The sequence below is a fragment of the Melospiza georgiana genome, chromosome 13, assembly GCF_028018845.1.
Source record: "Melospiza georgiana isolate bMelGeo1 chromosome 13, bMelGeo1.pri, whole genome shotgun sequence".
Classification (NCBI taxonomy): Eukaryota; Metazoa; Chordata; class Aves; order Passeriformes; family Passerellidae; genus Melospiza; species Melospiza georgiana.
In genome coordinates this window covers 19,217,177-19,359,627 of record NC_080442.1, presented here as the reverse complement: position 1 = coordinate 19,359,627, position 142,451 = coordinate 19,217,177, and the positions used below count along the sequence as shown (strand labels likewise).

General features: G+C 48.0%; 3 protein-coding genes across 4 annotated transcripts in view; 1 reads left to right on the top strand and 2 right to left on the bottom strand.

Moving 5' to 3' along the window:
• The window catches only part of IQCH (IQ motif containing H), a 50,907-nt gene extending 47,461 nt beyond the window's left edge, over positions 1-3,446 (bottom strand). Inside the window, exons 1-4 of the mRNA XM_058033408.1 lie at positions 3,389-3,446; positions 2,952-3,096; positions 2,647-2,763; positions 347-469 (exon numbers count right to left, since the gene is read on the bottom strand). Of these exons, the coding sequence (XP_057889391.1) occupies positions 347-469; positions 2,647-2,736 (213 nt within the window). The 5' untranslated portion in view covers positions 2,737-2,763; positions 2,952-3,096; positions 3,389-3,446. The remainder of the gene's footprint in view (positions 1-346; positions 470-2,646; positions 2,764-2,951; positions 3,097-3,388) is intronic.
• Positions 3,447-3,594: 148 nt separating this feature from the next.
• AAGAB (alpha and gamma adaptin binding protein) lies at positions 3,595-20,652 on the top strand. Its single transcript, XM_058033848.1, has 10 exons — positions 3,595-3,680; positions 7,594-7,784; positions 8,270-8,366; positions 9,029-9,118; positions 11,503-11,586; positions 16,249-16,331; positions 16,733-16,820; positions 17,436-17,540; positions 17,947-17,996; positions 18,579-20,652. Exons 1-10 carry the CDS (start codon positions 3,605-3,607, stop codon positions 18,654-18,656), a joined length of 942 nt encoding a protein of 313 aa, XP_057889831.1. The 5' UTR covers positions 3,595-3,604; the 3' UTR covers positions 18,657-20,652.
• Positions 20,653-25,671: 5,019 nt separating this feature from the next.
• SMAD3 (SMAD family member 3) lies at positions 25,672-91,116 on the bottom strand. 2 transcript variants are annotated; one of them, XM_058033846.1, is made up of 9 exons: positions 90,864-91,116; positions 40,884-41,077; positions 39,762-39,896; positions 39,040-39,114; positions 38,229-38,279; positions 32,841-33,053; positions 30,387-30,524; positions 28,037-28,181; positions 25,672-26,311 (listed from the first exon to the last, which is right to left on the bottom strand). In XM_058033846.1, the coding sequence occupies exons 1-9, from the start codon at positions 91,067-91,069 to the stop codon at positions 26,188-26,190; spliced, it is 1,281 nt and encodes a 426-aa protein (XP_057889829.1). In that variant the 5' UTR covers positions 91,070-91,116; the 3' UTR covers positions 25,672-26,187. The 2 variants fall into 2 exon arrangements, with proteins under 2 accessions (XP_057889829.1, XP_057889830.1); XM_058033847.1 differs by having other exon boundaries at positions 26,180-26,311; positions 39,792-39,896.
• Between the last annotated feature and the right edge of the window lie 51,335 nt (positions 91,117-142,451).

Here is a 142,451-nt window from a genome sequence, read left to right as displayed (position 1 = left end):
AGGGAGAGGAATGGGCTTTTAGTTCTTGCTGCACTTTTGGGTCACATGCAGAAGTCCCCAAGCTCCAGCTGATCTCCTCTGCCTGATTTTCCTGACATTCCTGACCATGCACATCCCTATTTTTGCTGGATTGGGATCTTGGGACATAAACCTGTTACATTTCAGATTTGTTTTTCCCAGTATCACCACTCAAAATGTTCTGATCTTTAAATACCCATGTCAAAAAGCAGGAAATTATGAGGAAATAACTTTAATGTGAATATTTTATTTAGGACTAGTAAATATTAACTGTAACAGTGTAAAGCAACGCATACAACAAACCCATAAAATAATAAAAGTTACTTACAGGAGCAGATTTTTTCTTAGCTATAAGTGGCAGCCTGGTCTCATCATTGAGAAGTTTTAAACCAGCTTTATTCTCCATGTTCTCTGGGTCAAGCATGATTTTAAAATCCATTTCCACCTGCTGCTGAAATAGAGAATAGGGATAATCCTGAAATAACTACACTGGAGCTGAAGTGTGTAGAAGTAGAAACTGGCTAACAAGTTGTAAATTTGCAAAATAATTATAAAAATTGCTATTTTTTGACTCCACACAGAACTGGGCAAACAGCAAAGTGCCTTTGCTTAGATGGAAAACTTTGTAAGGAGTGGAACTTTTATCCAAATGGACACATCAATGCAGGCACAGAACCTGACCATTAGTAAATGAGGAATTAAAAACCCCTGACAGTAATCAGAATTAAAATATAGTTCTTAATGCACTCTGTGATCTGCATGGAATGAGCTCAACTATTCTGCTAATAAAAATAATGATGATTTAAATCCCAATGGGCAGAAAAAGACTTTAAAAGTTTCTTCTTGTTATAAGAAACACCTAAAGCATACCTATAAACCCCAGAGGGATGCCCTATGTTTTTATTACAGTAGAAGTTTCTTAAGTTAAAAATATTTTGGTGCATATTCTTTTGTATAAATGTAAAAATAAATCCAGAAAAATTCCAATTTTTAGAAATAAAATATCCCATAAAAAGTTCAAGAATCATTAGATGTGTACTTGAAGTGTTGAAGAACTGTGTTACTTTGTGAAAGCAGTAAAAATGCTTTCATTTATTTATCTGCACTATATATTCTCTCTTCTTTTGATGGTAATTACAAGCAGATGTATCAATGAGATGCTCATTTAGATTTGGGGTTGTAAGAACACAAGTTATTATCCAAGCCAATTACTCTTTTAGCCACATGGCTGCACAGAGACAGAAAGTTCAATTTTCACCTCATCAGTGCTTTTGTGGTATTTATTTTATTACTATAACACACCGTTATGCAGGGAGGAAAGTGCTGGTGCTATTAAAACCAGAATTGGGGGAATTGAGCACCTTTCAATTAAAGCAGGAGATGGTTCCCAGTGCAAACTCCTCACTCAGCTGACAGGGAAATGATCAATGGAGAGGGGAAGGTGCCACACAGGATAACAAGAACTGGAATTATTAATAAAAAAACACTTGATAAAGTGGCTTTGTCAGCTTGGGTGGGTGGGAAGGGCCAATTCCACCCTGCATGGATGGCACTGGGATCTTTCCCAGCCCAAATGTTACCCTGGGCTGGGAGAGGGCTCCTGTCTCAGCTGCTCCTTCTGCTGAGGAGTTTTAGCACTTTCATCATGGGGTGCCCTCAAACCCTGATACCAAACCCTGATATCAAAGCCTGACTCTGGGCAGCCAGAGCATTATGGGATGCACAGGACACCCAGCAGCCATGGATGTGCAGCAGGATCAGGCTGTGGTTCCACACCCGTGGGGCTGCTCTGCTGCTCCTCTGCACAGCCAGGGGCGGCACCCGGGGCAGGACCAGCTGCTGCTCACAGGCTCCAAATTCAGGATTCCTGATGGGGACAGAAACAGGCACTGAGCTTCCTAAAAACTGCTTGGATTTCACCTGCTAAACCCACCCTGCTTTCACCCACTTCTATCCAAATGACTGTATTTTTATTTAAACTTGCATTTTGCAGAAGTAAAATCACGCAAGTTAGCAGAGCACTGCTGAAGCCACTTAGAATTGCATTTACACTTGCATATTTTTTTAACTTAAAATCAAAATAGGAAATGACTAAACTAACTTTTTCTAGGTCAATATTCCCACTTGCTTTACATGATTATGTCACCTCAGTTTTTGTGTTTTGCTGCAATAAAACATCTGTTTCACTTACCACTTAGGGGGCTCTTTGGAATTTACTTCTTTATTACCAGCTGAAGAAAGAGTTAACTCTTGGCTATCTATAACACTGGAATAATTTTCAGCTTGTTTCTGTTAGAGGGAAAAAATATGTTTAGCCTACTACAAGGATATAAAGGAAATTAATTTTATTTAACTTGGTTCATTAGGCAACCAGGTCTTTGCCTGACTGAAAAGTTGATAAACTTTGTGTCTCTGTCAGACTAAAAATCTGATTTTGGCTGATCAAGATCGGTTAATTCTGATGACCCACAAAAGGGAGGCATCATTCTGAATTGTAATGTCTGAATAATCTCATCAGCTGCTGATTGGAAAGGGATCTTGTAACACAACAAATAAGTGGCCCAAGTGAATTATTAACACAGACTTTAAAAACAGAATAATTGTCTGGATCTGGTCTATTTTACTTACTCTCAGCCCAAGTTCAGGCCTGTCAGTTGCTTTTCTGAGGTCACAAATATCCACAGCTTCTGCATTTCCTTTCAAGTTGTTTTGTTCCATTTTAAGATTCTGAATGTCTTCTTGAATCTAAAAAGCAAGTTAGGACAAAAATCGACCAAACCCTATGAGGTTAATTCAAATGAAATTATTCCTAAATACAGGAAAAAGGATCCATGTGACTCCCCATACTTCTGTACTATTATAAACCAAGAATACAAACCCAAGTACTTAAACTGATTGTAGAAAGGCTGGAAAAACTCCATTTTAAAACAAACCTCACAAAGCAGTGACAATAAACTTCAGGACTGAGATTCTCCGCTTAAGGAAGGATGTTTCCTCACACATCTCACACACGGCACAGGTGCTTTCAGTGGGCAGGGATCTCAAAATCCTTAAGGAGGGACACAAACTGCAGGCAGCCTGTGAGGAGAGCCCAGCCCATGTCAAACCCGAGTATTCACGTTAACCAAACAGCTCCGGGCTCCCCAGCCCCGCAGCACCCACAGCGCGATCCCCGCTCACTCCCGCTGCCCCTCAGGCAGGGCCGAGCCCCGCGCGTCCCCCGGCCCCTCACGGCACCGGCCGCGCCGCGCTCAGCCCAGGGATGACCCGGGGTGCTGAGGGGTAACCCGGGGTGTCCCGGCTGCTCTGCCGGGCCAAGAGAGGCCGGTCGGGGCAGGGAGGAGCCGCTCCCGGCGCTGTCCGAACCCACCGGGCAGCGTCAGCCCCGCTCCGGCCGCGGCCACGGCGGCACCGCCGCTCCCGGCAACGGGACGCGCCGGCCGGGCCGCACCATCCGCCCCGCCGCCGGGGGGGGGGACAGCGCATCCAGCGAAGGCCGAGCCCGCGCTCCGCCCGGTCCCTCCCCCGGCCGCGCCCCCCGCGGGCGGTGGTAGCGGCGCGGCGGAAGGGGCGCGGCGCGGGCGCCATGGCGGCGGCAGCGCGGCCGCTGGCGCTGCTCACCAGCTGTGCCGCGGGCTTCGCGCCCGAGGAGCTCGTCAAACGTGAGTCGGGGCCGCCGCGGCGCCGCAGCGGGCGGAACCAGGGGTCGCGGTTTGCCCGCACCCGCGCGAACCGGGCTGGCAGCGGCTCCCTTCAGCCCCGGCCTTCAGGGGGGCTGTTTTCCCCTCAGGATCACAGTTCTCCCCTCAGGGTCGCTGCCATCCCCTCACAGATCCAAATTTCCCCTCAGGGTCACCGCCATCCCCTCACGGACCCAGTTTTCCCCTCAGGGTCACCGCCATCCCCTCACGGACCCAGTTTTCCCCTCAGGGTCACCGCCATCCCCTCACAGATCCAAATTTCCCCTCAGGGTCACCGCCATCCCCTCACGGACCCAGTTTTCCCCTCAGGGTCACCGCCATCCCCTCACGGACCCAGTTTTCCCCTCAGGTTCTCATTTTTCCCGTCAAGGTCGCAGTTCTGCTCTCAGGGTCCCAGTCCTCCCCTCAGGACAGGGGGATCGCAGCCCCCGAGCCCTTGCAGAGGGTATCGGGAGCCTCCTCAGTGCTTTAAGGAAATAATTCACCGCTTTCTCAGTGCGGAAGGACTGAAAGGGAAAGCTAAAAATTCTGTCCTGCAGCTGGTAGAATTGCAGATTACACTCGGTGCCGAGTACATAGAACTCATTCAGTAGGAAGTGGTTTTTCCTGGAAACCAGTTGCTGTTTTTCTGGCTCAAAAAGGGAACACAAGATCTGGTAGTAGAGAAAGCCATGGTGGAATTTCTGGTATTTAAAAAATATTTTTAAAATCGGGAGATTTCCAGGAAGAAGCTGTTCATGATCTTGGTGGGTTGCCTGTGTTAGGACAGCCCTGTTTTTTAGGGAGTTCATGAACAGTTTGCTGTGCACACTGAGATGTAGAATTTAACTCCCTCAAATCTTCTCTGGATTTGTTTTTCTCTCTTTCTGAACAGTTCTTAGAACCTCACCAAGCACAGGGCTGCCCCCAGGAACTGGCTCCCTCCACCTCATTAAAGCACATTCTGGAAGAAAAATAACAGTACAAGATATGCAGTCAAAGGCTTCTCTGTCAGAGCAGCTGCAAGACACTGAATTATTTAAAGATTCCACACCTAAAATATTATTATTACCTTGTTTTTGAGGAAGGTATAAGCAAATTGGAAGGAATTACTCAAGGTTCCTCTAGGTTTCCCCTTTGATTACTTTGCATAGTAAAATGAAACAGGTAGAAAAGGTAGGTGAGCAAAAAGCTACTTAATCTGAGAAAATCTTAAAATACAAGCTCATATATTTTTAAGACTAGTACTCACTTTGGAATATCTCAGCTCCCACTGCTCCCAGTACCAAATCTGGAGTCTTGTCTGTGTGTCCTCTGACTGGGTTACATTAAAACCCTCCTGAAAGAAATAAAATCATTGGATAAAATAAATACCATCAGCATCTTAAGTCCCAAGTGACATTAAATCAGAGGCAGCAGACTGTAAAACATTCAAGGACACCCAGGCAGGGACGGGGCAGCAGTGGGGAGGGTTTGGGGGTGTGAAAGAACCTGCCAGAACTTTCCAGGCCAATTCCAAGACTTTTTCCAGGGTTTTCCTTCTGTTCAGTGGAAAAGGGCTGGAGGATGAGAAGCAGCTGATGATACATTTGCTAGATATATTTTTATTTGTTCAGCTTTTTCTGAATGCTTTAATTCATGGGACACTGTGGCAAAACAAATCTTTTTAAAGTGCTCAACATAGATCTGCCTGTTATTATTGTGATGTATTACAAAACTGCAAATAAGATTGGTTCAGTTTTCATTCTGTCTGATTGTTCTTCCTTTTCTTTTTGAATTTTTACCACTCCCCTCCTCCCCAGCATATTTGGGCTCTCTTTCCTCCTTGGTGTAATTTTAGGAGTATTTTTTATGGTTCATTCCACCAGGTGGCTCTCAAGGCCCAGAATGTGGGAACTGCTCCATATACCTGATAGCTCTGAGGATTTGGGAGCATTTAGGGCATTATGTTCTTAAAACATTTATTCAACCTGAAAAACACTACAGAAAGTGGTAAATATCTTAATCTCTTTGGGGAAAAAACTGCAAAAAGAAGTTGTAATCATTAAAAAATTATTATTACGCACACAATGTGCTAAAAGTGCTGAAATACTACTTGGGTATTAGGGAACAGGGCAATTACTGGGAGAGAAATTCCACAGGGAACTGGCAGAATCTCAGCATGAAGGATGGGAAATCAGCAGCACAATGGGATGAAAGAAAACCCCTTAAAACACAGGAACAAGCAGCAGGTAATAGGAAATGGGACATGGCCTCATTCTAGCAGTGCTTTCAGACCTAAATTTGTCCATGAACTCTTCTAAAAAATGTCCCTTACAAAGCAGATGTGAAATTCATATCAGCTTCTGAAAACCTTTTCTGAGGGTTCTTCCCCTTTGTATCCTTGTTAGGGTGACTGACCCAATGACTTCAGAGCTGATTTTGTTCCTCACCCCATTTCCCTCCCCAGGTCTTACTGCTCATTTTCTGGGTTTCTGTAATTTCTGTGGACCTTTTTATTCTCAGCCTCTTGTGGCATTGACTTGTAATTCTGTTAGCTCAGACTGATTTTAATTTACTTACTTATTTTTAACTGTCAAAACACTAGTAAAGGGAAATTAATATCATATTCCAAACAAACCTCTGAGAATACAAAGCTCAGAACCCAGGTTTGTTTGGTGGTGACTCAGGATCTTTGTCCCCCAGCTCCAAAGTGAGGTGGGTAATCTTAGCATGGAATATCATCTGATTAAAGATGATCACCTGAAATAATCTGAAAAATAATTGCCATCCAAAATAAATCAAACTTGAGCCTGGAAAAATCATTTAGATGTGGCACTTCTTATTTTAAGCAACCCTGAGAGGAGACTCCTGTTTCACTCTCTTAAGGAGGAAATGGCTACAGGTTTCTGTTTCCAAGGTCACATTTCTCCCTCAGATTCCACCTCCTCCCCAGGGCTGCAGATAATCCTGGTTTGCAGCTCTCCCTGCCTTGTGCCCCGTGCTCAGGCACCAGATCCATTTCTCAGCTTTGCAGTTTAGTTGTAAAAATCACTGCAGCCTTGGCAAGGAGGTTTTCCTGTCTCTTTACTAACAAGATACAGATAAATTCAAATTCATCTCCAGACTATTTGGGGAACAGCCTGTTCCAGCAGCTCCAGGAACTCTCAGTACCTTCAAATACAAATCCTTGAAAAGCCATGTGCTTTATTCTTTAACTCTTCTCCTGCCCCAGGCAATTCTGGATGACTCAGTCCATTTTAGAAATCACTGACCTGTGTTCCAAAGTGTCCATGAGTTCATCCAGCCTGAACAAGGTTTCCTGGCCTTTCCCTCAAGGAATATTGGGGTGCTGTGCTTCCAGCTCTGCTCCAGCTCCAGGAGTGTTCTGGGAAGGCTCCTGCCTTGGAGGGCAGAGCCTGGCAGCACCTGAGCAAAGCACTGGATTTTAATGGTTGAGCTCCCACAAGGAATTTAATGGGAATTGCAGATGAATTGTAGCAACTGGGTTTATTTTCTCATTAGTTACCCTCAGCTTTTGGTCACAGTTAAACAGATCTTTACATCTCAGAGAGCATGCAAGGGTTGTAATAAAGTTTAGGTTTTCTCTCCATACATCCTGTTTACAGCCACTGAGTGTGAGGTTAACACTTGAAAAGGCATTTCCAGGAAAACAAAAGGCTTTCTGCAGCTTCTGGGTCATACTTTAGACTGAAAACTAGAAAATAAACTCTTTTGAAAGCTAAGCAATAAAATCTGGGACAGAGTAACAAATTGAGTTGAATTTTTAAAGATCTTGATTATGTACTGGTTTATTGTAGTAAAGATGGATCTGCATTGGCACTGTGCTTTTCTAGACAAATTATTTTCTTGCTGCTGCTTTTACCCTGCTCCTCACCCTTTTTCTCTCTTGCAGGTATCACAGGAGAAGATGACCTGACTGTGGGTGCAATAACAAGTGGAAGAGTGAATTTCTACCCCTGGACGATAGATAACAAATACTATTGTGCAGATATCCACCTCTGCGTGGTCCCAAACACGTTCCACGTGACCGCAGAGATCGCCGAGGCTGTGCAGGCATTTGTGGTGTACTTTGACAGCACAACAGTAAGGGCTCTCCTGCTTCATTCTCCTGCCTTCCCACAGTGAGACCATCAACCAGAACCCCACCCATCCCCTTTAGGTGTTCTATTCACTGGCAGAAGGTCAATATTCAATACTAACTATTCCATTTCCCTGCTAACAATAGCAGCAGTTTCCTTCTCCCTTACTCCTCTCCTCCAGCTGGAAGAGGGGTTTTCAGGAGCCATTATGCCACCATGGCAAATCCATCTGCCAGCTTTATTCCTAGCTGGTGCTGCTTCTTAAAGGCTCCTTTAGGACAGACAGGATTTTGGGAGCTAAACATAAAATTCAGGGCATTTCACCCAAAATTGTTTCTACTAAACCAGCAGCAGTGAAAACTGGTTTAGCAGAAACCAGAAAGGTTGAGACAAAAAAAGCCCATTTCTTTATATAATTCAATTCTTATTCTATTAAAAACTAAAGTATTGCAGAATGCACTCTGAAGAACACTTTTCTTTTCCCTGCAGAAAACTGGACTGGAGGGTGTCTCTGAGTGGCTGCCCCTGACAGAAGAGTGGCTGCCAGAAGTGATGATCCTGGTTTGTGACAGAGTGTCTGAGAACGGTAGGAGACCCAGAGAACTCCCATCCTCACTCAGAGCCATTAGTCTGCATAATAATTGACTTTGTAATTACATCAACAATTACCTCTCAGAGTCTGGGTGAGAGTGGCCTGGAGAGCTCAGGGGAGCAGGAGCTGAAACCTTCAGTGGGATGTGTTAGAACTCAACCAGAATTTTACCAGATTGCTCAGTCAGCTCTGTCCTGCCACTGCACGGGGAGTAAAAGGCATTCCTGCTGCTGGATGTGCATGACCCTGCTGAAAAAGGGGGAGAACTTGGTTGCTAATGCCATTTTTTTGACATTTGGACATTGAGCACACACATTTGCTGTGGTTCTAGGCCACAGCAAGCTGGGAGGTGCTGATGTGTCCCTGCTGCTCAATTCAGTGTCAAAGCCAGAGTCAGCAGAAGTCTTCATTCACACCTGCATTGTACCCTCTGCAAAACCATTTGATTCTGTTCCTCAGTTCCAAGGAGGAGTTTAACTCTATTTTTGGAAGCCACAGTGAATGGGAGGATCCATGCCAGCTGCTCTACATTTCCCATACACTCCAGAGCAAGCAAACAACTTTGAGGGAATAAAACACAGCTAAATATTCTGATAAATGTGCTGGTACTGGTCTCAGATCTCTCCTTTAATACCCATTTTTGTCTCCCAATTTAGGTGTGAACAGACAGAAAGCTCAAGAATGGTGCATCAAGCATGGCTTTGAGCTGGTAGAGCTCAGCCCTGAGGAGCTGCCTGATGAAGATGGTAGGTCTGCTGCTTCTCTTGCCATTTTGAGACTGAAAAGTGCCCAGAAATACCTTCTAAGTAAAGTTGTGCCCCTTGCAGTTGTTGATATGGCACATGATTACAGCATGGAATGCTCTGGGTTGGTGGGGCTGTCTCAGCTGTAAAAGGTCAGCAGGGGGAGGAGGTTATTTCCTCTGAGAAATTCCATTTGTCCCCTCCCAAATCCAGCTGCTGTTTGTGCAGCACCTACGTCAAAATATCTGCTCCTTTTTCTGGCACTGCCCTAGGACTGTATTGATACATCAGAAGTTTTTATATTCCACTTGGAAAATCAATCTAAAGCAACATTTTTCTGCATGAGGGCAGAAAAATTCTGGTTTTAAAAAGACTTGAAAACTATTTTATGCTATCTTGGTACAAACAGTGACATGATAGGCTGAAAATGGCAAGTTGTTAAAAACATTTCAGAGCAACAGGAGCTGTTACACAGGAAATAAACCAGTTTCAGAATCACTGGCTGCCCAACATTTATAACTTGAAAAAAAAACAGCAAGAAGAGTCAAATGTGGTGTTCCACTCTTGAAAAGTGACTGTGCATTTCCTGACAGCCTTATCAGCATCAGCCTTATCTCCTCACTTCAGTGACACAAAAAAGCATTTACACCTTACCTCCCTGGAGTAAAATGAGATAACTGCGGGCTGGAGAGGAATTAGTCACTAACATTTGCTCTATTTCAGGTTCTCCAAGCACACTGCAGCCACCAAAAATAATTCACTATAAAATCCCCACTGCTACACATCCCACCCCTTTCCCCCCTTTAAGGGCCTGCTAAAATTGGATCTTGAGGAGCTGGGAAGTTTCCCTCTCTCCCCAGCATGCCTTTAAAAGTGTTTCCCTTTTTTTAGTCAAGGAGGGAGATTTACAGATTTGATTCACAGAAACTGGGAAAATCGGAAGTGAGGACTCCTTAGACTAAACAAATACTAATTGCTTTAAAAATAGTAACCTTTAATCAAGTTATTTTCCTATTGAATAATTCTCGTAAAGAACAAGCTCTTTGCCATTTATGGGAACAAGCTCTTTACCATTTCTTTAATGGGAATAATAACAACTCAGGATGTTAATTTGTGGGATATTGGGATACATGTTCTTTCCTAGCTGTTTAATCTGGTGGTTGATTCACTGTGACTCATGCAGAGGAGGAACTGTTCCTGTGAGTAACTTATTTACCCCCCAAACATTCTGGGTGAGTTACAAAGGCACAACAGATGCTGTAAACACACTGGGCCAATCTCTGCTCCAAATTCTGACATTTCAGGCAGCTCATCTCAAATAAACTGGAACTTTGGTTTTGACTCATTGTCGGTTGTTTGCACAGCCAGGACAAGAGCTCTAAACTGGGACTCTTGATAAGGACTCTGATATCAAACCAAACAGCAGCATCACAGAGGGCAAAACATCTGATTTCACCCTTAAATGCATTTCTAAAGGCATTTTCAATTACTGCACCTGATCCCTGAGTCACTTGAGTTTGATTTCTAAACAAAAACAGTTTTGTATCCAAAGGATTGTTTGGGTGGGTTTTTTTTTTTTCCCTTTGTCAACCTGCACAAACATGGGAAGCTGACTAAACTGAGGAAATGGGAAAACTGACTTGATCCAAAGTGGTGTCAAATCTATTCAGTAAATAAATTAAAATCTGAATAATGCTTTCCCTGGGCTTTCAAGTTCCTGTAGTTCCCAGGATTACTGGAACTTTTGGAGTAAGTTATTGTGGGGACAGCTTTACAATATTCCTTTCCATTTTTACAGGCATCACGCCCTTTTTAAATGGTTGTCTCAAGTTCTTTACTTTCTAAAAGAAAGAAAAATAATTCTGGTATCTATTTTCTAATATATTTCTATGCTATACAGCATTGTAAAAGATCTTGGAGTGAAAGATGGAAGTTTCTTGTCTGTTGCTATTAAATTTATATATATATAATATAAAGTATAATATACTGTCATATTATTTATTATAATTTACTGTTTCATTATTATTAATTTATTAATATTTATAATTATAATATATTAAAGTATATTTTACTTTTATAATATGCTATAAAGATGTTACTTAATATAGGCCTCCTGCTAAATATTTAACAAAAAGGATTTAGATACCTGCAAAATGCTGAGCTCACAGTTCATTATCTCTGGAAGCTCAGCCCAAGAAGTGAGGCATTAATTTACATTTACTTGGCCTCTCATCAATCAAAGGTGCAAAATCTGCATTTTGTACTAGGAGCAGAATTGGCAATGATTTTGAGAAGCCAGGAGAGGCCTTCAGCCCCAGCTCTGGAGGCGTGGGGTGGTGTTTGGAGCTGTTCTCAGGAGTTTCAGAGCCCCTCTCTGTTCTGTGCAGATGATTTCCCCGAGTCCACGGGAGTGAAGCGCATCGTGCAGGCCCTCAACGCCAACGTCTGGTCCAACGTGGTGATGAAGGGGGGTAGGTGGTGCCCCTGGGCCTGGCCCTGCAGCCTGGGGGAGCTCACGTGGGGCAGCTGGGCCAGCACAGGCACAGCTGCAGCACAGTGGGACCTTCCCCAGGGAACAGCAGGGCCCAGGCATTGCTTTCACCCCCACAGGCAGTGGGTGAGATTTATCACAGAATTTATGGCTTGGGTGGGGAGGGACCTCAAAGCTCAGCTTGTCCTCTGTGCCAGGCTGCTCCAAGCTCACCCAGCCTGGCCTTGGACACTTCCACCCACAGCTGCTCTGTGCCAGGGCCTCACCACCCTCACAGGAAGGGATTTCTGTGTAAAACTGCTCCTGTTCCAGCACCTGCTCCTGATCCCTCTCTGCTTTAACTTGCACTCTGCCAATAATTTCAGTTAAATATTCCATTAATCCTGCAGGTTGCAATGAAAACTCAAAGTTGATTCCACCAAACTCTACTAAGAAATAGGTTGTAATTATCAGCTTTACCAGACTGATACATGCTTCAGTGTAGAAGTAAAGGTTAAATTCCACATTTGTTGTAGGGGATTTTTGGTTGGTTTTTTAAATTTTTGTAGTAGGGATGAGAATAGCAAGTGCAGAGATGAGATTTGGCAAAGGAGCTGTGTCAAACATTTAAGGGCTGTTTTTGCTACAGAAAACCCCACTTGAGTACATGGAAACCACAGATTTTATTTACAACAGTGCAAAAAATGGGCAACCCCAGATAATTTCCTGAGGAAGCTGGATATCAGGTAGAGTTAGAATTTGGAAAAATCACTTTAGCCTTAGAGTCATCAGAAAAGGAAATGCTGTGGTTACAAGGATAGATCCTTCCATTTACTTGAAATCCTTTAATTACCTTTCTAATCACACAAACTGCTACAGAAAATGTAGGAAGATCAAACTCTTCAGGAGTGCTTGGCCTGGAATTTCTTATTCACAAAGCCTCATCCCACCACCAACCTTCCAACACCTCTCTGCTCCCTGATGTCCCATTTCCCTCTGCTGTGGCTTCTCCCTTCCTACAGCCATTAACTGTGGAATGATTGAAAGCCCTGAGAGGCTGCTGTTAATCTCTGCATCTGCAAGGGGCTTGCTGGGACTCAGTGAAACCAGGATGAGCATTATTAACCTCCATTTTTTAATGCAGCTTTTTGAGGATTTCTCATTGCCCATAGGGTGTGACTCAGTGTAACCATTGCAGAGAACCAGGTAACCTGGGCAGATGGTGTCAGGTTATTTATCTCACTTGTGCTAAAAACGGTTTTTTAACAACACATTTCCTGTATCTGGCAGATACCACCTTACAGAACAGCAGAATTTAGTCACATGCTCAGTTCCTCACAGGGGGAAATTCCTGCACATCACTGCTGTGTTCTGTAAAGGTCAGGCTCCTTGACAAATCCTGATTTTCTCTGCACAGCACCAGCCCCACACAGCACTGCTGCACCACCACAAACCCCTCAGGAAGTCAGCTATACTTAGAAGGTGTTGCAGCCTGACTGTGCCTTCAAAGGGAAATTGTTGAGCTCATTTTGCTTAAAATAAAACTTTTTACAACCTGTAACATATCTTTTGTTTTCAGCTTCCTCCAGATCCTCGAAACTGGCTGCCATGTAAATCCAACTTTAACTTTTCCACTGAAAATGACCTGCAACTCCTGGCTGGTTAAAAACCATGCAGGGAGGAGTTATCAGAGACCCTAAGAGAGTTCCAGTAGTAAATGCCTACTAGCAAATACTTACAGCACTGTTAGGTGCAGCCTTTATTCAACAGCATTGCCTTAATTCAAAACCTGTTTCCTTGAGAATTTAAATTTACAGACAGAGCAGGAATAGCCTTTTTCAAGCACAAACACCAAACTCATTATTTTATTGCATTAATCCCCAACACAATTCTTGTCAAGCTGCAGGTTTTTTTCACACACCTATTCATTAAAATTTTAAACTTCAGATTTTTTCTCTCACCATTAAATGCATCATTCTCACACAATCCATAAAAAGAATTATTAAATGTAACACAGTTGAATTAGAAACAAGTTTACACCAAGTGACCAATCCCACGTGCTTTGTGAGTAAATGGAGCAGCATTATCTCTACTCCAAGCCAAAGGAGCAGCCTTACCTGGGACTCTGCCAGGCAGATCCTCCCTGGAGCTGCTGTCAGGTTGGTTCTCCAGGCCTTGGAGCTCCCTTCAGTCTCTGGAAGTTTTCTTGAGCAGGAGAACGTGAGGGATTCTCCAGGTGACACAGTTCCCTCCCCACAGAGGCATTAAACTGCTGTTAACCTTCCCTGTCCCTGCAAGAGCCTCTGTGGCAAGAAGAGAAACCATTTCCAGTCCTCTAGAAGAGGCTGCTTGCCTTCTTTCCTGCTTAAATCCCAGCCTGAGTGATCCCAGGTGAAGCTGCTTACCTCAGGTGGGGCCAGGAATGAGCCTGGCTCTAATCAGAGCCAATTAACCTCATTTAGGGGGGCCATTCAAACAAATTGTGAATTTTGATGTGTTAATTCCAGTTTTATGTGTAAGGATCACCTTGTGTCAGCTGGAGACAGGAGGAATAATAATAGGTAAAGGCAGTGGAAAACACTTGGCCATGAAACAGGAGTCTGGGAATGCTGAATCCATGTTCAGAGCATCATGAGTGGTTCCTGTGCAGCTACAGAGAGCATGGAATCAGGAGTGGTTTGGGTGGGAAGGGACCCTAAATCCCATCCCATTCCTGCCCTGCAGGGGCAGCCACAGCTGCTCTGGGCTCCAGCATAGCCACTGACTCCTCCATAAGTGGGATGAGCTAATTTTTGGCTTTCCTGCCTCAAGAACACTGTGTAAGGCATCACCCACTTCCTGAATTGCACCCAGAAGTTGAAATAACTTTTACATCCAATAAATGGAGTTTATAGGAAGGGCTTTCCAAGGGTGTGCCTGCAACCAAGTGTTGTGTCTGCCTCCTCCCTAAACATGGATCCAGGGACAAACAGCTGCTGTTCAGAGATCCCTGCTGCACACTCCAGGTTTTTCAGAAGGGATGACATTTGTAATAACTCTGGCTGAGGTTCTGCAGTGTTGGAGGAGGGAATGTGGAGCCACTGCCATTTTTCTGTGCAGGACAGACTCTAATCCCAGCCATGAACGAGGGCCATGATTAGATCACTGCATCCACCTCTCTGCCAGTGTGGGAATGTTCTCTCTCCAGGACATTCTGCACTGCAGTGTCCAGCCTTGCCTGAGGTGACTCAGAGATTGGCTCCATGTCCACCTTCACAGCTTCCCCAAAGCCAGCTCTCTGCTCAGCCCATGAAACTGGGCAAGCTGCTTTGCTTTGGGATGCAAATCCCAAACTTTATCCTGCAATGCCTGTTCACTGACCTGCTGGACTTCACAGGCAGCTGAAGGTTTTCCAGGGAATTCATTCAGCTCCACTGCTTCACTTCTTCCCACCCCTTTGGCCAGGGATCTGCTAAAGCTGCAAAAGGGATAAAGCAGAGCCAGGGGCCCCAAATACCTGCCAGGGATGGGGCAGAACAGATCAGCTGCAGGAGCAGGGAATGGGGACTGGGGCTCAGGGATTCTCCCATGGAGATGTGTTTGTGTGAGTGCTGGATGGGCCCAGTTACACATCCAACCCCTCAGAAGGAGAGGCTGGAGAAATGGCAAGGAAATTTGGGCAGAGCATCCAAATGACATCACCTCAACAGTTGAGTCTAGAGCTTAGTCATGAGTGTAATAATTTAGAACATACTTCTTTTAAAAAGTAACATTAAATCTTGCTTCTGGCAGAAGTCATTGTTTCCTGGCTATTTCTAGTACAATAACTTCACATTTTTTCACTTTTAGTTGACTAAAATACAAAGGTTTGCAGAAAAATCTCCTGAGTGCCTTGTGTAACTGCAAATATTTACTACTCAGTGCAAGGCCAGTTTGTATTGAGTAGTAAACTGACTTAGAAAAACCTGACTTAGTAAAAAACACCTCATCATATCACCCATTATGCACATATTTTTATATAAAACAGGTTTAAAAATACAGCCAGTTCAAATTAAAAATACTGCAGCACATTTATTATCTTAGATGACTGTTCAGGTTTGAAATCACTTTTTAGGTTGGGTTTTAAAACGGCATTGAAATACACCCTAGGCCAGCAGTGGGGAGAGCCCAGAGCACCTTGTAGTGAGAAGAAACCCTGGATTTGATGGATGAATCCACCCAGGAATTCTGAATTAGATATTTAACAATTTTCTTTGCCATGATTGTCGTGCTCAGCCTGTTCAGTGTGAGCAAAGGCTCTCCTTGCCTTTCCTGAATCCACCCTCAGACTCGGGGCTGCTTCCCATGGAGTTAAACCTGGGCACCAGGAACAGAAAATTCTGCTTCTGGATTTTCCAGCTGCCCATTTGGGATTTACCAGCTCAGATCCCAACGCAGCAGAGGCTTCCAACAAGCTCTGAAAAGACCCCACATCTCCTGTGGCTCACATTCCCTTCCCTGGGGGGAATATTTAGCAGCAAACAGTGCAGACACAGTTTAAAGCTTAGAATTGATGTGAAATTTCTGCTTAAAATCTGTTTGCAAGTGCACTGGCACAGTTTTCCCCGGTGCTGTGAAATTCTCCCTCTCCCACCTGGCCAGCCCCAGTATTTGCAGTAATTTTGGAATTTGTGCTTTGTTGCAGACAGGACCCAGGGCTTTGGTCTCCTCAGCACCTTGGCAGGAGCAAACAGGAGCCGTGGCTGTGAAGAGACCCCGGAGACAGAAGTAAACAGTGATTCCAGTAATTCCTGCTTGCTGCTCTGCTCAGGCCCTGCCTGCATCCACTGCGGGTGGCTGGGACCTCCCCTTGTGCCACAGAGCCAAAGGAAAGAGCACTAAAAGCTCCACTCAAGATGGGTTTGATTATATCCAAATTATCCCCTTTGGGCACAACAAAACCTGTCATTCTATGGTGTTATTGGAAAAACCCCAGCAAATCCATCCTGAAATCCTTTCATGCAGCCCCAGTTCCCAGTGCTGCAGGAGGGACCTCTCATGGCACAGGTTGTGCAGTAACACTTTGAGATAACGTGCAAGGGTTTGAAGGAAAAGCTGGGAGCACCTGATTTGCTGCTGATGTTTCTTCATGCATTACTGGATACTGAAATATCTTTGTGTCCTGACAGTCCAACCCAGGAGAGAGGGAGGAATCCCAGTCAGATGGTGGGGAGGATGGAGCTGGCACACACAGCCTGGAGCCTCACAGTGCTGCAGGTGAGCTCAGCACACCTGGCAGGGACACGGGGCAGCGTGGGGCACACGGGCACTGCCAGAAATCCCTGCAGCATTCCAGGAGAGGGGACTGCCTTACCAGCTCTGTGTGACATCTGCATCTTTGATGTGCCCTCATCAGTCTTTGATGCACTCTGTGGCTGTGAATCCAGATCATTCTGGAATCAGCAAGAAATCTTAAATACTGGATGAGCTCACATGTAATGTATCACAGAATCATGGAATCTGGAATATTTTGGGTTAGAAAGGACCTTAAAGCTCATCCCATTCCACCCCTGCCATGGCAGGGACACCTTCCACTGTCCCAGGGTGCTCCAAGCCCTGTCCAGCCTGGCCTTGGGCACTGTCAGGGATCCAGGGGCAGCCACAGCTGCTCTGGGCTCCTCTGCCAGGGCTGCCCATGCTGACAGGGAAGGATTTCTGCCATAAAATTAATCACCACTGTAACAATGCCATGATTTGTCTTTATGAGCAATCAGTAAATTAAGTGTTTCTTTCTCTCTTATGACATTGGAATTTGCAAATGGGATTTGCAGCTGTTAAAATCCTGGTTTTCTGTTGAGAAACCAGAATCATTTCAACCAAGCTGTATTTCAGATCCCATGCTGGATATGGACATCCAGGAGCTGGCCAGCCTGACCACGAGGGATGGGGACCTGGAGAACTTCGAAAGGCTCTTCTCAAAGCTGAAAGAAATGAAAGGTAACGCACCTGGAGAGATGGACCCGAGCTCTGGCACCTCCTGCAGTGGCTCAGATAGAGCCAGGAGTGAGCTGGGAAGCTGTGAAATTCCTGTTCTCCTGCCTCAGGTCCTTGAGAGGTAGCTGCTGTTTCCATTCATTTGTCCTTTATCTTGATAATGCTCTTGGAAGCAGCAGATGTTGCACTGGAGTTCCCAAATGCAGGGCAGGAGGTGCTCTGCAGTTCCCAAATCCAGGACAGGAGGTTTTCTCTGCAGTTCCCAACTCCAGGGCAGGAGGTTTTCTCTGCAGTTCCCAGCTCCAGGGCAGGAGGTTTTCTCTGCAGTTCCCAGACCCAGGGCAGGAGGTGCTCTCTGTTCTCTGCTCCCTCCTGAGCTTCACAGCCCCTCTCCTCTCCTTCCCCACAGACAAAGCAGCCACGCTGCCCCACGAGCAGAGGAAGCTGCACGCAGAGAAGGTGAGCCTTGGGAACTGGGGTGGGGTCAGTAAAATGGGTGATTTCTTTCCAAGCACAGTTCCTGCTCCTGCAGAGTTCCTGGATTAAGAGCTGTGAGAACAAACCACACAGTCCTATGAGAGTTGTCAGGTATCTCCCAAAAACTGAATAACCTGGAAGCTTGAAATACCAGAAAAGCATAAAGTCCTGGAATGGTTTGGGTTGGAAGGGACCCTAAAGATCATCTCATTCCACCCCAGTGCCATAAAAAAAGACTTTCCTCTTTCTGAATTCTGAGCTGAAAGCCCTGCAGTCACTGGGGGTGCTGGCCAGCTTCCACAAGTCAATGGAAAAGTCTGGATCTCCTGGAGAATTTAATGATGCCTTAAATAGCACAGGTTTTGTAGCACAGGTGCCTCCCGTGACCTGAACCATTGCACCTGTGTAGCTAAAATTCCTTCACCTCAGAGAGGATGTGTTGCACTCACAGAACTGGTTGCCAGATTCAGCTGCTGCTCAGTTCCTGCTCTTTGGATGGGAAATTCAAAATCTTCAGTCATGTGATGGGAATGTTCTCCCTTTCCCATCTCTTTCCCATTGTAGGTGGCCAAAGCCTTCTGGATGGCAATTGGAGGAGACAGGGATGAGATTGAAGGTCTCTCCTCGGATGAAGAAAACTGAATTCCTCTGTAGCTGGAAGTGCCAGAGCAATCCTGAGGGAACACTCCTTCCCTGAATTAGTGTTCATTGCCAAAAACCCCATTTAGCTGCAGCTGCTGCCCTTGGTGACAGCATTCCCCATGTTCCACATTCCACAGCATCTCCAGCTGCAGAGGCTTTGTCTGACTGTCCTGTCTCCTCTCCCAGAGGACTTTGGGAGGTGACACGAGTGTGGTTCAAGGAAACAGTGATGAGTTTACATTTTACAAATGAACATTTTTATGATTTCCTCTCTGGGGTTTAAATAAACAAATGTGCTCCCAGTTATCTCTGCACACAGGGCTGGGGCTTGGGAAGTCACTCCTGAATTCCAAACTGCATTTTTCAGCTGTAGGGCTCTTGGATGGTTTTATGGAGCTTTTCCCAGTTGAGACTGGCCAGATTTGGATGAGCCATGAGGAGGAGGTTGCTGAGCCCCATCCTGCCAAGTGCCAAAGCCATTACATGTGGCCCCAGGCTTGGGTTCTGTTTGGATTTTGCCTGTGTAAGGACAGGGGCTTCCCTGCAGTGCCAGGTGTTGTGCACACTCCCTGGATTCCCATTGGAATGCCAGATGGCTGCTGCTGCTCCTGGGGTGGAGTTCCCTGCCCAAACCTTGTGCAAGGCCTGGCAGAGTGCACAGAGCTGCTCTGGGAGCTCTGTCCACAGTTCCCAAAGCCCTCGGTGCCCCTGGGTGGGCTCAGTGCCCACTCCCTGTGTGTCCATCAGGGCTCAGAGGGAATTCCCTTTCCTGGAGGGAGCCCCCATCACTTCCACAGCAGCACAGGGCACAGAGCCTCTGGAGTGACAGACATGGAAGGAACGTGGAGCCTGGTGAGGAGCCAGAGGAGGAAGGGGAGATGCCACCCTGGCTCCTCTGTGCAGGCACAGGCTGTGGATCCACAGGAAGAGTCTGGCCCCAAGAACTTTTCCTTATCCATCTGAAAGTCTACCCTGTTAAGCACCCTCAGTTAGGAATTCCAAAATTACCTTTTCCAATGTCCCCTAAATTGCTGAGTCCCAGGACGTGGGTTTGCCATCGATTCTTGGATGGCTTTATGTCCTGCAGCACTTTCAGAGTGCTCCTTGAATTCCCTTTTTAATGCTGAAGCAAAGGTGAATGTAAATCATCATTCTTGGAATGCTGGGAATCATTTCCTGCATGGAAACTGCAGCGTTCAAGGACAAGAACTGCAGCCTCACTGGCAGTTTGGGAAGCGTTTCTCAGCTGAAGCCTGAGCAGGAGCTCCCCGTGGTGAAACACCTGGTTTGGGAAGAATTCTGGAACATGAGACAGCCAAGGAAACACCTGCCAGGGACACCTTCCCAGGCAGCTGCAGGGCCTTGCTGTGACTGCACCTTCTCCTGCTCCCCATCTCTGTCCCAGCACAGAGGATGAGGCACAGAGCTGCAGGTGGCTCATTCCAGGCAGGGAATGAATGGTTTCCCCATTGGCTTCTCGGTAGCTGAGATTGTTTCTGCCCTTTCTAAATCTTTGTTGTGCAATGCTGATAAATGGCCAAAGTGCCAAGGGAATGGAGTGGAGGCAGCGAAGAAAAAATGGACTTGGACACTTTATAAACCCATTCTTTAGACATGTGATAGAGATGTGACTTTTTAAATTTAATGAGATCATATCAGTTAAAACCCAGTGCTTTGCTGCCTTTTTATGAGGTAGCAGCAGCTCATTCCCACACTCAAAACTCTTTTAAACATGATTTATTGTAAATGTGGGTCTTCTCTGTAGGGGCACAAATCATGGAGGCAGGAAGTGTGGCTGAAGACACTGGGAAATAATTTAATGATCCTTTGAGGTTGTTGTGTTGTGGTTTAAAATCAAGGTTTACTTTGCTGGTGCTTATTTTTTTTGTGGGTTGTTTGGGGTTTTTCTGAAGAGACCCTTTGGTTTTGGCTACAGAATTTCTTTACAAAAGAAGTTGTTACAGAAATGAATAAAAGGGGCATTAGCAGAAAGGCAGATTTGTGCCTCTCAGTTTCTCTTTGTGTAGAAGAATTCCCAGTTGGTTCCACAGAATCCCAGAGTGGTTTGGGTTGGAGGTGCCCTTAAAGGCCCCCAGTCCCACCCTGCCACGGGCAGGGACAGCCCCAGGTTTGGTGTCCTTGTGCCAGTTCAGAGCTGTTGCTGCTGCAGCATTCCCAGCTCAGACATTCCCAGTGTTCCTGGGCAGGCCGGGCTGCAGCTGAAGCTCTGGGCTGGCAGAGACTTCCCTGCCACCGACCCAGCCCTGGCACCCAGCTCTGGCCTGAAGCACCCGCTCAGGCCCTGGCAGTTCACTCTTTATTTTGGCCGAGGATTTGAATTCCTCCCGCTGCCCGTGTCCAGCAGGGATGGGGACACCGGGACCCAGCAGAGCCCCCGGCTCCGCACGGACTCGCTGCCGCCTGCCCGAGCTCTGGCGAGCCCAGCACAGAGCCTGCACCAGACCCTTCATTACCACATGGCTGGAAACCCGAGTGGAAAAAGTGTCCTCGTAAATCCTGTCAGGAAAAACAGCCCCAAAGCAGAGAATTCCAGTGAAACCCTCGGGGGCCGTGAGGAGTTCACAGCAGGATCGGATCACGGTGTGCCCGGAGCCTCCCCGGGGCTCTTCGGAGTGCCTGCCCCAAGGCCACGGAGTGCCGGGGATCTGTCCCTGTCCCCGGGATGGCATCGCAGCCTGGGGTTAATGAGGAAAACCTTCCCACCAGGAGCACAGGGCAGCCATGGACGGCTCACCAGGGTGCAATCTCTGCTCCTCAGGGCTTTCTCCAGGATTTACTGGCTGGACTCGTGTCTGCAGCTCCAGCACAGAGACACGGCAGGAACTCGGGCTCTGCTCCTGACAGGGCACTGCAGGAGAGCAGTGACGGCTCCTCTGCAGCTCCTGCTCTCCTCAGCTGGTAACAGCTCCCCAGTTCCCTACATGGAATTCCAGTGGCACTTTGAACCCGTGAATACTCAACTGTGCCTGACTTCTCCAGCAACTGGAGAACAATAAATCCTTGGAGCACAGAACTCCACTTATACTCACCCCTGAGTCCCATTAGTTAAAAGAACTAAATGCAATTTTAAATTTTTTTTTATATATTTGACTTTAAATTCTTGAACAAAACTGTCCCAGCTGTAAAAAGAAGGAGGGTCTTACCTGTCACTGAGCTCTTGTGTGCTTTACTGGGATTGCACCAACCTAAGGATGCTGCTGTGTCCCAATCACTGCCATGGCAACACCCCAAACTGTCAATTTGTGTCCTTAAATACATTCCTCCGACAGCCTGATGTGCTCACGAGCCTCAGTTTTCAAATCAAAGTTTATTAAAATGTCAAAAACAGACCTTACAGTTCCACATGGAAAGGGAGGGCGTACATGGGACAGGCCTGGCGTAACAAAGGCAGTAATGCTGCAGGGCAGGGCAGGATGGACAGACAGCCAGGGAGGACTCACAGCTCCCGTGGATCCATCAGGGGCAGGGCTGGGTGTCCCAGCACAGCCAGCACGGGGAGCCCAGCTGGGCTGGGGAGCACAGGAGGGACTGCCAGGTGTGGAGGGGCAGAGGATGACCCAGGCAGGTGTGGAGGGGCAGAGGATGACCCAGGCAGCTCTGGAGGAACAGGTTTGGTTTTTAAAGCCCCATCAAGCCCCAAGAGCCCTTCTGAGACCCCGACTTGGTGCAGCAGCAGCACCGTGGCTACCGAGGGCTCGGGGAGTTTGTGCTCAGCTCTGGTCTCACATCACAAACTCCTCATTTCCAGCAATCATCAGCAAAGAGCAGATGGAAGATTTAATACTCTGAGTCCTTAATTGCCCCTTCTGCTAAAAATTAAATACTGGATTCATCTGAATATTCGAGACAGACACATAAATACAAAAGCAGGTACATAGTAAAAAACATTTAATTTCTCAAGCACACCTCTCAGGCCACCAGCAGGTTCTCATCCCAGCTTAGCACAGCCATGGAACTCCATCCTCCTGCCCCTCAGAGACCAGCAGAGCTCTGGGTGCTGTGCCTGTGGCTGCAGCCCTTCCCTGGGCTGGGCTTTCCTGCTTTTCCAGTCGGGAAGCGGCTCAAGGCACAGGAGCCACCACTGGCTGCTTGGGGTGAGTCCTGAACATCCCTCACCTACAGAGGATCCTGCAGGCTTCAACCACGCTGATGCAAGGGGGAGGAAACTGTGAGTAACTCAGGGGCTCCCTCAGCCTTCTCCTGACACCCAGGGGCAGCCAGAGCTCCAGGGAAATGCCTTACCATGGGATTTCTCCTTCTTTGTGCATCTGCGCACTGATTGCTGGAGATTAAGTCAAATGGACAGCACTGGATTACTCCTAAGACAAGCTTAACACAAAATACAACCTGCATTCAATACATTAACAATAAACAGATCACCAGAGCCTGGGAAAGCACAGGGTGTCCTGTGCTGTGCAGCCACACCAAGGGAGGAGTCAAAGGTCCTGCTGCTGACTCTGGAGGAACAAACCCGGGTGAAATCCTGGAGAAACGAGCCCAGCCTGCCATGAAATGAGAGGATGTTCCAGCCTGGAGCTGCAAGCTGAGCCAGGGCAGGCTGCTCCCATCCCTTTGAGCTCCACACCAAAGCTGCTTTAATCAAGTTCTAGGAGAAATCAAACAAAGCCTCGGGTGCCCTCAGGGCCCGGCTGCCCCCAGCAGTCCCAGCCCAATCCCTGCTCCCCGGCCACAGGAACAGGAATTCACCTCACCTGCAGCCCCTGTGAGCATCCAGGGCAGTGAGGGCAGCCCTGGCTCAGCCCCAGCCCTGCCCAGGGCCCTGCTGGGCTCCCCAAGGTGACTCCAGAACCCACAGAGCTCTCATGAATCAGGGAGCAGCAAACAAAGGGGAGAGAGGAAATTAATGCTGGAGTGGAGATAATCTCCCCTTTATCTCACTGCACTGCTGGGCCAGCTCACATTTTCCACTGGAAGTCATTTCACTTAAGAGATGATGAGGGGAGATTAAGCAAAGTTTTTATGCATCATCTGAATCCTGGGTTTCAAAAGGCCTCAATTAATATTGGTCAGCAATTAATTATCCTTTAGCAAGGGGCTGTAGCTCCGGTTCCCAGCGGAAATGCAGGGTGGCTGAGGAGGTGACTCCGTGTGCAGATTTCATATTAAATTGGGATTTATTCCCACTTGTGCCATCAGGATCAGGCTGGGCTCCTGCTCACACCATCACCTGTAATCCCTCTGGGATTTCTGAGGGCATTTTGTGGTTAATGCAGGAGGCAGCCGAGTCCAATTTCCTCTGTGATTATGAGGAAAACAACAACAACATTTGTCACCAAAATAAGCAAATCAGACACTCATGGAGGAAACCCAGAGCCATTTTACAGAGCACATTTTTCCCCTCTCATTTAAACAGCCAAAAGTCAAATATTTCTACAAAATTTAGGATAAACTTTTCTTCACAGCTATGTTAGAAACCTGTATCTGAACCAACCCATGGTGACAAGAGACCTGCTTTGTAAAAGGCCCAAATATCTCCTGTTTTATACAGATCTCTTCTTGTCCCAGTCTGTGCAGGCAGACCTGCAACTCAGATCAGGCACACTGTAAAATTTAACAAACATCCAAAAGCCCCCAGTGCTGCTTGTGCTGTGCTGCACAGAACAGCTGCAGTCCAGACTCAGGCAGGATATCCAGAGTCCTGTGTGACCAGGAGCACATCCACCATCAGAGTCCTCCCTGCATTTCAGATGTGTAACAAGGCAGGTCCTTGTCTCTGGAAGGGAACTCCCCAAACCATCCCTTCATCTGCGTTCAGCAGCAGCAGCAGCAGCAGCCTCTGGGATCTGTTCTGGTGGCACTGGGTGCCCTCAGCTCCAGCAGTGTCACAGGCTGTGCCAAAGCAGGAGAGGCTGGCAGAGGTCTCTGAGGAAGGAGCCTTGGCAAGGGAGGAGCACGGAAATTCCTGGTGGTGTTTGATCCACTCAGTTCCCCCCGTGGATCAGGGCACTCCCACAGAAGTTTGCAGGACTAAAGCTTTATCAAAACCATCCTCAAGTCCATCCCAGTCAGTCCTTCCCACATCCAGCTTGTTTGTCTTTCATAGATAAAAAAACAAGAAAAAAAAAGATTTCCATAGGAAACTGATTATCACTTTCTCCCGTCCCCCTCTAATATTTTGGCACAAATGCATAAGATATTCACTGCAGATATAAAGAAACAGATAATTGGACAGCACTGACAAAGTTATGAGACTTATTTGGCAAATGTGAACCATAAAAACAAGTGCTAAGGGTTTTTTCCAGTTGTGGAAATTGTTTGCCACGACAGTTGCTGCAGGGATAAAAAATATTAAACAGTCTGGAGCATGTATGTTTAAAATGAACATTTTATAATACAAGTAAATACACACTCTCCCAATTTCTCCAGGCAAAAACACATCTTAGAGCATTTTCATCAGCTGGAACAGTTTCCCACAGCACAGAGGGCTGGTTGTGTCTGAGGTGTCCTGGCTGCTGCACGTGACAGCACGGGCTCCCCCTCCAGGGCTGCTCCAGAGCCAGGCCTGGACATTCCAGCCCTGCTCCACCTGCACAGGAGCCCCTGGGGCTCTGGAGAGGCAGAGACTGGGAAAGCACAGCCCAGAGCTGCTGGCTGAATGCAGACAGACTGCAGAGAATGAGCCTGATGCTCCAGGCAGGGCTCCCCAGGGACAATTCTCCCTCCGGGAGCAGCTCCAGTCAAACATTGCTGCAGCAACACCACAAAGAGGCCTCAGGTGGGCTTTGGCTCCACGTGAATCCAGGCTGATCCTTGAGGGCATCATCCCTGGGCACCAGGCAAGGCTCTGCCTCCTTGCTGCAGGTCCAGGGTGGGAAATTCCTTCCTTTTCGGAACATTCCTGGGGAATTCCTTCTTCTGGGTGTTTGAAATGCCTCCTTCCCCCTGCTGCTGCAGTACCGGTGTGCATCAGGTGGGTGGGGAAGGGATGCATGAGCAGGAGCCATCCTGGAGCCCTCAGGCTCTGGTGTTCCCATCCCAGGGTTCCTCAGGCTCTGGTGTTCCCATCCTGGAGCCCTCAGGCTCTGGTGTTCCCATCCTGGAGCCCTCAGGCTCTGGTGTTCCCATTCCAGAGTCCCACAGGCTCTGGTGTTCCCATCCTGGAGCCCTCAGGCTCTGGGGTTCCTGGGATGCTGCAGAGCCTGGAGCTGTGTGAGGGAAGGGGAAGTTTCCTGGCAGCTGGGATGGCTCCTGTGCCACACACAGCCTGGAGGCAGGTGAGCAGTGCCTGCTCTCCACTGAAACAACATCCAGCTCTTCATCCTCACCAACTCCAGCTCCAAATTCCAACTGCAGTCCGACCAAAGTGCCGACAGTTTCAGTGGAAGTGGCTTAAATGGGTATTTAAAAACAACAACAAAACAAAGAAAACCCACTTCTTTCTGTTTTTGAAGCAGATTTTTTTCTCATTGCTTGAGTAACTGGGGAGTTGTTTACTAAGCCTTTGCTAAGGGCGTTGCAGTCCTCGTTGCCCAGGGCCCCAGGGGGTTCCTTAGGAGACGCTGGAGCAGCGGATGCTGGGGGAGCCCATCTGTGTCAGGACCTTGTCCAGCCACTGCAGGGGCCCGTTGAGGTGCAGCTCGATCCAGCAGGGAGTGCTGGTCACCGTCTGCCTCCTGCCAGGGGAGAGCACACAACACCACCGTGACCCACAGACCTCAGCACACAGAGCAGGCTGCCAGCTCCTCCACAGCCACCCGGCCAAAGCAGTGGCTCTGCTCTGCCACGGCCTCTGCCCTGCGCCGCTGATTTCTTTTAAAAACCCACCCTGTCCCTCCATATTTGTTATGATCCCACAGGAGCAGCTTGCTATTTACTGCTCAGATTCCTGGGAACAGGCAGCTGATTCCCTGAAGGGAAACAAGGTGTCAATCTAAGCAAAACCCATTTTTCCTTTGCAGACCTTTCCTAGTTAGACATCAAGGTCTGTGTTCACCAAATATGTTCAGTTTTCCTATGCACAAGACAAGGATATTCACTTTTTACTGCACCCTTGAGTTTTAGTAAAATGTGGAAGTGCTGGGAGGAGCTCACCCCAAGCCCTGCAGACCCTTCCTGCATCCATGGCCCTGCTGGGCCAGAGCTCAGCTGCTCTGACCTTCCCCTGCACAAATCCCTGTTCCCCTCCTGTCACTGTCCCTGAGCCCAGACCCCACAGGTATCTCCAGAAGGCAAAGCACAGAGACGGGGAGGAAAAGAAGGAAAGGGAGACCAAGACATGGAGCCAGGGGCTCTCCCTCCCTTGCTGAGGCATGGCCGAGGTCTTGTTCCAGGCAGGGACAGCTGCTGTGGAGGAGGGAGATTACAAAGCAGGAGAAACAGCCTTGCCTTACACCCCCACTTCCCACAGAAGCTGCCCTTGGAATCTGGTGATGGGAGGGAGAACCTGAAATCTGTGGGACCAGGGACAACCAGAGGTGAAAAGGGGACTGACCCTGTGCTTGGGGGGCTGCCCTGAGCTCCCACCACCATCCCTGTCCATCACAGGGTGCTCATGGAATTGGCTTCTCCCCCTTCCCTGCACCAGATCCCTGGCACAGAGGAGCACTAAACATCCCCATCACTGCTCAAAGGTGAACCAGGGACCAGGGAATGGCCCTCTGGATGCTCCACAGGAACATCTCCATCTCTGCATCACATGGAGAACTCTGTGGCAGGGAGAGCAGGATGGGCAGAGCAGCCCTGCCCTGCAGGGATCCCTGGCTTTCCGTAAGTCACGCTCCTCTGCAGCTCATTAGGGCCTGGCTGGGAGCCAGCCCTGCGCTGCTCTGGCCCCAGCTCAGGACGATTTCAAAACAAAATGGACTCCAAACATCTGGAGAAATGAAGAAAGTGGCAGAGCAACGTGCAGGGCCTGGGCCCCAGCTGCTCCTGAGGCCTCTCCCCCTCCTGCAGCAGAGCAGCCCCAGAATGGCAGCGACCCCACGGAGCTCTGAGTGAGGCCACAGCTTTAAAGCGTGCAGAGTCCAGTGTTTCCACATCACTCTGGGCTTAAACCCTCACCAGCTTGCCCTCTCAGAAAACTACACCCATTTTCCACTGAATTGCATCTCCCCTGCTTGTACTATCCAGCCCTGCTCTCCCCTGGATGTTTGCTCACCAGTGGGGTGACAGAGCAATTTTCCCTATTTTCAAACAGCAGTGACAGCTCTGCAGGGCTCTCTCTCCCAGCCAGGAGCTGAGGAGGAGCACAGCCTGGGGCGATCCCTGATCCTATCCCAACAGGCACAGCCCATCCCTGTTCCTGAGCAGGCTGTCCCCCCTTGCAGGCAGCACTGGCAGCTCTGCAGGGCTCTCTGTGCCAGGCAGGAGCAGAGCAGGAGCAGCCCAGGAGGCCCCACCTGTACTCGGCGCCCCAGCCCTTGACGAAGCTCATGCGGATGGTGCACATGCGCGTCAGCTGGTACACGGCCTCGAAGCCCTGGTTCACCGACTGCGCCAGCAGCGCCGCGAACTCCTGGTTGTTAAAGATCTTCAGGTTACAGCCTGGGGGAAAGGACACAGCAGGGACACACCGTTGGCTCGGTGGCATTGGGAGTTCTGGCTTTTCAGAGAACTCCAGGCTGCCTTCCCATGTCCCCAGAGCCCAGGGACAGGAATGGACGCTGCCACATTTGCACAGGGAGAATTCTGAATGCTGGAGCCCCCCAGCAGACTGTGACTGGAGAGACCAGGCTTGGGATCCTCCCCTGGAACCTCCTTCTCTCTCCTGGACACCATTTCCTTCCTATTGTAATTTAAAGGCTGCCTGTGACTGAGCACTGGCCAGCAGAGATCCCTGCAGGCCTGGAGGGGAGGAACGCACAGGGTGAAGACAGGAGCTCCCTGTGCTGGATTGACACGAGTCTGTCACAGAACGGGGGAGCTCTGCAGTGAAACCACTCTGACACTCCAGGAAGCAGCTCTGAGGGTTAAAGAGGTGCCAGGGCTGGTGCCAGGGCTGCTCCTGCTCAAATCCTCTCTCCACTTTCACTGCCATGTGCCAAACACGTTCCTTTCAAAACACAAGTTTTTCCCCTGATGTTTAGCCCCAGCTAAACAACTGAGAACAACTTATCCAACTGTTCTTAGGGGAAAAAGGTGAAATATAATAACATCCTTCAGAGTTTAGATAAATAAATAAATGCCCCACTCTTTAAAAAGTGTTTCTACGTTTGCTTTCTCCCAGATAACCATAAACAAGTTAAAACTCTGAAACCAGGCACTCAGCTAAGGCTCATTTGGGATTACACATGCGCCAAGGCTGAAAAACAACATTTGGAGTGGGATGAATTGTGTTTTGCTAAAAATCACTTTGTGAGCCTCCTCTCCTGGGCTGGACTCCTCTGGTGTGGAGCAAAGGGTGACCACAGCAGCTGCAGGAAGCACTGCCCACTTCTGGAACCAGGCAGGAGCCCAGGGCTGCAGCCCCAGGGAGCCTGAAGGGAAGGTTGGAGGGTGCAAGTGCCAGGGCCAGGCTGAGCTCAGGGAAGGAGGAATTAACTCCAGGAGGACCCCAGTGCTGGATCCCAGCCCCTGGGAGCACTTGGGATCAGGTCTCTCCATGGGGGAGGGAGGCAATGACTCGATGCTGTCAATGAGGCAATGAAGAAACTGCTCCAAACCCAGCAAAGATTTGAAGAGCAGGCGGCCAAAGACTGTGGCAAAAGTGGGGAGAGCTGGATCCAAAAACTGAGCCTGAGCTGGGTCTGAGCGGAAATGTGGGCTTTTCATGTCTGCAGATGTTGACTCCAGCCAGGGTGGACTCCTGTGATGTGGTGGGGAATTAAGTCATAATTTGCAGCACTGGCAGCTGCATCTGAGAAAGGAAACCCATTAGGATGGGCCAGAGCTTGGAGTGTATGGATCTCCTCTCAAAAGAAAAGAATTCAAATATTTCTAAACAAAGAAGTTCAGTTTTTAAATATATACAGGCTTTTAACTGTAAAAAAATCAGCTTGTGTAAGCTTAGCTAAATAACAAAATTCCATTTCAAACAGCATCTCCTCTCTTACCAGCTTTTTTGCATTTATCTAACAAAAAAGCCTTTTCTTCCCAAGTAGATGAAATAAATTATCTTGTAATGTTTCAGCAAAAACTTCAGACTGTAACCAGAACAACAAGGTGTCTGCAAATGTGATTTCTTTAGAACAAACCAATTCACACAGAGGAAGGGATTTTACAAGAGACCAGAAAAAAAGGAGTGATTTAAATCTATTATGGGTGAATCTAAATCAAGAGAAATTTCTTACCATTACTTAGAGGCACAAACAAAATTATCAACGTGTCTGTGAGATAATTACAATACAACAACAGACTGATAAAACACTGAAGGAACAAGGGGCAGATTCAGCTCTAAGTTGTGCTAAGATTCTGTTCTGTTAGATGAACGCAGTGCAACTACTGGAGGCTCCACAGCAGCTTCCTTCAGCAGTACCTCCGTCCCTTAAGCTATAAAAATGCCCTGCTGGAATTGTCGAGTGGCTTCTAAAAGAGTAAAACAGATTTTCCAGAGAATTTGTGGGCTCCCCTTCCCTGGAAGTGCCTCAGGCCAGGCTGGACGGGGCTTGGAGCAGCATGGGGGAGTGCCAGGTGTGGAAGGGGACGTTCCAACCCAATGTAACCCAACCCATCCCACCGCAGCCCGGTATGATTTCAGAGCTGCCCGGAGTGCCCGGAGCAGGGCAGTGCCGGGGCTGTGTGTGCCCTTACCTGGCGGGATCTTGCACACCGTGGCCGGGTGCCAGCCGTAGCGCTGGTTGCAGTTGGGCGACTGCACGAAGATGGCGCTGTCGCTGAGGCACTCGGCGAACACCTCCCCGCCGATGTAGTACAGCCTCACGCCGCGGCCTGCCACACAGCGAGGGTCAGCGGGAAACACCGGGGAAAACACCGGGAAAAACTGAGCCCGGGGATGGGATAGCTCCCTCAGGGGGAAAACACCGGGAAAAACTGACCCCCGAGATGGGTTAGCTCCCTCAGAGGGGAAAACTGACCCCGGGGTTGGGATGGCTCCCTCAGGGGAGATGAACTGCCCCAGGGCCTGGGACGATTCCGTCAGGGGGAAAACCACCGAGAAAAACTGACCCAGAAGTTGGGACTGCTCCCTCAGGGCGGGAAAAACTGACCCTGGGGTTGGGACGGCTCCCTGAGGGCAGAAAAATGTGCCAGGGGTGGATGGCTCCCTCGGCGGGGAAGCACCGAGGAAAACTGACCCGGGACCGGGATGGCTCCCTCAGGGGGGAAAACACCGGGAAAAACTCACCCCGGGGATGGGATGGCTCCCTCAGGAGGGAAAACTGACCCCAGGGCTGGGACGGCTCCCCGAGCCAGCTCTAAACCAGCAGCTCAGCCACCACTGATGGAAACTCTGTCCCACTGGACATTCCAATAAACTGCTCCATGGGCAGGCGAGCTGAGGGAGGCAGGAGCAGCAGCTCCAGTTGGAATTGTACCTCCAGCCCCAGCCAGGTCCCTCCAACTCATGCACACTGATAGTTTCCATATGAATGTTCTATCAGTTAACACATGAAAGTCATCATTTCTATCAGTTAACACATGAAAATCATAATTTCTTCTGAAAGTCATCCCAGCTGGACACAACTGTTTGGAGATTTACTCAATGATTCAGAATGGAATTCCACAGCACTTCCAAATCCTGGCCTTTTGCTGAAGATGACTTTGTGTACCAGGACACATACATTGCCCATAGGTGTTTACACAAATCATTAAAATCTCAGTTAATAAAGGAACAAAGTTGAAGAATACATTTTGTTGCTCAAATAAACATTTGATGTGGTCTCACATTCCTGTCTGAATGTGCTGCTTTCATCCTTCCACCGAGCAGAAGGACTCTGCTGCATTTAAAATCTGATTTCTGAATCTTGGTGGGTTCTGGGGATTGGAATATAATAATCTTCAAAACAAGTGAGAAAAGATCCTCCTGTGCAAAAGGGAGGATTCTCCAATTGCTCGGGAAAGGGGAGCAAAATTAGGACAAAAATTGGGTTCATTTTTGATAGGAGTCATCAGAAAACAGTAAAGAACAAGCAATTGACTTTTAGCAAAATTGCAGGAATTTGGGATGTTCCACTTAGAACAAGTTTCACTGAGAACAAATTGGCTGGGACCTTGGAGGAAAAGTGGAAATTGAGATGACAATCAAGGAGCTCAGTTTCCATTTATAAAAGGTCACTCAGAAAATAAAACCGTGCAGGAGGGGAAAAGAACACAGAAAATTATCCCTGACATCCCTCCAGATACACAGTGTGTGAAATGGTTTAAATTCTATGACATGCAGCAATTTTAGCGTTCCTTGGTGCATTTTTATATTACAATTATGTGAAAAATCACAATTAGTGTTGTTGTATGGAGGATCAGCCTGATATTCCCACCCTAAACCGGGCTCTAAACCGGCTAACAGAGGGTTTTGTAGAGGGGTTTTTGAGGAGGGGTTTTTGAGGAAGGGTTTCTATGGAGGAGTATTTGAGGAGGGGTTTCTGTGGAGGGGTTTCTATGGACGGGTTTTTGAGGAGGGGTTTCTATGGAGGAGTTTCTACGGAGGGGTTTTTGAGGAGGAGTTTTTGTGGAGGGGTTTTTGAGGAGGGGATTCTGTGGAGTTTTTGAGGAGGAGTTTTTGAGGAGGGGTTTCTATGGAGGGGTTTCTGTGGAGGGGTTTCTGTGGAGGGGTTTCTGTGGAGGGGATTCTGTGGAGGGGTTTTGAGGAGGGGTTTTTGAGGAGCGGATTCTGTGGAGGGGTTTTGAGGAGGGCTATTTGAGGAGGGGTTTCTATGGAGGGGTTTTTGAGGAGGGGATTCTGTGGAGGGGTTTTTGAGGAGGGGATTCTGTGGAGGGGTTTTGAGGAGGGGTTTCTATGGAGGGGATTCTGTGGAGGAGTTTTTGAGGAGAGGATTCAGTGGAGGGGTTTTTGAGGAGGGGATTCTGAGGAGGGGTTTTTGAGGAGGGGTATTTGAGGAGGGGTTTTTGAGGAGGGGATTCTCTGGAGGGGTTTTGAGGAGGGGTTTCTATGGAGGGGTTTTTGAGGAGGAGATTCTGTGGAGGGGTTTTTGTGGAGGGGTATTTGAGGAGGGGTTTTTGAGGAGGAGATTCTGTGGAGGGGTTTTAAGAAGGGCTATTTGAGGAGGGGTTTCTGGGGCAGCGCGTTACCGATGTGGCGCCGGGTGAGCTCCACGGCCGCGTTGCGGTTGACGTTGGACAGCAGCCCCAGGCAGAAGCGCTCCGAGTTGGAGGGGTCGGTGAAGCCGTCCACGGTCATGGAGGGCTGCGAGGCGTGGAAGGTCTCCCCCACCCTCTGGTTGAGCTCGTAGTAGGAGATGGAGCACCAGAAGGCCGGCTCGCAGTAGGTCACGGGCTGCAGGTCTGCACCAAACAAAAGCCACATCAGCCACAGCAAGGGAAAGGGGGATGGAAAAAATACAACCCAGCTGGTTTGGAATATTGTTCTGCTTCATTCCTCAGGCTCACTTCAACCAAGGTTTCTTTTTAATGGACCACAGCAAGGAGGTGACATCAGCCCTGGAGCTTCTGGCACGTGGAGCAATCACAGATAGTCAAAGGCATTACTCACTTAGCAAGTGGGGTGTCACTGAGCAGCCTCACACTTGGGGGAAATTAAATAAATAAACTCAGCTTTACTATGAAATGTGGGATCCCTTTTAGGCAGACAGTTCCTTAAGGAGACAAAGAAAAGGAAGGAGCAGAAAACCTTGGCAAGCATAAAGCACAGACCTGCTGTCCATAGCACAGGTGTGCTGCACCCTAAATCTGTGCACTTGCAACCAGTAAATCCAACTTTCCTTCTCACTGACCCTGCTGTGACCTCTGTGGCACTGGTGAAACCAGAAGAGTCTGAAATATGCCCCAAACTGCCTTTAACAGTGGCATCAAAGTGATTTAAAAACCTTCCCAGTGCACTGGATCTCCAAGCACCACAGGAAAATCCATTTTCTCAGCAGGTGGAGGCTCAGCTCTTCCCCCAGGGTCCTGGTTTGCCTCATGGACCGAAGCCAAGGGGCTGAAGCTGAGGAGCAGAGGGAGCTGAGGCAGCCTCAGGAAGGCAGGTGGGCACTCAGACAGCACTGAGAGATTTCACTGCTCTGCTGAAGCCCAGGAGACTCCAGCAGAGCAAGGCTCAAGGAGAATTTCCTGGAAATGCAGCCCAGGGAGGTGCCAGCCCTGCTGAGAGCCAAGCTGAGCAGGGACTGCAAAGCAGACCCGGCCAATTCCTGAGTGCTGCTCCCCACATCCAGGGCAGGAGAATTCCCTCCAGCCCTCCCCCAATTCATCACTTCACCCCCATTCAAATGGTGCTTAAAGAGAGAACAGAAGAGCTCCCATCTGGCCAAGGAGTTAACATCAAGCAGCAAAACCCAGGTTCTTCCCATCTGCTGCTCCTGCAGGGCTTAGGAGAATGTGGGGCTTAAGAGATCAACTCCAAAAAAATCCAAGACAGGTTTTCACCACCCCAGCCTCCTCTCACACTGACCAGGGTCTCTGCAGAGGTCTGGGAGCCTTTTCTCACCTGTACCTGTTACTCCATAACCTTCAGGCACAGGCTGGAGCAGCCAAAAGGCACCTTGGCTTCCTCTCCACTGCTGCAAGAGTTCCCATTAATCAGGAAAATCACTTTGCTTTCTGCTTTGTTACACGCTTTGCTGACAGCAAATAAGGAATTGAATAGAAGTACATCTGGGGAACTCTGTAATCCTTAGCAGGCTTCACAATCCATGAAATCTGGAGCTTGTACTCATCCCCAGCTTCTTTTACCTGCCACTTCCTCACATTTGAATTTTACAGCTCAAAGCAAGCCCCTCTTTGATAGAAACAGATTATTTCACACATCCAGGAGTGCCACAAGTCTACTGTCCCTGCCTTTTTCTCCTGCACGTCCCATGTGGTGTTCCCACTGGAAACTGCCACAGCAGGCAAGTTTTCCCAGCAGCAGCTGTGGCCACCTCAGGACTGCTGTGGGCTCTGAGGCCCCAGCAGAGTTTGGAGAGAGGCCCAGCAAACACCAGCTCTGCCCAGAGCCTCCCAAGGTGAGAGCACCCACCAAAGAAAACACATCAGTTCCACATGACTGGGCTCTTACTCCACAGCAAGTGCTTTTCTAATCAAAACGCTGCTCAGCTCCAGAAAAATCAACTTGTGTTGATCCTTAAGTAATACCCTCAGGTTGGTGCTATTCAAGTTAGAAAAACACTGAAACCTCTCCATGGTTTTGTGGTCCTTTCCTTCAGAAACCACCTCCACCTCGCTGGGGCCCAAGGGAACTGTGGATTCCTCACTGAAGGATGTACAGAAATTTTATTTCTAGCTTATCTGCACCCTGAGGAAAGACATAAACCAACAAATCCTGTTTGAGGAAAAGCTTGTCTCTAAAAACTGCAACCAAGTTTTTTATGATGCTGCTTTCTCCTACAATTTGTAGTTTTAAACCTCAGCTTAAGCTGCTGTAGGATGGGCATGTTCTCTCTTGTGTTAGAGCTGTCCTAAATATTCATTTTCAATTTATGGCTTCAGTGTTTGGGGAAAAGGAAGAGAATGCAGCTCTGCTAAAGCCAAAGAGCCCTGTGGGGGTACACAATCAATAAAACAGGATACATGAAACCCGGGCAATTCCTGCCTGAATCGTCTCTGCACAATTTCAGCCTTGACTCAGAAACAGCTTTGCTGTCAGAAGTGTCCTCTGGGCCCTGGGATGGTCCCAGCCCTGCATCCTCCCTGCCAGATCAAAGTCCTGGGGAGAATGTGCTGTGTGCTCTGCTCCCCTGTGACACAGGGAGGGAGGTTGTTACCCTGGTTCAGGGAGTGTGCTGATCACAGTGTGGCCCACAGCTCACTCAGATGTTCCCCGTGCCAATCCCAGCCCTCTCCTTGGGAACAAGGAGATGCTCCCTTCCCCTGCAGCAGGGAGGGCTGGCTGTGCCCTGGGACAGGGACACAGGGACAGGGATGTGACAAGGGCCGTGTGCTCCCTGCTCTGGCAGCTCCTGCGTCAGGCCCTTCATGGGGCAATCCCTGACAATGGATTTCCTGTGCTGCAGGGATGGCCCCCTCGGAACAACAATGGCTGTGTGACCACAGGGCTGCTCCTCAGCCAGCCCCAATCCCTGACTTCATTCCCAGTGCCCACAGAATGCTGGCAACTCTCCTTTCATTTTGTTTGTAGTATTTCCCTCAGTCCTGTTTCAGCAATAGGGAAGAGATCCTCGCATCTTGTGACTTCCACTTAAAGCTTTTGTTTGACAACTGAAAACTTGACAAGTGTAATTTGGAACCAAAACTCCAACACTTCCAACTCCAACACAAACTGAAGGGAGAATTTTTTTAAAAATCCCAATATGTTACCTTGCAACACTTTTGTGCCTGGAATGGAAAGATGAAATTCCCTGAGCTCCCTCCATCCCAGTTTCAGCCTGCCATGGAAAACCTGCCCTGCCCTCGAGGTAACCCTGCCCCTGGTGTCACACTTGGTTTGCCTTGTGCTGCTTTACTGCCTCTGGAATATGGCCATGGGATTTGGGTCCAAAGTCCAGTTTACACAAAGTGAACTGTCCTAAAAGCTTCAGGTAGCTCTGCTCAAACAAACAAAGCAATCCTGGGACATTGTTTTCTTCATGGCAAAGCCCACCCTCTGCTCCAGAGCTGAGAAACCTCCTCCTTGCACACACTGCTGGGGTTTGGATTTCTGTTCCATTTCCTCCACAGACACACAGAAAGCCTCTTTGGACTCCTGCAGAGCAAAGTCCAGCCCTAGACAGTGGAGTTTGCTTCTCCAGGAATGACAGGAGTGCTGCAGCAGCTCACCAGCAGCTCCTTCCTGGGCTGTGCCCAGCAGGCTGAAGGTCTGACTTCCCTGAGAGCAGCTCCTTGCTGCTGATAAACCATTTACAACACTCATGTGATGGCAATTTTGCCCTTGGACACTTTTAAGTGTGGATCAGCTGCTCTTTCATTTCTTATTTCGTAGCTTCCTCAAAGGCAAAAATTTACAATAAAATTAAAAGCAACAAGAAGTTCTTCATTTGTGGAAGCTCCTGCCTGAGAGCAATAAATATGGTTTGCAAGAATTCAAAGGCATTTTTTAATGCTGGTAAATTAAACTGCTTCTCTGCTGTCTGCTCCTCAGACTACAAAGAGACTCCTCATGCTTTACCAGCTTCACCTGCTCCTTTTTTTGTCCCCAGACAGCACCTGAGACATCTGATGTGTTACCAACCAGTGTCCCTGTCAGGAAGGATATGAGGGCTCTCTTTCCTAGGAACTCCTCTCTGCCTTATGGAAGGCAGACACCACTTGCCAGCTTGAGTTTGTTACATGGAATTGGCTTTTTAAGTTGAAAAAAAAAAAAAAAAAAAAGAAGGAAGAATTGCAGGAAAAATTGCAAGAACATCTCCTCAGTTCTCACTGAGAAAAATGAAATAAAAATGTCTCAGTCATGCATTTTCTTCTTGGGCTGTAGCAGTTAAAGAAATAAAAGTTTTGTGTCACCATGGCAATATTAAAAAAGGAGGTGGGGGAAGAAATCCTCTGTTCAACAGCCCCAAGATATCCAAAAGTCAGCCAATGACTGACAAATTTTGGAGCAGTGTCAAAGTCCTGCGTGCCAGGATTAAAAGCATATGTAAACTTTATGGCCATGGTTATTCCAGAGGAGTCTCCAGTGGGCTCTGTCTGCTGCCTTAATGAACAGTTGGGGAGCTGATCCTGCAGCCAGGCAGAGCTGGGAGGGATTTTTATGGCACAGCAATTCCAAACAGGCCAGGAGCTCGGAGTGATGGAGATCAGAATGAAAAGACGGGGTGGAACTTTTGAGATAACAGAGGTGCAGAGAGAGCCACAAAAGCTCTCCCTTCTCCTCAGGGTTGCCCTGTTCTGCCCCAGGTGTGGGATGAGACAGTGCCAGCCATGGCCTGACAGAGCCCTTGGGGCTGGAATGTGCTCCCTGTGCCCAGGATGGAGCTGGGGGGGGAAACAACTCCAGACTGCAGAGTGATTTGGGTTTGGGTGAGGAAAAGCAGCTGCTGTGAGCCACATCAGTCCTCCCCTGATCTCCCCCACCAGCACCACCCCTGGAATGCTGACCATGACCTCTCCATTCCCCGGCATTCCTGCACATTCCCTGCTCATTTGGGCTCTGCAGCCCCACACCAACCAACCTCCTCCACTCCTCTGTGCTCAGACCATGCTCAGTCTCACAGAATCACACAATTCCAGGATAGGTTGGGTTGGAAGGGACCTTAAATCCCATCCAGTCCCACCCCTGCCATGGCAGGGACACCTTGCCCTGTCCCAGGGTGCTCCAGCCTGGCCCTGGGCACTGCCAGGGATCCAGGGGCAGCCCCAGCTCCTCTGGGAATTCCAGCCCAGCCCCTCCCCACCCTCCCAGGGAACAATTCCCTGCTCACATCCAAAGCTGCCCTATGGGAGATTCAAACCATTGGAATACTGCAAGAAGTGCACAACTTCCACAGCATCATCCAAATGTCACCCTCTTGGCTGTAATTACAGCTGCCAGGATCATGTGCTTACCCAGGTTGTTGTGTGCTGGAGACATGGGGTTTGGTGATAGGTTTGGAGAACCTGAAAATCAAGAAGGGGTAATTATTGCTATGGAATCTGCACCAGGAAAAACATTCACAGGATCTGCAGGGCTGCCCAGGCTTGTTGGAGGGACAGCCCAGTGCTCACTGCAGCCTCATTTCTGACACTGCAGCTTCTCTCGTGTTCACTGCTCCTTAAATATCAGCTTGCTGCCCCTTCACAGGGAATTCACTGGAGTTTAACCCATTAATTTCCCACACTGAGCAGCACTTGGCTGTTTTGCTTTCAGGTACCATCCTGACAAACCCAGTTAGCTGGGCATTAAAGAGCTTGGGTGCACATTGCCAGACAAAATAAAATTAAAACCATAACATTTATATCCCAAATCCTGCTAGGTTTGGGATAATGGAGTGTTGGATCAGGTTACACAGATCTGACCAAAAAGCTGTCAGAGTTTTATCCTCCATCATGTAAATTTGCCACCAATTCTGGGCCTATAATTTCAGTATCTGCACTTGGATGTCCCATGGATGCAGACAGATGGTGCAGCCCATTTTTACATTTCCTTTCACATTGTTCTGAGATGGTTTCTTTATATTTTTTTTCTATAAAGAGGGAAGTCCATGACATGTGAACATTAATATGGGCTATTTGAACATAATATATGGATTATCTGAACATTAATTAGGTACCCTCATTCCAAACCTGGCTACTTCTTTTTGTGGCAATGAGAGAAAACCTGGACATTGAACCTCCTTTGGGACACAGCCACTAAATTAAAACCCCAAAGGTGACTCACCTGCATCCATGCTGGGGTTCATCTGGTGGTCACTGGTTTCTCCATCCTCACTCAGGTAGCCTGGAGGAGGGGTCTCTGGAGGCACAAAACCATCACACTGTCAGTGCAACTGAAAACTCGGGATTTTAGGCACCAAAAACATTCACTTTGTCATTCACAAGGAGCTCAAATTCTTTTTTATTACTTTTCTTTCTCAAGCTGCTGGAAGGAGGAGCCAGCACAGCCAGGGTGATATCCATATTTGTGAATAACAGAGGAGGGGGAAAACAAAAAAATCCGGATTTTCAGTCCCATGAAACTTTAAGCCATGGAGGCAGTTTTCTGTCCACATATTTCTCCTCTCCTGGAGTGCAGCTGCATAACTTGTCCATGCAAATAAGGTGTAAATTGCTTGTAAAATAGATACATAAATAGAAGAGCTCAATTCCATCAGAAATTTGGAGAGTTTTACTCAAAATGGCTGAATTTCATGCAAATCTCAAGCCAGTAAGGAAACATCCAGTTTAGATTTCACAATAAACTGAAGTTGCACCACTGAATGCAGAGGTGAGTTTAAACCCAACAAAACCAAGCCATGAACATGCTGAGTGCCCCATTTACAATTCCCAGCTACTCCTGCACTCCGTAGCTCCAGAGCAACGCTGGAAAGGAAGATTGCCAGGTTGGGACTGCCTGTGCTCTCTGCCCCTTCCCTCTGCTCCCCTATGGAAGACACAAGGTACCTGGAATGTAGTTGCTCTGGGGCTCGATACCTGCAGGGAAGTTAGTGTTCTCTGGGATGGAGTGGCTGTAGTCATCCAGGGGCGGGAACTCGGCCGGGATCTCCGTGTGCCGCGGCACCAGCACCGGGGGCAGCACTGCCAGAGAACAGCAGTGAGGGCAGGGAAACAGCAGAACAGGAGAACCAGGCTGAGTGACAGCTTCAAACACAGGGCAGCACTGCCAGAGAACAGCAGTGAGGGCAGGGAAACAGCAGAACAGGAGAACCAGGCTGAGTGACAGCTTCAAACACAGGGCAGCACTGCCAGAGAACAGCAGTGAGGGCAGGGAAACAGCAGAACAGGAGAACCAGGCTGCAGTGACAGCTTCAAACACAGGGCAGCACTGCCAGAGAACAGCAGTGAGGGCAGGGAAACAGCAGAACAGGAGAACCAGGCTGCAGTGACAGCTTCAAACACAGGGCTCGTTAAGGGACAGGATTTGATGTTTGCCCCTGGAATAACAGCAGCAGGTGAGGATGCTGTTTATTCCCAGCTGGGAATGGGACAGAGCTTATCTGAGCACATCTGCTCTCTGTGCCCCCTTGCAGCTCTGCTGGAAACACCATTTAGGAGATGGTGCACCCCATGATTCCCAAGGAATGAGTTTCCCATAGGATGGAGCAGACAGGTGGGATTAACATAAACATCCTGCCTGGCTCTGCAGATCTGTGCTGACATGCAGCAGAAGCTCCTGCAGCTCCAGATCAAAGTCTCTTCCAGAGGCAGGAGGAGACTCCAGAACAGGAAGCTTGGAGCTGTTCTTAGACCCAGCTCAACAGTTTATCCTGAATTTAACCCCAGCAGTGAGGGATGCACAGAACACTGCCATGCTTCCTGCTGTGAGTTATGTGCACACTGGGAACCTGCTCACTGGGATTTCATCATTTCCCAACGATATTTTCCCTGAGTGAAGGTTCATAAATTATGCTACTGCAGAGAGGAAGGGATTATCACCAATAATAGACAATGCCCTCAGAGATGTCCCCTGCTGCAGGAGAGGCTGGGAATGGCAGGGATCCCCTGGGAATGCCCCTGGAGATGCCCCCAGCTGCAGGAGAGGCAGGGGGCAGGGCTGTGCTGTACCTGGGGTCTCCACTCTCTGGTAGTGGTAGGGGTTGACGCAGACCTCGTCCTTCTTCATGTTGAAGGCGAACTCGCACATCTCCATGGCGCGCAGCTCGTGGTGGCTGTGCAGGTCGGGCCAGCGCCACAGGCGGCAGTAGATGACGTGGGGGAGCCCCTTCCTGTGGGACACCTGCAGCCTTCCATCCAGGGACCTGCACAGGGGACACAGGGCTGTGAGCCTGCAGTGGGACAGGGACACAGGCCTGCTTCTGGCCTGGCACGGTCACCAACAAACTCCTGGCACGGTCACCAATACCCAGAGCTGCCAGGCCGCCGCTGGTGCCCATCCTCAGGGCAAGGATTTCCCTCCAAAAGCAGTAAAATCATGGAATCCCAGCCTGGTCTGGGTTGGAAGGGATCTTAAAGCCCAACCAGTGCCATCCCTGCCATGGCAGGGACACCTCTCACTGTCCCAGCTGCTCCAAGCCCCAGTGTCCAGCCTGGCCTGGGACATTCCATGGATCCAGGGGCAGCCCCAGCTGCTCTGGGAATTCCAGCCCAGCCACTCCTCACTCTCACAGGGGACAATTCCTTCCCAAATCTCATCTAACCCCACCCTCTTTTATCTGAGACCATTCCCTGTGTCCTGTCCCTCCATCCCTTGTCCCAAGTCCCTCTCCAGCTCTCCTGGAGCCCCTTCAGGCCCTGGATGAAGCATCCTCAACAAATAATATTTGTTTTATGCAACAGCTCTGCTCTGGATTTCCTTTTGGAGATCTGGATTTTTAACTTGTTTCTTTACTATTTTGTGGTTGATTAGGAGGCAGAGACAGAAGCTACAGCCAGCAAGAACAGGACAATTCAGTGGCACTCAAAACACTGACATTTCCTAAACAAGCAGGGTTTGCACAGCTCTCAGCCAAATCTGCTGTGCTTGGAAAGGTGTTACACCTTAAAATGTGTGTTAATAAACCTGGACTCTTAAGACACAGATAGATGAATTTTCATTGTGACCAAATCAATATAGATACCATTTTGTAAACTTATCAACTATGTCTATATAAAGTTCAGGAACCCTTACAAACAACCCAGACTTCCACTTTCGTTTCCAAGATGCAGCATGAAAGCAAGTGTAGAGTTTTTACAGCATTGCTTATTTTTATTTTTACATCTACCCTGTGTCTCCTGCAGCTCATTTTTTCACCTAATCACATCCTCACCCCAGAACAGCCTTTTCCTAGCAAAGCTTCCCAGGAAGCAGGACAAGAGTTTTCAGCTCCTCTCAGCAGAGGAAAAGGCTGGAGCAGGGTCTCCTCCACCCTGGATGAATGGGAGCTGCCCCCAGGCACTTCCTTTGAAGTCTAACCCTTCATTTCCCTTGCTTTTCCTAATGACCCGAATGAAACACTTCAGGGCTTTGGTGAAATGAAGTATTTCTCTTTTTTAATTTGTCAAGGAGAGAGAAAAATAAAGAAAATTGAAATTTTACTCAGAATTATTTCCCCTGGTTCTTTGTGTTGGCAGCAGAGTTAGAAAAACAAAGCGAACCCAAAGCAAAGCACACAAACAATTATCCCAAAGAGGCTGGGCTCATCTTGGCTGCCCTAGCAGAGTTTTCCCAAAAGCTGCTCTGGCAGAGCTTGGTACCACACACACCTCTGCAAACACTGCTACAACAACAGGCAAGGCAAAACACAACTGATTCCAGCCAAAACTGGGGAGTATTCCCAAGGAGAGTGGCTACACCTGAGCAGCTGGGAAAGCTGGGAATTCTGGTGTTGATTTCACTGGAGCCAAGACTGCAGTGATGTGACTTCCAAACTAACCAGGTTTAAAAAAATACCTATGAAAATATTCACTGAATTTAGCAAAAGGAGATGAGACAAGGAATAAACCAGGAGTGCTTCTCCATCCCCCTCACTTTTGCCTGCCTGGCAGCATTTCTGGCATCCAAGTGAGGAAAAAAGAGAAAAAAGAAGGTTCAGAGAGAATATTCCAAGCATCCCAGCAGTGGGAAGGGTTACTCCTGCCCCCAGTCTCCAGCAGCACGAGGGCACTGTGGATTTGGGCAGAGCAGCTGAGCCGGGGCATTCACACAAAATGTGTTTGACTTTGGGGTGATTTCCAAGGATGGGGCTCTCCCTGCATTCCCCAACAACAACCTCCCCAATCAGCTGGGGTGGGAAAGGCTCTTCCTGCCCCCACACAGGCTCTGCCCACAGCACACAGATGGAATTCCCTGCACTTTTATCTGGAGAGACTTTTTACAATGACACAGCCATCTGGTTTATTTTCCAGTCCAGCAACCTCCCCTCTCCCCTCCATAAGAGATATGGTAAAAGGAATGATATTCCCCCAAAGCCCTGGGGGTTCCTTGGGTTTTTCTGGTTGGGAAATGTCTCCTCAGGCTCCCCATGAGGGATTTGGGACAAACCAGCATCACCTGCACGTCCCTGAGAGCGTGGCTGGGAGCTGGGCAGCTCCACTTGCTGCTGCTGTTCTGCCCCAACCCTCCAGGAGCATTTTCCTCAGCCCTCAAGGGGCTTTTTGTCCCAAGGAACAGCTCCTGGTGTGGCTGAGATGGGGCAGGAGATGAGAGGAGCCAACACTGCTCTGCCCCAGGGGTGACCCAGCACAGGTGCCATGAGCCATCCCATCATGATCTCCAGGGCACACACAACTTCTTCCTTCTCCTGCTCCTGTTCTGAAGCACGGGCTGACCCCAAAGGCTGATCCCAAAGGCTGACCCCAAAGCATCCCAGAGCTCAGCACAGCCAGACTTCATTACAATCAGCAGAATTTAACCCCAGATTTCCTGGGGACGCTGAACTGTTCCTCCCTTTTACCTTTCCTCAAACCAGCCTGGGCTGAGCAGTTCTCCCTGTACAACTGCCTTGATATATTTATTATTCCATACTATTTAACAGGACTGCTTTTGAAACTACCAAAAATTTTTGGGCAAAATTTAGTATTGGGTTTTTCTCTAAAAAACCAGCATGTTGCAATGTACTTGCAAGGGTGAGGCCACAGTGGGCACCAGCCAACCTGTGCTAAGTTTGTTATCAAAACCTCAGCAATTTGTCAAAGCTATTAGAACAACAATTGTGCTAAATTAAGAAAGAAGAGGCTGAGAAACCGAATACCAAGACCACACAAACTAGATAACAGAAGGCTGAAACACCTAGACCAGAACCAATCATCTACTCCAAGAAATACAAACAGCAAACGAGTGAACAAGACAAAGACACCAATCAACAAGTGTGTGCTTAGTCATTTGTACAATCTATAAATATATGGGTAATGTAAACAATAAACAACTTCTACTTAATCATATTAATCAGTTATACAAGAGTGCCACATTTCCACAAAACCAGCACAGTTTGTGCTCTGTCATCCCAGTATTCCAAGGAGTCCTTGAGAGCCAAAACCCCTCAGGCTGAGCACCTTCAGCAGGGATCCATCCTTAAAGCCATTTCCGAGGGAAATGTACCACACCAAGCTGCCTCTCCAAGGCCAAAAGCTGCTCAAAGAGCAAAGGGCATCAGTGAGGCTTTAATGGCAAAACCAGCGAGGGGAGGGAAAAAAATGACAGCAACATCGAAGCTTTATTTTTAAACAATCTGTCTGAACTAAACAGGAGAACATTGCACAACCTGAATTTGATTTCCAGGCCTGACTGGGGTTTTTTTCTGCTTGTTTGGGGTTTGTTGTTGTTGGGGTTTTTCTGTTGGGGTTTGTTTTGTGGTTGCTTTTTTTAACTGTATTTAATTTGAAAGATCCTGGATTGCGAAAGACAAAAAACCCACCCCACGTTCTGAAAGATTTTGGTCAATTTATTTGTTCCTCTTTGAGCATTTAGCAGCTATCTTTAGATGGATGCTGAAAACTCTGCCTTGCACCCATCCTCCTGCTGTAAAAGCAAAGCTGAAATCAGGGGTGCAAAACCCAGGAGTGCAAATTAAGGAGAGTGATCTAAGCAATCAAAGAGTTTTGCCCAGGTTGGAAAAATTCAGACTTACTCCATCAGAAATCCAATCCCTTCCCCTCCCCATCAGTTTTATATCCCTGTCATTAATCTTGCAAGAGAGCAAAATGCCTGGAAAACTCAAGTATCCAGCAACATCACTGTGTGCAAAAAATGAAAGAAAGAAAAACCATCAGGAGAAAAAGTGAAATTATTCACTTTAAAAACCACGAGCAGGAGCTGGTTTTTAAACCCATGACTAATAAGTTGCCAGTTGCTCCAAAATGCACCAAGAACTGTGGCCACAGGCTGTGATTTTCTCCTGAACACAGAACATGGTGAGCAGTTCCTTACTGGCCCTGCAGTAGGGAAATTGCATTTATTCCTGCAGCAGAATCTGGTGTTGTGTGCAGAGCTCTGCAATATCCACAGGGCTTCACTGAGCACTTGGAGAAAATCTCAACTTTCCCTCAACAGCGGCCAAACCAACAAGAGGGAATAAAAAAATGACCCACACAGCACATTTGTAACTCCAGAGCTGATCCTCTGCCATCTCTTTCCCCTCATTTTGCTCAGCATCGCTGAATTTTCCAATTTCTGGGGCGCTTCTAACAGTGCTGTCATTCAAAGTCTGGAAAAAGAAGTTCCCTGTGTCAAGCTGAGGTTTGCAATGTGCTACCAGAGAGGAAACTAATAATTAACACTCCTGTTGAAAATTTATAGAAGATTAAAATAATTAATAAATGTAATTTTCAACACATGCCTATGGAGAGGGAAAGTTTTTATAACCTCCAAATGAATGGAGTTAAAGGATTTTCCCAAAGCAAAAGAAAAGTTTTGACGCAGAGCCAAGACCAGGAGAGAAGAGTGAATCTCTCCCTCAGTACTCTCAGTGATCACCCCTATTCTGTGCTGGTAAATCTCTCATCTGGTTCTTTCTTCCCACTGAAATCCTCTTTTGGATTTGGAAGGAAACCACACATCCCTTACAAAACAACTCACAGCACCAGGTAAAGAGAAATTCATCTTTTCTGCTGGTGCTGCACAATTCCTCTGCCCGAGTCTCGTTTGTTCTGGGTCTGCAAAGGAGCTGATAATGGCAAAAATTACCAATACCTCCTGTGGAAATGGTTTTTACCTGCCCATTTCCACCCCAGTCCTTGCAGCCTCCCTTCCCCCTGCAGGGCTGAAGAACTCCAGCCCTGGGAGTTGATGTCAGGATCAGATTATGACAGCATGAGTCATTTATTAAGATTCCAGTAAGCTCTTTAGCAGGTGCCTTGAGACCGTATTTTTCAGAGTCTAATTTCACATTCAGACATAAGTACATTTTATTGGTTTACCATAAACTCTCTGCCCATTGTTGCTGCTCCACAGAGCCTTGTCCCCCTTCCAATCTCAGTTGAATTCAGATTTCTTTGAAGCTATGGAGAGATCTCATTTTCTCCTATATCACCAACTATTTTTTCTCCTGTATTTTTCACTAATCTCTGTTATTTACACCCCTTCTGTTTCTGCCCCAGCTACAGGATATTGGTTGGTGGCTACCAAACCCAGCTCCCTCTCCTCTATTTTTAGCCATTTTGTAATTTTATGCCCCTCTATTTCTTTCAGCTCCTCCTTTTCCTGATAGCCAGGAGCACAGCAAACAAATCAGATACCCCAGAGACCCAAGCACACCCCCTCCTACCCCAGAAAGGACAGAATATACCCTAATGCTTAATTAAGGCTTAATAACAAACCCACTTCCAAACTTCCTAATATACATTCCAATATTTCTGCCTTTTCTCCACTGAAAATATAAGCAGGATTTGAGGTTGTGTTTCTGAAAGTATTGCATCCCTGGTACCTCTAAATGTGAAACCCAGTTTTTCTAAGCAGTCCTGGTCCCTTTATTTATTTCAGCAAAGTTTATTGGCCCAAATCTGTGTCAGGCTGACTGAAATTTATTTGTGCTTGAGCCTTAAGGGTGCAGGGAGGGGACCCAGGAGAGGTTTCTGAACGTGCCTTTTTGAAAAGTCATTTATCAGAGCCCGTCACTCCTTCCCAGAATCCTGTATTTAACTCCAGAGCTGAAATCCAAAACCCAGCACTCTTTCATCCAAGCAAAGCAGCAACTTCCCCTCTCCCAGGAGACTCCAGGCATCCTGAAGGGGCCGTGGCCTTGCATGGGCAGGGCACTTTCAGGAGGAGAAAAGGGATGGATGGAAATGCCAAGGAAATTCAGATCATCTTCCACAACCCAGAGTGCATCCACAACAAAAGCACTTCAAGGGAGACTGAATTACTGGAGCACATGGCAATCAGAAAGGAGAAAAAGGCAAAAAAAGCTGCTGTAAAGCTCAGTTATTCTGTCTGCCTCCATGGTACTTACACTGATTTACATTAATTATCCAGTTTCTATGTGCATCTTCTTGATACTGTAGGGAAAAAACACTCCTATTTTCACTGAAATCAACAGAGTTCTGCAAATCAGCATCAGCTGTTGATATAACCCAGATAAACCAGAGCTAGAGAACCCAGGAAAGAAAGGAAAAAGAAACTTGTGCTGCACAGTGTTTGGACAGACGCCTCACACCAAGAACTGCTGCCCCAAATATGTGTGTGCTAACAAAAGCAAAGGGGATTATCTGAGGGAGGGTGGAAAATGACAGTTTTAAGACCTTGGCCTCCCCTCCACAATATATACAATTCCCAGTGCCTTCAACAGAACCTTCATATAAATACCAGAGTCAGAACTGGCTCCTCAGACAAATGTTTGTGCATTCTATCAAGTTGGGCCAAAGCCAACATTTCTTATGGAAACATTTCTGGTGGTCCTGGACAAAGAACATGTTTACTTTATAGCAGATATAGCTAAAAATACATTGTGCTCCAGCCTCCAATTATCTTGTTTGGAATAGTTTGAGGCTACTCGAGGCTCGTTGCTGTTATTTTCTTTATTATACAGTGAAAATGCTGCTGCTTTTCCTGTAATTTGAAAAGCAGCTATTTGCAGGTCTGCCCATCTGCGTTTGGACCTCCCCCGCACGGATAATGAGATCCAGGGTGAAATTTTCCAGAGTGCCCATCTCCCATTTCCAAAAGCAACTCAAGGCAGAGATCAATGCTCTGCTGGAATTACAGAGGCCTTTCAAGCCTTCCCTTAATCCCACTGCCTCTGTGCTCTATTGCTTTCCAAGCTGGTTTAGCAGCCACTCACATATGTAATTATTTGCACAACCAGTAGCAATTAACAGCACAAACAGGGGGACCTGCTCCCACAGACTTCCTCCAGCTCCTCCCCAGGGATGTCCTTTGGGATCCATCCCCACGTGAGGGGTCTGGTCTCCTTTCAATAAAACCCAGCTTGCTCACGAAAATCTTTCTGGGCTCCTTACAGGCTCTCCCCTCTTCCCAAGGAATTATTTCCCCAGCTCTGTATTCCAGAGGAGCTTTCCCAGCTCCAGTGAATCAGTTGTGGGTGAATCACTTCCCATGTGCTTCATCCCAGAGCAATTCCCACAGGCTTCCCCCTAATCCCGATGACACAGAGCGACCCAAACAAACCCTGGAGTTTCCACCAGGAGTTTCCACCAGGAGTTAACCAAGGTGTGTGCTGAGGTGAAAAGGGTACTGGAAGCAGGCTCTGTTCATTTTACAGCTCTGAGTTGCTCCGTTGTGAGTCACCAGCCATGCAGGAGCACTCCAGCCCCAAAAGCAGCCCCAAAGAATGGGATGTCTTTGGGGAGTGCTGCAGATTTCAGATGGAGCTGCTCATGAAAAGCTCACACGAGTTAATATTGAACAGTCCCTTCTGTTGGTAATTGCCAGTGAAATCAGTGTTGGCTGTGTTTGCAGGAAGCATTTTGGAACCTCCTCTGTCTCATAATCAGCTTTTTCAGCACCTCAGAGGAGGCTGAGGGCAGGCAGGAGGTGCTGCTGCTTTTGGGGTTATTACTCTGATCTATCCTTACAGTAAGAAAAATGGGTTCTTTGGACCAGAGAGGTGGAAGCAGCTTCAGCTGAAATATATATTTTTCCCACACCTCAGACTCTCAGCAGCAAAAAGGAAGCTGTGTATGGGGCCTACCTGAAAGGTTCATTTCTTCCTGTGACTCTCCAGAGCAGGGGCAAGGGTTGTTTTCACTCACAGGAGTCACTCCCTCAGCCAAGATAATTATCTCATTCATGGAAGCCAAATTCTGCCTCCATAAATTACAGATTATGTTATAAAAACCTGAAAAACTTTGAGAAAAGGAGGGGGAAGAGTATCTTATCTTCCCCATGCTGCGAGACACAAGGGATTCTCTGGTTGCCAAAAATGTATTTTTTCCACGGTGCTGCTGTCTGGATGCAGCATTTCCCTCTGTCCTTCCCTCTTCCCTGGTGCTCCTGGAGCAGTGATGTGTAACTCCAAAGCTGAGCTCTGACTAATGCAGGATGTGTGGGAGAGCAGCTCAGTGAATAAGAGCTCTCCACAGCACCAGGATCACGCTAAGTCAGTCGCTCTTATCACCCAAACAGGATCTCCAGTGTGTGTGCACAGGGCCCTTCCTGCTCCTGGAAATCCAGCTGGGGTGACACCAAATGCAGCAGGAAGAAGCAAGTGGCTAAAATCAACATAAACAAATACCTTATTTTCATGTAAATGTCAGCAGTAATAAAAGCTTGAGGCAAGAAGTGATTAAAGAACAGTCCAGAAAAAAACCCCAGCATGAAAACAGGTCACCTCTCAACCACCACAGGACGCAGCACTGTTCCCAAATGAGATGTTTTTCAAAAGTTTTCCATGAGGTGTCCACTACGAACAGCTGAAAATATCAAACTCACATTTAAGGAACAGAGAGCCATTTCAGGCACCTTTCCTGCAGTCAGCTCCCCCTTCCCCCCTCCAAACCCCAAAGAATATTTGATATTCATGGCCTGGGAACCTCACTGGATAAATGCTTAAACACTGAGCTTAAAGCAGGTCTGGAGCTTGCCAAGGAGAGGCAATGAGGAGAGAAGCAGACTCACAGGTAAATATTAGTTTGTACTTGAAAAAGCCAGAGCGCATTTTAAAGCTGCTTTTGATTTTCACGCCAAGCTCTGCCAACCACTGGAAGGCCAAGGTGATAAGGGGGGACAAGCACCTGGCAGCTGCTCTGGGGGCACAGTGACACAGGCAGGCAGATGATGGAAAACAGCCAGCAGAATTCCAGAAGGAAGGGATGTTTTTTTCCTCATTTCCTTTCTGGCCCCTCTTGGCAGGTGCCAGGCACACAGAGGTGGGCAGGGCTGGGCTGTGCAGGGGCTCCTGGCACTCCCCAGAGGGGCAGGGAATGATGTTTGGGAATGCCCAGCACAGCCCTCACACCCTCCTGGGCAATAATGCTGCATAAAGCCTGGAAGTTCTTTGGAGAGACCCCTCCTGTCCTACAGCAGCCCAACACCCTCTGCTGTGCCCTGAATGGGAATCCAGAGAAGACAAAACAATTCCCAGCTCCTTCAAACCCTTCATTGTTTTCAGCATTCCAAAAGTGCACAGATAGATGTGTCCATGTGTGTGGGGCAGCCAGGATGAGAGGGACAGCAGAGCCCTGTGTGGCAGCCAACACCAACATCCCAGATGGCACCGTGAGACCACCGTGAGGCCTCCAAAGCAAAGCTCTGGGAACTTCTGAGCAAGCCACAATCACTGTGCAGATGAAATGCAGACAGGGGGCCCAGGAACACCACCCAGCTCCTCCAAACCAACACGATGAGGCACAGAGGGGTAAGGCTCAATTATGGCATTTTCTGTCTCCTCTGGAGCAGCAAAATGCACTTGCTGGGTGCCTGGGGCAGCAGTGACTCAGAGGGCAGAGGGCTTTCCATTGAATCACCCAGAGGGTTTGAAGCACCCTCCAGGTTCTGTTGGTGGGAGATGTCTCACTCCCTGCACCTTCCCCAAACACTGCCCGGGCTGTCCAGGGCAGGAGAGGGAGGACACAGCACAGACCAAGGGTGCAAAAGAGCACGAAAGCTCTGGGAATTCCTGGATGCTGCAAAGAGGAATAATGGCAAACACAGATGGAGCAGCACTGCTCACTCCCACAGCATGTGAGCACGGACAGAAACTACACAAAGATAGGGAAACAATGGGATAAGCACAAATATTTGACTTCACAAGTCAAGACAGTTTTCTTTCCCCTCCCCTCGTGACTAAGCCTTTGGTCCGCACACCCACTCCATCCTCAAAAAAACAAATGTGATTGCTCTAAAATACACAGAGGCAGTGACCAACCAGCCTCCCCCTCAGCACTCAGCCTATTTACTAAGAGTCTGCTCTGTTTGTGACAGGATCCAACTCCCCCTCTCAATGAGACATGAAACACCAGCAAGTCCAACTCTTATCCCATTCCCAAACCTCCACCTCTGCAGACATCCCTCTCCCAGATGAACTCACTGCAGTCACTCCTAGCTGCTGCCAGGGGAAGGACACTGCAGTGCCCAGCGTGCCAGCTGATCCCAAACCACCCTCAATCCATGCCAAGGGCTGTGCCAGGGGCTGTCCCCCAGAGGAGAGCACTGGCAGCTCCCTGCTCTGCATTCCAACACCCCTGAGCACCTGAGCTCAAGCTCTGTGCTGTGCCTTAATGGGTTGAACTGGCACAGGGGAGATCTGGATTCAACACAAGGAAGGAATTCCTGCCTGTGAGGGTGGGCAGGCCCTGGCACGGGTGCCCAGAGCAGCTGGGGCTGCCCCTGGGTCCCTGGCACTGCCCCAGGCCAGGCTGGACGGGGTTGGAGCAGCCTGGGACAGGGGAAGGTGTCCCTGCCATGGCAGGGGTGGGATGGGGTGGGATTTAAGGTCCCTTCCCACCCAAACCTTTCTGTTATTCTCTGATTCTGCACCTCACCTGTGCTGTGTCTCTCTGAGCTGCCCCAGGCAAGGCCACTGCCTGCACCTGCAGCCAGAGCCCCCAGGTTCAGCCCCATCCTGGCACCAAACCTTACCCTAGAGACTACTCACCATCCACACCCACTGCTCCAGAGCACCCCTAGCAGCCTTCCCAGCCACTTTCTGTTTGGTACATTTCGTTATACAAAAGTTAAAGAAAAAAAAAATCCAAACCTCTGAAGCAAGTGAAGACCTACCCCATATTTTTCCTTTCAGCGATCAAAACAACTTGCCTGTCCTTATGTCATCCCAACTAACCTCTTCCTCCTCTCTGGCACATCAGATAAATATCTTGTTCCTCCAACCCATCAGAAAACACAGCTGCTAAAATTATCACTGTGACCCATCAATCACCCTCCTCTCTCACATTGTCCCATATCTTCTCAGAGGTATTAAGTTCAAACCCTTGTCCTCAAGGCACTCCAGCCCTCTTTTATAACACACTTGAGAGCTCATCCCACCAGCAGCTTGTCCCAAACTCCATGTCCAGACTGGACATCCCCCACATGCTTCCCTCTGGCTTCTCCTCCCCTCCCACCTGGGCCCCTCTCCCTGCTTTTGGCAGCTCTCAGCACTACAGTGTGCAGAAATTCCTTCCAGCCCTGAGGAGATGGAAGGATGATCCTTCACATTCTCGTTTCCTTGGGAAGGCTGATTAAACTGAGAGCACCAACCAGGATCAACACCGTGCAAGCAGACAAAAAGGTTTGCAGGGAGCAGAAAGTGCAAAATTACTGCAGTAATTAATACAGCCCGTGGTTACAGTTTTCGCTGGATATTCCCAGGAGTGCTGCCTCTGAGCCTGCCAGCTCCTCAGTACAGGGACAGTCTGTATTTTTCCCCCTCTTCTAAAGCAATAAGCACGTTCTTGGCAGCTAAATTATTAATAAGGAACAAATGGTAATTGATTTATAGATGAGCCTGAAAAAAAGGATTTGTCTTCTTCAGTCTTTTAAGTCACCATGCCCACACAGCTTCATGCTGGTTCTATCCCCTCCAAAATGTCCCACCCAGACCTGTGATGCAACACATCCAGCTCCAAATGATCTGTGGTTATGTGATCCCTTCACCTCTGTTGTATCTGACCACTGACCAGATATTGCAAAACAGAAACAAAGTGCTCATTGTTCCTCCTGTCTCCCTCTCTTCTCAGCCGGCAAGAAAAAGCTTAACTGGATTAGTTCTTAAGATTTTATTTTTATCCATTGTGAGCTTGTGAGAAAAAAAAAAAATACTCATGGAAAAGATGAGTTTTGAATTCAGGCTTTGAATATGCTGAGCTTGGGGAATTAGCTCTCAGTGCTGGTGGAAAGTTCCACAGCTCCGGCCCAGGACTTCACAGCAGAAGTCTCCATCCTGCCCTCAGAGCACGACTTTCTCACATTTCAGCTCCTGCACTTGCACCATCACTGTGCACTCTCCGGGATCTCCGGGAAGGTCTTTCCCCGGTAGGGAGCGGGGTGAGGCAGGAGGGAGGAGAGCAGCTCCTCCTCGGGCTGCTCTGTTTGCTGCAATTACACACACCCTCCCCTGCTTTCACAGCACTCCCCACAACTCGTTTGGCACCCGGGACTGAGCAGCAGCCAGCCTGCCACAAACTCAACCTTTCTGAGGCACAGCCGCGGCTTTACTGAAAGCAACGCAAAGTTTGTTTCTAGAAACATTATGGAGATGACATGCAAAACACACAGCACGGCTGCTGAAAGGCTGGCTGAGTCCCAAACAATGGCAGCTCTTCCACGAGGCAAAACCAGCCCTTCAAAGGCTTGTGGGCAAATATACTGTCACTGAATATTTTGTCATGGAAGCAAGAGCCTAAAAATACACCAGGAGCAGATAATGCAGTGAGACAGCGCGGCGCACATCCTGCCTGAGCTCTGCAAACAGCCCCGTGTGAACCGGCACCGCTGGGCACAGCAGGGCACCCACGGCAAACCGGGACAGGGTTTGTGAGTCACTGCAGCCTCCAGCAGAGCCCCGATCCTGCAGCCTCCATCCTAGAGACCTGTGCTGATCCTGCAGCCTCCATCAGAGCCCCTGCTCCTGCAGCCTCCATCAGAGCCCCCTGCTCCTCCTGCAGCCTCCAGCAGAGCCCCCTGCTCCTGCAGCCTCCATCCTAGAGACCTGTGCTGCTCCTGCAGCCTCCATCCCACAGCCCCTGATCTTGCAGCCTCCAGCAGAGCCCCTGATCCTGCAGCCTCCATCCTAGAGACCTGTGCTGATCCTGCAGCCTCCACCAGAGCCCCCTGCTCCTCCTGCAGCCTCCATCCCACAGCCCCTGATCCTGCAGCCTCCATCCCACAGTCCCATGCTCCTGACCCCATAAATCCCTCTCTGTTTGGGAACAGTGGTGGGAAGCTCTCCTGGGAGTGTGGCTGGGCTGTCTCAGCAATTGGTGAGGTGAGGAAGTGGCACTTTGGGGTCCCATCTCTGCACCACGTCCTGCCCACAGCAGGAAGCCCAGCCTAGGGATATGCTGTTTCACCACGGGGTTGTAATGCTGAAAATACTTCTCCTCCTCCTCCTCCTCCCTGCCAGGGAAGAGCTGTTGGTATCTCTTTTCTCTCAGCACAATCAAAGATAAAACATGAGAGCCTCGGGTAACTGGAATACATCACATTCTGCATTCCTTGCTCCCAATTTGCAATATTTGGGCTTGAAGGGGAAAATATTTTGTTTAGCATAAATGAGAGAATGGTAAAAGCCACACCAGATAGAAAAAAGTGAGGCTCTGGGGACACAGTTCTCCAACAGAGCAAAGTGAGATGAATTTCTTGTTCTAGCACATAAAGCTTAGCTGGATTTGGTAATTAAACCAAAGTTCTCAAAATCTTCAGGTGCTTTTTAAGTGTTTTATCCTTATCAAAATTGTCCCCATTGCTCTCAATGCTTTTCTGTAAATACAAGTAGCAGCTCCTTGCTGTGCAAATGTGCAAGGACTCTGGAAACACTCCAGGAGCTCCAACACCACAAAAACAGATGTCAAAACTCCAAATCATCAATGCAGTTATGCATAACAGTTCCCAAACCTAAAGGAGCCTCGGGTAGGAGCCAGGAGCACTGAGACACTTTAATCTGAGCTCAGGAGCTCCCTGTGCCCAGAGCTATGGAAAGCTCTCAGGTGGAAGGGGGTGTCCAGCCAGGCACACCAAACCTGCCAGGTTTGTTTCCCTGCAGGAGAGCTCTCAGCTGAACCTGGCTGTGCTCCTCTGCACACGCAATGGATTCAGCAGATTCCATCCCACCCTTCACACCCGGCTCTGGAGGATGCCCATTGTTTTATGGCAGCACCCAGTAATCCCCTAAACCCCAAGCAAACATCGGGGCCAATACACAGGCAGCAGAGAAGAGAAAGTCCCTGACCCAGGATTTGCATTTCCAGCAGGATGAGCAGGTAAATGAGAGGACAGACAGGAAGGAGCAGTTATCCTGCTAGGGCTGTGAAAGGCTTCTGGGGAACAGAAAGCAGAAACATCCCCATCCCATTCTTCCTGCAGCAATTCATCCCATTTCACTTCCAAAACATGGCTGCTCAAGTCCAGGTGAGCAAACCCTGGGAAATACACGGTTTCTTCTACAGGCAGAGAGAGGAAAGAGGGGAAAAAACATGCTAGGAACTAAAAATACAATGTTTTTTCCCTGAAAATCAGAGTGGCATGAGGAAGGGAAGGCTGTGGAGAAATGTGTATATGAGTAAAGCAAAGAGCATCAATCCTTTCTGCTTTCCTCTGCTGATCGCCCTTGATAAATTATTATGACTCTTTAGGGATTCTTTTAAAATCTGCTTTAAATTATTTACTCGTATTTTTTAGGAAGATAAGATTGTCTCTGCCTTTGAAACTTCCACAAGGGCCACACCCTCCCACACAGAACGATTTCACTGCTATAAAAGCTCTGTCTGCTCAGCCAGCTACTACTTAGTAATAAAAAAAGCAACATGGATGGCTACAAGAGGCACAGATATGGAAACCATGCAAAAAGCTGGCACTGGGGTTTTTTGGAGCATTTGATATTAACAATAAAATAAAAAGAAATTAAATAAAAATGAAATGAAAAATTAAATTAATAAAAGAAAATGAAAAAATAAAGTAAAATAAAGAGAAAAATAAAATAAAGAGAAAAATAAAATAAAGAGAAATAAAATAAAGAGAAATAAAATAAAATAAAATAAAATAAAATAAAATAAAATAAAATAAAATAAAATAAAATAAAATAATAAAAGCTGGAGCAGGGCCAGAGTGCCCATTGGGGGAATGCTCCCCTGACCAAGGCAGCTGCATTTCAGACTCACAAGTAAAGGTGCATCCAATGGCTGTGTCAGGTGCTGGCTTGGCAAAAGCATTTCCTGCTAATGGCCTCTTAATTGTTTTCTGAGAGCCGTGAGACATTCCCCAGAGGGCTGTGGAGGCAGGAGCTGGGAGTGCTCGGTGCCATTGGTGACAGGGGTGTGGAGCAGCAGCACCTGCTGCCAGCCCCAGCTGCTGATGGGCCCGGAGAGCTCCGAGTGAGGAACGAGCCCTCCCTACCCACCCTGGCATCCCAGTGATGCCTCAGGTTTGGATTTTATATTTTTCAGGTTCTGTGCTGCTTTAGTGGGTGAGTTTGCATTCACACGAGGGGATGGTGAGCTCTGTGCACAGAGCAGGGACACAAAACAATTCCTGCTCCAGCTGGGCACCAAGCACAAATGCCCCAAATCTCAGCCCAGGAGCACAAACCCCGTGGGCTGGAGAGAGAAAAACAAGCAGGGTGGGACTGCCTGGGCTCAAGCTGGAATGGGACAATGAACTGCAAGGTGCAAATGGAGCAGAGCTGATCCCAGGGACAGAGCCCGTGCCCGGCCGTGCATTTTGGGGCCATTTTGGTTGATCTTGGGTGCAGCCCTGGCTGGGCTCTGGTGCTGCCCAAGGTGGATCCATGGAGGAGATGCTGTCAATAAATCCCTGCTTTGTTCTGGAACTCTGCCCAGCCTTGCCAAGGCATCAGCAGAAGCCTTGGAATGTGTGGGCATTTGCTCACAGCTCCATTAATTTAACTCTTCAGTCCAAGCCTGGCCTCAGAGGCCCTGCAGAGGTCCTGGATGGAGGCAGAGCTTTGCTGTGCTCAGTTAGGATGAAAGAGACTTTGAAATCTTAAAACACCGCTGTTCCCTTAGATAATGAAGTGTTTCAACAAATAAAAATAACATTTTATTTCAGCCCCAGCAGGCAGTGCTGTCTGAGGTACCTCAAGGCAACAGCTAGGAATTCTGATTTAAAGGGAACACTCACCCCACTCTGCTCTAGCTGAATAAAAGCCAACTCATTTAGCATTTTGCTTCCTGCTGCAAAGATTCCAGTGTAGTAGGGCTGGCCTGTGAGATGAGGAAAACAAGATGGAATATCATGTGTCACTTCCTTCTCATCCCATGCAAACCTGGGCTCGGCTCAGGGTGGGGACAGGCACCCTCCCTTCACCTCAGCTTTCAGGCACAATAAATTAACAAGGGTGGGCCTCCACTCAAAGCAACTTTTCTTTAAAGTTCTGTATTCATCAAATCCCTTCAGAACAAGTTCATTTGAATGTATTTAATTTTACTTGGAGACTGATAATAGCTCCAGTGGATTGCATCATCTTCACTAGAACAGTAATGTCTTTTAAGTTTCTTTTTAGTAGCTGCCTCAGACATGCCTTAGATAATTTTGTTGGCCAACTGAGGACTAATGCAAGACATATTCTATGAATAAATGCATTTCCAGAGCCTCAGTCTCAGAAGGTGATTTTGCAAATGGCCAAGGAGAAGTGCCTGCTTTGAAGTGTTCCTGGAACTTAAACCACTGATCAAATTCTACCAAAAAAGGCTCAGAGAAATGTTACTTCAGACTGGGTTTATCTTTCCTATAAATGCAAACTACTGCATTAAAACCAGAACTTTCCTCTATTAAATGTGCACTTTCACAGCTTGGGAGTATTTAACTGAGGTGCTTAAAGTCAACATTTCATCTTCTTTCTTGGAACAGTTGAAAAAACTCAAAGCCCAAGTTTTCACTGGATGGAAAAGGTAACTGCAAATGTCTTTTCCCTAAAAATAAAGGATGAATTTGCACCAGCCTGTGTGAAGGACCCAATTACACAGAGTTAACACCACTCCAGCCTGCTTTGCTCTAGAAAGGATTTCCCAGCCAGCAGCTTCCTGTTTTTCCTTATCCAAAAGGCTCCTGATGTTTCCCCCTTGCCTGAGGATCCAGAGATTTCTGCCCTGCTGGTGGAGATCATTGCACAAGGTCCATGGAAAGGGGAAAAGAGACTTGTTGAGCTCTGTGGGAGCCTCTGGGCACTGCCCAAACCCCAGCAGGGCATTTACTCCCTGTTACAACACATTTAATTTGATTGTGCACCTCCTGAAGCAATCCTGGCCCAACGTGCCCAAGCCCAGCTGGGTTTGTACCTCACCACTGGAATCCCAGAGTGCTCAGCCCAAAATCCAGCACAGCAGAAAAGGCACCAGGTTCATCCTATCACAGCACTCTAAAAACAGCCATGGGGATATTTTGGGGAGGGAACAGAGAGTGGAGCCTGGCACACAGAAGGATTCATTACATTTCTTTTCTAAGATTATTTTGCTCTGCTTTGTCACAACACTAAACCTGTCTGACTTACACTTTACACAGAATGTTTACAACAGTGTGGGCAAATTTAGTGATATATATTTGCCAAACTTGCTTACTTTCACACAGAGATTCCTTTAAGATACTCCTTTTCTAGCAGTAAAAATCCCATGTGCACAAAGCTCCAGAATGGCATTGCTGGCTGGCTTTAGTGCTCACTGAGCCCCTGCACTGCTTCAGGGAGAACCTTAAAAAAACCCACCAAGGGAAGCCACAAAAATACACCAAAGCAGCCCAAAGCTCAGCAGATCACAAGTTTGGATCAGCAGACATTTCAAAGAAAGCACACAATGGTGCTGCCAGCTCGCTCTCTGTGGAACATTTTGTTTTAAGAGGCTGTTTTACAAGCAGGCTGTTTTCTCCTGTCAGGATCACAGGAATCCTCAGGACACCGTGCTGGGAAGTGTCAGCACTGCACAGAGAGGCTTCCAGGAGCACAGGAGGCTTTCAAACACCTCCTCAGGGAAAACCACCTGGGCTCCTTCCAGGCTGCTGCAAGACTCTGTTACTCCACTCTGATGGCATTATTATTCCTTGGGCACACTCTCATTTTGCTGTGGTTTTCCTAACATTAGGCTTTTATAGGAGTTTTGCAGCAAGTTTGTGGGAAATGACATCACCAGCCCTCAGTTCAATCGGTTTAATACAGAAAGCTGCCTTCAAAAGAGCTTTTAAAGTACATTTTTTGATGGTTCTTTAGGATTTGAAAAAATGCTAGAGCATCCAAGGCTGTAAAGTTACATAAAGAACTTCCAATTCAAACATCTGAACACTGATCCACATTCATTCTCTGTGCTGCTAATTAACCACAAGCTGATCACCCTCAGCACTGTGTTTATTTTAGCAGGATGGCTGTCCAGGATCACCTTCCAGAACCCAGCACTAACCAGGCTCCACAAAACAGAACATTCACTGCCACACTGGAAAAAAATCCCATGGAATCACTGCTTTGGCTTCTGCCGACAGCACAAAAGGCAAGGGGCTCTGGAAGCTTCCACTCACAAAGAGTGAAATATTTCTCAAGAAGCTGATAATGGCAATTTTGGGAGAATAATCAGGTTTTTCAGTACAGAGCAGAAGCTGAGGGACTGTGTGGACAACCAAGAGAGGGCCAGGCTGGGAGGGATGATGCCTTGGGCAGGCTGAGCTGGAGCAGAGGCTGGGCAGAGTTCCAGAACAAAGCAGGGATTTATTGACAGCATCTCCTCCATGGATCCACCTTGGGCAGCACCAGAGCCCAGCCAGGGCTGCACCCAAGATGAACCAAAATGGCCCCAAAATGCACGGCCGGGCACGGGCTCTGTCCCTGGGATCAGCTCTGCTCCATTTGCACCTTGCAGTTCATTGTCCCATTCCAGCTTGAGCCCAGGCAGTCCCACCCTGCTTGTTTTTCTCTCTCCAGCCCACGGGGTTTGTGCTCCTGGGCTGAGATTTGGGGCATTTGTGCTTGGTGCCCAGCTGGAGCAAGAATTGTTTTGTGTCCCTGCTCTGTGCACAGAGCTCCCCATCCCCTCATGTGAAGCTCAGACTAAAGCAGCACAGAACCTGAACAACATAAAAGCTCAAACCTGAGGCACCAGGGAGGCTCAGCTTTCCTGTGCCACTTGTCACAATGTGTCCCCAAAAAAGCAACTGAAGCCTGAAGGAGCAGTGAGTTCCAGAGGAGCCCTGTGGTACAACATCTGGAACAGGAAAAAGGCACAAAGAGCTGAGACAGGAAGGCCAGAGAAACAATGGGCTCTTTTTAAAGCAGCACAGAAAGGACAAATCTCACTGCTGGGGCTGCAGCTTCTGGGCAAGGAGTTTTGGAGATGAGAAATCTGAGGTACCTTGAGAGCTCACACTGGGAAGGAGGGCTCAGCTTCCCTGCACTGAGGGAGTGGAAGGATCCCACTCATGGCACTGCCAGTCCACTCCTCCACTGATGGCAAACATTCCTTCACAGGAACAGCCTCCATGCAGGATGCAGAAACAGAGCACACTTCCAAATAACCATTGCTGGGCTTGCTTTGCTTTGTTCACAGCAGGAACTGCTTTTTAAAGGCATTTGGTGATAGATTACAAACAATGAAATCTTGATGACTGTGTATGAAGGGTGATAAATGAAGGTCAGTGTCACCATGAGCTTAACTGGTACTAATGGCTCAGCAGGCAGCAGTTACAGAATATTCCAAACTGGAAGGAACCCACAAGGACCACTGAGTCCAACTCTTAATTAAATGGCCCTTATGGGTGACACAATACCAAGAATATCAAAGTGTATGTTCTCCATTGATGAAAAATGCACATTTCCAGTCACGATGCACAAAGTCACAAATTAAAAGCAACTTGCTTTGCCAAAAAACCAAACCCAAGCCCCCAAAACAACAAATAGAGAACAAACCTTGTGAAAAATTGATGGTTTGACCTTGTCAAAATTGTGGGCTGCATGTACTCACCACCCCTTGTGGGACCACATTCCCAAAGAACAAGCTCTCCTTCATGTGGGGTGTTACTGATTAAAATGATTTAGGAAGGCTTTTTTTCCTCCTTGTTCTTTCTCCCACCAATTGTTCCTTGTGTTTTGGCTCTGTTTATGCAATCAAGGCCTTTCACTCTTAACCACGACCCAACTCCAGCTCCACTGAACATTTGGGCTCTGTGTTATTTGCTGGTGGGCAGGGGAGCACAGGGCTGGGTTTCAAACTGGCAGAGATCCCATGCAGAGCTTTGGGACTCTCCTCTCCCCCCATTAAATTGATTAAAGTGTGTTTCTTGTGATCTTTTTTTTTTTTTTTGCCAGAAGCCCTACTGTTGCTGCAGCAGTATCACTAAGGATGGCTTTTATACCATGATAAATTAATTAACATTTATAACTGATATCAAGTTATACTGGCAGACTGTTTAGTTACCTTGGAGAACATCACTAAGGCACAACACTCCACAGTAAAACTCAGCTTTTTGGGGGACATTTCCAAGCTTGGGTAAATTCTTAAAGCAGGCTGGAGTTGCCCAGAAGCCAGAGCAACCCAGAAGCAGCTTTGCAGGGAACAGCTGGACTGAAGCATCTCCAGAGGTCCCTTCCAGCCCTGTGGGATCCTGGAGTCTCCTTTAGAGCCCCAGAGCAGATCCCCACTGCTCCCTAAGGATCCTTCTCCTCTGAGAGGGGGAAAAGGGCTCTGCTGGATGCTGGAGCTTGGCAAGGAATGCTCACGGTCCCTGGCTTCCCCACCAGCTCAGCACTGAGTGCCCATCACAGGCACTGGCAGCCTGAGGAAGCTCAGGAGGGGCTGCAAAATGCTCACATTCAGCAGAGTTCTCCTTTCCAGCCCTTCCCCTGCCTGCTGCTGCCCCAGCGTGGCCCTGCCCCTCTGTGCAGGACAAAATCCCCTCTCAAGTGCCAGACCTGCACCAGCAGAGGTGCAGCCAAAACAGCACATACCTCTGGGGAACTCCCAGATTCCTCCTGATTCAATGGCAAATCACGACACAGACTGCTAAAAGATCCTCTGTCCTGGGAGGGCACCCTCCCATGAGGCAGAGTTGTATAAAATAATTGACCAAAATTATCTGAGTGAACTCACTGAGAGACCAAACACTTCACCAATAAAATTAAAAAAAATACTTGTGACTCCAAAATGTAACTCACCAGCTTTACTTCTTTGCCTTAAAAATCCCTTACCAATGAACATGTTTACTCACTGCTCTTTTCCTCCTCTTCATCATCTGCCCATGACCCTTGGCAAGGCAAGCTTTGATTCCTTTACTACTAAAAATTCGGATTAGTTTCTTTTGAAAAAAAAAATAAAAGTGAAGTTCTAAGTAATGCTGCTTGATCACCCTCAAGCAACCTGCAAGGTACCCAGTGCTTGTCCAAGTGCTAAAACCCCTGCTGGCACATCCTGACCCACCATCAGCAGGGATTTGCCACCAGATCAATCCTTCCTGAGTCACTCCAGGGAGCAGTTTGGGTTTAGGTCAGCTTTCCCTGCAGTTTGGGTTTAGGTCAGCTTTCCCTGCAGTTTGGGTTTGGGTCAGCTTTCCCTGCAGTTTGGGTTTAGGTCAGCTTTCCCTGCAGTTTGGGTTTGGGTCAGCTTTCCCTGCAGTTTGGGTTTGGGTCAGCTTTCCCTGCAGTTTGGGTTTGGGTCAGCTTTCCCTGCAGTTTGGGTTCAGGTCAGCTTTCCCTGCAGTTTGGGTTTAGACCAGCTTTCCCTGCAGTTTGGGTTCAGGTCAGCTTTCCCTGCAGTTTGGGTTTAGACCAGCTTTCCCTGCAGTGTGGGTTTAGGTCAGCTTTCCCTGCAGTGTGGGTTCAGGTCAGCTTTCCCTGCAGTTTGCTCCCTGCCATGCCACAGGGATGCAATGCAGCCTCTGCACCCTGCTCTGTCCCCAAACAGAAACATTGCTCACCACACTGAAATTCTACACAATGCCTTCAGAGCATTAAATTTTCCCTTCTTACACCATTACACAACTTAATGCCCACAATAACCTGAAAATTTTGTCTTAAATGTAATTATGCAATTCTCTGGCTCCCATTTCATCAGACACTTCCATTTGTGATACACTTTCACTCACTTGTCTCAGTGCCCCAAGGAATGGTTTGCTCCATTTCAAAGCAGGGAAACTGAGGCACAGGGACACTCCCAGACCTGGAGGGTGACAACAACAGAGGTGCAGTTCTCCCAGTTCTCTTGTGCCACATGTGCAATGCTGTCCCACTATCACGTGTGTGTGTTCTTTGAGAAACTAACTGCAACAAGAAATAATAATAAACTTTATCTTACATCTTGCAGTGACAAGACAGGAAATTCTTCATCATAGCTTACAGCAGTGAAGATTAACATTTCTTACATATATTCTATTGTAAAACAGACATTCTGATATTTCCTGTGGTGGTTACAGCCCTCCTGCCTAAACCTTGGAGAAGAGTGTGTGCAGATCCCATGTGCAATCCTGACATCCTGCTTCTCACAGCACAGCCAGAGCCCAGGGCAGCCACAATCCCAAAAAACAACTCCCTTGCTCCTCTCTGCAGACTTAGGAGTTGATCCAAAGCTCAGGAGGAGTTTGGGAAATGCACTCAGACTTTGGATCAGGCCAGTCATGTCTGTGTATAGATTTGCTTACTATAACTTCAAAAAAAATCATTAAAATAAAAAAATCTTCCCACAGTCCAGGGCTTCCACGTCATTGCCATGTTGCTCCAGCAGTGAATTCTGTAGATTGCACTTGACCAGTCACCCTCCCTGGGTCTCTCACAGGTCACTGGGAAAATGAACCACTGACTCCTCCCTTGCAAATGCTCATGTCTCTGTCCCATCTATTCTGTGTGGTTTGGCAGAATCAAATACATTCTGAATGAGCACGGAGTGAGTCTTTACAGCAGCAGTCTCTTATTAATTGGCTGCTATTTCAAAAAAAAAATTCTTGTGGAGTGTCTCTTGTGGGAATTCCATGTGCTCAGGCTGTGCAGGAGGCCTGCAGGGTTACTCAGAGGAGAAGAGCTCCACTGGAGCTTCTCCAGGAAAGCAAACACAAAACCAAACTGAAGTGCCCACGTTGCAGCTTCACACTTGAGCAGGAAAACCTTCCCCCTCTGCTGACAAGCAGCACAATCTGCCCTGCAAGGAGTCAGGAAAACACACGTGAAGCTCACCCAGAGTGAAACCACAGGGCCTGCACAACCTCTGAGCGGCACCACTGAAACTGGAGAGTTCATGGAGCTGCAGGGCCAAGGTCAGAGCAGAACGACCAAAGAAAATCCCTCCCCAGCACCCTTCCAACCCAACCTGAGGCCTCCAAAGGCACCTGGCTGGCAGAAGCTGAGGCTGTCCAAGCTCCCTCCACGTGGGGATCCCTCCTCTCTGAGTCAGTGACTCCAAACCCAGGGGGCTGGAGCAGCTTCACCTCTCCCCCCTGTGTTACTCATGTGCAGCCCACAAACACCTCTGCCCCTTCTGGCCTGCCCTGGAGTTTGGGGTTCCTGGTCAGCCAAGCACAGCAGGCTGCAGGTTTCTCTGAGAAGCATCTGCCTGGAAGACTTTTAACAATTTTAAGAGCATTAGGGAGGAACCCCCGATCAATTCAGAGAAAACCAAAGCACCACTGGAAGTGACAGCAGACACCAAAAGCAGAAGGGATCTCATGGCTTAACAAAGCTCTGCAACCTGCAGGAGTGACAGGGAAGGTGAGGTTTTTGCCAGAGCAGAGGAAACAGGGAGGTTCCCAGCATGGAGCTGCAGCCCCAAGGGTGAGCACAACAAAGAACAGAGGGGAAGCTCCTCTGGTGGGTGCAAACAGCCCCAACTCATCAGGGCCAAACTGCAGGGCTGGCATGGAGCTCATCTCCCCTCCACAGCGTGCTGGGCAGCTGGCACACATCTCCCCAGGCTGCCAAGGACCAGCAAACACTCACAGCTCTGATTAAAAACTCCTCTCCAAGCCAAAACTGCACGGAGCTGTAGCACCTGTGAGAAAGGCAGTCCTCATTAACTCAAGAATTTCCCAGCTTGTTAGGGGCCACAATTCTTGACAGTATTTCAAGTGCAGGGCCAAACCACACCAACATCTGTAATGAAACTCCAAACCAGCAAAAAAACCCACTGAAAAACCTCCCCCCTCACATAAATGCACACAAAAACAAAGATGGCACAACAAGAGTAGGAAAAAAACCATCAAACCACCAGCCACAAAGAGCAGAAAGGCTTAAAGGTGATTAATGAGAAACATATATCAAGTGAAGTGATTTACAGCTTGAAAGTCTAAAAGTTTAGAGGAACAAAAGAGTATTAACCTCCAGAGGAAAGATATTTTGCTCATATACCTTCTCTGGGGCAAAAAGCAAACAGAAAACCTGTAAGTTTAAGGATATTTTTACTTTCCTGATAGGCATCATCTAAGTAGGCAATTATATAAAATAATTTCAGGGCTTGGATGCATAAAATGATGATTTTAAAGTCTTTTTTTCCCAGCATTGTACAAACTATACAGGGAACTAACTTCAATTTTAAATAGGGTTCCAGTAACCTTCCTCTTCCTGCCCGGCTAAAGCCTCTCTAAAAATTGGATAATATTACATAGAAACTGTGTTGCAATTCCTAGGCACGTCAGGGTCAGATAAAGTTCACTCTTCCCTTTGAACTTTCCTGCCTCTGTGGGCTATAGTCAAATTCTCCGTGTTATTTTAACATGGTTTTTAAAGTTTAATTTCCTTTTTGTGGCTTTGCATTATTAACATCATTGACGTTAAAAGCGATAGGCAGGCCCCTTTTCATCTCCCAAAAAAACAGGGAAATATTTGAGGATTCCTCCCCCCCACAAAAATTAATTAAAAACTTGCCTCAGCGACCCTCTGGAGCTGCTGCACAGAAGTCAAAGGAGGAATCCTTTCCCCTTCAGTGGAACTGGGATTTCTCTAATCCACCTTTGCCAGGATGCTCAGCAGAGCAAGGAGTCGGTGCTCAGCCTCATCCTGAGTGTCCTGAACGGGTTCCCTTTCTTCAGCCTCATCCTGAGTGTCCTGAACTGGTTCCCTTTGGGTCTGAGGCTCGGTATTTGACACATAATTTAAAATGAGCAAAGCCAAGCTCAGATTTAAACAAGTCTCACTGTTGGGGCAGAGAGGAACCAGCCAGAGCAGCAAAGATTTGCAAGGATCTGTTTCAAATCAAATCATCCCTACCCCCTAAAACTCTTTGTGCCTTTCTGGGAGCTGCTGCACTGATGTAGTTGGGATTTTGTAAATTTTTTTCCCAAAGGCAAAGCCTGCTATTGGATTCTGTGATTGGATTCACCCTGGGATGCTTCTTTTGGGATCTAACACCAAGTTAAGGCAGGTACTGCAGCTGGGAATTCTGGGCACCTGCCTGAGAACAGCAGGAGAGCAAAAATATTGGATCCAGAGGAAGCATCTCAGTGATCCAGGCACTGGGATTAACCTCAGCCAGGCATGGAGCACTGAGCTTTGCTTTTTTAAAATACCAATAACAGCAAATCAATGGTAAAACTTAAAAAAAGGCATTTAAAAACCAAAGTCAGCTGGAAAATAAAATTTCATCCTCAAACAAGTTCTATGCCTAACCTGCTCTTTGTTTTTTCATGTAGAACTCTATCCTCATTCCATATTAATGCACTAAAGTAACCTGAAAAATCAGGTCAGCAGAGTGTGAGTCTGAGAGGAGCTGCTGAGCCCTCAGCACTTGGGGGAAAACATAAATATCAAGGTGTTCTGTCAGAGATACTTTTAATACTCTAGGAATGCAGCTTCAGGCATCTGATTTTGTAGAATCTTTGATTCTAGATTGAAAAAAAACCCAACAAAAGTAAAGCAAACCAAAAATAACCCAGCACATAAATGCAGTCAAGATCCTGAAAGCTTTTCTGTAGCAGCCACTGTGTGCCACAGGAAAGCAGAAATTCATCTGACTCTGAAGCACTGAAAGAAAAGTCACTTAACAGAACCAAGTTAACAAGGACAGTTTGATGACAGCTTTTCCGTGATGACAGGCTTCTAAAAGATATGCCAGCTACAATAAATATTTCCAAATTAGATATCTGGCATTAAGGCGAGAGAGCCAAAGGCTTAGAGATGTCACATAACATAAATGCAGCTCTGTTTAATTTGCAGTTTCTGAAGCACTGAAACCCTGGGCTCGCTCTCTCTCTTCCCTTTCCCCTCTCCCTTTTTTGATATGCCAAAAGCATGACCAACACAAGAAACTTCTTTTGCTCGGCTGTGACTAACATTTATCATTTGTGTATAAAGTAGCCATTATTCACCCAAATGCGAATTCAGCAAGTGCTTTTCAAAATCACCCACCCCCCAGCAAGAACCGCAAAGCAAACAGCCGCCCACAGCCGGCTGGAGCGGGGCTGTGCATTCCTGAGCGCTGAATAACACAGCTCAGAGCCCAGCCTTCCTTGGGCTCCTGGGCCTGGGACAGACCTTCCCCTGCTGCACAGTGCTGCTGTGGGGTCACACCTCAGCCTTCACCCTGACTGCCTGCTAAGTGCACCTTAAAGATGCTCCTGAGGGCTTTCTCCTATTGGAAAAGTAAGTTAAAAGGGAAAAATTACATTTCTGAGTGCTGAATAACAGCAGCTCTGAGCCCAGCCTTCCTCGGGCTCCTGAGCCTGGGACAGACCCTCCCCGGGTGCACAGTGCTGCTGTGGGGTCACACCTCAGCCTTCACCCTGACTGCCTGCTAAGTGCAGCTTAAAGATGCTCCTGAGGGCTTTTTCCTATTGGAAAAGTAAGTTAAAAGGGAAAAATTACATTTCTGAGCGCTGAATAACAGGAGCCTTTTTGAGTTTAGGCTTTTCTTAGTGCTCCTAAGCTTGGGAGAGACCTTCCCTTAGTGCAGAATGGATGCTGTAGGGTCTCACCTCAGCGTTCACCTTAACTGCTCAAAGATGTTCCTCGTGTGTTTTTCTTAATCAAAAAATAAGTAAAAAGGGAAAAAAAAATCAGATTTTTTAAAAAAGTGAATATACATATGTATATATGTATGTATGGTGTCTCTAAGCAAGAAAGCATAAAGTAATGAGATCCTGATCTGCATCCCTGAAAGACTGAAAATAAAAAGAGCTCCCAGCTGCAGCTGCTGGGTGATCCAGCTCCAAACTGATGCCAAAGATGATGGCACCCATGGTCACCCATCCGGGAAGGAGGGCCAGCCCTGCCACAGAAAGGGCCAGACCCACCCAAACTGATGGCAACACTCACAGGCAGCAGGCCTCGGAGGGGTGGGATGGCCAGGGAGGGAATGGGAAGCCCAGAGAAGGAATGGGAAGCCCAGGGAGGGAATGGGAAGCCCAGAGAGGGAATGGGAAGCCCAGAGAGGGAGGTTTGGAGCCAGGATCTGTCCTGGCAGCTCCCATCCTGTTTCTCCCTGCCCTGCCCACCGCCCCCAGCCAGGCCCCCTTGCAGGCAGGACAGAACACGGCTCCAGGGGCAGCACACGCAGCTGCTCAGGGCTAAAATGGGACAGAAATCCTGGAAAAGGAGCAGCAGCTCTGCCTGGGGAGCAGGGAAGGCTCACGGAGCCTCCGGCAGCTGCAGAAGCAATTTGGGGCAGCTCCCCCTCCCAGAACTCCCCTCAGAGTAAAACCACAAATATTTCCAAACAATGAAATCCAGCCACAAATAAATCCTCAGCAACGTGCAGATAAATTGCTCGTGTTTGAAATCACTGCTTTACCTACCATGAAGTTCAGTCAGCTCTCAATTTTCACTTGCTCCAGCCAGGGGTGGGAACCAAAGCCTCACCTCAGAGCCCTGGAAATGCTGATTTTCCACACAACACCTTCCCCCCTCACTTCCAGGGCTGAAAGGAGAACACCTGAGAAGTTCTGCTGCACACAAAAGTCATTTCCAGATTTGTAGCAGCAGCTGGATTTGAAGATTTTTACCAGCAAACCTGATCTCTCCCTTGACTTGAAGTCCTGTATTCTCCTTTTATCCAGTGTTAATGTAACATTTCCATGCTAGGGAGCAATCATGGAGTAAAGCAGCACCATGCAAACACTGCTGTACAACAGTCTGCATATCCATTTAATTATTTATTAGGCTAGGGAAAGCATCAGATGCTTTGGGGTTGCTGCTCTACTCCATTCATGTCATGCCTTGATTGCACTTTCCTAATTCTTTGAGGAGAAAAAAAAGATAAATCCAATACTAAAGATGTTGAAAAATGGGATTGCCATTTTGAGTAATTGACTAAAACTAGGTAAAAATTTGTATTTCTTTTTGCTATATCAAGGCCCAAAGGCTTGATTTTCTTTGCTGTCGCCTTTGCCAAGATCTTTTTGGGAAGGCCTGGAAGCTCCTGTGGTGCCTGACACACCAGCAGGTGCCCCAGGTGCTGAGCCAATATGACAATCCTGTATTGCTAAATCCACCATTTCCCTGAAAAACCTTGAATCACACTCAGGACTCACTTGGCCAAGGACACGGGATGTTACTTCTTGCAAAACCTGTCACCACCACTCCCAAGTCAGCAACAAATTGCTGGAGAGAACCAAATTCCCCCAGGCACTTCCGATGGGAACTGGGCCCTCCCCTCACCTCTGTGTGCCTGAATGGGAACAGCCCAGGAAAGAAGGACAAAATATTCAATAATACAAATTTTGGCTGCTGTAAAGCCTAGGAATTTTTTGTCCATAAACTAGAATCCGGGTCTCACACAACAAGTTATTTTGGTGAATAAAGGAACACCCAGAGAAAGTGTAAATGGACAGAAGAAAGAACTCTTGATGGGTTAACCGAGTGAAAGATTCCAAGAGGTTCTATCCTGTTTTGATGGAGTATCTAGCACTTCACCCCAGAATGGGCCCTGCACCATCAGTGGCTCTCCAGAACTGTCAGCTGCTGCTAATTTACACTTGCACGGCTGCCATCTGCTATTCAGCCCTTTGTGACACAGCCACCAGCCCAGGACCTTTAACCAGCATGGACAAAACACAACTACTCAAAGACACAGATTTTACCCATGTCCCCAACGGTAAAGGAAAACATTTAATCCAATTATGCTCTCCCCACTCCTACTTTGGGTCACACAGCCAGGAAATGGTGCTGCAGTATTTTCAGCCATCAGCCCTGAATTTCTCCCTGATTTCTCAGGGAGAAATCAAAGATATTCAGTGATGTCTCAGGCAAACTAATTAAGACCTGAGAATTCCAAGTAAGAAAAAAAAAGCTAAATGATCCTCAGGTGCATGAGCTCCTGATAGCTTCCTATCATTTTCAAAGTAGATTTGATGTACCCTCATGGAAGAAGGAGATGCTTAGCTGACATTAAAAGCAAGTGCCACCAGGAGGATTTCTTTGTTCTTTTCAGAGTATTCTGAAAATTACTTTTTAAATTCATGCTGTTGGTCTGCCATTAGAATACTTTTTAATCTGCATATTATTTCCCTCTGAAATCCCTGCTGGTCAACACAGCACCATGAAAAGCTGCACCAGAACTGACTGCTCACACCTTACAGTCCCTGCCCCTCGTAGGTGTGCAGCGCTGGGATTTCCTCCTTCAGAACTCCCAACTCCAGCTCAGGGTGCAGATCCCAGATCTGATGAGAAGAGAAGGGCAGAGATCAAAGATTCCACAAACTGGATGACAAATATCCAGCTGCATGAGTCACTCCCAGCAGAATCAGCATGATAATGCTGAGCCCTGTAGCCAGGATTATACCCATGGTGGAAACAATGGGACATATGGGCACAAGGAATATTCCTCTTTCTTTAAAACTGTCTATTGTTTAAGAACAAAGCAAACCACATCCAAATACATCTGGCATCAACATCTAACAGTTCTGCAAGCTGATCCTTCTTTTCAAAACCCAAAAAAAAAACCTGTACATCCCAGTGTCCCATAAATCCTGCTGGAGCCCATGAGGAGCCTGGCGCTTTGTGGAGGAGGAAGGGAACTCCACATTGTCCTGCTCACCCCAGGCTGCTCCCCCAGAGCCAAGGGCCCCGGCCCAGCTCCCTCCTTCCTTTCATGTGGCCTCGGGCACACTTTCCCCAGGCAGGATGGTGGCTGGGAACTGGCTGTTTGTCCCACAGCTCCTCCCGGGTGCATCCCATCCCCTGCTCAGACCTAAGAGTGCCTGGGAAAGAGGCAGCTGGGAGCTGGCTGAGGCTCCCCTGGAATGCCATGGCAGAGCTGAGTTTAAACCACAAGGGCTCATGTGCTGCACAGAGGAGTGACAGCGAGGAAAATGGGAATGTGCTCCCTCAGAAAGCTGGAGACACCACAAACTGCTGCCTGTGAGCACCCAGCAAATCCAGGGGCTCACGAAACGCTGCAGTGTGTCCTTGTCCATGAGGTACACCCTGGATTGATTTCTGACTGAGGAACCCCCAACAGGAACAAGCCAACCCTAGAATTTCCCCGGAGAAATGAAACATCATTAAATGCACATCAGGTCTATGTAGGGACAGGCTGTGACAGTCCCCCCACGCTGAGAGAAAGAACAGGGCTCACTTCAGGTCCAGTCAGGGCAAGTTGGGCACCAATTTCCATTTGTATGAGCTATTTTGAGCAGAAACAAGCCAAAAGGTATGTGAGCAATCTCCTTTCTTCTCAGCCTGCATTTCAATGCTTGGTTCCCAGGGTGCAGCTCTTGTCCAAAGTATTGACTCCAGCTGGAGAAATGAAGTGGAAATTAATCACTTTGCCATTTTAAATAGCTTCCAGGTTTCCCAGATTTATTTTAAAAAGTGTTTGGGCAGAGCTTGAAGGTTTTCTACTTTTCTTTGTGCCTGGTCAAAGCTACAGGTTGTGGTAAGTCCAGAAAGCCCAATTATGTCACTGCACATGGGGACAAGTGTGACCCTGGAGAGGCAGCTCAGCTCCCAGGGTTCTTGTGGAGTCAGTTCCCACTGTGAGCCCATCCAGGCTGCCCCAAAACCTGGGGCTGAGCTTTCCAAACCTGCCAGCTTCCTCTGTGTGTGCCCCACTGCAGCTGCACACAGCCTCTGCCCCAGAAACCCTGCACAGAAACAGGAGTGCCCCAAGCTCTGCTCACAATGAACAATGCAGCTCTCTGTTGGCCACTGTCCACACAACCACAATAAATAAACAGCTTCCAGCATTAATCACCTTTTGACAATTTACACCACAACAGTTTATAATCTTACCTACTTTAATGCCTCCAAAGTGTCAGAGTTCATTCTGCACTAGATTAAATGTGAGATTAAAGTAAATAAAAGATTCCACAGAATGGCAACCACCACAGAACAGGAGCCCTTTTTATCTAACCAAACTCACAACAGTGGAGCTATGAACAGGCACAGGGAGACTCTTTTGGACCTCAGAACCACTCAGGTAAATGCTCAATAACTCCTCCTTCTGCTCACAGACCTTTAAGCTTTCCAAGGGCATCAGTTTATCAATCAGTCACAAGGAATATTTCTGATCATTGCCTGGAACTGCAGCATTCCAGGCACAAGGAGCTCAAGGCACCAATCTCAGTTCAGCAGAATTTGTTCAGCAACTGCCGCTCCAGCTGAGGATCATTCTGCCACCATGGGGTGTATTTAAAGACATCTTCCAGTGCTTCTGCAACACCTCCCAGCCCCTACTGGATGCTAAAGGAGAGGCAGATCTCTTCTGCTGCTCTAAACCACACGGGATGAAGAATTCTTGCATCTCCTCAGAGCGTGTGCTCCTCACTGAGGCTCCAAACTGCTTTGCTTTGCTAAGCACTTGGAAAGCGTATTTCAAATAATTATAATCCTGAGGTCTCCTCTAACATCACCACAATGTATATTTATGAAGTTAAAAGCACGAGCTGCTCCCAAACAGTTATTCAACATTCATTGCAGCTTGTCCAAGCAAGCCCTCGATGCTCTGCAGCCCTGCTCTTCCCCCAGGGCAGAAATGCTAAGTGCAGCCTGAAACACGACACTGTTTTGTCCTGAGTTTACCCATAAAAGAAATATTTGAAAGATTGGTAATATCTGTCTTTCCCACACCACTCCTGAAACTGTAAAGTCCTACCACATCTTAAATAAAAACAAAGATAAATAGGAAAGAAGATAGATGATATTAAATTTCTGTTTTTCCTAAAATTGTGGGAATCACACCGAAATCCCAACTCTGCCTTCCTTTGCTGCTCCTAGTGAAGCTGGGTTCAGGAAAGTTCTTTGAAGGAGCACAAGCCACAAGGGCACACAACCCAAAACATTTTCAAAAACCCATCATGAGACAAAATTTACCATCATCACCTGACTTAACATAATTTGGTGGGCAACTGCTACAGGCAGGCACAGAGTTAATTTTCTCTCCAGTGAAAAAGATTAGACCTCTACAGAATTAAGGTGCAATCTAGCTTCAAATCTTCTCAAATTTTGTTTAATTCCCTTGTTAGAGGAGAAAGTTGGTTGATAAAAGGTAATTTCACAAATATAATGCCTTTAGACTTCAGTAAAGCAATCAGCTTGGTAAAAATAAACCCACAAGAAACAGTTTAGGGCAAAAGAAAACATCTTAAAACAAAAGATATGAGAGTTTCAATCCATTGTTTCTAATAAGACAAAGATGACTGAGGTCTGAATCCCAGCAGGGTATGGAGTATGTTTATTGAAGGGGGAAAAGGGAATATTGCAGGATTTGTCAGTCTGGCCAAGAGAGGTAAAATGAAGCAATGCTGTAAGATGACTCTGGGCCAATTGCAGCTGAAATACAGTAAGTTTTTTTTTTTAATGTGAGGACATTATTAGTTGTTAAAATAAACAAACAAAAATCCAAAACAAAAAACCAACATAGTGGAATGTCTGTCTTGGTATCTTTAAATAAAGACAGGATGCATTTCTGAAAGACACTTGTCCAGGTTTCTGATTTCAACAGAGGTCAAAACTCCACCCAAAGCTCTGATTTAGAAGTGCACCATTTACAAGCTATTAGAGTGAGTGGTCCTGTTGCCATAAAGATAAAAAGAGACTCAGAACTGCAGAAAACTCAGAGACAGCCAGAAATGGGATTATGCCATTCAATGGTGTTCTACCCAAATCAGGGCTGTAACACGAAGCCACATCCTCACTCACCCCCCAATGCCTCCTTCTGTTTTACATTTGCTGGCTACAGAGATGAGATTACTGCACACAAGGAGTTAAACTGATTATCTGCTGTTCCACTTTCTTTAAAACCCGAAGGAAAGTAGTAAATAGGTATTTAATAAGCAGACTGCAGTCACTGCAAGCTGAAAAATCACTTTACTGCAATCCTGCCCAAAATGCTTTTAGAGTCCAAAGCAGCAGCAACCCTGCTGTTAAACAGATCTGCTATGGAGAGTGAAAAATAAAAGTGAAGCAATGTTACTGCAGGGAAAGCGCCTCAGAAACAAACACATGGATGTGACACCAGCTCAGGCAGTGCCACAGGCAGCTGCAGCTCTCAGGAAGGGAATGACAGGGTTAAACCCTGACATGTGACCAGTTCCACGGACTTACAGGGGGCTCAACCTGGCAAAATTCTTCACAACATGCAGGACTTGGAGCACGTGTGAATGTGCTGGGACCATTATTACTCATCCTAAGGCTGCACAGGGCAAAGGAGCTTCCTCCAGCTCTCCATGGACGCAGGGGTGGCCATGGGAAGGTTTGCAGGACTGAGTTTTTGTGGAGATCTTGATTTTAAAAAAGCACTTCTTAAAGTGGGGAAGGTGATTAAAAATTCCGCAAACAACAGAGTGCAAAATCCCCACTGAAATTTCAGTGTTTGTGCTTAGAGATAAATCTTCACCACACACCCCCCTCCCCCACAGAAAAAAGAAAGACAAAAATAAACCACGAAGGGAAGGAAGGAAAAACCTCACGATTTTAAAAGTTTGTTTTAGGCCTGCTGCAGCAACGGCTTCACTTGGCTTTCATGTGCTTTTGTGGTGTCCTCCAGCCCTGGACTGTAAAAGCAAAGTGCTCCACACACAAACAGCAGAGGGTTTTATAGAGCTGGGCCCTTTGTTACTGCTGGAAATGAGAGCCAGGTGTTAATCCCAGAAGGGACAGTAATTGCCATGCACAGGGAACCTGGGAAGCAGAAAGAGCAGAGGCCCTGAGCCTTTATTACCAAGATAGCTGCAAACTCCTGCCCCAGGCACAAACCAGACCAGCCCGTGAGAAACTTGGCTCTGCTGATGACTCTGCTTCACACACAATTGGAATAAACACTTCCAGATTTCATGTCTCCATCACTGTTATTCATTATTTGCTAAGAGATGACAGAAAGCAAAGTCTCATCCACAAAAGAACAGAAAACCCCACAGCTCCCCCCAGAATCCTGAGCCTGGCTTCGCACAGCTCCCTCCAGGGTGCAAGTCCAGGCTGTTTTTCCTCTCTGCCTTTCCAAGAGAATAAATGAACAAGTTGAACAGCTTGTGATATTTGCATGACTGCAGTGAGAGCACTGGAACAGTTTGAACAGCCAAAGTCTAAAGAGTTTGCAAGGAGTAAAAAGCAGTTTGTGACAAAGCCCTCTGAAGACCCTCACCTTGCTGGAGTTGCTACAAGTATTATTATTAAATCTGTAACCACAAGCAAGCCCTGTCATTTCCACAGTAGGCTCTTTCCACTTATTTCCAGCTCAGAGATAATCCCACTTTTATTAGGTGCTGATCTATCACTTTATGTACTGCAGAGGAAGAGCCCAAATTCCAGGGAATGAGAGGTTTTAGCTGAAATAATTTCATGAGTGGCTTCAGTGAAGGCAAACAGACAAGGAAAGCAGTGCTGCATTGATTGGAGCTGCATATGGACACCACCACCCGATGGCAACAATATGTTAAAATTAGACAAGATTCTTTTGATGTAAATTAAAGGAAAAACATTTCAAGGAGTGTATTTTCAGTACACTCCAGGCACAATTCCTGTCATTGACATTTGCACGTCCACATTCTGAAACAGTCTCATCTCTGACAAAACCTGGGTGCTGCAGCTGATTTTCAGCACATTAAAAGAGTGCTATAAAGTTATAGCATTTCACATCTGCATTGTCCAACACATCTGGGTCGCAGATTATTGCACATGGAGAGGAAGATTAGGCAACTGCCAGGTAATGTTGCCTCTTGTTCAATTAATTATCTTATCTGTGGGCAAGGAATGCCCGAATTGCAGAGGCAGACTGGTTCAGAAGACGGAGCAGGATTTCATTTATTCATTGCACAAGGGTCACTCAGCTCCTCACGTTCCACACGGGGATGCCAAATCCCTGCTACACCCAGGTGGTTTTGCACCCACGTCTGACTTTGCTGTAACACCTTGCTCCGGCACAGAAACGCTTTCAACACTCAGGAAAAGCGCCAGACTAAGGATAATGCAAGAGCTCAAGTTCTTCATTAAAGGACATGGCCACTAACGGGGCCACTCACCTCACACAATAAACAGCATTTAGCGTTTGCTTTGAAGGGGACATCAGAAGGTTTGCACGGGGTTTGCACCCTCAGCGCTTGTCACCTCCAGCACAGTCCCCAAATGGCCAGAGCGGCGCCTTGTGCATAGGGTGAGGTGCCTGCTCCCCATGAAACACGACCGGAGCACAAACTGGTACTGAACCATCCCTGGGGACAGCGAACTGCCGGTGCCCGGGGTGGGATGTGAGAAACCAAACCCTGCAGCACGGTCACAGCCTTCCAAGACACGGGGGTCACGGTGGGTAACATTCCTGCAGTGGATTAACAGGAGCTACCTCACTGAAGTGAAACCAGAAATGAAACTATGACACTGATGTATCATTATCAGAATATGGAGAGATATGACAGTACAAAGGTACGTGGAAATCAGACATTCAGAGCTGTCATTTATGTTACAATTAATTTGGCTTCCAAACAGCTCAGCAGCACAGCCAGAGATGGCTGCTCAGTCCAAATCCACTCTGCCATTTATTGGCATATGAAGAAAATATTTGGGTTTAAAGTAAAAGATAAAAAATTATTGACAAATAAAAGCAGGGGTTATTGTTATCTCATTCCACCAACATAATGCCCCTTGCTACACCAAGCTGCATCTGCCAGCCCACTGCACACACTCACAGTGGCTTTTGGCTTCTTCAGCCTGGAAAAACTTCATTTAAAACTTCCCAAAAGAGACTCCCAGGAGCAGATTCAGCCCTGTGAGCTGCTGCACAGCACACACACTCAGGGTTCCCTCAGTCACCTTCCTCAGGCCTGAAAACCACAGCAGGAGATATAAATATAGACAAATTTTCAACACTTGACCGGCTCTCTCCTCCACTCTTTTGTGCCAGGAGATAACAGCAGAAAGCTAAACTGGAGAAAGGTTATCCTGTGGGCAAGACTGTACACTGAATCCCCAAAGGACTGCCAGCTTCAGATTGGGCAGCACTCCTCAGTGTCCCTGACAGCCACAAAACAAACTGGATCAGCTTTGAAGCACAAGATTTGTTTGTCTCATGTTGATTCTAAAACATTTTTATTTTAAAGGGGATTAGTACCTTGGAGAAATCTCACTGCTGAAAAAAAAATATTAAAAAATATCCTGCAAGTTGGCACTGCCTCCAACTCAACATGAGGTGCAATTTTTAACCAACAGGAAGAAGTTATTGAATCACTGGTAGAAAAGTTATGAGCTGTGTCTTGAAATAATCCTTGTCTTCCAAAACCAATTCCTGGGTTATTTAATTTGCAGCAATACATTACATGGGCAGTTACACTCAACCGACTTTCGGCCCCCTTTTGACAACACTGAACTCTCAAATGGGCCTAGAAAAATATCCTTCAGAGCTCCAAGTAGCACAGGGGCCGCAAAGCAAAATTAAGAATGAAACGTGACAGGATTTCTAAAATCAAGAGGTGATCCTAAAGCAAAGGTGTGATCAAGCCTTCTGTGCCTCCCCAGTTCCTCTCTCACAGTGATGTAAATTCAGAGCTGCTCTGCATGTGCAAAAATGATGGCCCCAAACTCACACAGGTGAAAAATGTGATTTACTGAACTAATAACAAAATCACCCCCCAGTCAGGTCTGAACCCCAGACCTGTGGCTGGATTGTTTCACACACTCACACTGAGGAACGCCCTTTGCTCTCACAACAAAGAACATTTCTGTCCCCTTCCTTGCCCTCCTAATAACCATCTTCACCTGTTGTTTAAGGTTCTCAGCCACAGCACAAGGGAGAAAAATAATATTTAAACAAACAAAACCTCACCCCAATCCCTAAACAAATAAACAAAGAAAAGCACATGCAGGAGAATGCAAGTGACAAAGGCACAAAGGAGCCAAGGGCCTCTGGGCAGCTGCAGCCCAGGGAACAACTCTGAGCACCAAGGGCACCCAGCAGCAGAGCCCTGGGCAGGAGGGTGCAGAATGTCACCTCCATACCCACCAGGGTACTCCTGGAAATTCCCTCTCTCTGCTTTTATGCCTCAAAGCAACTCTGATCAGCTTTAGAGCTGACTGGAAAACCTTTATCCCATTATTTTATTTGTGTGGGCATATGTAACACTAAACAAGTGTTTTGTTCCAGTGGTAACAGACCATTACCATTTTTTAATGAAGTTACAATACTTTTTTTCTCCATAGAATGATTAATTAAATACCATGTTCCACTTGAAGCTGATTCTATGGGATACAAATTTTTACATATATATTAAAAAAAACTAAATATATACATACACATACAACAAAATATAACATTGACCTTAAACTTTTAATGGCCTCTCTCCAGTCCTAAACTCCCTGCTGTCCTCTCTTTTACTGGAGAGACTGTCAAATGTGCATGATCAATGGCTTCAAGCACAAACAGATCTTTCATTGACTGTCAGACAAATTGGAAACATATAAACTTTGAACACCAACTCAAAAGCCAAATTAATAACAGTGCTCATTAGCTCTACCTCCCACCTTTCCTCTTTCTTCTGGAATAGCTGGTCTGGCAGCAGAGCAGAAACTCTGAAATGCCACCCTAAAAACAGAAAGCAAGAAAAGAGGAAAAAGAAGAGGGGAGGGGGGAGAACAGGAACTGAGAGAATAAGCAGAGTGAGAAGCTCTGTAATATAAAACTGTCTCCAGCTTCAAAGTCATCAGCCAATCATAATCCAATAAATGCTATTTTTTCTTTCTAAAATCAGAACACTCCAATGGCTATTTTTATTCCTGTTTAGAAGCAGCTCCCCCAGCAGGCCCTTCAAACCAGCAGAGCCTGGCAGGCAGAGCAGGGACTCACAGGACCCCACTCCAGGCCAGCACTTCCAAGCCCTTCCCTGGCTCCATGGGTTCATTTGTGTCTGGCACCAGCTTTGTTTTACCCCACGAACCCCATCAGAGAACAAATGGAGAAGTAAAGGGAGGAAACAGAGGGGATGTTTACATGGAACTATTATTTCAACCCTATTTAAGGGTGCTCCCTTCATGAATTTCTATCCATTCAAATGGCTACTCTGTTCCAACACCCTAACACACATTTTCCATATGCAGCCAACAGGAACTGCAATATGGATAGGTTTGAATTAAAGCTGGTTCTTGGGTCACTCAGACACTTCAAAAATAATTGCTGGGACCCTTAATGTACTGAAAAACCAGGGCAGAAAGGCTCCATGCTCATCCTAAGCCTGGAAAATATGGACATAAAATGAAATTGCATCTCTTGAGGTGTATCCTCAGCACTTCCTTACTTCTTTTGTGTGGAGAAGCTGTGAGTGCCCCACCAGTGGAAGTGTTCCAAGGGAGGCTGGAGGGTGCTTTGAGTTCCCCAGTAAAAGATGGCCCTGGACATCCAGGGAGCTGGACAGGATGAGCTTGGAAGGTCCCTTCCAACCCCCACTGTTCTGGGTCTACAATTCTAAAATGCTAGAGGCTTCTTCCTCTATTTAGCTGAAAATTAGCTTTATGAATATAAAATCCCCATGTTACAAATTACTGGTGTAACTCAGAGAGAGCAGCTTTTGAACTGATTGCTGTTTTCCATCCAGAGCACAGGAAGATGCCACTTCAGTCCTGGACACGGAAAACTGCAGCAGGCCTTAGGATGTCTGCCCCCAAGGGCCCTTTGCCCCCATCAGCCTCAGGTAAATCAACCCCATTCTCAGGATTCACTCTCTCCCATCAGCAAAAGAGGGTAAAAATCCTTCTGCTATAAAGGATTTAAGATCAGAACTCTGGTACAAAATGAGAGGCCACAAATGCTCTCCCTTCAAAAGCACATAATGAAAAGGTCTTTAAGAGGACTCAATGAATATTGTATAGTAAAGATTTATTATTATTATTTTTAAATGGGAGTAGCTGCCAGCTTTGGAGCTTAATTGTTCTCCTTCAAGGAAACTAACCATGGAAAACACACAGGGAAAAAATCCAGAGGCTGTTTTGCTCTCAGCTAATCTACGTAACCTTGATCTCAGATGTTATTTCTCCATCCTTAATTTTAGTGAGGAGATACATTAAATACTCTGTTTCCCACAGCAGGGCTTCAAATTCATCTTGCTTCAATAGCTTTGAAAAGAGCATTTATTTCAAACTTGTAAATGATTTAAAAGAGAACGTTTAATTAATAATGTTGTTTCCAGCCAGATGGCCAGCTATTAGTTTTCAGTCATCTCTTTCAGAACAATTCCCCACAAAGTCTTCAGATGCAAAGGAGCTTTGAAGCAAATAGATGGGAGTGCTCAACACTCAGAGGCTGCCAAAACATTCAGTAAAAGACACAGCTACAGGTACAAAAATCACATTTTTCCAAGTGGTTTTGCTGCAGGTCATGGCTGTAAAAGCCCACCAGCATCAGACACACATTTCTTTCATTTCCCATCCTGTATTTGGATGGCATTAAATTCACATATGGCTATAGAATATAACTGAAAACATGAGGCTACATGTATAGAGTTTCCCCTGGACTTGTGCTAACAGACTCAGACTGGAGCTCAGAACTCTGTGGTATGATGTGTATCAACCAGTCAAAATATTCCATGTGTACAGGAGGCACTGCTACAGAGATGAATAGATAAATATTAGGCAAACCCAGCCAAGGTTTACCACTAAACATCTGTGGAATTCTAATATTCTCACTGACGTAGCACCTACAGATTTTCAAAAAGAGCTTCCAACAAAAATTAAAATTGCTTTCTTAGTACAAATGAGATGGTGTACTCATTTTCTGCTGCTGGGCAGCAGCAGAAAGCTTTTTAAAGCAACGAGGTAATGAGGTTTGCAACAGGTTTTTAAAATCCTGGGACTTTAAGAGCTTTCCCAACTGTAATTAAATTCCCTGACAGGCAAGGAGTGCATCTGGGAGGTAGCTGAGGTACAAGCAGGGTGCAATGCTATCCTCACAGTTACACAGTGGTGTGGAACAAGCCCTGGTATTTTCAGCCTTCCCTAACCACAACGAGCATTCATTATGCAGCAATCCACAAGTGAAACCCCATCTTTATTCAGTTATGATTGGGAAAAACAAAGATGCAATTGCAATTCTATACCTGAACTTTCAGCCTGCAGTTCTCCCAAACAAGCAGAACCAGGCTTGGGAAAAGCTTCAATGATCATCTGTCTACCTACACACGAGTTATTTATGGCATCTCAATTCAGAGCAAAGCTCTACTCAGAAGCAGACTTTGACTGGCAACAGAAACCAGCCAGAAAGTTGTATCAGCTCCAAAAGTGGACAGTGATTATCTGCTCTTTAAAATTTGCCATTTTGCTGTGTAAAGCTTCATTCTACCACAGTGGTTTCACATCTGGTTTGCAATTTCTACCATTCTCGTGCAAAAACTGGTTATTAAAAAATATATATAATTTTGATCAGAAAACAATGACACAAACCAGGCCAATAGGACAGATCTGGCTGATGGTGAAGCTTATACTGAGTAAGTCAGGTAAATTTAGGCCCAAGCAGCAGATATGGAGAAAGATCAGCCAGGTCATCTCTAAACCTGCCCATCCCAAGCTGTGGAACTCTGACAAGGTCATTAATCCAAAATCTCCAGTGCCCACTGCAATTTTGCTTGAAGATTCCAGGCCAGCATCAACAACTATTCCAGGCTTTTTATCCCAGGGGCTGCTGATTGTTGGGAGAGCAGGGACAGATGTCATTAGCAGACCTTGTGCTCTCCTGAGTTCAAGGCCTCTAATTGTGGGGGGCTTTATCTAAAAACATTTCTGCTTCCTGAGCTTGGGGAGCTGTGGGGCAGGGGCACACTGGAACAAGGCCTTCACCACTGGTTTGAAAGCTGCTTAAAATGGTTTTTAAAAGGACAAAAACAAACATAGAAGTGCCCAATGCTGCCTTCTGGCCAGGCACAGGATCAGCCACACCAGAGGTACCTCAGCCACAAATGTGGAGGGTCCCTGCCCAGTCCCACCAGTGCCTATCAGCAAACCCTGAAATATCAGTGAACTCCTCTGAAAATTAAATGTTTTGCAGAGAAGTATCATTTTCATCAAACTTCCAGCTAAAGCCTGCCTGGCTTGCTGCCACATTTCCAGCCCAGGCCTGACAAGTTCAGCCTTCCTGGGGCTGGAGCCCCCAGGTCTCACAGGCTCTGCTGGGCAGGCTTCAAATCCTGCCAAGAACCCACAAAAGCCACCAAACCCCCGAATTTAAAAGAGAAAAGTGAACAATATTCAACCAACAAACACCTCTCCCCTGTTTTCAGTTCACTGCTTTCCTGTGCTGGCCTGACTCTCCCTCACTTGCCTGTAAATTGGAAATAAATTTACTGAAATCCATGTAACTACACAAACACAAAAAGAGTGGGAAAAGCCTCCAGCTGCTTATTAGCCTTTCACTTTGAGAGCTTTTTAAACATGGATAGAATTTTTCAGATACTGTTTGTTACACATGTGCTACAAACTGGCTCTGCATCTCAGGAACAACAATTTGTTCAACAAATAAGAAGGACCTTTCTGTACAGTTCCATATGTGTGGAAACCATAGACTTTGTATCCCTATGAAACAAACCCACATCTGGTCTTGCTCAGAATAACAAAATTAAAGGTTCTTGAGGTTGGGTCTTTGTCTTCCCACACAGCAACACAAAAATTCCAGTTAATGGAGGGAAAGGAAATTTGGGGAAAAAAGAATTCTCCAGCTGTTAAGTAGATAAAGCAACAACAGTCACACATTCAAGCCAGGAACAGAGGCATTCTCACGTGCACAGATGTCCTCCTCTCAGCCCAATATTTCTGTAAACCTGACATGTGTGAAGAGTAAGTGAATTTCTCTTTTCATGTTCAAGCAACTAAAACAGGAAGGACAAAGTTTCTCCTCTTTTGTTGTGAAAAAGGAGAGTCAGTGTCAGCATCCATCATTCAACCACTGCTGGCTGCAGCTTCACCACAAAGGAGGAAATTTCTGTTCTGGCTTCCTTTTTAAAAAAAGGTTGAGTTATGGTTCATGAACGTCACCAGTGCAGAGAGAAACTCCGACTTTTCCTCTGACGCAATGTGTGAGGAAAATTTACTCAAATTCTCAACTGCAAATTATAAAGTGAGCAAAGGAGGGTTCACCCACTACTTCCAACCTAAGAGCCCCAGGGAGAGGATCGTGCCACACCAGCCACTGCAGTCCCTCTCTCCAGGATTCACACCCTCGTGCTCCATAAGCTGATCATGGTCCCAGCCCACCTGTGCAGGTGCTGCAGAACAGCCTGGGCACACACAAGGCACAGCTGCACCTGGGACCTGTCCCCTCCCTGCCCTCGTAACCCCGTGCTGAACAGCAGGTCAGCTGTGTGGGCTTTTTCTGTGACACACACACAACTGACCAGGATCACCTCTCCACCTTCCCTAGACTCACACCACAGGCTCCATTTCTCCCAGGTAGGTTTTGCAGGAGCTTTAAGCACGTTCTTCCACGAGGCTCACCAGTGAGAGATATAATAATCCATGTTTTCCACAGCAGCTGCTGTCAGAAGTCTCTGCAGCACACACAAAAACCTCCCTTGCTGCTGAAGGAACAAATCTGGGTATCTGGAACTGTGTAGCTCTAATATCTCAGGTTTCCTTAGCTAACAAAGATTTCCTCCTGGAGCTCAGATGATCCCTGGGTGACACTTTAAAAAGCAGGCTGTTATTTCTTACCTGGCTGGGCTCTTGTGAAGTTAGGGGTTTCCCTCGGTTTTATTTGGTAGGGTTTTTAACAGGGCTGCTAGGACTGTGCAGGAATAGTTTATTCCCACTCACAGCTGTCCTCCGATGAGCTGAGTCTTTAGGACAGAAGAAAAGAGCTCTGCCTTTGTATTGTTTGTACGGAGGCACAGGACCTGGAGCAGTCAAACTTCCCTAAGGGCAAGTCCCATCACCCCGGGGGCAAAGAGATGCCAGCAAAGGAGGATCCGGTCTGAAAAGCTCACAAACACCTTTAAAAGCAGCATTACTGCAACAACCCACACATTACTGCCTCCTCAGCTAACAAAGCCGTGCAATCATCACCAATTCCAGAAGGAATCAGCAAACACCTGCTGGAGCTGGGACTGCAGGGCCTGGACAGGAACCTCTGCCCTGGCCTCACTCCCATCCCATCAGCACAGGCAGCTGGGGACTGCAAAAGGGATTTTACAAACACATCAAGGCACACAAGGACAAAAGTTAATTAGGACTATTCATAAGCCTGGCTGGAGGAGTGCTGCATCCCATCCCTGAAAATTTAATTGCACTCAGTAGAGGAAAGCTAAAACATAGTAATCATAAAAAAATAACCCAAACAACAGAAAGAGATAATTTGGGAATAAAAACTGATTTCAATTTAATTCGAGCACTTGTTGGTCCTATTTATTTCACCAAGTAGTTCATGCAGGATAATGGCTTTACTGTGCATCTAACAGCATTAGAAGTTCCTAATAAATTAACAAGTGAAAATTAATGGCTGCTCAGTCCATTAAATCTCGTTAATTTTATTTTTGTTGTAATAATATAGCAATCACAAGTTTGCATTATTAAACCAATATTTATTAGAAGAACTCGTTTTAATTGGATCCCTGATGTGATAATCCTGTACAGTGTGTATTTCCTTATTTCATCGATTTTTTGCATTTATTTCTCATTATATTTAAATGACTGTGATATTCAGGGTCTTTTCCTAATGCTACGAAAGTTAAGCAACCATTTAAAATATTTTATTTCACACAGATTCAACACTTACTACACAATATAATGAGAACATCATGAGGCCCTTCAGAAGCTATTTTAACTCTTTTAGTCTCTTGAGAAAGGGCAGAAGAATGAAAGACAGAGATATGAATATCTGAAAGCATCTTAAATTGTAAAATCAATTTTTTCCTCTTAGCCCCTCAGTGTCCTGGATAAACACTTCAGTTGTTTTTCAAGACAGGAGGAGTTTTATCACTGGTCTTAATGCAAAGTGTGAGCTGCCCTGCACAACTCAGGCAAAAAGATAAATATATATATTGGTAAAAGGGTTTGAATGGTAGTGACTGCACAAGAAATTAGAAAACAGAGGAGACACCTTAATAAAGGGCTGCTGTGCTATTCCAGCAGCAACTCTTTGGAGGGGAGGGAGCACAACTCCTCCCCAGCCTCCCTCCTCTCCCTGCTCCTTGTCTCTGCCACAATAACTGAGTGTGTAGCTGCTCCCTAACTGCTTGTACCAACATTACTGCTCCAGCCTGACAGCGGTGCTTTGTTTTTGGGAATGCCAATGGAATACAACAACTCCACACACATCACCCAGGCTGATGTCAGAGGCACGAACAAGTGCAAGGGGGAGAGAAAAACTTGGAGGGGCTGCAGGGAGCAGAAATCTGTGCCCAGAGAGGGGGGATTGACCTGTGGGGAGATGAGAAAGGCACTGATGGACAAGCAGGACTGCAGGCAGAAAGTCACGGAATCACACAGGGAAAGCTGAGCTGGAAGGAACCCACAAGGATCACTGAGTCCAGCTCCTGCCCTGCCCCATGGCACCACAAGGATCACTGAGTCCAGCTCCTGCCCTGCCCCATGGCACCACAAGGATCACTGAGTCCAATCCTGCCCTGCCCCATGGCACCACAAGGATCACTGAGTCCAACTCCTGCCCTGCACAGCCCCATGGCACCACAAGGATCACTGAGTCCAGCTCCTGCCCTGCCCCATGGCACCACAAAGATCACAGAGTCCAGCTCCTGCCCTGCACAGCCCCATGGCACCACAAGGATCACTGAGCCCAGCTCCTGCCCTGCACAGCCCCATGGCACCACAAGGATCACTGAGTCCAGCTCCTGCCCTGCCCCATGGCACCACAGGGATCACAGAGTCCAATCCTGCCCAGCACAGCCCCATGGCACCACAAGGATCACTGAGTCCAGCTCCTGCCCTGCACAGGACCATGGCACCACAAGGATCACAGAGTCCAGCTCCTGCCCTGCACAGGACCATGCCAAGAGTCACACCCTGTGCCCAGGAGCAGGGCCCAGCACTCCTGGAGCCCTGTCAGGCTCAGGCCCATGTGCACTCCGTGTACCTTCACCTGCAGACCCAACCTGGCTGTCCCACAGAGGCCACACAGCCGGGCTGGTGAGGGCTCTGCAGCAGCACAAAGGTTGGGCAGGGCTGTAAACCCAGCCCATGAAGCTCGGGCAGGACAGAGGTCACTGACACGGGTTTGCAGCAGGAAAATCCCAGCAGATGGAGCTGAGCAGGAGGATGGCAGCCAGGGGGGTTTGCACACAGGGACTGGGCTGTAGCCACCCTGCACACCAGGGCTGAGCCCCTGCAGGCGCTCCCAGACAAGGCCATGAAATATTAAAGCTCCTCACACTCAGGGACAGAAAACTGAAAACAAGGTAGCTTGAAACTGGCATTGAAAAATAAATAAATTTACACGTGGACACACAGAGCTGTGACTGATCCTTTGCTGGTTACTGCATCAGACGGGCAGCCCCAAGAGAAGTGTGGAATCACAGAATATCCCCAGCTGGAAGGGACCCACAAGGAGCAAGTCCAATGACCCCAAAATCACACCATGATGTGAAACACAACATCCTTCAGGGTCTTGCAGACAGCCTCTGCCACTTCACATCCTCACAGCTTTCCCATTTTCCTGGTATCACCTCAAACCCAAGAACATGATCAAGTCCTGTAAATGTTGTGTGGTCAACTACCAACACAACCAAAGCTGTGCTCACACCCAAGATGTTTCTGGAATATTTATGTTCCTTCTCTATTATCCTTATTCATTAAGTTCCTTGTGTATTATCCCCGGCTTTCCCCACCAAAATGTAAATAATTTAAGGAACACCTTGTTCAGTGGCTTCTAAGAAGCAAATGTGCCATGTTTCCATTTTAACTGGTACATTCTGCCCTTATCAGATGAGTTCCACAAGAAATAACACCCACCTCTCTGCAAAACTGTTTTCTAAATTAAAAAAAAAAAAAAAAATACAACCCACCACTTAAAAGAAGGTGTTCCTTCCATACAGGAATCCTGGCTCCCCTAAAACCACTGGTGATACCAAAACAAATAAATACAGTAATGAGTTCAAAAGAAAAATGTGCATATGAAAATATATTACAAAATGTCAGGAGATTTATGTCTGTGTGTGTAGCACCACTAAAGCTCTTGAAACAAAGCATTTACTATCTCATAAAGCAGGACTACAGATACTGCCCAGCTTGTAGAAATCACTGAGTGCCCATCACATGTCTGGTTTCTGCAGATCAGACCCTAAAAACATTGAGTTGAACACTCATCACACCTCATTTCCAGGGCAAATGCTGCTGGTTTCTCAGGTGCACAAAACGGCCTCACTTCTGCTCAGAACAGTGCTAGAAACTCAGATTTTTGCAGGTTTGTATGAATGCCAGATGTAGATGCCATTCTTACCACATTTTTGGGTCTCTGAAGAGAACAGAGGCACCAAAATCCTGCAAGCAGCTGGAGCAGATCAGTGCCTGCTCACAGAGCAAAGCAGGGAAGCCACAAACACCCAGCTGCCTGTGCTGGGTAGGTGTTAATGGCACACTTGTGCCCAGCTTGGTCTGAAAAGTGATAAAAATGCTCATCCTGAAAGCTGGGCTTGCAAGATAAGCAACTGTGACAAAGGGTGCATTTTAATGGCAGAAGAATGTGTGCTCTCAACTTTTATCACCCAATAGAGGATGAAAAAACCCTTCTGCCAGGGAGACCCGGACTCACCAGGTCAGCTCTGACACCAAAGGGCACAAAGGTTTAAAGAAAGGTCCTGCTGGGGCAGGATGGGCCTTGGCAGCTGTGCCCAGAGCAGGAGGGAAGGAAGAGCCTCTCAAGGAGCTCCCCTGTGCAGCACCAGAAACCATCAGATGGTCTGAGACCAGAGTTTTGCAGGTGGAAATGACTTCCTCCTCCAGCAGTAAAACAAGGAAAAATCCTTCTTGCCAGGAGAGTCACACTGAAATCCCTGAAGGCCTCTCCAGCCTTCTGCTGTCTGCCACAGGCTCTCCCAGCAGAAAACCAGGGGTGTCTGTCACACCTCAGAAACTGAGCACTTGGAGAAGTAATACATGCTGAGCAAATACACAAGCAAATAAACTAATCCCTGTTTACTAATCTGTCAGGAGATAGCAGCAGTACATGCTTCCAGATCCCAGCAGATAAACACGACAGCAGGAATACATTTGTTATTCTAATTCCTCAGCCCTACAACAAAACAAATATTTTTTTCCTGTCCTTTCTTCAAACAATCCCACCTGATCAGTCCAGGAATTTGCTGCATAGCCCTCATTCCCACAAGCAACGTTTCTGCAAAGCTCGAGCCCTTTTCCATGTGAAACTTGCTCTGTCTCATGGATACAATAGCTAATTTTGGACTTACCCTGCTCCTGCTGGGCCAGAGTCATCACTGGCATGGCTCCACTGTAATTCAGTCTACTGATGCATTACAGACAATGCACAACATGAGCTAATCCTTAATGATGCTTTTCCCCCTCTCCCCCCTCCCCAACATATTATTTGAGTAAATAGTAAAATGACATACGTTAAAATTATTAAATGAAAATAACAAACAGCAAACTAAAACCAGGCTAAAATCGTCTTGCAAACGCTAATTTCAGATGACACAGTAATCAGATTCACAGATACATTAGGACAAGCAGTGCAGCCCAGAGGAAAAGGCACAGCTCTTAAAGTCACAAGGCCTGGTCAGAGCTGCAGCTCTGCACTGACTTCAGAGAGATCTTTCTATGCTCCATTCCCCAACCTGTGACACACAGATGTGGTATCTCAATGCAGAAAACCTAACCACGGTCATTTCTGAACAATAAAGAAGCAGACATGAAGTTGTGTTTAAAAACAAATGCCAGGCTACAAGGGGCTCCCACCAAACAGGCTGATGCCTCCCCCATACTGAGGTGTAAGATCTGCAGGATGCAGGCTCAGTGTCATAAATGAACATGAAATGTTTTAATTTCTGCACATATTTTCATTAACAGAGGAGGAACAGCCAGGGCAATCTCTGAAGGTGAGTATTCATCACTTGTGATACATGTTTGTGTTGTTATTTATTTTCAACCTCTACTTTTTTTTTCTTTAATAAAGCATTGTGTTTGGCCCAACTCTTTTCTTCCTTTAAATCATAAAATATCAAATCCTTCCTTATTTAAACCACCTTGTTAGGAGTCACAGAAGTTCCAGGGGCCTTCATGCTCTGCTCCCTAACGGGTCAGCATCAGCCACACACAATACCCAGGTCACAGCAGCAGGGCTGCTACAGCAATTTTCTTCTTTTGAAATGGTAAATATTTCAGGGAAGTGCTTTAAACAGTGAATTAAGTACGTGGAAAGCAAGCTGCTTACCAAGAACTTTAAAAATATAGGTTTTAAGGCGTTTGTATTGTGTGGTGGCTCTACAGGTTTTGATTTCTGCTTCAAGTAGAAGCCGGAGCAACTCTAACAAAGGCTGAGAGCTCTCATTTGCATTACTGGCCAAAATCTTAGCCACAGTCATTCAGCACCAAAAAAGATAAGGAGGCTTTATTTTTCCTTTTAAAAAAACACTGCAGTTGTTGGAAGAAAATTTTAGGAGCTCCAAACATCCACATTTCTAAGCTACTTGCTTCAGTTTTTCATGCAACAGATGCTGCTTTGTATCAGCTCCTGCATATTAAATCATTCTGACAACCAAGAAAGCATACATTTGTTTGTGCCAGAGAGAAGCATGAATACACACACACACACACACAGATATCTTCTCACGCAGAAGCACACAATTATGCAGCATTCAAATATTTGGAATGAACTTTGGCCTTTGCTTTAAAAAAAAAAAAAGTACTCTCAAACAACAATCAGGAACAGACCCAGCAGTCATCTGGCTGAGCTCACAGAAATCAACAATCTGCAGCAATAAAACACCACTTGTGGGCAGCCATTTGAAAGTTACTTGGAAAATTATTCTTAGGTGGGATAGTTTTATACACGTCTTTTATGATTTATGATGGCCCTATGGATCGAGTTCGGAACGCAGACTAAAAATAAAATCTATGTTCATTCAAAAAATGGAGGAAAAAAATCAGTTCTATTCACCCTCACATGTGTGGGGTGTTTTTGCACTCCGAACGACCTCCTTCAACTCTGCCATTTGCATTCCCGATTTAAAAAGTAACTCGAAAACATCAGCAGAGCAGGGCTCTAAATCACCCCTTCAGAGGAGTACTAAGGAAGAAGCCAAACAACCCAAACAAAACCGTTTTCCTGACGCACTAATCAGAAGAAAATCGTAATGCAACAGCACTTGAGAACACGCTGAAACTTCTGACAATGAGAGCACCCTCAGTGAGTGGAACTGATCCGCAGCGCTTCCAACTTTTTTTTTTTTTCTTTTTTTATGATCTCGGCCCGAGGCATATTTTCTCCACTACGTTTTCTCTCTGGTTACTAGAGAGTAATTCAATTCTGTAGCCAGTTACGGGGTTTTTCTGAACTAGACAAGGAGCAGGCAGAGAGGACCAACACCGCAGCGAGCGCGGCAGGGCCGGGACGCCAAACGAGCCCTGTCCCGGCCGTGCCGGAGCTCGGGGGTCCCTGAGGGTCCCTGCGGGTCCCGCTGCTCCCCCGCACCCCGCAGGCCCCGGGGCCGCGCCCTCCGCAGCCCGGTACCTGGGGATGGTGATGCACTTGGTGTTGATGTTCTGCGTGGTGATCGCCTTCTCCAGCTCGTCCAGCTGCCCCGTCTTCTTCAGCTTCTTCACCAGGCTCTTCACCGCCTTCTCGCACCATTTCTCCTCCTGCCCGTTCTGCTCGCCTTTCTTCCAGCCCAGGAGCCGCTTGACGATGGGAGGAGTGAAGGGCAGGATGGAGGACATGCTGGCTGTGCCGGCAGCGCCCGCCGCCGGCTCCGCGCTCTGCCCGCCGCCCCCCGCGCTCTGCCCGCCGCCGCCTCACACCGCGCGGCCCTGCCCGGCCCGGCCGCTCCCCGCCCGCCGCTGCCTCAGCGCCGCGGGCCCGCGGCTCCAAACTTTGCCCGGAGTTCGCCGCCTCTCCCCGGCGGCGGCGGCGGCAGCTCCCTCCTCCTCCCCCTCCTGCCCCGCTCTGTGTGCGCGGAGAGGCGCCCACTCCAGCTCATTCCCAGTCTGTCTCTCATGCAAATTGCCTGCTGGCCGCCCCGGCCCGGCTTCCACCCCCTCCTTCCCTCCCAAACACGCCGCCGAGGGAGGGAGGGAGAGAGGGAGGGAGGATGGAAGGAGGGCGGGGAGGCGGCCGGCCCGCCGGGAACTCCGCGCCTCCATCGCCGCCTGCGGAGGCCCCGGCTCCCTGAGGGGATCGCGCTCCGCGGGGCCCACGGCGAGGGCAGAAAGGCCCAGGAGCAGGACAAGGAGAGGTGCCGGGACAAACCCCACCGAGGGCAGGCAGGAAAATAAACACAAGTGTAAAGCCCCACAAGTGTAAAGTCCGCTCAGTGAGGGAAAGGGGACGAGAGGGTCCACGGCGTGGCTGCGGCCCCTGCCACGGGCATTTCGTCCATTCCCACACAGATACCCGAACGCAGCTTGGCCAGCCGTGCTCAGACAATCAGCTGCTTTTTGTTCCAACCCTCCTAATTTACTATTCCATTCCCTCATCTTTCCACCCCGAGCAACAGGCACCCGAATAATTTTTGCCCTGTATCAGACAAAAAGGACACCCTGGAGGTGTTTACCGCCGCAGCTGGTCAGAAATTCTCAGACGGAATATTTTTGTCAGAGGACGGCAGTTTGTTCACATCTAGGTGTTTTGTAGAGATGCTTCGGTTTGGGCTGACTCAGGGTGGCATCCAGGTACATTTCCAGTTTCTAACTTTCCATCACTGGGCAGACTGGGTTGTCACACTCCCCGGTCTCAAGGATGCTGAAAGGCAGCCCAGGTCCTAAAAAAACATATAATTATAAACTTTAGCTACTCAAAGCAGCAGTTCTCTGTTAAACTACCCCAAAATGGTGCTGAGCAAGGAGTCTCGGAGGCACCTGGTGATTCTGCAGGTGCCCCCAACCGGGCTGGTTCCTTTTATCTGGTCCAGCTGCATCTCATCTCCCTGCAGCAGCTGCCCAGGAGCCACAGGGTGAAATTTGGTGGGACTTGGCTCCCGAATGCTGAGTTTTCAAGCTGAGATACGCTTCCCAGTTTTCTCCATCCTATCAGAAGGGGCGACGGTGAGCCCGAATTAGGGAAGCCTGCGGGGCAGCTCGGCAGCTCCCAGACCCGCGGGTTGTTGCCAACCCACATTCCCATACTCCGGGATCCAGAGTAACCCGGGGGAGACTCCTCGACAGCGGCATCCCAAAGCTCCCTGTGGGTGCCTGTGGATTTGGAGCGGCCAGCCATCCTCACTGCTTCCTGGCAACTCAGGAACCGATGGCATCAGACAGCGGCTGAGCTCTGAGGCAGCTGCCTTGGCTTTCACAGGCACTTCAAACTCAGGCTTTTATTCCAAACTGACAGCACCAATTTTTGAAATATTAATATTGGATGCAAATTAAATATGTCTTTTTTTTTTCTTTTTCCTTCAGCATTCTCATATTATTCCCCAACATGCATTCCCTGAGTGTCTTGAATTTTGGAGGCTCACCACTAAAATTTTGGATTGTTGCCTTGACCCAGTTTTTGGCTGCTTTGGTTGAGATGCCTGAAGTACAAAGATGTGGAACCCCTGTAGATGATGATCCCAACATCGTTTAAGGAAATATCTCCTCAATACCTCTAAAGCACTGCAAATAAAATTACTGATACTATTTACACTAAAAGCAGGATGCCTCAGTTACTGACTTGCTGGTGTTGTCGACTTGCTGTATATTTGTGTTTTTCTGAAAAGGCCAAGTTTCTGATAGTTTGTGATTATTTAAGGGTCTGAACTCTGATTTAAAAGTTGTTCACAACTCCAGAAAATGGCTTGAATATGTCAACCAAGTGAAACACAGATGGGGAAGTCAAATTTTTTTAAATGCAGAAATACATTCTTACTACATTTTGAAATGGGGTGAAGTTAAATAATCTTTTTCTGTTTTGTCAATTCTTGCCCCAGCACATTTTGCAAGCCCAAAGGCTGAAGGACCTGCCTCAGACCTGCTAAGTCCATATTACACCAGGGTGATCTCAGAGCAGATTTCTGTTCTGGGGAACAGCATTTCTTTCTGGCTGTTTTAGATAGAAAACCACGGGCACTATTCCATGCTCTTTTCATCCAGAAAGATTTTGATAATACTCAAATCCCATCTCTACACCCACAATTCATGCTGTGACCTTGGTTCAGCAGAGCTTCTAGAATTTTCTGTCCATGTTCATGGGCTGATCTTCACTCCTCACAGTCATATCACAAGTCATGGTCTGGGTACATTTGAATAAGGGGAAGGAGAGGAAGAGCTGAGTGGTTTGCTTGTGCTTGTACAGTGATTTAGTGGCAAAAGGGTGAAGATAATTTGCTAAGCACTAAACCAAACTGAGTCTCTTGCTTACAACCTCGAAATGAGGTGTAGGCAGCTAAACCACTGATCTAAACTCTGGGCCACAGCAGCACTGAAAACACTCCTGAAAACAAACAAACAATTGGGCTTGGGATGTGGGATACATTTCTATACTTAAGGACATGATATTTAATGGAACAGCTTGTGTGCTTGCTGGGGTTACCTGTCAGAAAGAACTGGTCTATGAAAATATGACTTTCTGAACCCCTAGACAGTAATCCTTTATTTCTGAGAGTTTTGGACACTCTCATAGTGGAAAAATTAACAGGAAAAGCAGGACCATCCCAATTCTGCATGGTCTGGATCCAATTGCTGGTTTACAAAATGTCTGACGTCTTGGAAGCCACCACTAGGCAGGAGAAGTTTATGCTTCTTTTTGTGATTGTGCTCATTTTTTGTGGAACAATTTGTTCTTTACTTTTAAAAAGTCATTATCTTTGCTTGTATTTGGAATTGTAGAGGTTCAGGGCCACAGTTTGCTCTTACTGAGAAATAAAGATATATGTAGTCTGCAATAATGTGAGGAAACCAAACACTTCAAGAAAAAAACCCAAACCCTTTACAGCTCTTTTGCATTTCTTAACCTTTTACTAATACACTAGCACTTTAAAATTACTGAAAAAATAATATCTGCATACCTTGGGTTTTGATATGATTAATGAATAGGACCAGGATTAAAATTCTCCTTTCACAAAGAGAAAAATCAGGCTCTGCTTTAGGAACAATATAAAATTAGCATGAGAAACAAGAAGGTGTTCACTGGAGCTCAGCTGTGCATATATGTACCTTTATCCAAAATATTTTTAACGGCTTCAGAGACTGAAAAATTGTTGTGTGCTTTGCTCCACGTTCCCTTTGCATCCTTTGAGTAGCAAGAAAGGATTTTTGGGGCAGACAGGAAGGTGTTCAGGGCGAGCTGGGACAGGCAGGATGGAAGCAGCGTGGCCAGAGCACGCTGTTCCCTGCCTGGGCTCGGGCTCTGAGGGAGCCTGCTGCCTGCTCCAACAGCTCCCAACGTGCCACTGTGGCTGGGCTGAAAATCAGGGAGTGGTTGAGAAGCAGCTTCTGAGGTGCTGCCCCCATTTCTACCTCACTGGCTGAAATATTAAATGTAATTGCCTACCTGTACATGGAATTTTACAATTCCCAGGTGGACAAGCTGGGAAGCTCACAGCAGACAGGCTGGTGGCCTCAACTCCTCTTGTCCAGTGTTCTCCATGAAGGGTGAGATTGGGCAGCACTGAAAATGAGGAGTTTTAAATTGGGTTATCTTCATTGCTTACCTTGTAAATAAGGGCTGTGACATTTAACTTGGAACCTAAATCATGTATAATGTGCATAAACAAGGGAAAGTGTGGGAGCTTTCCCTGATGAAGGTAATATATATATCTATATGTGTAGAACAGCATTTATATGCAAGCAAACCTATCTTAATCACTCAGAACAAACCTACGGGAAAATAGTTTCTGGCGTGAGTCATGAAAAAAAGTGAGGCCTTTCTAAGTTAATGTCTTCAGCAGTAATGTCAGCTCTGTGAAATACACAGCTCAGTCAAATCCTTGCAGGGTACCACAGCTATTCTTCTCTGCAGATGAGAAAACACTCATACACAATAAAACGTTGTTTTGTTGGAAATTCCTATTGCTTCATACACACAAGTCAATTCACCTGCATGTTCCAAGAGGCTCAGTGGTGCAAAAAGCACACAACCACTTCTAGTTAAGCCAGAATCCTTTCTGTTACCACGGCAGCACCTCTTGCCTAAGGAAAAAATACAAGGCAGCAGCACGTCCAGAGTGATCCTTCTGAAACACTCTCCCAGTTCCCGGCAGTTATTTGTGTAGGCGCTCCTGAACTGGAGCTGACCTCCCTGGAGAGCCATGGACAGGCCACTCCTGCACTCCTAAACCTCTCTGCTTCTGATTTACACCTCTGAGTAGCCTTCCCATGGCCCATGTGGGGCACAGGACAGAGCTGCTCTGAAGAAGAACTGAAATTATCCACTGCAAATAACAATTCCCTCGTGATTTCCTTTATGAACTGTACAGGTCTCGGCAGAGAGAGAAAGGGCAGTGTTGAGGCTGGGGCAGGTGAGTGATCTCCCAGGAAATGTGAGTTTTCCCCTGTGTGTGTCAGTGAGATGTGAGGCAGCCTGGGCCTCAGGGGGTGTTTGTGGTGAGCTGGGGGGCCCTGGCTGCTCCCCTGGGGTCGGGGCTGCTCGGGGCACTCGCAGCTGCACAGGAAGTGGCCGAGCTCTGCTTCACTGCCATGGCACATGCTGCTGGGCAGGGCTCAGCCCCCCTCACAAACCCTTATGGGACAGGCTGCAGGGCCTCAGCCCCCTCACAAACCCTTATGGGACAGGCTGCAGGGCCTCAGCCCCTCACAAACCCTTATGGGACAGGCTGCAGGGCCTCAGCCCCTCACAAACCCTTATGGGACAGGCTGCAGGGCCTCAGCCCCCTCACAAACCAAACCCTTATGGACAGGCTGCAGGGCCTCAGCCCCCTCACAAACCAAACCCTTATGGACAGGCTGCAGGGCCTCAGCCCCCTCACAAACCCTTATGGGACAGGCTGCAGGGCCTCAGCCCCCTCACAAACACCTCCAGAGAGAATCCCAGCTCTGCTTCACTGGCATGGCACATCCTCCTGGGCAGGGCCTCAGCCCTCCTCACAAACACCTTCAGAGGGAATCTTAGCTCTGCTTTTCCCTCCTTTTTTCTTGGCTTGGCTTTGAAATCTGACAATCACTAACTCAGCACATCCTGCTGGGCAGGGCCACACGGCTCTCCTCACAAACCCCTTATGGCACACCCCTCCAGGCAGGGCCTCCTCCTCACAAACACCTTCATAGGGAATCCCAGCTCTGCTTTTCCCTCCTCCTTCCAGAGGCTTGGCTTTGAAATCTTAATAGGCTCTTACATGGGGAGTCCTGGCACGGTTTGCAAGTGTCCAATGTGTGAAGGGAGATGGACGGTGATAGTCTGGAGGACAGTTCCTTGTTTGGTTTTGGAATTTCATAAGAGAAAATAAAAGATCTTGATGAGGACACTCCAGCTTCTTTCCTGCATGGCTGTCAGAGCACAGAAAGGGACACACAGGGACACAAAAGCCTCCTGAGGCTGAGCCCTCTCCTGAGCCACAATCACTGGGATAAGGCCTGATCTAATCTTTCCAAATGTGCTAACAGCCTGAAATTAATATGCTTTTAATTAGGCTGGAGATAAAACTGTCACTAGGGTGGCCACCCAGTGGGATGTGCTGATATCCTGAGGGATGCAGTGGAGGATTTTCAGCACCTGGGTGTGAGGAGGCAGCACCTGCAAACTCAGCCCTGCCCAGACTTTGCATACAAGGAGCTGCTGTCAGGCTGCTCTCAGTGTGACAAACATGGCCCTGTCCCACTCTGGCAACCTGGAATTTCATGGGGTTTAATATGGCTAAGAAATAAAATCCAAATTCTCAGTTTTAGGGGCAGTGCTCCTCATGAGATGCGTCCCTGCCCTGGTTGCTGGAAGGGAGCGAGGTGCTGCTGAGATTCCCTTGTCTGCTGTAGTAAAAAAAGCACCAAAAGCTGCAGTTAGGAAAAAAGAGAGGAATAGGCCAGGCCCCAAAACCAGAGGCTCATTGCAGGTAACACAAAAACTCCAGCTCTAGCCACAAACATTTATTTGAGATTCCTTACCCGTGTCCATATATGACTGTCTGTCCTTTCTCAATTCCTTGCTGTGTCTGCACCCTTTTTCTTCGCCAGGGCACATCTGTTAAAGTCTTTGCTTTGGTTTTGAAATGGGCATTTTCTATCCAGCTGAACTTTAAAAAAGCTCCTGAGCAAAGGCTTTAAAGGAGTAAATATAAATACATTATTTTTATGAATAAGCTCCTGTTTTCAATGTTCCACTTGCAGTGGCTTCTTGTCCACAACTGCTGGCATGTCTGGGCCTCTGCAAGAAGAATCCTCTTCTGGAGGAACACACTTTTACTTGTGAGCAAGGGATATTCTCAAGGAACAATTTAATGAAAAAATTCACCTGTAATGAAGAGGTCAGTCCCACCAGTTTTGGGAAACAGAAACAGCCTGGCCAAACTGACCTCCCAGCACTGCAGGGAGATCCTGATCACGTTCAGACTCTGGGCCTGACTTTGCTTGGGCCAAGACTTGTGCAGAACCTGGGCTGAGCTTGAGACTGCTCACAAGATCCATCCATGCACACAGCAGGGAGCAAATCCTTTGGATCCCAGCCCTACCTCACCCAAGTCAAGTGGGAGTTGACTAATTGCTGTTACTATAGAGTTTAGTCAGTAGTTTTGATGTGGTGGTGGCTCCCCTACATTAAAACCAACAGTTAAAGGCCACTTCTTCATTTTTGAGGTTTACTTATTTAAGTTACCCTTTCTCTCTTTTTTTTTTCTTCAATTCTTTTAACCTAAAATGCATTGAAGGCCTCACAAAAGGACTGTCATTTTCATTTCAACCAAGAATACTCTAAGGCAACAGCAAGGAGTGGCATGGAATTATTTGCCCATGAATAACATGTTAATATTTATACATAGCTTGGTTAGATAAGGGAAACAACTTGAAGATGTGTGGGAGAAGCTCTGCATGGCCATGCTGTGTGGAGCAATGTTTCCAGCTCCCTGTAGAATCCCAAGTGTTGATTTTGCCTCCTGACAGTTTAATGTGTAACCCAAGAAAGTGCATTCTTCAAGATAAAAAAGGAAAAGGGGGAAATCAAACCACCCCAATCTGCCTGCTCTCCCCTTCCAGGGGTTTCACTGCATTTTGAACAGAGCACAGTCCCTTTACTGTTGGGATCCTCAAACACAGCTGAACTGGAGGGAGTCCACAAGCTGTGCATGCAAACATACAAAAAACCTTGGGTTTCTTTTTTTCTTTTGAGTCCTTACTATTGCAAAAATGCAGCTTTGCCTTTTCATAACATTTTCATAAAGCTCGAGTCCCACTTGGGCAGTAGAAATGGCACAAATGGGAAGAGAATGACAAGGAAATGTTCTGTGTGTGTAAAAGGAGGGATGTTTACTCCTTGTTTATTTGTTCTGGGGGAAATAAAGTGCTTTGTGTGAAGGCTCTTTGCAAGAGAGGCTGAAATGCTCTCTGGGCCCTGTAAAAGCATTGCCAAGTTTGTCAGCAGAGGGGAAAGAAATCTGGGCAAGCTGCCCTAAATTAAAACTAAACTTAAATCAAATTCAGTTTAAATACACAGAGTAGTCCTTGCTATGGGGGCTAAAGGCAGAAGTACCAACTCAAACACTGAAAACTCCTGAGTGAAACCTGTTCAAATGGGTCTGAAATTTAGCAAATAAATTAAAATAATAATAATAATAGTGTCGTTTCCTTCCTTCAGCTTTTGCGGGGTGTCAAAGGGGTCACGTTTCCTACCTTGTCCTGGCCCAGGTAAGAGATGAGATGAGGTGAGCTGAGGTGAGCTGAAAGTGGAGGTTCTGTTGCAATTCTGTCCTTCTGGGAGTTAAGGATTTAAGGAACATCACCTGTGTGAGCTTGCAGTCAGCTCCTGAGGGGTACAGACATTGCAAAAGAAACCAGAGCTGTGGAGAAAGTCCAATTAATTATTAATTTTTAATTTACCTGAGATACTGAACAAATTAAGGATGCTGCTTTACTGGAACACATTAAGATCCTACACATTTATTCTTTCTTTTAGGATAAACTAACCAGCATAACTTGGATCTGGATCAAGATTTCAAGCCAAACCTCAGGACTGCCTGCATGAGGCTTCCTATTGGTTTCAATATGAGATTTTGGGGATCTTTTAAAATGAAAATGTCACACCACTAGTTACAGGGGTTTCTGTAATGTGTCAAAGTCATTTTTTCAATATTGGTGGTCTTTCCCCTACCAAGTTTTTGGGAGTAGAATTGAAAATCACGTGCTCCAGCACTTAGAGAGACCCTGTGAAGTGAATGGAAGCCAATTTAGGCAGCTGGGTACAGCCTTGATAGAAATTTTCAAAGGAACACGTGATTTTTATGACCTTAGGACTATTTCTTGCCTCTGGAATTCTCTTTCATAGCTTAACTTCAGCTACCTCTTCACAAAAACCCTGTCCTGTTTGTTATCAGCACTCACAGATGTCCTTTGCAGATTTCCCTATTTCAAAGTCCCCGAAACAAACTGTGGGTACTGGAGGGGGGAGTACAAAGCAAGGAGATAATTTCAGTTACCTAACATTTATTTGACTTAGTCATGCAGAACTGCATCAGTGCAGCTGATAGGGAGTGATGATTAAACCAGAGCCTGAGTCTTTATTCCCATGTGATCACTGCCATTATCTGCTATCAAGGTTGATCTGACAGTAACTTTTATTTAGAATCAGCCGCACTTCTTTCCCCGCCTACCCCAAAGGCACCAGAGCTGGTTGCAACTCCCCAGCTTGCAGAAAATAAAATGTAATTTGTGCCTCTGGTGCAATGAGGGAGCTGGGAAAAGAGATCTGGCTTCTTTATTCTGGGGGGCCTGATACAAAACCCATCACAGGCAGGAAATCAGGGTTTGTAAAGAATCCCAGAATGGGACCTTAAAGCTCATCCCATTCCACTATCCCAGGTTGCTCCAAGCCCTTTCCAACCCGGCCTTGGACACTTCCAGGGGTGGGGCAGCCACAGCTTCCCTGGCTGGTGGAGAGTTTGAACGTCCTTGGGTTGAAAAAACCAGAATGCTGTATGTCAGTTATTAAATGTCCATCAATTCCTTGCTTTCTCACACACATTCATATTTCAAAATATGTATATATTTCAGTAGCCCTTGAAATATTGCATAATTTTGTGGTGTAGGCAAATTCCTGAAAGTAAGGATATTTTTATAACAATACAGAAAATATTAATAATGATCACTTTAGGCAGAAATTTCACTATGCTGCCCACTTACAGGATGTGGAATGTGCTGCTAGGTAAAGGTTAATGGACAGGTCCATACCTGAGCTCTGGTCCACAGGGAGTGACCTCGTGGCTGACCTTTCTTTTAGGGAAGCTGCCTCAGAAGTGACTCCCTCACTCCTGTGCCATCACTGCCCAGGAGCAGCCATGACAAACCAAGGGGTTCACAGAGCTTCCCAAAGAGCTGCTCCATTCCTGAAAGAAAGGAAGCCAGGTTAGAAACTAAATTTGCAAAGATGGTTGTCTGCAACTCTGGTTTCTGGTTTGGGGTTTGCATTGCTTTCTGCGTTGTTTCCTAAGAATTTAACCAGGCTTGCTGAGGTGGAGATTGAGGCATGTCTGAAATGAGTCAGCTTGTTTGTAGGTCTTCTGCCAGTTCTGAGAATTGTGTTTTCCTCAAAGACTCCTGAGCTGTGACCTGAGGATCTCCTGAGTCTGAAGCCTCCAGATCTCCATCCCATCAGATCCATCCCACCCTCCCAGCCCCTTCAGGCCCTGGCCTGTTTTGGGGCTACCTGAGGAATGAGAAACAATGTTCCCTCCCTGCTTTTGGGATGTGGAGAGGCCTCAAGTCAGGGCAGAAATGTGGAGGCAGCCACCCAGATGTTGGTGCTACAATGAGGGAGACAGAGCCTTTTGTCTCTGCTGTCACTGAAGCTACAGAACAATTTATCTGATCTGTGCATGGAGCAGCGTTATGTGACTTTCCATTGTGTGCAAACATTTCTCTTGCTCAGAATGCTACACTTAATGGAGCAGTTAGTCCTGAAAGCTACGTTTTGTATTTCTTCAGTGTCATTAATGCTGGAAGAGACCAAGTCACCAGTTTGCCAGTACAGAGGATTAAACTTCCTGTTGCTACTTGTAGAACTCCATAGATTATGTGCAGTGCTTTGCACAAGTACAGTGAGACCTAAATACCTAACAATCTATTCATCTCTATCAGATAGAACTCCCTCCTCAGCCTAAATCATTAGTAAATGTTGTCTGAGTCATTAATGCACCATAATTGATGAACACTGGATAGTTGAGATACATTCAAGGAGCAGAAAACTGACAGCAAACTGTCCCATTCCCATCCTCCCAAAGGGGAAAAAAAAAGAAAAAAAGGCAGTGGATTGTTCAAATGACAATGGGGTGAGGATGAAGGCATAAAGCCCTTTGAGAGAGAAGAAATTCCTTATGAATAGAGTGGAAAAGCTGAAATCCTGCAAAGGGAGAAGGGCAGGGCTGAGATGCAGCTGAGCTGCACAGAATCACAGAACCATTAAGAAAAGCTCTCCAAGATCATGGAGTGAGTGTTAACCCAGCAGCACAGGAAGAGAAGGGGTGAGGAGGAAGGGAAGGATGGGGGCAGCCAGGCCCAGCCTTGCAGGGGGGTGGTGGGACGTGGGGAGGGTACCCAGAGCTCCTCCCCATCCACAGGACGGAGCGAGGCAAGGGCAGGAGTGGAAAAAGACACCCAAGCCAGCAGAGTCCCTGGTACAGTGCTGGTGGGGCAGGGCAGGAGGAACTTCTGAGGGGGAAAAAGATGTGCAGATTGAGAGCAAAAGAGATGCTGGTGTTTTCCAGAGCTACCAGTCTGTGCTGGCCTGGGGACAGGGCTGATGGACAGGCAGGAGTCACAAACAGGAGTCTGACAACAGACAGGCTCCAACCCCAGGCTCCCTGCACACAAACAGAAGGGTGGGTGGCAAGATTGAAAAGCAGAGAACATAGAGAGGCAAAGGTGAAGCTGAGGAGGGTTGGATTTCTTTGCCTTTAAGAGATTTTATAGCCAATGATATGTTAATTTTGTGTGGTGCCAAAGTCAATATAAACTGCAGAGAAAATCAGATCTGTAGTGGTCAAGGATGTGGGGAAACAGTCGATTGTATATTTAACAGGAAGCCAGGGAGATCAAAGAGTTTTCAAAATGGTTTTGTTTTTAACTGATACCCTGGTTTTATTTTGTTTAGATTGAGCTGGGGGCCTCTCTGAAGAGGATGAAAGGAGAACAGAAATGTGTAACAAAGACATTTCCCCTCTCCTTAATAGTCAAGGGAAGTTGACATCCCTGTCAAGCAATAGCACCATTATATGCAGGGCTGCAAGAAAGGAAGCTATTTTATCCTTGGGAGGAAAGAGAAACGTTATCTTCTAGCAAAGAGGTGAAGCTCTGCAGAAATTCAGGGCTGTTAATAGACTGTTATGACAGGGTGCAATTTGATTTCCAGTGAACAAGGCATGTCCCAGGCCTGAACAGCCCCCAGTCAGCACAGATCAAACAGAGCACAGGCACAGCCTCCTCTCTGTAACAGTGCCTTCAGCACTCTGCTTGTTTTAAGGGTTAAATTAGGGTTTTGCTTTTAGCTATTTTCAGTTCGACATGAAGGGATGGTTTTGCATTAATGGAAGTGGCAAAGTCTAGCCTGTAATGAATTAAAATAGAATAACATGAGACTCTGCAAAGAGAATTCTCTAAAAGATCTTCTGTAAAAAGGAACATCTTGTAACACTTTTGGAGCAGCCCTTGGGCACAAAATTTCTGAATTAATTAAGTGTATGCTTAAATCTCCCTTTGCTGATCAAAACACTGAATCATCTTTATACTTTCTTTCTTGATACAGAATGGATTTGAGTGAATACTTGAACACGTGTTTGTTTTGCAGGACTTGGAAGTTGATGTGCATCCATGCCCTGCTTCAGTTTCATCCTCCCAGTTTGTAGGCAGCCTTATGAAGCTAAAGCCTTGACTTCCAGTTAAAACAGGATATTGAAGATCACAGATTAGAGGATACAAGAGGAAGGGGCTGTGCCACGGGAGGCACATATGCCCTCCCTGCTTCAGAATGAGGAACAAACAAGAGGCTGTTTCCCATTTCTGCAGCCCCAGCTGCTTTGAGCACAGAGCCTCAGCAGCCCCTGCCATTGTTGCTGCAGTTAAGGTGGTGCCACCATCCATCAGAAACCGTTTAACAACTTGGCCACAAACACCTGCTTCAAGCTTAGCACTGAAAATGATCAGTCCTTCAGCAACTCTGAAGACATTTCCCTCCTCCCCTCCCAAAATTCCACAAGTATTTTCATGCAGAATATCTAGGACTGAGAAAGTTTCCTTTTGGGTCGGTACCCCCATCATTTCCAAACCACTCTGTACCTCTGAGGGAGCTGTGCACAATCCTGCTTTTGGAGAGATGCTCTCCTTACATGGAACCTTCAGTGCACAGACATGACAGGAATCATTTATGGTAGGAATTATGGCCTCTCAGGTAGATTCTAAATCCATGTATACTCATTATTTCCCTTTTGCTGTGCCACTGACAGAGCAGATCAGAACAATCTCAGCATCATCTGCACCACCACAGGCCCTTGCTCTCTCTGTTCAGGCTGTCAGCTGAACCTGTACCTCCACAATTCACCAGTTTGTGTTTTCTGCTCATGGATGACTCCATTTAATGCAATGGCTTTAGGGATGTAGGAGGCAGCCACGCCTCGATGCCTTTGCCTGCTCCATCCCATCCCTACCCAAAAACCACAAGCCTTCAGCTCCACTGGGGAATGGTGTGAGGCTGGGAGCAGTGTGGGGTTACCCTCCCTCCCTGTGCTGTGCAGCCCTCATGTGCGAGCAGAGAGGCTGTGAAACCCCATCTTCCTTTCTCTACCACAGCTGTGGTTGAGTTGATGAGTTTTTGTTCCCCTTTCTGGCAGGGCTCCTGCTCCTGGCTGGGAGGGATGGAGCTGTGCTTCCCTGCACTCTCCCATGCCATGGTGGCACGCTGGTGAGTCAGGCAGCCTCTCTCAGCCACAGGCAGCTGCCTCTTGGCTTTGTGGTCTCTGCTGAAAAACGTGAGGAACCTTCATGTCACTGAGCTTGGCTCCCAGTGCTCCCCGTGGCACTGAGCTTGCCCTCGCCGTGTCCTCTTGTTCTCAAACCCTAAAGCCTCTTTAGTTTCGGGATTACCCGTGCCTCTCTCCAGCAGCTTTTGTTGAGCACCTGGGGATCTCCCTCTCTCCTCCTCGAGGCCAGGCCCGTGGATTGTTTGATCCATGCTTGGATGCAGAGGGCACATCCAGACCTGGAGAGAGGGCAGAGCACGGGGCAGGAGCCAGCAGGAGAAATTCCCTGCTGCAGGGAGGAGATGGCTCTGCCTGAACCAGGGCCTGTAGAGCCCAGCCTGTGCTCAGGAGCTCCCTTCCCTTCCCTTCCCAAGAGGCATTTCTTCCACACGAGTATTCCACAAATGCTTTGGCCATCGGCAGCTCATTTAGGTCATCAGCTGGAGGGAGGGGGACATGAAACAGCCCTGGAAATCCCACAGAAATGCTGAGAAAAACAAAACTACCCTCAGAATACTCGGCGCCTTTTTTTTTTTTTGTCTCTCTGAATAAAGGAAATTCTTCTACTCTCATCAGAGAGAGGAAGAAATTACATTGCCTGTAGTAATGGTGCCCAGAAGGAGGAACTAACCTGGTTCACTCTGGTGGAACAGAGAGCAGAAAGTTGCTGAGGTGTGGAGGAGTCCTGTGCTGCTCACTCCGGCTCCTCTGAAACAACATTCACCAAATCAGCACAGAAAAATGCCTGGCACCAGGCACTAACCCAGGATAACACAGCCCAGCAGGAATGCAGCCCTCAGTCTGACATTCCTCTGAAGATGAGCAGCATTCCCTAATTCACCTGACTTGATTTTAAAGAATAAAAAGTGGATTAGCCCCTAAAATAGACAGCAGTATCTAAGTAACACCTCCCAGGGGCTGTGCAGCAGTGACCTTGCTGCCTGCCCTGACTCCCTTGTCCCAGGTGGGATTCCCTGTGACTGCACAGGCAGCACGGCTGTGTGTGCCCGGGGCTCCCTGCCTGCCAGGGGATCCTGCTGCTTTGGAAGGGTTGGATCTACCCCGGCACGATGCTGAGGCACAGCAAACACGTGTCAGGAGTTTCCAGCCCTCCTGCAGCCACTGAAAGGTCTGGGGAGCCCCACGATCCTTCCGTGAGCTAAGCCAGCCTTGAGGGATGGCCGTGCTTTGTCTGGAGGGGTTTTAGGCTCTCAGGGCCCAGCTGTGCTCCCCGGGGACCAGGCAGGCTGAGCAGGTCATGGGGAGACCTGTCTGGGAGCCAGGAAGGGCAGAGGAGCCCGTGCTCCGGCTGGGGACTTAGGGAGATGACAATCTGTACACTCAGGAGTTTATCATTTCCGAAAGAACACCTTACTCTATCGGTTCCCCCTCCTTTGTCATCAGAGAAAAACTCACACTTTCCTAACTGAAAGTTCAGTCTAAACATAAATGTCACTGAAAGCCCAGCGAGACCTTTGCTTCTCTGGTTTCACTCTCCTGAGCTTTGGGGAAGATTATGCAACAGGAACACTGGGGTGACTCATCTTCTGGCATTGCAGTAAATTAGGAAATGTTTGCTGCGCTGTTGTAGGGCTTTCTACCGGCTATTTGTGGGCTGCTTTTTTCTTTGCCAGTGTCTTCAAATCCCAATTGCCTGTTGCCCTTGTCTGAGCTGGGAAAAGGCTCCTTGCTAGGTGCTGCAGCTCAGCTCTGGAGCAGAGGGTAACGACAGCAGCTGTTGGAAGGAAATGATGGTAAAGAAATTCTGAACGTCCTTGCTCAGCATTTTTGCCCCCCTGTGAATATTTCTTGCAAGCCTTTGAATCACTGGCTTTGTTTCTCTGCTGTAACTCTTAACAACACTCTCAGGCATCAGGCACTAAGGGGGTCAAGGAGATTTTCCTCCCTGTTTGTTCCTGAAGCACAAGGCTTGTCACGATCACAGAGACTCTTCCAAGAGAGTCTGAATATGTCAGAGGAAGGACAAATTGAATGTAAGAAAAATCATGTCAGGTTCATCCCTCCTTCTTTGCAGCTTCTTTTGGTTTAAGGTTCAAAATAAATGTCTACTTGTCTTGAAGCATGAGAATTCATAAGGTGAGCCTTCCCTTTCCAAATCTATGGCAAGAATAAATTTTTGGAAGGAAACTGCAGAATAAGGAGAAATAGTAATATTGTGAGATTGAAAGTAAAACCACGAGGACTGGAAACACTGTGAAGGACATTAACCAGACTGTTGGTTAAGATGTGTGATGCCATAAATAACCCTGATGTAAAGACATGAGCTTTTGTTGCAATTTCATTTCTGGTTATTCTTGGTACATATTCTTAAAGGATTAGAAGACAGAAAGTCAAAGCTCCATTGAAAATTCCACAAATGCCCCCTCATTGTTAAAAAGTCCAGTGTGAGTTAGAACTTTTCTGAGCTACACAGAAATAGTATAAACTGAAATTTGATATAAATAGAAAAAAAGGATAAAAACTGAAATTGATATAAACTGAAATTTCTGGAAAATAAAAAGGGGCATGAGGTTCTCAGCTTTCTCTGTACAGTACCTCACTTTTTCCAAAAAAGAAATCTGAACTTTGCCATGGAAATCAAATAAGGCATCAAAGCCCAATTTCCTAAGGACAGTATCTATCAGTTTATTTGAAGCAGACATTTTTATGACCAGCAATGTTAACAAATCCAAACTAAGTATCCAATCTGTCAAGGAGAAAAATAAGTTTAGAATGAAAGTAAGTATTGCTCATTAAACTTTAATGGCAAGGCATTTAAAAGAAGAAAACCATCCATTATAATGTTGGTGGAATAGTGTATTGTCAAATTCCCCAGAGAGGACTTTTATCATGATGTTTAAATATATTATATTAAGGGATGGCTGTTACTCTGTTCTCTAAACAGGAGACCTTTTAAAGGAAAAGTTTAAGAGCAATATATATATATCCAGTGGTGAAAATTTCCCTATTGCCCAACAATTAAAAGGAACTGATGGATATTATTCCTACCTGTCCCAAAGGATGTGCTGGGGGAAGAGTTGTGCTGATGCAAAGCTGAACCAAGCAGTGTTTTCCCATCCAGAGGGGAGCCTTGAAGGGGTTATTCCATTTTTTGGGATCTGCAGGATAAAGGATTTCTGTGATTAGTACTTTTCACTGGAAACAGAGCCATTGCTTTAGGCTTGGTAATGGGTTTGGACCCACACTGATGAATCCTGAAGCTGGAGAACCCTTGCCTGCTGATCACATCCCAGTTTTGTGTCCCAGCTTTTCTCTGGTTTATGCAGGAGCACACAGCCAAGGCACATCACCAGCATCTCTTGAGCAGTGTTTCCTTCTTCACTGGAGTGTCCCCTTGCCATGACTCCATCCCCCATTCAAACACACTCTCTGCCCTGACTCCCATTGCCTTTTTCAAGGCAGAACTTGTTCCACTTTCCTTTCCTACCCCTCACCTCAGTGATCACACCACGAGTCCCTGAGTCAGGCCAGCCCCACTTCTGCCCAAGCAGAGCTTTCCCTTTAAGGCCTGTTTATTTTTAAAAGCTGCATGGGAGGGTTTCCATTTTAGTTCTAAACTACTTCCACACCCAGAAATCCATCATAAGAAATGAAAGGAGAGCTGCAGAGCCTCAGCCCAGCTTTCTCTTGGGGAATCTTGTGCTGTAGAGGCCAAGAGCCCCAGGCACAGCGGTGTCCCAGCTGATGGATGCAGTGCTCAGCCCTATCTCCAGCATCTCCACCAGCCTTTGAACCACAGATTACCACTCCTGCAATCTTTAATGATTTAATACCTTTAATATCACTGTCTCATCTCACTTTCTTTGGTTGCAAAACGCTATGAGGTCACTCCAGCAGTCAAACGTGGCTCTCAGGGTTGGTGCTGCAGCTCTGCCCTGATGCCAAGACTTGCTGAAATCTTTGCCAAACTTTCATCACTTGAGCAGAAAATTTCATGTCAAAGGCCTGCCATAGTCTGGTTTGCCTTGAGGTTTTATTTACTCTTTTGGTTTAGATTAATTCAAATGAAACCATTCTGGAAGGAACCGGAGAAGACACAGACCTGATGACCTGTCTGTCAATTTATTGTGGCCCCACAAAAACATTTATCACCAATTTTATCGCCACGTCCTTGTCTCCTCACTTTCTATCAGCATGCAGGCAAGACCTTATTAAGGGGTGAATAAAGGCTGCAAGGTGATGGCAGCTATAACCTGATAGCTCCTGCTCCACTTGCTGCAGGAGATGGGTAGCATGTAGGGAATTAAGGAGGAAATCAGAAAGAGAACCAGTTAAGGCAGCTGAAAACCAACCTGGAAAAAGTGTCAGTGAAATCCTTGCCTCTGCCACAGAATTTTTGAGCAGAATTAGGCAAGTCACTTGGATAAAAGGTTCCCAGATCATCACTAAAATGCATTCTGCATTCACCAGGTTCCTGGGGGGATCTGAAGACAGTGGGGCTGTAAGGAGCTGCAGCACTGCAAGGGACCATGACCACTCACACATCGTGTCCAAACCCAGAGCTGGTGAGGACCCTTCAACATGATTTCTCTCTGCCTCAAACGTCATCTAGAACCCAAGCAAATTCCACCCCCCACACCTCACAGGGGAATGTGAAGAATAAAATTTGCTACTGCCTGTCATCAGTGCCAGAACAGCACTCCCAAGGAAATGAATAATTCTGTGTTGGGAGCAGGATTTGAATAGTGAGCAGTGAGTGAGGCACAGGGGCTCACATTGCACAACCAGGAACAGCAAGAGGGTGAATAATGGTTCACCGAGCAAGTTGGTACATGGAAAGAGACAGGAGCCCAGGAGGAAAACTCTGCAGAGCCAGAGCAGAGAAAAACACCATAACACAGGGGCATGGGAACGTTTGGGCTCAGGGAGCATCCTTCCTTCTCAGCAGCACTTACACTTTTGAGAACTTGGCTGCTGAGTGCTTGATTTTGATGCTTAAGTGCCAAAAGAAGCCTTTCTCTGAAAAAGAAGCAGAGACAAGGTAAGATACCTTGCAGACAACAAAAAGGGTTGGGGTCACTTTGGGCTGGAAAAGATTTCTTGCTTTTCAGTCTCTGCTTGCAAATGGTGCCCTGCCTACACCTCTCTGAACAATTGTCTAGAGAGTTTCCTGTTCTCAGAGCTGCCACAAACCTGGGCACAAGCTGCTGTGCTTGCCTGCTCTCGTGTCAGCCCTCTGGGGACAGCGGTGGGCAATGGACCCCTGGACATGTTCCACACATGGCTCCTTGCTGGGCAGTGACACAGGTTGGAGTTCACACAGCACATTTCATTTCTCCTCCTTCAGATCTGAATAGCTCTGTTCCACCTCCATCAACAAGAACCTTGATCCTGCCCGTGGCAAATGGCAAAACTCCCACTCATTGCACAGGGAGCCGTGTTGGAGCACTAGATTTGACATTTTTCAGCTGGGTTGTGCAGAGACTTTTTGTCAGGCTCAGCGGGAGCATTGGGAATATCCAATCATCTGTGTGAGTCTAAGAGCAGCCAGATTATGGGCAGGCAAGGAATCTGCTGCTGTGAGCCACTGTAAGGTTTTGGAAGCAGGGAATGATGCCTCCCTTAAGCACCACCCACTGGTGTGGAGCTGCTCCCTCTGCAGCCCCCATTGTTTCAAATGGATTTCAAAGTGCTCATCATCTGCCAGGCCTGGACTTCTGCTCCCAGTCAGCTGACTAAAATAAAAGCATGAAAAATGGAGTAAATTGGAGATATTCTTTATCACACATCTGGCAGCACAAGGACTGTGTTTCAGAATTGGAGTCCCTGCAGAATATGCTTCCCTGTGCCACTTTCCTTGGAGATGCACACAGTGAGTCCCAGCCACTTACATATGTGGAAAAAATGGATTTTTAAAGCAAGTGACCTTAATCCAGGGAGATCTGTCAACCTTGGATGTATCTCAAGTTTCCCTTCCAAGGCTGCTGCAGTAATCCCCAGTTCATAAAGCTGAAGGCCAGGGAAATCAGAGACTCGTGGTCCTTGTGCATGGCCTCTGCACAGCTGCACAGTTGGCTTTTCCCTCCTGGGTCAGCCTTTAAAAGGACTTAACCAAGGCTGACAAACCTAAAATTAGATTTGCCAGCTCCAGGAGGAGTGTGAACATGTCCCTCCCGTCTCAAGGCTGCATCTGTATCCAGCCAGGGCTGCCTGGAAACCAGAACTGTTGCACATCAAGGAGCTGTGGGGACAGACAGGCAGGAAGGGAGCACAAATAAATGTTGGTTTGAGTTTTGTCCACGCTTCCACTGACTCCACTAGGTTTTGGATCAGGCCCTCCATGGGAATAAGGGTAGTGGGAGAGTGTCCTTAGCACAGAGGTGCCGTTACACTCACAAGAAATGCCATAAAATGACAATTTCCTGTCCGCTGTGGTCCTCTGTGTGTCTTCTGTGCCAGCAAATCCCACGGGGAAGGGAGTGTCTGTTATTCCATGTTTGTTTAGTGCCTTGTACAATGAGCCTCTCTTCCAGTTGGGGCCACTTGATGCTGCCACAATACAAATAATAATGATTCTAATAATAAAATGCAGACTTCAATGGGCCAGGCTGCTCAGCAGCATTGGCCTGCCTTGCTGATTTGCTTCCTCCCACTTCCTCGCTTCCTCCTCTGGTAGAAGAGCTCTTCTGCATCACCAATTCCCAAAGGTGGTTGTCCTCACTGTTGTTTGGCTCTGCAGGAAGCACCATTGCTTAAGACACTTGGCATTCTTTTTTTAATTCTTTTTTTTTTTTTTTTCCACTGAGGCACTGCAGAAATTCTCCTTGCACACCCTTCACTTCCCAGGAACATCCATCCCTGTCCCTTTGGATCCTGCCCATGCACCACTTGCACTTTCCCCAGCCCTAAAGACGGGGAAGGAGTGGAAATAGCAGCCAGGGCACAGGCTGGGAGGAGCTGGCAGGGAACACAGCAGAATCACAGGATGCCTGAGCTTGGAAAAGCCTCCAAGCCCATCCAGTTCCCCCAAGGACACTGAGCCATGTCCCCACAAGGTTCAATCCCTCCTGGGGCTCCTGCAGCCCCTCCAGCTGCACACTGGGGTTTCTCAGCAAGGACAACACCCTGGGCACAGGATGAGGGAGCTGGGATAACTCCTTCCCACAGCACTTTGTGGATGCAGCCAGTTTAGCTTTGTGCCCAGGGCTGGTTTCAATTTGGCTTCTCACAGAGCACTCTGTTGACAAAAATGGCTCTTGGCTAAAGTTCTTCTTTGTTTTGGTTGGAATTTTCCAAGTTTTCGGACAAAAATGCACATGAGGAGGGTTTTGATTTTCTGTCACTTAATCTGTTCCTCTGTTGGAAAAACGGAAGCTCAGTGGAAAAACTGACAGCCAAATGTATGTGAGCCCTCAATAAAAAGTTACAAGAATCAAGGAACAAAAATCTGTGAAAAAATTTTAACGGCACAACCATTTTTGCAGAGAACATATTTAACATTTTCCAACCAGCTTTAGCAGTGACCTGTAATTAAAGAAGAGTCCAAGCCACAGAGTTCAGAACCAGACTTTCCCAGAATTTATGGGTGTCTGGGTTTGGTTGAGTCCAATTTGAACCATGGCAAGAGCTGGGATCCAACTCCCACCTCTCCCAAGGCTGGACAGAGGTGGTTTGGAGGCATCTCTTCATTCAGGGCATCCTGCTCTGGCTCAGAGGAGCTGCCACCCTGCCTGAGCCCTGGGTAGGAACAGCAGGACAGACAGAGGTGTCTGTGCACCTTCCAGCATCATCTGGGAATGCTCCACACCACAACACAAATAACCCTTTGGAAATTAAAGCCAACTGCAGAAAAAAATCAAGAGTGAAAGAAAAGAGAAAAGGTAAGGAGAGAAAAAGAAAAGGAGTTGCACAGGTATTTTTCAAGAAATGACAGGAATTGCTGTCAAACCACAAACTGAGTCAAGGATAACTCAAAAAGATTCCTCACTCACCTCTGGCTGGGAGTAGGAGAGGTCTCTAGCACTGCCAGGCTGTGTCCAGGGGCTGCAGAAGGGTCTGAGGTCTCCTTGCTCCTGGTGCAGTGGGGAAACATTTGTGCCACCCTCAAGGGATGTATTTCTCTGCTAGATATTCTGGGATGGGTTTTCACGCTGGCTCCACATCTTGGGTGCTGACCTCCTTAGAAAATCTGTCCCAGCCAGGTGCTGCCAAGTTCCTGAAACACTGGCTGTGGGCAATTTTGGAAATATGGCCACTCCTGTCCTCGTTTTGCATCACTAGCAGCTCCAGCAAATCTTTAGATTGGCCTGATTTCAGCATTGTTTTGAATCCCTGCTGCCAGGTGTTGTTTGGGGAAACACGCTGTCCTCGCCACAGCGCACGCTGCCTCAGAACAACTTAATCTTGTGTTTTGGCCCCAAACCAAGGGGCCATTCCTACAGGCTGATATATTGTCTTGCTGGGAACACGCAGGAGTGGTTGGAAAGGGATCCCAGAGTCTGATAAAACCAGGCTACCTGTCTTGCTCCTTGTTGAGACTGGTTGGGGCAAGCTGCCAGCAACAGCTGTTTCTTAATTGCACAGACACTTATCTTGTTCTGACACCACATGTGAACATTAATGTCTTTCTGCAAATATGAATTTGGAGAGTCACACTGTGGGCTTACAAAAGCTGTGTCTATTTCTTGGTCCATCAGAAGAGACAGATGGAGGGGCAGAGTCCTGGGGACACATCTGAGCAGAGACACACACCTGGTGTCACCTGGTAAGCTGCTGACACAAAATGGTCTTGTGGCACCATTTCCAAGCAGAGGTGGCAAACCAGATGCCAAAATCAAAACAATATGGGTGAATATCAGTAGTGTATTTGAACAAGAAAGGTTGGCCCTAGGTGGGCTACACACTGCACTGCTTGAGGCTCTGGGAGATCATCCCAGAATAGCTTGGGCTGGAGGGACCTTAAAGCCCATCCTTTTCCACTTCCTGCCAAGGCAGGGACACCTTCCACTATCCCAGGCTGCTCCCAGCCCCATCCAGCCTGGCCTTGGGCACTGCCAGGGATCCAGGGGCAGCCACAGCTGCTCTGGGCACCTGTGCCAGGGCCTGCCCAGCAGCACCCAGCTCCATAAGCACCCACATGGCTCTCCCTGCTGCCTCCAGGGCTCCCCCCCGGGCTTGGCCAGCCCCCCAGCCCTGTGGTGCTTGCCCCAGAGTGGGGCACTGGTTACTGGAGCCCAGCTGTGTCTGTGTCAGGGCAGCCTTGCTTTCTGTGAGTCCTCCAGCAGCGCCCTCTGCCCACGCCTGCTCAGTGCCCATCTCTAATTTTCCACCCGAGGAAGCCCGTCTGGCTGCTTGGGCGGGAGCCTCTCTCAAGGTTCCCAGCTCTGCCTGGCTTTCAGCAGAGTTTTATTTTTGGTGCTGAGCCCTAAAGCCAAAACCCTGCTCCTCCCTTTGCTCCGACCGCTGGTGCTGGAGGCTGCAGTAAACAGGCTGGGGAGGGAGCAGAGCAGGGCCCTGCTGCAGGGGGGCTGCAGGGGTGGTGGGATGCACCCCCCTTGCTGTTCCTAGCATTTGTAATTAAGGTCTCCCTGGGGCAGACATGAGATCACCAGGAAAGGGCACCTGGAAGTATCCCTGTTCCTTGGTCGAGGCGTGACATTTAAGATTGCCCCTACTAAAGAGAGGCCTTGGAGAGAAAACAGCAGCTGGAATAGTCAGTGTTGGTCATCAGCTGTCTGTCTACCTCTCACTCATCCTCAATCCCATGAGAAATCCTATGGAATTTAACAGCTTAAACAATAGCTTCCACATAGATTAAATTGAGGCATTGCTCTAAAAAAACCCTCACCAATGCATGAGAGTGATCTTTCTAAAGCTTACTTTCAAAAATCTGTAGTGGGTTAATCCTTCTGCATTACATTAAATGTATGATTTAAGTGATTCATAAACAAAGGTCAGGTCTGCTCTGGAAACTTTGCCTTGCACAGCTTCTCTGCTTGGGAATATGGATTTTCACCACATTTATGGACCAAACCCCCACACTGTACTCTTGCCACCGAGCCAAGACAGACTTTTGGTGCCAGATTTTATGGTGTTCTTCTGTAAGGAAATATTTTCTTTATCTGTACAAAAGGCAAAGGATCTGATAAGCCCATTTCCCTTCCAGACCCTGACACATGATGCATAACCCCAGTGGACCTGAAATGATCGTCACTCAAATTTTATTTCCCAATTACTGTTTTCTTAGTTGCACTGGGGCCTTTTGCTTTTCCCTTTCTTTCTCCTAAACAAATGAATGAATGAAACTCTCAGGCCACACATGGCACACTTTGTTTGCACAACATACAACTTCCTAATTTCTCTAAAAAGCAGGAGTGAAGCTTTGCAGCTGGAGCAGAGTGGGGTTGAGCAAGCATTTGCTGCCCAAATGATAGAGAGGAAAGCAGGCTAAAAGGGAATGGCACATACAGCAACTGTATCTGGTGCCTAAGCCAAGTGAGGCACTAAAATGAGCAATTGTGCTTAACTGAATCTTGAGTAAAGTTGGTGTTAAATGTATGCTGAAGGACTTGGTTGGACTTCAATATCTTGGAGGTCTTTTCCAAACTTTAACCATTCTATGATTTTGCTGAGTGCCCTGGATGACCCAGGGAAGCAGCAATTTGCATTACTCCTGCCCAAACTGGCATTTGGTGGGTGGCTGGGAGCTCGGTGCCTGCTGGTGATGCTGCTGTCCCTGCAGCACCAGTGACCTCCCTGTCCCTTTGAACTGGGACTGTGTGCTGGGAGCAGATCTGCTCTCTGCAAAGCCCCAGGGAGCTGATGTTTCTGAATGGCTCCACTGACGGGACGCAGTGAGCATCGAAATCCAACACCTTGCCCAAAAGCTTGGATTTCCTCCTAAACCCAAATCTGAAGCCCTGATAAAAACTTGGGTGTAACTCCTGGGCAATTTTAACCCCTCAAAACCAAACTGTGGTGGAAAATACCTGGGCACTGGCTGTAGCACAGCCTCAGCAAGGCACTGCCATTCTGGCTGCTCCTTCCAGGCTGGAGAAGGTGCAAATCTCCAGGTGCAATCCCACTTGGAAAGCATCGTGTGCTTCGAAGCCTGCGGCCGGGGCCAGGAGCCGGCGTCAGCGCATCCCCGGCGGTGCCAGCAAAGCCTCTCTCACCTGGCTGCCCCACACGCTTGGAGGAATATTGTTGTTGTGTCACTCAAATCCTGGGGCTCCACTGAGCAATATTTTCCGTCTGCAAGGGAAAAAAGCCTCTGTGAGTTGCAGCCAGCCTGCTCAGACGGAGGGGAGTGATCCAAGGTGCCAGCTTTCCACATGTGCACTCTTTCCTCCTGCAAGGGGCAGGAATTATCCCGGGCTTTGCCACGTGTGTGCCAGGGGAGTGAGGAGAGCACGGGCAGGGCATGAAAGGGATGGGAAACAACTCCTCTGTTGTATTCACAACATTTTAAAAAAAATTCTGCTCCTCTGTCCTGCATTCCCAGCATCACACAGGCTTGGGCTATATGTCTTACTGGAACTGGCTTGCCCAAGAGTTTTTCATTAACATTTTACCATGAAGAAATCCACACATCAGCCACACAGGCATGTGGTTTCAATCCCTTAAAACACTGATTCATTACGTGTTTAGCAAACATTTTCTCCTGCATCTGCAAACAATAGCTACTTCCAGACTTTCACTGGCCCGTGGTTGCTGCTGCAATAGCGCCTTGGCTTCCCTGAAACCAAAAAGGTGAAGTTTCTTTCCAAAGGGCAGCTGCCCCTCTCAGTGGGTCTGTCCTTCTGCCTCTCGGGTGGGGGTGCAGCCATCCCCAGCAGCTCAGACAGGGATTTGACCCTCAGGAAATGGGAGAGTCACAACTGTCTTTGGGGTATCCCTTAGGGCTGCAGTGGGTGAGAGGCTCTAAGAGCTCTGCAAAGGGCCTCGGTCCATCTGAAATCCCTTAAAAACAGAGGTAAATAAAAAGGAGCCTGCGGCCAGGGTCAGGCACACAGCTCTGCCTGTGTGGGGTAACTGAGCCCTGGCAGCACCCCGAGCAGGAGCAGGGCAGCCTCTCACCGTTGGCATCCCCGCTGGCTCTGTGCTTTGTCCCTGGCAGCGGAGGTGAGTCACCGGCAGCGCTGCGATCCCGGCTCCGCCTGCACCGCGCGGGGCAGCTGTTCAAATAACCTGAGACAGCAGAACCACCGTCCATGCCCTGAAAACAACAACAGCCTCTCCTCAGGGCTGCTTTGTGCGGCGGTGAGGTGGCACAGCTGATGGCACAGGGACCAGGTAACCCCCGAGCCGCAGCAGGGCGGGCCCAAAACAGCGAAATTCCTACAAATTCCCTAAAAACCTGTAGTCCTCCTTCCCTACACAGCACACACACACCGAAGCAGATTTTACTCACTCCTCTGAGGAGGTAGAATTACTCACAGGTGGTTCTTTTCAAAAATACATATGGGCTGAGGCTGAGAACATATGGTCTGATGGCATATTAATAACAGAGAGCTGAGGTTCCCTGTTACTCACACGGCAAAAAGCAGATTGAGGGAAGGACACCTTTCAGGAGGAATTCCTGCTGCCCTGGCTGCATGAATCACCCCATGCCAGGTCACCCTGTTCCCAAACTCCTAAGAAAAGCAGCCATTTATGGCTTTGAGAGATAAGGGGGTTTTATCCCTTTTGTAGACGCCAGGGATGAAACCACAGACTTTCTCCCCCGTTATTCTGGGATGAAAGCACATTTTTGTGGGATACACATAGCAAAGGCCATGAGGAGTTTTGGTCACTGTTTCCCTACAGTCACCCCCGATGCTGATGGTTGTGAATGAGGAGGTTGCTCCACCACAATTCCCTGGGGGGCTCACAGTGGTGCCAACCTGGGCATTCCTCACTCCAGAATATCCTTTCTTCCCTAAGTCACCTCTTCCTCCTCTTTCTTCCCCTGTTCTACTTAGAAAGAGAGAAGATTTATTCTAGGGGAATGTGTGATGACTTTGTAGACATTTTCTTTGACCTGCTCTGCTCGTAATTGCCAATCAGAAATGAAGGAGTGGGGCAGAGTACTACAGCTCCCACACTGGCACACACAGGGCACCTCTACCACACCAGGGCACATCCCAGCCCTCCAGGTGATCCAGGGTTAAAAACTGCTCCACTGCCCCTTCCCTGCTTCTCCCTTCTGACAGAGCAGCCTTGGAGCTGTGATTTATGGCACTGTAAGAAAAGCACTCCCTCCCCTGAGGGTCCCAGTGCTGCTCAGAGCCGTTCGCCTCACTCTGCAGAGCAGGGAGGGTTTCCCAGCTCCCTGAGGACCCTGCTCTTATCTCCTCAGCTCTGGAAAAGATCAAACACTGCAGCTGGGAGCAGCACTGCTTTGTCCAAACAAAGCCTGGAAGGAGATGCCTCATCCAGCTCATGCCTGGCAGCTGGGGCTGCGCTCCTCCAGTGGGATAAACACTTGGCACAGCCAGGGCTGTGGCTCTCCTGCAGAACTGGGTCCCTCAGGGGATGAGGAAGGCTTTTCCCTCAGGATGAGCCCAGCTCATACCAGCAGTTCCCACTGCTGGACCCACAGCTCAGAGAGGCTTCTTGCAAACGTGCCCAGGATCTCACTGCTGCCAATAAAACCAGCTCAGGGTTGATGTCTGAAGTGCCCTGACATGCATTTGTCAAATTTATAAACTGAACAACTGTGCTAGAGTGGGGAAAGAGAATGGGGACTGGAGAGGATGCAGGAAACAATACAGATTCTATTTTTTCCTGGGCTAAAGGCAATTACTTGTTTCAGGTTGCAGCATAAGGCAGGAAGAAAGAGTAAAAGAGCTGCAAGCTGATGTTTGCTGTAGAGAACCCCAGAAAGAAAAAGGGGCACCAGAAATGGGGGGTGAGGTTCTCCCCTCATTGCTGCAACATTGGACCAATATCCCCCACTTCAGATAAATGTGCCTGCACAGCCAATTGGTTTTCCTAAAACTAAAATGGTTCCAATTCCAGCCCAAAAAAACCCCACAGAAATCCCTGCCCAGCATCCTGGTCTAAGGGTCTGTATTTCCAGGGATCTGGAGTGCTGCTGCTGGGACTGGGCTTCAGGAGAGCAAAGCACAGCAACCTCCCTCCTGTTTGATCCATCCTGTGGAAAACTCAGCGTGCCCAGGGTGAAAATCCAGCTGGATAACATAGATGTCTAATCTCTTACAACACCCAGTAAAACAAAGGTGCACGGAAGATTGACTTTTATCGCAAATTTGCCACAGTTGATTTTTCCAGCTAAGGATGTTCCTTCTCTGCTGGGCCTTAAATTTATCTGCAGGAAAGGACTGGGGAGAGGAAAGGCAAATGAGTGAAGGTGTGAAATCAATGTACATAAACTCAATGGCCCTGAGCCTTGATGCTGAGGCTATGGTTGGCTGCACTTCATGCAAAATGAGCTGAGACCCCTCTGACTCCAGGCGAGCCTGCAGACAAACCTTTCACCTTCTACCTCTGCTAACTCATCTTGGCTTTGTGTTAATGGGACAACAAATCCACGGTTTTGTCCCGTAATAGCTGGAATCATGGCAGAGCCTGCCATGCTCTGCTGCCAGCCTGTGAGCACAATCCCTGTCCCAGAAGCTCAGGCAGGATTATTTAACTTTGGTATCAAATTTCCTTCCAGCTCAAAAGATACCACATTATGTCCATTTGTGTGCTCTGAGCTGAAGTAGATCAGTGAACTTCCATGAGTTTTAAAAGACAGATGTACCCATTAATGCTCTGGCTTCTTATAAATTAATTTGTTTCATTTGTACAAGTGGCCCAGGTTTAAATAACTTACGTTTGGTACCAGGAACTGTGAGCAGGAAGAGAGGACCCAACAGGGAAGTTTCAAAGGAACCTTCAGAACTTCTTAGAGTGCCTAAAGGGGCTCCAGGATCCCTCCCCAGCACACAGGGAATAGGTTCACACTGGGAAAGGTGAGATTTAGATGGGTATTGGGAAGGACTTCCTGACTGGGAGAGCGGGCAGGGGCTGGGCTGGAATTCCCAGAGCAGCTGTGGCTGCCCCTGGATCCCTGGCACTGGCTAAGGACATTGGGGGTTGGAGAAGCCTGGGACAGAGGAAGGTGTCCCTGGCCATGGCAGGGGGTGGCACTGAATGGGCTTTAGGCTCCCTCCAACGTAACCTTTGATGATTTAACTGCTCCAAACGCAGAAACAGAGAGGGCAAAGCCAACGCCTCAGGACCCTGTGGAAGTCTGGCCCGAGCCCGCTCTCGGCCGTTCCCTCACAGCCCCAGCCCGCTCTCAGCCGTTCCCTCACAGCCCCAGCCCGCTCTCAGCCGTTCCCTCACAGCCCAGCCCGCTCTCAGCCGTTCCCTCACAGCCCCAGCCCGCTCTCGGCCGTTCCCTCAGGGCCCTCAGCCGTTCCCTCACAGCCCCAGCCCGCTCTCGGCCGTTCCCTCACAGCCCCAGCCCGCTCTCGGCCGTTCCCTCACAGCCCCAGCCCGCTCTCAGCCGTTCCCTCACAGCCCCAGCCCGCTCTCGGCCGTTCCCTCAGGGCCCTCAGCCGCTCTCAGCCGTTCCCTCACAGCCCCAGCCCGCTCTCGGCCGTTCCCTCAGGGCCCTCAGCCGTTCCCTCACAGCCCCAGCCCGCTCTCGGCCGTTCCCTCACAGCCCCAGCCCGCTCTCAGCCGTTCCCTCAGGGCCCTCAGCCGCTCTCAGCCGTTCCCTCACAGCCCCAGCCCGCTCTCAGCCGCCCCCTCAGGGCCCTCCTGTGCCGTTCCCGGGCTCCGCGCGCCCTCCCGTGGCCGCGGACCCGCAGCGCAGCCGGGCTCAGCTCGGCCCCGCTCCTGGCCCTGCCGGCGCTGCTTTTTCCTCCTTTTCTTGCTTTTCCTCCCAACGCAAAGGGCAGATCTGCTGCTCCCCACTTTCCCAGGCGCTCCCACCCCTCCCGGCTGTGCGGCAAGGGCTGTCAAGCCAAAGCCAGGGCAAGGAGACCGGCTGCTCGTGTTGTCACTGCACAGGCCCAGAAATGTGTCCCCATGAGGGAGAGCAGCCCAGGGACCCTCTCAGTGCACCGAGCCAAGGGGATGAGAAAGGCTGCTGAGAAATGAACAGCAAAAACCAGTGATGGCAGCACCTTCCAGGGCCGGAGCTGCTGACCCCCGAGCTGCAGCTGGGCCTGAGCTAATCTGGGAGAAAATAAACAGTCCTGAAGTGCCACTTGCCCATGCCTGGGATGAGATGAGCTCCAAGGAGCCTTAAACTCAAACCATTGTGTGATTTCATCATTCTCTATAGCAGCAGGGAGCTGGGGGTGATGCAGAGACATCAGTATCTCCTGGTCTCCTCCTTCCAGATCCACAGAGCCCATCCTTCCAGCCCCGCTATCCCTGCCCTGGGTCACACAGAACAAATGACTCCTCAGAAGGGGAATTCCACAGCCAGGACAAGCTGCCCCTCAGAAGATGAATTTCACAGCTGCCCAAGCTGCCCTTCCCTGCTCGTTTGCCATAAACAAGCTGCTCTGGATATGCCAGGTGTCCCCAGTGCCATATGCAATGCCAACAGCATCCCCATGCTGCCATGGAAAACATCTCTCTTAATCCATGGATGGTCTTTCTGTCCCACTGTTGCTCCCAGTAGAGCCTTGCAGGAATTCATATCCTATGCTGCATTCCCATCAACAGCATCATAGATTATCCTGAGTTGGAAGAGACCCACAAGAATCACTGAGACAAACTCCTGGCTCTGCACAGGGCACCCCAAAAATCCCACCATGTACTTAATAATCACCATCATCTATAACAAAACAACAACAAAACAACAACAACAATAATAATAGTGGCCCACAACAGGACTGTGGGCCCTGCTGGGTCCTGAGAGCCCCACCCCTCCCTCCTGGCACCCTGCAAGGGTTAACAGCAGGGTTGATTCCCAGGAAAGGTGGAAGGTGCCCAAAGCAAAACAAGTGATGTTTCAGGATAGTTTTATCTGATCAATGCTATTAGACTGATAGATTGTTTGGGGAAGCTTTTTATCTCAGCCCTCACATCTGTTCTGCATTTGGAGGCAGCCTAAGAGGCTGGGGGTGCAGAGCAGGTGCTGCGAGTGTCTGGTGAACATTAGGGAACGTTCACTCAGAGGCTCCAGAGCTGCCAAAAAGTGCACTGATTGGACAGATGTTACTTCATTACTGTCAACTCGTCATCCTGGATGTTTTAAGGGAACAGTTGTTTGTTAAGGAAACACAGCTGTTACCAAGAAATTTGTTTTTCCTTTCCTTTTCTTGGCTGCAGGGCAGTGAAAAGCCCAAGGTATCTGGGCACCAGCAGAGCCCCTTTCTGGGCAGCTCCCTGTGGCCAAGGAAGGGGCACAGGAATGGAAGAACCCTGCCTGGTCACCTTCCACCCCATTGCCCCAGGGCTGATCCTTGTTTAAACTCTTTTTTTTCTTACCTGGTCTTCAGAATTCCCAGTGCTGGCACTGATGTTCCTGTTGTGGGGTCACTGCTGGAGCTTTGCAATGGAGGTGGCTTTGACCTTCCTCCCATCCAGCTTCAGGGCAGATCTTCCAGAAATTATCCCCAAAGTATGATTTGTTTCAAGGAACTGCAGGGAGGAGAATTGGAGCACAGTTTGTCCCATGGAAAATGGGAATTCCCACCTGGAGGGCACAAGCAGGTGGATTGGATCTGGTTTATCTGATCAAATACCTTCCAAGAAAAGGGATCTGTAGGCTTCCCTCTGGTGTTCGAGCTCTGTTTCATCCAGAAATACTCACTGGGAATGTCAAACCTGTGCCTTCCAGGGCAGCCTGAGGCAGGAGGATTCCTGTCTCATACCACAGCAGCAGTGCTGGGAACTCTCTGCAAAAAATGGCAACAGCCTTGGTGCACAGCTGATCTCCTGATCTCTGATCTCCTCTCGCAGTGAGGTTCAGGAGCAACCAGCTCTTCACTGTGCCTGTGCCTCAGTCTCCTCTCTCCTTTGGACAGACTCCAGCCCACAAGAGTGGTGTCAGGAGGGTGAATTATTTATCCTTGATGTCCTGTGGTGCACTGGAGGGAGGCAGAGGTTGCTCTAAACCCTCAGTGGAGGAGAGGGTGGGTGATTCATGGATACACCAACAGCCCCTGGATCCACATAGCAGTGGAAATCTGCTGGAATACCAGGAGCCCCGATCAGCAGAGTCCTGCTTTTTAGGGATCTAACCCAGAGCCAGGCTCATTTTGCTTTTCCCTGTCAATAAACCCCTGCAGCTGATGCGGGTTGGGAACGGTGCAGCTGATCCGAGCATCCCTCTGAGACATCTCCAGAGCAGGATTCTGGAGCCACTGAGTTGTATCAGCTCAGGCAGCCTCTGATCAATTCTGAGTTCTCATCCTGCCATCAATTAGCACAATAACTGATTGCCCTGCCCCTGCCCAGCTCTATCCATACGTCTTCCCACAGACCCTTCTCTCTTATCGATTTTTACCCTCCAGCTTTTCCGCTTTGATCGATTCCAAGAGGAACGTGCAAATGAGGAGTCAAACATCTTTATGACCTGGGAACTTATCAAAGGAATTCACTGCTCCTAATAACCCCCTCCCGGTGCTGGGTAAGCATTTAACAGCCGATATGTGCTGGCAGGAGGAGCAGGCAGCTCCAGAGGGATGGAGTAGCTCCTTCTTTTGCCTCATCCCAGGAACGCAGGCTGGGAAAGAAAGTGGCTCCATTTTACACCTCTTTCGTTTTGTTTTCCCACAGTCTCCAGCTCAGGTGCTGCTCTGGGGGGTTATGTGCCCGTAAATCCCAAAAACCAGGGTTTTATCACTGGGGTGTCCTGCGGAGCTCCCAGGAATGGGTGGGATCCTGCTGCTCCCTGCTATGAGGAGGGGCTGGAAGATGATCCTGAATATCAGCAATTGTGCTTCAAACACGGCAGGAATCAGCCTCTGGAAGGAGATGCTGAAAGAGAGAAAACACTGATGGACATACTGTGCAGTGCTTGCTAATCATGGAAACAGAGTAATGAAAATCACAGAATCATAAATCATTGAATCATAAATCACAAAATCACGGGGTGGTTTGGGTTCAAAGGGACCTTTCAAGGTCATCTGGTTCCACCCTGTGCCATGAACAGGAACAGCTTCAACATGAGCATCTACACAGATGAGCCACTGAGTGCTTTGGTGGGATTCCAGCCATGCCCAACTTCTCCTTGCCAAGCAAATCATGGGTTTAAAGGCTGCTGGGACTGATGGGTTTGTAGAAATACAGATGTTTTGATGGAGACAGAAAGCTACTGATTAAATGAATTAATTAAATCTCCTCGAAATCAAGACACAACCAGCCAAACCTGCCATGGGATCAGGTCCTGTCCTAACACAAATTACCTTTCAAATGTGAACCTCAGCCAGGTCATGGCCTGGAGAATCCCTCTCCTGGCCCAAGGTCTTCTCCTACAAACAGGGAGGAACAGCCAGGAAAAGAATCCCAGCGGGCTCAGAATGAGAGGGCACAGCCGCCCAAACTGCTCAAGATTTGTAAAACCACCAGGGACTGTGGATTTTTAGGACTCCCCTGTGTTTTCCTATTGAAAATAAACAGGACACTGTGAGCCAGTGTTCCCCTCCAATCCTGAAACCTGGGAATTACCAGCCTGATGTTCTCTCCTACTCATGTCCCTGGAATGGCAGGCAAGGTGCTGCAATACCTGAACACCAGGATTTCCTTGGGTTATTAATGTTAAATAAAAGTTGAAAGCTCTTTGCAGTTACAGCTGGAGCCAGGGACTTTGAGGAGGAATCTGCTGAAAATGAGTTTTATATACTGACTGGCTAAATGGATAATTAAACAAATAACAAAAGTGAAATGCAATTTTGTTCTACCTCCTGGGAACATTATTGTTAGTTTATTCTTTTTATCAAAAGACTTAAGAAAAAAACCCCAACAAAACAACAATGCAATTGAACAATATTGCTTTTGTAAACAATTTGAAAATCCAATAACTGTAAAACTTATGACATGTTATTAAAATGTCTTATTTTTTTCCCCCTACAAGTGAGAAAGCAATTCCAATCTCAGATGTTATAATTTAATTATACACTTTAGGTTCTAAAGATACCATAATTCTTAGCACTGAATACGTTCCATTTAATGTCCTTCTGGCATGTTTGAGAGGCTCAGGCATTGCTGAGCACGCTGGTCCAGTTTCCCAAAATCTCTGCTCACTGGTGCCTGGCTCTTCCCAGGGAGAGCAGGAGGCCACCACAGCTCCCCAGTGCTCCCCACACCTCACTGGGGGCACACACAGCCCTGGCAGGAAGGGTTTGGGCTTTTTCCTAAAACATCCAACAGGCAGTGCTGACCTCTGGTGCTGCCAACAAAAGATGGACCTGGAAATGTTGGAGCACTTCCAGAGAAGGCCATGGGGTGGATCAGGGCACTGGAGCCCCTCTTTATGGAGACAGGCTGGGACAGCTGGGGCTGCTCAGCCTGGAGAAGGGAAGGTTTTGTGGAGACCTCACAGCCCCTTCCAGGATCTGAAGGGGCTACAGGGAAGCTGGAGAGGGAAAATTCATTGGGAACTGGACTGACAGGACAAGGGGCAGGTTAACATTGCCAGAGGATAGGTTTTGATTAGATTTTGGGAAGAAATCCTTCCCTGGGAGGGTGGGCAGGCCCTGGCAGGAGCAGCTGGAGCTGCCCCTGGATCCCTGGAAGTGTCCAAGGCCAGGCTGGACAGGGCTGGGAGCAGCCTGGGACAGTGGAAAGTGGCTCTGCCCATGACAGGGGATGGGATGTGATGATTTTAAGGTCCTTTCCAACCCAAACCATTTCAGGATTCTGTGATGTGGGAACAGGGAGTGGAGGTGGTGACAAGCCCCTGGTGATGGGCCCTGGGTGGGGAAATGGTGGCATGGGGAAGGACAGGAGAGCTCATCCAGGGCCACCCAAATTCCACAAGGCCAGGTCCCTGTCGGTGCTGCCACCATCCCTGACCTGGCTGTTCCCTGTCTCCCATTCCTCATCCCCCTCCCTTCCCACTCCCACCTGAGCAGAAACACAGATTTGAGGGTCTTCAGCAGGACCCACCCCTGCAGCAGGAGTGTTCCCAACACAAGAACTAATTGGAACAAAATTTAAATGCTAACAAATAAATAAAGGCAAGCTACAGTGCACTAGTAATAAGATACCTTTGGATGTTCATTATGCTGGATTTCCAGGCAGTTAAATAGTTTAATGCATTTCCCTTTGGCGTGCATATCAATCTCAGAGCCTGTCTGGAAGCTGTTTCCCATCCTCCCCAGCCCTGCATTTCTGGAAAATGCCTCGGTGGCACCAGCAGTGACTCCCACCAGGTAGGGGCTGTGATCCACTGACAGCAGCAGCGTGGGGATAATTGATGGCAAGTGATTGCCAGCGTGTGATGATTATCTCGTCGGGTTGTCTGCAAAACTATTAATGGCAATGAAAAGAATTCCTTAATTAATCATTTCCTGTAAATAAATGCATCAGAATAAAAAAAAAAAAATCACCGAGCTGTTGCTAAAGGTGGGTTGCTGGCAAAGGCTGCCACATGTTAGTGATGGAGCTGATGGTGTGGAAGAGAGGCTGAAATGTAGGTGGGTGCCAATTGTCCTCCCTCCAAAGTTTGGAAATGTGGGAATGGACTGTTCTTGGGAATGGATTCACTTTAAGGGCTCCAAAATGAGCAGGATGGTGGGGCCTGGGTGGCTGAGCCATGAAGCAAGAGCTTCTCTGCTTGGGGCTGAGCCCTCCCTGCCCCTCTCCTGTGGGAAGCAGGTGTGATGGGGAGCAGAGGGATGTTCCTCTCTGCTCTGGTCTCTGTGGCAGCAGAGCCCGTGGGAGGGGGAGCACAGGCTGGTGTTGGCTGCTGCACCCCACAGGTTATTCCTGCCCTGACCACAGAACCCCTTTGGTTTCTGGCCAAGCTCCAGGTTGCTCCCAGGACTCAGATTTCCATGCTGTGGTGGTCTCAGCCCAGATCCTGCTGGAGCACAGCCCCTGTAGCTGCTCTCTGTGCCCCTGAGGCTCAGCCCACAGTACCACCTTGTTCCCAACCCCAACTCTCCTGAGCCACAAACCCTGCCACACATCCCCTTGGAGTGCTGTATAGCCATGCTGGTGCCACTTGGATGAGCCCCATCCCATGAGGCAGCACCACCCTGCACCCCAGATGGCATTTGGGGGTTTGAAATGCCTGAAGGGCTCCTGATTCACAAAAAAAACCCGGTTGTGATAAAGCATCTCCTAGAGATGAGCTCACCTTTAGCTGCTGCCAGGTTATGGGGTGTAAATCAGGGCAGAATTCGACCTTCAGAGAAAACAATGGGAAGAAAAAAAAAGAAAACAGGTAGGTGTTAAAAATAATCATAAATAATCTCAACCAGAAAACCACACAAAACGTGTCACAAACCGAGAGCGTTTTAAGAATGCTGAAAGTTTCTAAAATTAATTTTCTTCATTTTACTTTATTAAAATTGCTTTCATTTATCTCCTGTGTTAAATATTTTATTTTTCCATATTAATGGCTGCAATTTCTACTGCAGCTTGTTTCTGTCATTAACACTGTACAAACTTAATATCATTAGTAGTTTTTTCCCTTAATTATGTGAGTGGAGAAGAAAAACATCAAAGTTTCCGTGAAATTGGAATAGTATATCTAAATTGCCTCATGTTTATTTTAACATTAACAGTAAATGAAGCTAATGGGCTTTTATATTATTAAAAGCAGCCATTTGTGTCCTGCCTGCTGTAATATATAGCAAAGCTTTAAAAGATGTTAAATAATTAGTTATTTAATAGGGATGCGCAAAATAGATCAAACAAAAGGCAAACTTCCTGCAAGCAGCAACTTCGGATCCAGCCAGGGCCCCTTTGTGATGCCTCAGAATTGGGATTTTCCTGCACACAGCTCGTGTCCCACTGTTATTCTGATTGCTTCCATATCCTGCAGGCCCAGAGGGACAGCGGAGCCGCGTGCATGGAGGTGACAGAACGATGGCATCGATGGGGTGATGGCATTGATGGCAGTGATAGCACTGATGGAGTGGTGGCACTGATGGAGGGATGGCATCAATGGAGTGATGGCATCCATGGCATCGATGGCACCGGGAGCAGCTCCCTGCCCACACCAGGCCTCTCAGGACAGCAGTGACCTTCCCTCAATCCTGGAAAAGGCTCCTCCACTCCAGGAGGTGAACGGGGAGATGCCAACAAAGAGTCCCACAGGTTTTCCAAGGGCAGCCTCGAACTCTGAGGGTGCCCAGCGTCTCCAAGCAAGGCAGCGCTTGGCAAGCATAATCCAGGAGTTATTTACTCCAAAATTTCCCTTAGTAAAGGCATTTTCCCTTGCTGGGAAATCCTCCCATGGTGTGAGCAGCAAACATCAGCTGCAGGAGCACGGATGTACCGAGGAGCAGCAGCTCCCTCCATCCCTGCTCCCTCAGATGAACCTCTGGATTTCAGCACAAGGACAAGCTCCAGAGCAAGCTGCCAACATGTGGCCAAATTACAACATTTTAAGCCAATATTTGGCTGTTTGGGCTGTCTGTCTAATGGGGAGGAACTGCAGGATCAGCACTGCCTTCCTGGGTTCCCATAAGGCAGCAGAAGCTCCATTCCCTTATCACCTGTGATGGCACAGGATGATAATTAAACACCTCCTGGTGTCACCTCCCGCCCCTCACACTCACACCTCAGCACTTTAAACTCACCATTTACAGCCTTTATCTCCCTTTCCCAGTTTTTTTTTTTTCTGTGCTGGGGAGATGGATGGGCTTAAATCACCTCCAGAGAGAAGGGATGTGCAAATGAGAGCACTTCTCTCTTCCAGCCTATTAGTGCTGTTAAAAATGTGCCTGGAATTAATAATAATAACAAACTGCTGCAGCTTAAATAAAATCAATAACAAATGGCAGATTACAGAAGGCCTGGGGAAAAGGCTGGAAGAAGGGAGGGAGGACACAGGGAGGGGAGCACACCTGGGAATAACAGAGAGCTCTGGTGCTCCCTGGCTTAATTTAAGAAAGAATTGACTCCCAGGGATTATTTTTAGTTTGCTGCTCATCTCAAAGCATCTTCCCAAGGGTTTTTGAGCACCAAACCAGCCCCAGCCCCAGCCTCCAGTGTAACTGCAGCCCTGGCAGGCAAAGCAATGCTATTTCCTGTGCCTTGGGGAGATGGAAAACTGTCAGGACAGGGATCACTCTGCCTCTCTGCAACATGGGCTGCACATGTAGGGCTGGGGGAAAATAAATAAACTGGCCCTGTACTGCAAGCCACAGGAATCTGTCATGTGAGGAGGAGTGGAGAGGGGAGAAATCACCGTGTGGTTGTCAATCCCATCAAGGAAAAGTAGTTCACACCAGCAGAGCGTGAGTTTGCACCCGGCTGAAGGGCCCAGTTGCTCTTTCATCACTCACAGGCACATGGCTGGGCTGGAGAGAGGAGCCCCAGAAGGCAAACACAGCTTGGACAAAGCAGTCCAGCAGAGGAGGGAGCTGGGGAATCGCTGCAGAGAGAGGAGAGGCTGTGCCAAGTGGTTTTGCTGTAGGGAAAGGAGGAGGTGGAGTGGGAAAAAAGAGGAATTGCTTAAGGAGAGATGGGGTTTCTCTAAAACTTCCAGATTTGGGATGACACCACACTTGGAGCTCACAAGCCAAAGAGTTCTCTTAGGTTTTTGCCCGGCCTGGAGTGCAGCAGGGATGCCATGGCCTTCCTCCCTGTGAGCCTGGTCACACTGCTGAGGGCCAAACTTCAGCCCCAGGCACCTCCAGCAGCCAAGGAGACCCCAGGAGCAAAAGGACAACCCATCACTGCTGCTGTGAAGCAACTCTGAGCATCCTGCTCTAGGGCAAGGTGTCCCTGCCCTTGGCAGGGCTTGGAATGAGGTGAGCTTTAAGGTCCCTTCCCACCCAAACCATTCCATGATTATCACCTGCTCCTGTTCCCAGCTGCAGTTCTGGGGAGGCTCTGCACCTCCAGCAGCATCCCTGCTCTGCACCCTCCATCCCACACTGGGAACCTCTGTTCCCTCACCCAGGGCAGCAGTGTCCAAGAGGCCACTGCAGGAAGGCAGAATTGTCCCCCTCTGTCCCACACCTCCGGGCAGGAGCGCGGCCCAGTGGCCAGGGGAGAATAATTACAGGGAAGTGGCAGCTTTCCTTCTGCTTAACTTGCTTTGGAAGGAGCAGTTGGGGGTACTGCAGAAACTAATGTAAGGTAATGTAATCATTTACAGAAGATTTGTGGTAAATGAATGTTTGGCCTCGGTCCAGGCGCGCAGCCAGGGCTCATTAGGCCCGAGGAGATGGCAGGGAAAGCTTTCCGCGGCCGCTGTTTGTCTTTCATTTCATCTCTGTCTGACCCTCCTGACCCCGGCCCAGCCGCCCAGGGCTTGGCTTTTCCAGGGCTGGGTTTCAAAGGGGATCTCAGAGGGCAGCTCTGCAAAGGCTCCTTGTGCCCAGCCCTTGGCACAGAACGAGCCGCAGCTTTCCCAAACTCTGCCGCTTTAGGGAAGAACTGATTTTTTTTATGATTATTATTTTTTTTTTCCACATGAAAACAGCAGCGAGGGCCCTGGGATAGGGTAACTTAGCAACTCCACCGCAGGGATTAGGAAAATTGACTCCAGACCAAACTAAAACAGCAGAGTTTCCTGTTTTGAGCCACTCTGGACTATATTAAAATTATTTATGAAAAGAATAAGAAGGAGGGGAAGGATGGGGAGCTGGGGCTGCTGCTGGGGGAGATGAGCCTGGGGCAGGTTTTTCATCCCACAACTGAGCTCACAGCAGAGACCGGGGCTCAGCATCAGGACCAGGGGTCCCCTGCCCATGCAAAGGTTGGACCAGTAAATCTGTCCTTCCAAACCAGTTAGAAAAACACTGGGGAGCATCCCAGCACGGCTGTGAGGGGCAGATCCACCCACGTGGTGAAGGAGGGGAGATTGGATGGGTCTGAGTTTCTGGGGTAAAATGGATGGAGCCCCTGAGCAAACACTGTCCCTTATGGGGCACTCTTGAACCAGGGGCTGCAGGAATGGGGCCACAGAGATTTTGAGGGAGCTTTTGCACTTTCTTTGGCTGTTTCCATCCCAGATCCCTGGAGATGTGCAGGGAGAGCTGAGGCTTGAGCCCTGCCAGCTGCAGTTGTGTCTGGGAACCCCAGCAGATCCCAGAATCTCAGAAAGGTTTAGTTGGAAAGGATATTAAAGGACACCTTCCACTATCCCAGGTTGCTCCAAGCCCCAGTGTCCACCCTGGCCTTGGACACTTGCAGGGATGGGGCACACGGGGATGCCCACCAATGGAGTCCTTTTGCTCCCAGTTTTTCCCTGCTGGGAACTGTTCTTGCACTCCTCCCACGGTGCCCCTGTGGTCAGGATGTGGCAGCTCTCTCTTTTTGTCTTTTTGGCACTGCCTTTTTTTTATTGTTAGAGATTTCAAAGAGCAGCTTTTGTTGAAGGCTTTTTTTTTTTTTTTTTTTTTTTTTTTTTGGAAATGAAATTGAGCAAGAAGCAGTTCTGGTTTCAAACTTCCCAAGGGGAAAAAAACCCCAAGGAGACCTACAGGCAGCGAAAATCTTCCTTAAAACAATCAGATGGTTTGAACCAGGAATGTCCACATCCCAAACCTTCCTGAGAGTTCCAGGAGCTTCTCCAGAGTAACTTAAAGATGGTGACTGTGCTGGAAAGCCCCACAGAGGAGAAATTAGCTGGAAAATGTCACAGCACATTGGTTAAAGTGGGCTGAGGGCCTTCCCTGCATGGGCAGAGCCCACAGATCCCTGCTGGAGTGTCCCAGGCCAGGCTGGACATTGGGGCTTGGAGCCCCCTGGGACAGTGGGAGCTGTCCCTGCCATGGCAGGGGTGGGATGGGATGGGCTTTAAGGTCCCTCCCAACCCAAACCATTCCAGGATTCCATGATTTATCATCCTAAAGGAGCCACGCCTCAGACGTGCAAGAAGCAAATTCAAAAGGCAGAGAAAAAGTCCCTTGTCAGAGCCCAGCTCTCCTGCCATTTATCTTCTAGTCCTTAAGACATATTAAAATAGATTTAAAAGGACTTCTAAGTTTTTTTTCTCTTTAAGGAACACATTAGTGGCTTTTGTTTTAATTAAAATAGGTATTGAAATCCTCCACAAAGCTTCAGTGGAATTGTTACAGACTGCAGTTTCCTTACGTGCAGTGCAGCCAAAATATACTGTAGTTGTTATCTTGCAACAAGGCAGAAGCCTTATTAATTTAGTTCAATCAAATCAAAGCTGCTTTAATTTACAAAGCAATAAAATCTGCAAGCATCACTTTAGATCAAAGAACTAAAAACAGCCTAAACACAAGTGGAATGTTTATTTTGTACAATGGTCCATAACTGCATTTATGTGATTTAAAAGCTTTTTGAAGCATGTGATAATATTACATGCATATAGAATTGTGTCCTTGTTGTGGATCATTACTCCCCACAGAGACCAAAAAGCATTTGCTGTTCAACTCCTACCTAAAATATTTCCTTTTACATTATTTTTTTCCTCCTTGCCTTAAATGGGATCTCTATGGTAATTTTTTTTTTTTTTTGCAGGGTTGTGATGCAAAATCATTTACTGAAAGGGATGGGGATGCTGGATGGCATAAAGAAAACTCAGCCAGTTTTTCAACTTTCAATGAAGGGGATATTTAAGATTTCCAGAGGTTTCACTCAACCTTTAGCAGCCCAACCTCACCAACACCAAACAAAAAGCAAATTACGCTGTGGTGAGGCCAAATTCCATCCTCCTGTGGATCTCAGCCGTATCTGGATGAGCTCCAGGAGCAATGGGGAGAGCAGGGTGGTCCCATCCTGCTGGGTGTCCCAAGGGGACAGCCCAGTGTGGCACCAAAAAGGAGCAGAAGGAGCCCCGTGATTTTGGGTTTCAGCCGGGTGTCTGTAAATAATCCAGCGCCCCCTCTGCTGTACTCGGCAAGGAATGAAAAGGATTTGCCCGGTAACAAAGGAATTCAATGGCTTGGGAAATGACTGTCCTTCGAGCACCCAGCTGTTGAGAAATGCCCACCAAGTGCTGAGAAGCTGGGTGCTGGTTCTCACCGAACCCCGAAATCCCCAAAGATCTGTGGGCAGGAGGGATCTCTGGAGCCCTGAGCGAGCCACCCCAGCAGCCTGGCAGCATTTGCCAGCATTGTTTGTAACACCAGTGCAGCAATTTTTGTAGATTTGGGACTATTTCTGCCAGAGTTTCTTGGATGATGCTTCAAACCAACAGCCCCGATGGTTAAGAACCCAAACCCAGAACTAAACAATTTCTCCTCCTCCTTTCCCTTGATGTTTTCCCCAGACCAAGAGATGGTGGCAAAAACAGGGACTGCCACGAAAAAGAGTTGAAATCCAGACCTGAGTGTTTATATATTAAAAAAAGAGCACTGAGAAAATCAATTGCAGTTGAACGATGGAAAACTCGTGGAACTGCCACGGCTTTCTAAGAAAAAACCCAACTCAGCCAGAGTCCTGTGTGCCATGGCTGGCTTTGTGAGCTGTAACTCAGCCTGCCAGAGCTGGAAGAAAGGAGAATGTACAACTGAAAAGTGCTTTTTAGCATTTTTTTAGCAAAGTTCGGTGTTTTTGAGCACTGTTCCTGACTACCCCGACCAGACCCAGAGCTCCAGACGTGCTGGTCCCCGGCTTTTGTGCCGCCCTCCCTCGCTGGCACCCCCACGGCAGAAAAAGCCAATTAAGCCAACTGGATTTTTTTAAATTTTAGAGTCACTGTAAATAATCTGGAGCATGAGTTACGCGACGAGGGCGGCAGTAATTGCCGGCTTCTTCACTTTTTATTCGCGGCAGCACCCCGGGAGCTGCTTTATTGGCGCATTCGGCTGGGAACGAGCCCTGCAGGGCCGCCCTGCCCTCCCTAAATGTGCCCGCAGGACCGGGCAGGCTGCGTTCACCTGGCTGTCAGCGCTCTGTCCCCACCCCAGCGGGGATTTGAGCACTTCGGGCCCCGAGCTCGGTATTTTCCCTGAGCCCTGCAGGTCTCTGGGCATTTCCATCGCATTTCTCCAATACACCGACCCCGAGCGCTGCTCCTGCTGCGGATCCAGCCTGGCTGCGATCATCCCCGGCAGGATTGCACCCAGCAATGCCAGCTCCCTCCCATTCGCGAGAGCAGAGTCCATTCAAACCCAAACCAGCCCCAAACTCTTCATTCGTGCCTCCCGCTCTGTCTGAGGGGTCGGTGAGCCGTCAGCAGCGCCCAGGTGTGACAGCAGAGGAGCATCCCCTGGCACCTGCCCTGCCCGCTCCCCTGCAGGTGTGAAAGCAGAGGAGCATCCCCTGGCACCTGCCCTGCCCGCTCCTCTCCTGGTGTGAAAGCAGAGGAGCATCCCCTGGCACCTGCCCTGCCCGCTCCCCTCCAGGTGTGAAAGCAGAGGAGCATCCCCTGGCACCTGCCCTGCCCGCTCCTCTCCTGGTGTGAAAGCAGAGGAGCATCCCCTGGCACACCTGCCCTGCCCGCTCCCCTCCTGGTGTGAAAGCAGAGGAGATACCCTGGCACCTGCCCTGCCCGCTCCCCTCCAGGTGTGAAAGCAGAGGAGCATCCCCGGGCACCTGCCCTGCCCGCTCCCCTCCTGGTGTGAAAGCAGAGGAGCATCCCCTGGCACACCTGCCCTGCCCGCTCCCCTCCTGGTGTGAAAGCAGAGGAGATACCCTGGCACCTGCCCTGCCCGCTCCTCTCCTGGTGTGAAAGCAGAGGAGATACCCTGGCACACCTGCCCTGCCCGCTCCCCTGCAGGTGTGAAAGCAGAGGAGATACCCTGGCACACCTGCCCTGCCCGCTCCCCTGCAGGTGTGACAGCAGAGGAGATACCCTGGCACCTGCCCTGCCCGCTCCCCTCCGCCCCCGTTTGCTCCAGGACAGAACTCCTCCCGCCACGGTGGGCAGCCGTAAATGCCAGCAAACGACACTCTCCGTGCGAGTACCCGGCTGTTTACAACACTCAACCCCGTCCTGGTCCGCTACCTATTAATGAAAGCAGGAGCATCTCCTCCCTCCCCCCGGCCGCCCTTGACTCCGCTCCTCTCCTGGAAGATGGCTTTATAAAGGAGAGGAAACTTGCATGGCAGCAGATGGCAGATAAGTAGGAATGGTAAATAGTTTTAATTACTGCATAATGTAAGTGAGACAATAAAGGGGAGAGAGTGGGAACAAGCTGCTGCCATGGCAGCCCTGGAACTGTTGCGGGACCCAATTTGTCTGGGAGGCAGCATGTGCTGCTCGGAGTCTTAGGAGGGCTTTAAAAGAGAGCGCCGAAAAATATTAATTGCACGGCTCATCTGCCCATCCATCTTCACAACCGAGTCACACGCTTCCTTAATTTCAGGGGAATCGTTTTCAAATGGGAATCATGCAAATGAGTATTTTAGCTATTCATTTGTTTTACTGCAAGCGCTTTGTGAGCAAATGGCCTACAGCTTGCAATGAATTAAAAGACACGGGCACTGGAGACCGATTTTTAATACAAAGTCTTGACACAGAGACGACCCCGACCGGCAACACAGAAAATGTTGGCATAGCAACTTTGGGCATTTTCATGCAAATTGGCTCCTGTATAGATGATACCAATGCAATGTTTTCCTTCAACTAATCATCATAAAATTAGTTTCACTATATTTAAATGCTGCTACTTAATGCATTATATCCATATGCATGAAATTGCCTCAGCTAATGCAGTACATAAAATGCCAAAGATACAATGAATAGCCAAATTGCAAACAGTTATGTTATCTCCCATAAAAACTCCTTTTTTCCTTATTGAATGTGTGGGCCCCAGAGGCATCTATCACAAATTGCTATTAATGCACACACACAGACACACAGACACACACACAGGAGCATGCACCCACACACTAAACACCTACATTTAAGTAACACTGAGGCTGTTAAGCAACCTAAGACAAGCCCAAAATCTAAATTCAGGCTTTGTGCTGTCTGCATCCTGTGTGGCTCTGTGTTGTGAACCTGCTGCTTATCAGAACCTGAAGTTCTATTACTATAAACACAGTTTCCTGAACTTCAAGAAATCACATTTGGCATGAAACTACCCCTGTGTTCCATCCCACTGCTTCTTGCAATGTTCAGGTGGCTCAGAGGAAAGGGAGGAATTGCTGCTGAATTTCCTTGCCTTCAACGATTTCATCCCAAATTCTGCTGCTAAACTGCATTTAGGGGCTTTTTAAAAAACAAATTTAGTTTTTATACCTAGACAGCAGTGATTGAAGGACAGATTTGTCCTGCACGTGTTCTTTGTTTAACATTTGCTCTTCAGTTTGGGACAGAATCTGCCAACAGAGGAATTCCCAGAGACTTCCCAAGGGGATCCTGGATGTCTGCAAACAAGAGATGTTCCTCTCTGTGGAGGGCTCTGTGCTCCAGACAAGGTTTGCAGTGTCAGCCAGGACAGACTGCCAGCATATTTTGTCTGTCTAAAGCACTGGGGACAATAAATCACGAGGAAAACTTTACATCCTGCTAAATGCTGCCGGGGGAGTTGTGCCTTTGGAAGCACTCAGCCATCCATCTCCTCCTGCAGCAGAGAATCCCAAGGGAAACGAGTGGGGAAATCTCTGTCCCACCTAGGAGAGGTTTGGGGTGGATCTCTGACTCCTGTGTCACCATGGAAGGGACAAAGGGGACCGTGACACTGGTGTGAGGGGCTGACATCTCCCTGCTCCCCAAGTACAAACAAAAAATCCCCAAAAGTGCAAAGAGGAGCAGAGCCAGAGTCCCACAGCTGAGAAGATCCCAAAAAACCAAATCCAGTATCTACACTCAATATTGTGCATCCTCCTCATCACAGAACATCTGACTGATGGCATATTTTAGTTTCTCTGTGTGTTATTCTATAGAATCAGGGCCCAATGCATTTCAGGAAATGTAAATTTTCATGGAGTCAGACTGAATGCTGTAAAGAGCTGTTCAGAGGCTTTTAGGAAATGTCCAATTGTTGAACAACTCATCTGATTATGAAATCATAAAATCATGGAATATTGGGGTTGGAAAGGGCCCTGAAGTTCATCCAGCCCTAGCCCTGCCATGGCAGGGACACCTTCCCCTATCCCAGCTGCTCCAAGCCCCATCCAGCCCGGCCTTGGGCACTGCCAGGGATCCAGGGGCAGCCACAGCTGCTCTGGGAATTCCAGCCCAGCCTTCCCCACCCTCACAAGGAGGAATTCCTTCCCAATATGCCATCTATCCCTGCCCTCTGGCATTTGAAGCCATTCCCTGTGTCCTGCTCCTCCATCCCTTGTCCCAGTCCCTCTCCAGCTCTCCTGAGGCACTGGAAGGCCGCTGGAAATTCTGGAATTCCCTCTGAGTGCATCTCCTCAGTGGTTTGGTGCCACTGCAGGGAGATAAACCACCTTCACCTCATCACTCAAGGACTAATTGCAAGATGATTTAATTAAAGTATACCTCTCCTTCCCCCAAGTTAGTTGTATTTCATATTGCTCTAGTAGGAGTAATTTGCAGAAATTAAGCATTGCATGTCGCTGGAATGGTACAGGTGCAGTGGATGAATAAAAAGCCCTTCCTGCAGCAGCAGGCAGTGCCACCAGAGCTCAGTGAAATATCTGTAATGACTCATTAATTCAGCAAATGCTGCACTTTGCAGCAAACATTCAAATTAGCCACAAAGAGGCTGTTTTTAAAACTTGTAGGTTATTCATAATTGCTCAATGAGCACTTCATGCAAATGTATTTTAGCCCATTGGGCAAAGTGTTGCCTTTGAATATTTCCTGCAGAACGCACAATTAGCCCCAAGAATTTATGACATCATGGGAGTTTGAAGGCCAAGAGCAGGATGAGGAGAGGAAGAACATGGACAAAGGAACACTGAGAGCTCTTTAGGGGAGCAGGAAGAGGCACAGACTCAGGATAAACCAAGTTTTGGCCCTGCAGGTGGGAAGGAATGACTCTGTGGCTGGTGTCACACACGAGTGGCCTGGGGATGCCACTGGACATGACCCCTGAGAGCTGATTTACACACCCACAGACCTGTGCACAGCTACATTTGCCACATATTAAACACTCCAGCAACTCCAGCACCCATGAGGAAGAGGGAGAGGGGAAATGATTCCTGGTGGGAGCCACAGCACATCCCACTTGCACCATCCCCTGCTGACTGGCAGCCATGGCACGGGGGAAATAATCCCAGCATTTACAGCTCTGCTTTCTGCCAGGGACAACAATTTTTCAAGCTGTTAATTCTCTCCATCTCACGACTCACAAGTGCCTCCCAGATATTGGCAATCATAATTTTTATTGCCTGTTATTGTGAGAGCGAGGTTGTGTTTGTCTCCGTGTCACCCCGGAGAGCCACGTGGCAGTGAGGACACGTGGGGGCACAGCAGGGTGGGCAGGGGCTGGTGGCACTGCCAGTGTCACCTGCCAGCCCTCCACGCTGTGCAGGTGGGCAGGGATGGGTGGGAGCTCTCATCCCCAGAGCAGGGAAGGGCTGGTGGGACTGGAGGATTCCCCAGTCCCTGTTTGCCCCTCACGGCTCATGAGGGGCACAGGAGGAGCTTTGCCCTTCACTGACACCCCCTCCTTGCTCTCTGTCTGACACAACATTAATTCCTTTCTCTTCTGCACGCATGTGACAAAGGGTCTTTAAAGGCCACGCAAATTAGAGCTGAATTTTGCTGAAAGACAAAAGAGAGCATTTCTTTGACTTGATATAAACCATATTTTGTCTGCAGGCTGCACCAAGCCAGAGACCTTGGCAGGCACCTTTGCAAAGTAAATTAAATCCTGACAAGGCTCAGGACAGGCTGGAACCCCACAGACCCAGGAGCAGGGTGCCCAGTGCCACAGCCAGCCCAGGCAGATTCCCTGCTCCCGGCAGGCATTTCTGAAAGTGTGAATATTTCTGCATTCCCAAGCACTTGATGTGTGAGCACTTCACAGCTTCCCTTCTGTACAGCTGGGAATGTGTCATTTTTCCAGACCCTCCAGACTGTGGGCTGGGACACCAGCTCTGCAATCCACACAATGAATCCACTTGAAGTAGGGAAGGAATGAGATTTTGGGGAGATTTGACACAAAGAGGGTAATTTTCTGTAAGATCTCCTGTGTTTCCCTGGCTGGGGAAAGCATCCCTGCCCTGAAATGTGCTGGTCAGGCTCTGCCCATGGGATCAGGGCAATGGGATGGGGAAGGAGCCTGGAATGGGAGGTGCTGCAGGTGAGGATTGAGACCCTGAGCCCTTCCCACCCCATCCCCACCAAGGGCTATCCCAGAGGTTTCCTCCTGCACAGCCTCTTTCTCCATAGGCAAATCCAAGTGAAACTGAGCCAAGGCTCTCCCTCCCACCCTCAGTTCTCCAGCCCAGGTGACAGGAACGGGGCAGCTCCCAGCAAGGCCTCTCTGTCACTCACTTAAAGCATAATTTGATATCTAGTAGCTCATTAATCTATTTTTTTATTCCCCCTCTCTGCTCCCCCCAGATAGGGAGCGCTTCTGCTTCTCCTCAGCTAAATAACTCAGGTCATAAAAGGTAATACCATGGGTAGCAGAATGTAAACAAACACATTCTACCTCAATAAACATGCTAATTTCCAGCTCTAATATTCACAAGTAAAATATCCATCACACAGCCCCTATTTGGCAAAGGCAGCAGCCCTCATCAGTCAATGAAGTAGGCTCCTGCCAGTTCACTGCGGGAGGCAAATAGTACAACTTAACTCACTTGATGATGCCCTTGGGGGGAAAACATGAGCCTCATAAATGAGTCTGGAAATGTGATAAAAGGATAATCTTGCATAAATGAGCCTAGATCATCATTACCTGCACAAACACGAGGTTGTTTGAACCATGTGGCCACGTTTGGTGGAAATGAGGGCAGGGAGGAAGGCCTGCCCTGGTCTGGGAGGTGCTGGGGATGGAGGAGTGGAGTGTTCTCCTGGATCCAGGGATGGAGGAGTGGGGTGTTCTCCTGGATCCAAGGATGGAGGAGTGGGGTGTTCCCTGGATCCAGGGCTGGAGGAATGGGGTGTTCCCCTGGATCCAGGGGTGGAGGAGTTGGGTGTTCTCCTGGATCCAGGGATGGAGGAGTTGGGTGTTCTCCTGGATCCAGGGATGGAGGAGTGGGGTGTCCCCTGGATCCAAGGATGGAGGAGTGGGGTGTTCTCCTGGATCCAAGGATGGAGGAGTGGGGTGTTCTCCTGGATCCAGGGCTGGAGGAGTGGGGTGTCCCCTGGACCCAGGGATGGAGGAATGGGGTGTTCCCTGGATCCAGGGATGGAGGAATGGGGTGTTCCCCTGGATCCAGGGCACAGCTCCATCCCCCCAAGCCTGGCAGCAGCTGCTGAGGGGCAGGGCTTGGATCTGGGGCTGAGACCCTCTGGGTGTGTTCCTCGAGGAACCTTGAGGTTCCTGTGAGGTCAGACCAGGCTCCTCCTGGCTCTTGCACTTGCAGCCACAATCCCCCCTTTAATTACACGATGCACTAAAGACTACAACACTCGAGAAACTCAGAGCTCCTTAGAAATGAGATGCAGGATTATAAATCAGCCCCTATTTCCTGAAGAGTCACACCTTTCTATTTAAGAAACCCACATTTGCAACTGGGAAAAGCCAGGACAGCTCGTGTGGAGCTGCTTTCACTCCAAACTGAGGGATCTGAGACAACTTGGAGAAGCTGAGAAACTTCAATGAGCACCACCATGGGAAAATATTGGGAAATTCTCTGGGTTAGCACAACCCCCAAGGAAGGAGATGGAGCAGCTGCTTAGGGGTTAAATCTATTTTTGTTAAGGGGCTATTTGGACTTGTGGAAAGAAAAAAAAAAAAAAAAGAAAAAGAAAAAAAGAAAGAAATCAATAAAATAGAGGGGCAGAAGTCAGTTGCAAGTCTTGGCTGAGAAACGAGGTGGCCGTGCCAAAAAGTGACACATTTAAGCCGGTGTGTAATTTTGATCTCTGTGTTTAAAATACTTTTTGTAAATGGAGGGTTTGAACAGGGCGGAGGGAGGGAGGAACACTGCAAACTCACATTTCTAATCACGACAACCCCGGGCTGCAAAATGTCCTGGCTGAAATGGGGGTGAAATAAGAGGGGTGGAAAAGGTGACTCAGTGGGGCTGAGGGATGGTGAAATGCTGACAGAGGTGTCCTGAGGAGCTGTGAGCAGCTGGGACAGCCCCCAGGGGCTGGGGTGACCTGCACGAGAGCTGAGGGTGCTGCTGGAGGTGCTTCAGGGACCCCAGGTGCATCCTTCTACCCCAAGTGCTCCATGCATGGAGTTCATGGCCATGGGATGAGGATCCCAGAGAGCATCACAACACAGAGCCAGGCAGAGAGAAACCACAGATCCCTCCTTGGTGGTGAGGATGATGATGAAGAGCTGCAGGGAGCCACCAACACAGTGCTCCTTTGGGTCATTCCCAGGAAAAAATGAGGTTTCCCCTGCATTCCCTGAGGCTGCCATGCCAGCAGCACCAGCAGGGATGGGGTTGTTGGTGCCATCACATCCAGCCACGGGCAGGGTGGGTGACACCAGACCCTCCCAGGACACTGCTCACACAGTTACAGAGACCTGGAGAAACCTCAGGGCAACTACTGAGAGTTTTTTAATAAGAAGAAATTGCAATATGGAATCCTGCTGAAATGGGGTTAAAAACGCTTCCTTCCATAAATCCCCAGCAGCTCTTGCCAGGCTTTGAATTCCTCACACCAAGAGCCAAACCAAGCCAAAGGGAGCTGCCCCTTCTTCCTCCTGGGCATTCCCAGGGCTAATTCCTGCTTTTAATTCCCATGTGGACAGGGTGTAAAGGCTATTTCTCAATGAATCCGTCCCTCTTGTGTCTTCTGTTTTGAGTTTTTTAAAAATTTTCCTTTCTCCCACTATCTCCCATTTATGATGCCCTGTGACTGCTACTAGTTCCCCCAGGTGGGTTCCAGAAGGAATTTTGGAGGCCCTGCCACCGGTGCAGGTCCATGCTGGCCATCACCACAGGATGGAGATTGCTCAACATGGAACATCCCAAAAAGGCTGCTTGGATGGGGATCCCAATCGGAAATTCGCCGCTTGGGCCCATCTCTAATTTTATTATTTCCGTTGAAATAAATTATGGGCTTAATTGGAATTTCTGATTTGATCTGCCTGCTCCCCATGCCGCATAAATATCCCTCAGCATTTATTTTTCCCCTTGCCCATAGCTCATTACATTTTCCTGCCTTGGGATTCGGGTTTTTTATGGCAATTTTCTCCCATCTGTCGGGGAAGGTCCATGAGGAAATGAAGTTATTTGGGGGCTCCGCTTCCTTCCCCGCTCTCCCAGGGCTCCCCAGGAATGTGCTGGGACAGGGGGGTCCCCGGGGAGCCCCCTCTGCACAGGCACCATTAATTACCATGGAAATGACTCGGTGCCAAGCCCAGCCCTGCTTCGGGAGCCTCTCTGCAGCTGCACCCCCAGCTTGCTCCGTGCTTGAAGGCACGTGCAGGAATTGTTATTTTGGGTACCAAAACACCGATTTGCTCACCCACTGCTGCTTTGTTGGAGGAGCCTCGATCTGTCTGGCAGAGCCTGCTCTGTTTAACTGCCCACTTCTGTGCTAAAACCCCTTTTAATGCCTTTATAAAGCTTCCCCTGTGCCTCAGGAAGCTGACAACGCACAACAGAAGTAAGGAGGATGATGAAAATACCCCAAATACCACCTTTAGAATCATAAGATATCATAGAATCATAGAATTTCGTGAAGAAACCCCCAAGGATCATCTAATCCAGCTGCTGGCCGTGCACAGGCCACCCCAGGGATCCCATCCTGTGCCTGAGAGCATTTTCCAGCTCATCCCAGGGCCGGACCTGCCCTGCTGCTCCAGGCCCCACCACCCAATGCATTTCCCCAGCAGGTTGTAATGCTGGGCACTGTTAAAATCCCCTGTATCCACCCAAACTTCACATCTTTCTCACTGCAGTTTTTCCAGCTCCAGGTCCTGCTGGCCTCACATCACTAAATCACTCCCATGGCCTCACTGTGTCCTTGCAGGGATTTGGGGGATGTCCCC

Excerpts from the sequence above, each read along its gene's own strand:
- AAGAB (XM_058033848.1), top strand. The coding sequence starts at position 3,605 with ATGGCGGCGGCAGCGCGGCCGCTGGCGCTGCTCACCAGCTGTGCCGCG. Across the intron at positions 3,681-7,593 it reads GCCCGAGGAGCTCGTCAAAC|GTATCACAGGAGAAGATGAC; the intron begins GTGAGTCGGGGC and ends TCTCTCTTGCAG. Across the intron at positions 17,541-17,946 it reads AAAGCTGAAAGAAATGAAAG|ACAAAGCAGCCACGCTGCCC; the intron begins GTAACGCACCTG and ends CCTTCCCCACAG.
- SMAD3 (XM_058033846.1), bottom strand. The coding sequence starts at position 91,069 with ATGTCCTCCATCCTGCCCTTCACTCCTCCCATCGTCAAGCGGCTCCTG. Across the intron at positions 38,280-39,039 it reads GAACCCCAGCATGGATGCAG|GTTCTCCAAACCTATCACCA; the intron begins GTGAGTCACCTT and ends CTTGATTTTCAG. Across the intron at positions 26,312-28,036 it reads GGCTGGGGCGCCGAGTACAG|GAGGCAGACGGTGACCAGCA; the intron begins GTGGGGCCTCCT and ends CTCCCCTGGCAG.